Source organism: Hemicordylus capensis, chromosome 5 (genome assembly GCF_027244095.1).
Source record: "Hemicordylus capensis ecotype Gifberg chromosome 5, rHemCap1.1.pri, whole genome shotgun sequence".
In the NCBI taxonomy this organism is placed as follows: domain Eukaryota; kingdom Metazoa; phylum Chordata; class Lepidosauria; order Squamata; family Cordylidae; genus Hemicordylus; species Hemicordylus capensis.
The window spans coordinates 65,943,611-66,087,789 of record NC_069661.1 but is presented as its reverse complement, the minus strand read 5'-3'; the positions used below and the strand labels follow the sequence as shown (position 1 = coordinate 66,087,789).

The window sequence follows — 144,179 nt, the reverse complement described above, 5'->3', positions numbered from 1 at the left end:
TTCCTTGTATTCCAGTCCTAGAGTAGAGGCAGGGCTAACAAACAGCCAGCAGCAAGAGCACTGAAAAGCAGCCTGGACTTGCCTCTCTGTACATGATATCTATTTCATTAAACTGTTAATATTCCTGATTCCACTCCTCTGCCTTGCCCTTGCATACCACAACTCTTTCCCTTGGATTCTACAATATGCAGCCTCTGGATTGCCAAGGCCCTGGTATGCATACGAGGAGCCTAGCCAGGGGCGTAACTATGATCGGGCAAGGGGAGGCAGCTGTCTAGGGGCCCTGGCCTCTGGGGAGGCCCTCCAGAGACATGTCACATGCCTCCCCCCACCCAGCGCCTGCCGCAGCTCCTTCAATTTGAATTATTTTATTTTATTTCTTTTCCTCCATGCGTGCGAGCGTGCCATATTTCCTTGCCGTCCCTCCCTCCCTCTCCACCCTTTCCCCTTGTAGGCTCCTCCTCCGTTGAAACCCTGCAGTCCCAGCTCGGTCGAGCTCCGGCGGCTGATCTTGTAGGCGGACCCGTGGCAGCTGGAGGATCTGCACCCTCGAGAGCGCGCAGCCTCCGGGCTACTCATCCACGCCGCAGCCGGCCAAGTCCACGCCCTCGGGCTGGGCCATGAGCGCTCCGGCTCCAGGGCACGGATCGGGCGCCCACAGCATTAGCATCGGACAGCCAGGCAGGAAAAGACACCCGAGACGGAGCGTGGCTGCTGCTTGCTAAGCCCGCAGGCTGGCCGTGCAGCCGCCGCTCAGTGCTCTGGAAAGCCAAGGAGGTGGCCTCAGCGGCAACGCCCCGCTCCTTCCAAGGCACTGTCCCATCTGCTGTTGTCGCCTCCTCCTTCTCGGCGTGTGCCGCCTGTTTTCCAGCTCCTGTCCTTCCTCCATCTCCCCGAGGTAGCCTTAGGGCACCTTGACGCGTTGACCTCCTCCCCACTCCTCACAGTCGCGTTTGGTTCCACCGCCCCCCCCAAAAAAGACAAGACTCACGGAACAATCCCTCTGCCCCAAGGTTTGTTTTCTCTCCTCATTCAGCTCCTCATTCTCCTCCCCACTCGTCGCTCCCCCAGCAAGTGGCAAAGTAATGGACTATTGTGGTTTGTGTGAGAGATGTGTGGGGTGTGAACTTGGTCCGGTGTTCAGCGATTCTTGCTGTGCTTCTTTGTGCTTTCAGGAAACTTTAAAACTAAATTAAAAGCAATAAACTTCCAATGGGGGGGGGGAAGCCCTTCAAGTCTTTCACTGCCCGCGTTAGTGACGTCAACTGAGGCAAACTGTTTGTGTTGCGATCGTCACTGCGATATTTCCCCCCAGTGTAAATGGCACGTTGGAGATTGTAAAACCCTTCTGGGCGGAGGAGGCAGCATTATGTCTTTGTTCTGTACAGCGCCAGGCACTCTGTTGATGCTACAGAAACGTTTATTTGGATTGGGCTCTCTCACCCTGTGCAGGAGGAGCAATGGTAATCCTTTCCTGTATTTTACCAAAAGAAAACCACAGGGCTCTGTGGGCGCCAGGAGTCGAAATCGAGTTGAGGGCATACTTACCTTTACCTCTCACCATTGTTCCCTCTAAGGCGTGCTGCACGCCTCGAGGGGCCCCCCAGAGGCAAGTCACATGAGGCAAGTCACATGACTATATATTGTGGGGTGTGTGTGTGTGTGTATCAGCAAGGGGCCCATTTTAAAATTTTGTCTCTGGGCCCACTCCAGCCTTGTTACGCCCCTGAGCCTAGCCATCTTCCTTTGCCTGGTTAACTGAGCAGTGCTTTTCCAGCTCCAGCGGCTGACCTCCCAGGAACCCCACACATGCACACTTCAGGTCTGGTGTGGCTGCCATGACCCTAGCCTGACCCTGATACCCATAAAGGTGTTTATGAAGATCATTGAGAAGAGAGGACTACAAATACTGTATGTAGAGGAGGTCTTGAATGTACAGGATATCGCAGTTAGGCCAGGAAACCGGATAATAGAGCAGCTGTTTACAGTGAAGCACAAGATAAAAGAAATATACAGGGAGCAATTGAAGCTGCAACCTGAAATTAAATTCCTTCTAGACAGGCCTTTGATAGTGTTTGACAAAGGGGCTTATGGAAGACAAAGAGACTATACTATGTTCCAGGAACACAGTTTGGAAACATTTATGAAAAGTCTGCGATTGAAGTAAGGACAGATTATGTGCAGACAAAATGACTTAAGATCAAGGTTGGAGTAAGACAGGATTGGACCCTGCTTCTGTTTCTATTTAATTTGATTATGGTAGCAGCCATGATTCTGGCTCTAAATGAAGAAGAAAGCAAAACAAGATTGTGGTTTAAATTGGTTAACCGTCTCTGCTCTGCAGATGGTATGTGCCTGGACACCAAGGATAAAGAGGATCACAATCAAGGAGATTACCAGAGAAGAAGGAAGGCTTCCTTCAAATTAAATGGTTCAAAGTGAAAAAACAAAAAAGCACAGAAGATGGAACTGACCATCGTGGGAAGAATTTGGAACAGGTGGAGGGATTTGTTTATCTGAATGGCCTCTTATTAAAGAAGGGATCCAGCATGGAAGATGCCAAGAGAAGTGCTGGATTAGTGTCCGATGTGTCTGGAAGGCCAATTCTGAGGAATGAGAACATATCAGTAAAAACTAAACTTGCTAAGCAACGATAATGTTACTTCCAATGTACAGTTTGTCATGTAGGGCAAGGAGGAAATTGAATGAGAAAGAGTGTTTAGTTGCAGAGCTGGAATCCAAGGGTGTTCTGTTCACAGAGAGGGCCAAACAACATGTTTGTTAAGTGACATGTTTTGTTACATTAGACATACAGTTGGCTCTCACAATCAGAACTTGGGTAGGAGAAGCATCCTACCCAGATCAGGAGCTTTGCATGCTCTCGTTTTCTAATTGTGTGTGAGTTAAAAACAAAGCAGGAGGTGGGGAGCTTGATCTGGGCAGCTCATCCACATCCTACCCTGATTCTGTCCGCAGGTTTGGAACAAGGTAGGAGGAAAGACCGCCCTACCCAGTTGTGGCTTAGCAAACAATCAAGCTCCCCACCTCCTACTTTGTTTTTAACACACAGAGTAAGAAAACAGGAGTGAGTACAGTTCCCAAACTTGGGTAGGAAGCTTCTCCTACCCAAGTTCTGATTCTGAAAACGAGCCTACAGTTTGGTCTGGCATGTTTGCTTTAAAACATAAAAATAAATAGCAGATGTGAGGGGAGGGATCAGGCAAGAGAGATTGGGCAGTGCTTTCTTTCGAACCACCTGTCTGTCTGTCTGTGTGTCAATCAAACAAACAAACAAACAAACAAACAAACTGAAATTGGTAAGAAGCATTATGTGCTGCATTTAGTGATCTAATACAGCTGTTTTTACGCATTATCCCTTTGTCAGACAAACTATCAATGGCCTTTGCACACTGATAGGCACATATTGATCCTGATCTAAAATGCTGCTGCCAATCAATATAGGCAATACTGAGCTATATAGACCAATGATCCGATTCATAAGCAACTTCATATGTTCCCACAAAGCATAGTTAACTTATGGAATTAATTGACATAAGATGTGGCAATAACCACTAAATTAGTTGTCTTTAAAGGGGAATTAGACAAATGCATGGCATAACTATTGCTGATAGCCATGATGACGGGTATATGGACTCTCCATGTTCAGAGGCATGGCCTATTTGTTCTAAACAACAAATAGAGCAAATAGGGAGGCCTTCATGCCCTACTGTGAGCTCCCCAGAAATATTTGGCTGCATTGGAAACAGGATGCTAGATTATATGGACTGATCTCTTATCTAGCAGGACTCTTTTTGCAGTACATATGAATCTGCCCTGTACTGAGTCAGACCACTGGCCCGTCTAGGTCAGTATTGTCAACTCTGACTGGCAGCAGATCTCTAGAGACCTGCCAGATGGCAATTTTACTTTGGAAGGGCAAGTGTGCATTCACAGATCATCCAGATTTATGTCAAAGTCCCTGCGAGCTATCAGGGAGCACTCCATACACGATTCGTGTTTTTCATCGCACATTGGAGCTTAGCCTGATTTATGTCTGGGGTAAAAAAATTCCACTTCTTGTGTCAGGTTTTTGGCCAAATGTAAAATATCCAATATGCCCCATAACTCACAGTATTCACCCCTCTTAAGCCCATGGTAAAGCCTGCTGTCTGGGAAAGGCCCAGGTTTCAAACAGGAGTCCCTCCCAGCCCTACTTGGAGATGCCCGAGATTGAACCACGGACCTTTTGCATGCAAAGCAACTGCTCTGTCACTGAGCTATGACCCCAGACCATACATTTTCCTTCCATTCACTGATCTTATTTGGCAGACAAGGTCCTTAGCTGCCAGGCTTTTGCTGGACATTTTTGTATTGATGAGAATCTCCTGAAAAGCCAGAGCCAGACCCTGACAAATGAACAACTGGATAAGGGCTGCAGTACGCCAGGCATATGTTTGCTTAGCTCACTGGTTTTTCTGTCTCCAAATAAAGAAGCATTCCGCCTAATATTTCATGATATAAACTATACATGGTATCTGGCAAAGCTCCCCCTTCTCCCACTCGGCTGGAAAACAAGAGAAACCCCCACCCCCACCAAGAGGGTCTCATTCCTCAGCACACTCTTAACAATGAGGAACAGCAGCAGGGCTTGGAGGATGTTCAAGGCTCACAACTACTGAACACTGCTCCCTTTCCCCACTTGGCGAGAGGCTGAAAGGTAAGCTGGCTCTGTTTTCATTACTTTTGTCTGCTGATGGTGCACCTCCAATAACAACAGAGAATAGCGGTATTTTGTAGCATTTAATTGTGAATATATGCAAAAAAGGTTTCTGAAAAGACTGAGTGATAGATTCCAAGCCCTTCTTTTCAAACATGCTGCTAACATTTCACATTATATTGCTGAACATCTCAGCATACCAAGTCCTAAATCTATAAAAGCAGCAAATTAAATGTGGCTCCAGTGGTTTTGGAGTTTGACCAACAAGTTTATCTTATTAATGGATCCAGAGAAAAGGTACCATTTTTATTACAATATTTTCTTAATGATAAAGGCAGTAATGGAATATCAACAAAGCACACCAAAGGAATCTCAGTCTGCTGGCAGTCAAGTCAAATTTGTGTGTGTTTGGTACTGGGTTAAGACTTGGCACTGGCCAACTTTTTGACTAGTACTGTACTTACTAGTTGACGTTTTCTTGGCTTAGAGAGAAATTTTGACACATAAATCCCACATGTCAAACGATATTGTAAAACAAGCATCCAAGTGTCAGCACATAGCCCAATAGTCTGGGGACCAAAGAATAGAATAAGGAACACCTTTATAGAGTCTTTCATCTACCTCCAGCCATCTGCAAGTAATTTGAAACCAGTTTCAAAGGGAGCTAAGTTGATCAGCCTGCTAATGCAGATGAAGCTAAAGCATGAGTTCAGTTTCATCTCAGCTTTATAGACTTACTAATGAGTAGATAAGATTTTTATAGTCCATTTATTCATTTTCTGATGCAAAGTTATTTGGGCATCTCAAATATTTTGACAGAGTACTGATTGCAAATATCATTTCACACTGCATAGTTGTGAAATGCTGAGATCCCTCAATTCACGGGAAAAGTCCTATGCGAATCATGAAGTCCAGTGTTGCTCATTCCTTCCCTTTCTTTGCATGCATGTAAATATAAATACAAAATACAGTGCTGGGGAATAAATTACACCTTGATGCTGTTCCAATGGCACTCTTACCCTTGGACTTTGGGGTCAAAGTCCAGGGCTTCCACACCCTGTGGGGGGCCCCAAATCCTCCTTAGTCTGTCCTGGGTGGTGTGGTCACTGCTGGCCCATACTGTGCCAGGCGGCCAGATATGATTGTGACCTGTGCCAGGTGCTTTAGAGACAGATGAGGGAGTGGAGAAAGAAAAATGTGAGATAGGTATACGTTAAATTGCATGTTGAAATGTTTATGCTACTGCATATTTGCATAAATATACCCCACATATTATAAATACTGTGTTTGTCACTGTGTGTGTGTGTGTGTGTGTATTATGCTTAACTTGCAGTGAGAGAGGGGCCTCCAGCAGTGTGTGGGGGCTCATAGGAACATTGGAAGCTGTCATATACTGTCAGATCATTGGCCCATCTAGCTCAGTATTGTCTACACAGACTGGCAGCAGCTTCTCCAAGGCTGCAGGCAGGAATCTCTCTCAGCCCTATCTTGGAGAAGCCAGGGAGGGAACTTGGAACCTTCTGCTCTTCCCAGAGTGGCTCCATCCCCTGAGGGGAATAACTTACAGTAACTCACACATCAAGTCTCCCATTCATATGCAACCAGGGTGGACTTTACTTAGCTAAGGGGACAAGTCATGCTTGTTACCACAAGACCAGCTACCACTAAAGGCTCCAAAGGCCTTTAGGTCCAGGCCAGTGTTCCCGCTAAGGTGTGCACACATGCCTGTGCTCACAAGTTTTTTTAATGTCAGCTCAGTTAATTTTAGATCCCGCTCAGGCTGAATCAGGAAGGCCCCACTCTGAATGCATGTGAGCACATAGTGCCTTGATACTGCCATCCAGCACAAAACTCATTCCACACACAAATGAAAAAAATTAGAGAGAACACTGGTGGTTCTCGCAGGTGGCAGCAAACAGGGTTGTGGTTGCCCCAACACAAAGGCACAGGGAGAGAATTTTTGTGTTTGTTTGCAAGAGGGGGTGGAGTTGGACTAGTAAGAATACCCCAGTTTCCGCCCTACTTCACTCAAGCACCATGGTCGTTGCTGGGGTATTCTTTCCTGATTGCATACGCCAATGGCTGTCTCATCTGAACTGGCACTGTATGATGAAGGAAACAGTGGAAGAAACATGAAGAACTATCATAATTGTCAAAAACAAGACACACAAGACACTTTACTTCTGCATTATATAATAGAACTCTGGGTACCATCACAAAACCATATGATGGTAGTTTATAGTGCAATGTACAGTAGTTTATAATTCAGAAAAATTGGAACCACTGTAAAACCAGAACATGTATCTTGACCTCTTTTCCCCATTGTATTTGACAGTTTCCACATACAGTGTGCTCTGATAAGAACAACTCCGATCACAATGTCTAACTTTTTTCTTCTATATTCTTGTTTTTTTATAACCTTGAACTGATTCTAAAAAGGGAGAGAATAGCATTCCTAAATAAGCATTTTAAAAGCAAGCACTGAAAAGTAAACACTTCAATTTGTGAAGACATTTGTACCAAAGATAGACTAGCGAGTGTGTGTATGTGTGCACATGCAAGTGCGCACATGTGCACATGTGCTTTCTTGGTCAATACTGAGCATAATATGAGCATAATACTGGCTGAGTATAATACTGAGCGTAATATAATGGCTGTCACTTCTTATTCCTTAATTGTGCAACTTAATACATGTAGTAAAATGGCATTCCAGTGAAAGTTCATGTGAATACCTAGCTGTACAATCTGTTTTTTATTGAGTTATTTTATTAGCACCTAGTGCCCCTAATTGGAAGTGTAGCTATAATTGAGCACATTCATGCTGTATAACACCACTGATTTAAAGTTCTTAGGAAGGATGATTATAATTCACTTCTGTGGTTATTCTGTGGACACACATTTTTTCATGAATTATGGAAGTATAACTGGTATTTATACCATATCTCAAGTTGTGTAATTATGGAATATAACAGATACTACATGACATGGCAGCAGAAACAACATCCTAGGTCAATGCTTCACTAGTTCAAGTTGCTACAATAAAATGGCATGTTAGCAGAATTATACAAGGAATAGTTTAGCTCTTCAGTATTTGGAATGATTATACAGAAATAGAGAAGTTGGCAATTCCGATTTGGCACTATAAAAATCCTTGTTGATCATTGTAAGTAATAGAAGAATATATGTTGTAATTGCACTGCATGTAGTTACTTCAGCCCATCAAGAATACACTTTAAAACCCAGAAACCTTGTTTCCTTTCAATACAATAACATCATTAAAAAAGACAGCCTGGTGAACAGGATGATACAACTGAATCCAGTATCCTGGATGAGTGTACATACAAGGTTCAATTGGCTTGTTTTTGGATAGAATGTTTTGAAGAATTTTGGCATGATGGACAACAGTCTTTAATATGACAAATGTTTGGGCAAGAGAAAGGCTGGCCCATTCTTGAATCCAGATCAGAAATGGATTGGAAGTCAATTTTTCAAGCTGGAATCAATGTGAGAGCTTGCGCTGAAATCTAAGGACTAAGCACCACATGATCCAAACATGGATCTCCTAATTGTTTTTTTAAGAAGTCACACAGGCATAAGCCCTATTCACATGTTATGTTCAATAAACTTGCTATCTGTGTACAGCAGCCTACATCCCAAATTAGTGTAGCTCTAGCATAATGCTGTTCCCGAATGCAAAAATGTAGTGCAGTGATGCTTCACAAAGAAAAGAACACTTGTTGCAACTTCTTGTGTAAGTGAAAGATGTCAACGTGTCAACAGGGAGCAAAACAGGGTGCACATGTTGCATGTATCCCACAGTTGTGCATGATTGTGCAGCACTGAACATTTGCACAGCTCCACAAATTTCTTAAGTGTGTGCAACTTCTTACGTTGCATTAGTGCAACCTTAGTCTGGATGACAGCCAGAGATGCTAGTGTACACACATACAGACCTTTATGCATGTACAGTTATTCACATGTCCAAGTTATATATGGTAGTACCCTTCCTATCCATATTCTGCATTTTAAAGGGTCTGGACCCAGGGTTATTTTTAAAATGAATGCTTGTACACAAAAACATGTACACAGCATTAACATAAAAACATGTACACCTATATAGATTCCTGTACACACATTCAATGTAATACCCAAATAGGGTTTTAGGCAATTTAGAACTTGATTGAAGCAGCAAAGCTGGGGGAGGGGTTTTTAAAATTTCACCACCACCATTGATTAATTGATCAAGTGCCGTCAAGTCAGTGTCGACTCTTAGCGACCACATAGATAGATTCTCTCCAGGATGATCTGTCTCCAACTTGGCCTTTAATGTCTCTCAGTGGTGCATTCATTGATGTTGTAATCGAGTCCATCCACATTCTTGCTGGTCATCCTCTTCTTCTCTTTCCTTCAACTTTCCCTAGCATTACGGACTTCCAAGGGAGATGGGTCTTCACATAATGTGTCCAAAGTATGATAGTTTGAGCCTGGTCATTTATCCCTCGAGTGAAAATTCTGGACTGATTTGTTCTATGATCCATTTGTTTGTTTTCCTGACTGTCCATGGTATCCTCAAAAGTCCTCTCCAGCACCAAAATTCAAAAGCGTCAATGCTTTTTCTATCTTGCTTCTTCAAAGTCCAGCTTTCGCATCCATAGAGTGTCACAAGAAAAACCATTGTCCGAACGATTCTAATCTTTGTAGATTTAGACAAGTCACAGCATCTAAATATCCTTTCCAAAACCTTCATTGCAACCCTACCAAGTGCTAGTCTGCGGCATATTTCTTGACTGCGAGATCCTTTACTGTTGAAGGTCGATCCTAAAAGGCAGAAGATATCCACCACTTCAATGTCTTCATTGTCAATTCTGAGGCTGGTTGCTGTATCCGTTGTCCTTAGTTTAGTTTTCTTTACATTTAGTTGTAGTCCCATTTTTTCACTGTGCTCCTTGACTTGCAGATCATCCGCATTCTCAGCTATCAGAGTGGTGTTATCAGCTTAGCACAGGTTGTTGATGTTTCTTCCTCCAACTTTAAAACCACACTTATCTTCTTCCAATCCAGCTTCTCTCAGTATATGTTCAGCATATAATTTGAATAAAGAGAGAGAAAGTATACAGCCTTGTCTTACTCCTTTGATGATCTGGAACCAGTCTGTTTCACCATGTTCTGTTTGGACTGTGGCTTCCTGCCCTTTGTATAGGTTTCTTATGAGAACAATGAGATGTTCTGGGATGCCCATTTTCCTAAGTATATTCCACACCTTGACATGGTCGACACAATCGAAGGCTTTTCTGTAGTCAATAAAGCACATATTAACTTATTTCTGGTATTCTTTGGCTTTCTCAATTATCCAGCATTCATCAGCAATGATGTCTCTTGTTCCTCGGCCTTTTCTGAAACCAGCTTGAACATCCGGCATTTCCCTTTCCACATAGGGCTCTAATCTGCATAGGATGATCCTGAGCATTATTTTGCTAGCATGTGAAATTAAGGATATTGTGCTATGGTTTGTGCAATCTGTTAAGGCTCCTTTCCAAAAGATCTCAAAAAGTATGGGTATGTAGACTGATCTCTACCAATCTGTTGGCCACTGTGTTGTTCTCCAGATTTGCTGGCATAGTTTGGTTAGAGCTTTGACTGATTCTTCTTCTGTTGCCTGCCATATTTCTATAGATATTCCACCAATTCCTGTAGCCTTCCAACTTGGTAATGACTGGAGTGCTGATCTAACTTCACCTTCCCATACTAGAGGTTCTTGCAAGTAGGGAATATCTTCTAGAATATCTTGGATGTTGACGTCCCTCTGTACAGATTTTCAGTATACTCCTTCCATCTCTGTTTCATCTTCTCTGAGTCAGTTACATCTGTCCTTTGGTAGCCCTTAACATACCAGTTCGAGTTTGGAACCTCCCTCTGAGTTAGAGATCTTTTGGAAGACTTGCCTTGTTTTTCCATGTCTATTTCCATTCTCAAGATCATATCATGGAAGCTGGATAGCTTTGTTTTTCTGCTTTAGATTGACTTGGAACTTGCACATGAGCAGTTTGTGATCGGTTCCACAATCAGCCCCTGGCCATGTCTTTGCTGTTGTAACTGAGCTCTTCCACCTCCTTGCACCAATAATGTAACCAATTTGATTTCTGTGTACTCGATCTGGTGATGTCCACGTATATAGGCACCACTTTGGTTGTTTGAAGAATGTGTTAGCAATGAAGAGATCATTGGCTTGGCAGAAACTAATAAGTCATTCTCTTGCTTTGTTTCTGTTTCCTAGGCCATATAGTCCGAATGTGTTTTCCTCCTTACCTTTTCAAACTTTGGCATTCCAGTCTCCTACCACCAGCATCACAACTTGCTTGCATGTTCTGTCAATTTCAGACTGACTTGAGCATAAAACTCATCAAGTTCCTCTTCTTCTGTATCAGTCGTTGGGGCATAGACTTGAAAAACTGTCATGTTAAAGGGTTGTCCACAAAATCTAATTGATATTAGTTGGTAACTGACCGCATTGTACCCAAGTACTGTCATTGCTCTATCCTTCCTGACTATGAAAGCAACACCGTTCCTTCTTTGGTTTTCGTGTCCTTGAGTAGTAAATGGTATGATTTTCTGAATAAAAATGTCCCATTCCAGTCCATTTTAATTCACTGATGGCCAAGATGTCAATCTGTAGTCGATTCATTTCATCTTTCACTGTGTCGAGCTTTCCCATATTCATTGTTCTTACGTTCCACGTTCCCATTGTAATTCTGTCTTTGAAGCTTCGGATTTTCTTTTCCTGCATGGCAACATCAGCTGCTAGACGTCCAAAAGGCTTTTGTCTAGCCACATCATAAACACCATTGGTACTCTGAGAGATCCCCAGCTCTTCCTAAGTAGCATGTTGTTGTTGTTGTTGTTGTTGTTGTTAACATTTATATCCTGCTTTTCCTCCAAGGATCCCAGAGCTATGTACTACATACTTGAGTTTCTCTTTCACAACAACCCTGTGAAGTAGGTTAGGCTGAAAGAGAAGTGACTGGCCCAGAGTCACCCAGCTAGTATCATGGCTGAATGGGGATTTGAATTTGGGTCTCCCCGGTCCTAATCCAGCACTCTAACCACTACACCACACTGGCTCACTGGACACATAGTTGAGTTCCATCCAACCTGAGGGGCCCATCATCCGGCACTACATCAACAATCATTCCATTTTGTCTACCTGTGTGGTTTTCTTGGTGAAATACAGGAGTGGTTTACCATTGCCTTCTCCCGTGCAGTATGAAATGATGACCTTGTTGTTGTCCCTGAAGTGATCATACACCTCCAGCGCCTTCCTATATTGCTGCTGCCCAATACAGGTGCCTGCTTACTTTAGCTGGGCAGCTGGGATGACCTTTGTACTTTGGATGACTCTACTGGGAGTATACCTCCTGCCATACTTCGCTCATCCCTTCCAGGAACATCCCCCCCCACACACACACACACACCACGATTAGGCAGGACCTGTAGCAGTACCTATAGCAGGACCTGGGGGCATACTTGGCGAAATACTAATTCCCAGTCTAATTTCCCTTCAAAGCTCTTAGCAGGGGTGGGAATAAAGGTAGAGATAACTGTACTTCTCGATCAAGTGCTATGCAGAACTCTGCTCCTCTCTTGCCGGGGTATAGCGAGGTTGATGTGGGACCTGGGATGAAAAGTGTAGGTGGGCCCCTGCCCCCACTTGCTTTCTGCTTTAGAGAGGTGGGAGAGAGAAAGCTGTTTTTCAGTTGAGGGTCCCCCTCTCCCTCAAGAGCCCAAAGAGGTTTGTCTAGCCCCTAGTTCAATTATAGCTACACCCCTGTCTCCAGATATTTAAACAGATATAGCAGTGCTCTAAGACATTTCTCACCAGTGCACATCATGATACAGACAACCAGTTTCCCATGCACGTCATGGTTTTTATTAACTGAATTTGCATAAATTGATAAGCTGGTGATGCAATACATATATTTAAGGTGTCACCCAAGTACTCCTTTAAGACTTTCAAATTTATTGCATAAAAACAGATAATACCTTGTAAAAATGTTGTTTAAAGTGTTCAATTACACACACTCTGGCAGTAATTTGATTAAATATAATTAAAGATTGAATGTAATTAAAGCTGTGAATATTATAAGCAGGTGATCCACAGAAGACAGAGGAACAACACTGAGGCTGGTGTTTGACGCCGAAACGTTTATTTTTAACATGCTTTTAACAACATTTTAAGCAATGTTTTTGCAAGGTATTATCTGTTTTTATGCAATAAATTTGAAGGTCTTCAAGGAGTACTTAACTGAATTTGTTGGTCATCTTTCTCCAGGAAAAGAAAACTCCGTCTTGGAAACAACAAAACAACAACAACAAATATACAAGTAATATATTCATTATGGTCTCTGACCAGCACAAAGCAACATTACATACATACAGAGGTGTGAGTGTGTGTGTGTGTGTGTGTGTGTGTGTGTGCGCGCACACACACACACGTACACATACAGCAACACAATAAATATAAGATTAAAAGTGTTGCATAAATTAGTACTTGCACAGTTAGCAGCTTAGTAAATGGTGTCTCTCTTCGCTCTATGTGTGAACAGCTTACTTAAAAAGCTTTAAAGACAGAATGTAAAGGGGACTAAAGTTACACAGGGTAGGATTTTGACTGCCAGAAATGCTGGTTGGTTTTGTGTGTGTGGTTTTTTTGCCCCCCCAATCTGTCTTTCATTATTTTGCCTTGAAAGGTTCATTGGACTTTCGCCACAGTTTCAAACCCATACTTTTAATAAGAGCAGCACCACTACCATCGAAAAGAGTTATGAGTATTTTTAAACTACTTCATCGGGCAGAAACAGATCTGAATGTTTTATCAGTTTAAAAAATATCAACCACATATGTTGATCAGGGAAATGACTGTCATTTTCTTGGAAAAAGCGACCTAGTGCAAAATGTTGTACAAGACTGTTTAAATTAAAGCAGAAACAATATTCTTTGAGTTCGTGTGGAAACCAATTTACTCCCCCAAAGTCCTCAAAATTCTTCTAAATGCATTTTGATTTTTAATATTCATCAGATAAAGGTAAAGTGTGCCGTTGAGTCAGTGTCAACTCCTGGCGACCACAGAGCCCTGTGGTTTTGCTTTGGTAGAATACAGGAGGGGTTTACCATTGCCATCTCCCACGCAGTATGAGATTATGCCTTTCAGCATCTTCCTATATCATTGCTGCCTGATATAAGTGTTTCCCATAGTCTGGGAAACATACCAGTGGGGATTCAAACTGGCAACCTCATGCTTGCTAGGCAAGTCATTTCCCTGCTGCACCATTAGGATAGTCTCTGAATATTCAAGTATTTGCTCAGTGTTCAGCAAATATTTGACATCTGTATTTGAGAACTGATTATATTTTATTTCAAATGTTGGTATTTGGTGGCATTTGATCATTGACATGTAGTGAAGCTAAGGCTGCAATTCTAAACATACCTACTAAAGAGTAATCTCTGTTCAACACAGTGGGATGTACTTTTGAATACATATCTGTAAGTTTGCACTGTTAGTCTAAAATAGAGAAGGGATCCTGGTAGAGCATGTGCTTTGCATGCAGAAGGTCCTGAGTTCAGTCCCTAGAATATGCATAAACTCTGAAGAGCCACTGAGGATGTTCTCACGACCAGCCTCGGCCAGCCCAACTGGGGTTAGGCTAGTCATGAGAATCAGTGGGGTCCTCATGGATCTCTCTGCAATCTGCCCACCTAACCCTCTTAAGAAACCTGGCTGTTAGCCAAAGCTAAGGATGCACTTGCACTTAAGGGTTCACCAAAACACAGAGACAGGCACATAGAACACTCATCTGACAGGGGGGGGGATCCTCAATGCAACATGTGGGTTGCGCATTGCATTGTGGGATGCCCGGAGGCCAGAACAACAAGTTCCAGCCCCAGATCCCTCCACCCTGCTCCATGCTTCATGGAGCTGAATGGAGCAGGGCTTCACTGTTCCCTCTAACAGGGATTTGCAGATGCTGTTCACTACAATTCCCAGCAGCCCCAGCAGCAATGGCCTTGTAGTCAACAACATCTGGGAATCCTTGTTAGAGGGAACACTGCAGGGCTGCCTGTGTGGGTGCATGGGAAGTGCACTGAAGACAGACAGTTTGGTCAACTGGGTGGAAAGGTAGTTTAAGAGCAGCCTTCTCCCTGCGCACTCCCAGCCCACCTCGGGCAATCATGAGAATCTCTTCACAGGCAGTGTAGACAATGCTAAGCTAGATGGACCAATGGTCTAACTGTAAAGCACCTTCAAATGACATGCATTGATATTTTATAACTGATAGTATTGGATAGGGGTGTGCAATTCGGATTTTCTGTGTTTCGATTTGTAACCGAATCAAAACAGTGAATCGATTTGGATCCTAATCTGACCCATCCGAATCACCCCAAATTCGATTCGGATCCGAATCGCGGCTGATCCTAATCGAATCGATTCGGGTTTTGGATCTGTCCTATTAATTTCCCCAGATTCCCAGCTTTCATTTAGAAAAGAAAGCTAAGCTCAGAGACGTGAAGCGCGCACACGATGTCTCTGTGACGTGTGCACGCGCAAAGCACTCCTGGGAGGTTTTTCGGCAACATCAGGGAAGGGGCGGTAGGGAGGTATCCTGCCGCCCCAATTACCCTTAAGATTACGGCGCCAGAGCGGGAAAGTGGCAGGAGGGGCAAGTAAACCCTCCTGCCGCTCTTAAAGCTACCCCCACCCCAGTGCTGGACCGCAGTTGGCAGTTCCGTGCACACCCCTAGTCCCTGTCAGGGTATCAGACCATATTGAATGTGTGTACTTGAGTTTGGGAACCAGGGATAGATTGGGACTTCTGTTGGTGTACCGATCGCCCCGCTGCCCAGCGGAATCCCTTACTGAGCTCACGGAGTCTCCCAGACTCTTGGTGCTGTGGGACTTCAATGTTCATTTTGGGACCAATCTGTCCAGGGCAGCTTAGGAATTCATAGTGGCCATGACAACTATGGGCCTATCCCAAGTTGTCTCTGGACCGATGCATATTGCAGGTCACGCGCTTGATTTGGTATTTTACTCTGATCAGGGTGGTGTTCCATGCGTGGGGACTCCTGTGATTTCCCCATTGTCATGGACAGACCACCATCTGGTTAAGGTTGGAATTACAACCACTTTCCACCTCTGCAGGGGCAAGGGGCCCATTAGAATGGTCCCACTGAAGAGGTTATTGGATCTATTAAGATTCCAAGAAGGCTTGGAGGGATTTAATGTTGGCTTTGCTGGTGATCCTGTTGATGCCCTGGTTGAGAATTGGAACAACTTGCTCACCAGGGCAGTAGACACGATTGCTCCCAAGTGTCCCCTCCGACCCGCTTCAAAATTGGCCCCTTGGTAGACAGAAGATCTACGGGGGCTGAAGCGGCAAGGTAGGCGACTGGAGCACAGGTGGAGGAAGACTCGATTCTAATCTGACAGATTGCGACATAGAGCACATCTAAAGATCTATGCTCAGGCAATACGTGCAGCAAAGAGGCGGTTCTTTTCTGCCCATATTGCCTCTGCAAATTCACGTCCAGTGGAGTTGTTCAGGGTTGTGAGGGGACTAGTATCTGCCCCCCTCCCTTGAACCAGAATTTGGAGTCATCAGTTAACTGATCTGTTTAAAGAGTTTTTCGCAGATAAAATCTCTCGGATTCGGGCCGACTTAGATGGAGACTCCACAATTAATTTGATGTCTGAGCTGGAGGTGCCAAACGACTCCTCTTATGTGATTCGACTGGATTGGTTTCCGTTTGTGACTCCTGAGGATGTGGACAAGCTGCTTGGATCGGTGAGGCCTACCACTTGTCCTCTTGATCCTTGTCCAACATGGCTTGTTCTATCTAGCAGGGAGGTTGTTGTAAACAGCCTGGTGGATATCATAAATGCTTCTCTGAGGGAGGGCAGGATGCCTCCTTGTCTTAAGGAGGCAATCATTAGACCTCTTCTAAAGAAGCCTGCATTAGATCTCTCAGAGTTGAGCAGTTATAGGCCTGTTTCCAACCTCCCATGGCTGGGCAAGGTAATTGAGAGAGTGGTGGCCTCTCAGCTCCAGGCGGTCTTGGAGGAAACTGATTATCTAGAGCCATTTCAAACTGGTTTTTGGGCTGGCTATGGGGTGGAGACTGCCTTGGTCAGCTTGATGGATGATCTCCAATTGGGAATTGACAGAGAAAGTGTGAATCTGTTGGTCCTTTTGGATCTCTCGGCGGCTTTCGATACTATCGACCACAGTATCCTTCTGGAACGTCTGAGGGTGTTGGGGGTGGGAGGCACCGTTTTACAGTGGTTCCGCTCCTACTTCTCTGATAAATTTCAGATGGTGTCGATTGGAGACTGTTGCTCTTCAAAATCTGAGCTTACGTATGGTGTCCCTCAAGGCTCCGTACTTTCTCCAATGCTTTTTAACATCTACATGAAACCGCTGGGAGAGATCATCAGGGGATTTGGATCTGGATGTTACCAGTATGCTGATGATACCCAGATCTACTTCTCCATGTCAACTTCTTCAGGAGCTGGCATATCCTCCCTAAATGCCTGCCGGGAAGCAGTAATGGGCTGGATGAGGGAGAATAAACTGAAGCTGAATCCAGATAAGACGGAGGTACTTATTATGCAGGGTCAGAACTCTAGAGACTATTTTGATCTACCTGTTCTAGACAGGGTCAAACTTTCCCAAAAGGAACAGGTTCGCAGTCTGGGAGTACTTCTGGATTCACACCTCGCCCTGGTTTTTCAGGTTGAGGCGGTGGCCAGGGGTGCTTTCTATCAGCTTCTGCTGATACGCCAGCTGCGCCCATTTCTCGAGATCAATGACCTCAAAACTGTGGTACATCTGCTGGTAACCTCCAGACTTGACTTTTGTAATAAGCTCTACATGGGACTGCCATTGTACATAGTCTGGAAACTTCAGTTGGTTCAGAATGCGGCAGCCAGGTTGGTCTCTGGGTCATCATGGAGAGACCATGTTACTCCTTTACTGATGGAGTTACACTGGCTGCCAATAGGTTTCCAGACAAAAAACAAAGTGCTAGTTATAACTTACAAAGCCCTTAACAGCTTAGGCCCTGGGTACCTAAGAAAGCGTCTTCTTCATTATGAGCCCTACCGTCCACTGAGGTCATCTGAGGAGGTCTGTTTCCAGTTACCGCCAACTCGTTTGGTGGCGGCACAGAGACTGGCCTTCTCGGTCACTGCCCCGAGATTGCGGAATGCGCTCCCTGCTGGGATGTGATCCTCCCCATCTCTGGCAATTTCCCAAAAACACCTGAAAACCCTTCTTTTCACCCAAGCTTCCTTAGCTTCCTAAATTGTGGGGTTTTTAATTTCTGGTTTAATTTAAAATTCAAAACCCGATTTCGGGGTTTTTAATCACTGTAATTGTTTAATTGTTGTTTTAAAATGTTTTTAAATTGTTAATTGTTATATTGTTTTTTCATTTGTTTTAGCTCTTTACTGTTTTAGTGGTGTATTTTGATTGTGAACCGCCCTGAGCCATTTTGGAAGGGCGGTATACAAATCAAATAAACAAACAAATAGTTTTGACTGCAACATGGGCTGCGCCATTAGGTGGCACCCTACATATTCCTGTACCAAGTAGTCACTTAAGGTCACCTTGTATTAAATATCAAAGTGCACATGATGCTAAATGTGTAATTATGCTTTCCACCTTTAAAACAAAATAATAATAGCACTCTGCTCAGGATTGCGACCACAGTGCTTGGGCTGTTAGTGTTTAACTGCTGCCCTCTACACTGTGATCCTTATGAAAATTGCCCCTCAAGCTGTTTTTAGCCCTGGCAAGGAAGTTTCCATCAGCATTTAGCCCATGACATTTATTCAAGATGATCAGAGGGGAAGTTAGATTAATTTTACCAGGTGATTCCACCCTGCAAAATGAAGAAGAATCTGGAAATTCCTCTCGATGCTTTAACTTTATCAGGCTTTCATCTAAACTGGATCTCATCTTTGGACCCTGTGTTTAGTGCCAGAGCCCAGCTCCAGAACATGTGAAATCAAGAGAGGCTCTAGGCCAGGCCTGCTCACCTTTGTTCCCCCCCACTCCACTGTTTTTGGAGTACAACTCCCATACTCCCCAGCCTCAGTGACCAATAGCCAGGGATTAGCAACAACAACAAATATTTATATACCGCTTTTCAACAAAAATTTCCAAAGCGGTTTACAGAGAGAAATAATAAATAAATACGATGGATCCCTATCCCCAAAAGTTTCACAATCTAAAAAGAAACGTAAGATAGACACCAGCAACAGTCACTGGAGGTACTGTGCTGGGGCTGGATAAGGCCACTTACTCTCCCCCTGCTAAATAAAGAAAATAGCCATGTTTAAAAGGTGCCTCTTTGCTAAGTTAGCAGGAGAGACAACTGTAGGCGGGCTGAAGTTGAGCAACCCTACTCTAGGCACAGTGGTTTTTCTCCTGAAATGCTGCTGCCACTAACACCTCTGAGATTAGGAGCAGGACGTCTTGATTAGAACAGGGTAACTAGCTAGATTTGTGCCCTAATACCTTTTCCCCCTATATAGAAATCCACCCTTGTAGTTAATCTTTATTTTTTCCTATGAACAGATTTAAAGAGTTGTAACTGTGCTACTAAACAGTACAGAGCATGGTTTACAATTAGCCCAGTCACACTTGTCTCATTGCTTTGTGTCCAAATAATTGCATGCTATCCCTATTACAAAGTACAGACTTATTTGTATTCCCCCCCCCCTTAGACAGATCCATCTGCAGTGTGGTCCCCCCACCTTTTCTCCCCACCACAAGTGGCTGAATGGAAGGTCAAGGAATCCAAATGTGAGGTTGCTTAGTCCAGGAAATTGCATGCTTAACCCCACTCGTCGCTGAAAACTAGATGAGGCAGGGTTGTTAGCAGGATAAAGAGGTAATCTTGTTCTTATTTTCAAATATGGCAATGAAAGCTGAAGGAACATCCTCATTGTTGTACACATGAACTGTAAATCAAGCTAGCGCACAAAGGCCTGTTACAGATGTATTTGAGACATTAACCAGATAGTCTTTACATCTATTGTTTCTCCCTGTCATCAAATATATACTGTTATATAGTGTATCTTTTATTGTGTCTAGACAGGGTTAACATTATTCCATCAGTTCTAATATCTTTTTCCTGATTCAGTTTCACATAAAAATTTACAATGAAATATGATGTGAATTCTGCTTTTTATGTCTGAGGTTCCTGCATAGTGGCAAGCAGCAGCATATCATATTCTCTGTCCATATGATCCACACTGGGGAAGAACAGGGCAATGCAGATAACAATCTGACACCATGTTAAAGTTTCAACCAGAAATTCAAACTGAACTGATCTTAACCTCTAGAGATTTAATAGAGGTCAGTACATGTTGTTCCCCACAATTATTTTATTTTCATCTTCAGAAAAGGTCAAATCACCTTCTATGGGAAAGTAGACTATGGAAGTCTGATGTATGAAATTCTGATGTATGTAACATTCAGATAGGACCCCAAACTGGATCCATCATGCTGGGACTCCTGCATCCCAATTGTTTGTTTTAAAACCCACCTACTGTTGTTTTGAAGGATATGCCAGAACTTTTTAGGAACAACATTAGGATCAGGGTACCAATGGGAATTAGTTGACCAGATTCCCAACCTTGCCTGTTCATACTGCAAACAGATTACCACATTTTTAAATGTTCCCTTATATCAAAAACTCTTTGCAGACAGAAAACTAGCAAAGCAGGCAGAACCTGTACTAGTTTTCTGCTTGTAGAAAGGGTAAAAAAACAAAACAAAACACCTGAGGGAACTATTCAAAATGAAATCCACCACCGGTGGCACAGTCGTTCCTACCTCCTCAGCATGCAATACTGCTGCATATTATTTGGGCCCATGAATATATTCCAACTTTTGCATTTCCTTGCCAATTTTCTTTGTTTTAATTTCCCCATGGAAACAAACCCATTCCTTCCCATGGAAGGCTTTGGAAAGATAGGAACCAGGGCCATTAACATTCAGGAAGCTGCTGTACTACTGTTCTCATGCAGATAATTGCCTGTTCTGTGGCTTAGACATAACATGTTGACATGGTGGTTCTCTCTAACTAACGAAACTTAAGGTGATGCAGTTCCAGTTTATTGAAAAGGGCAGAAAAAGTGTCACCATGGCAACAGTCTACCATGATAGAGAGATGGCTTGGCCTGTAGCAGTAAACTGTTGATGAGGGTTTGTTCTTTTTTTTTGCACAGGGGCACTTTCAAATGAACCTTTGCCCACATGAAGCTAAACTTGGAACAGCATCAGTGGCCATTATTCATGTTTGGCCTTGAAAAGGGCTATAGCCAGTCTTCCTCAATTGGTGAGGCTGCTACATTTTCAGGGGGAATGCAATAAACTGGTTAACAGCCAAAAGAAATTTCTATAACTCCCTTGCCAAGTCCCAAGTGTATGTGTGTATTTTAGTGTATAGAAGTTAGTGTCAGAATTAATCTGAATAAAAGCCATCGTAACAGGTCTGCTAATGGCAAAGAGGTACCTTTTAAAGTGGTGACTGTCTTATATTTTGCAGTGGGAGAGCATCATTTGGGGGTGGCCCATGGGGCACAGGGCCCCAATGAATTGCTCAGAGCCCTAAATCTCATCAGCCACCTCCTTCCTCCAAGACGTCCTCCAAAACGGAAGTACAGCAGTGGAGGCACCTGCACATAGCATGGGAGAGAGCTCCAAGCCTCACCTAGCTCTTGTAGAATCCAGAGGAGAGAGCTGTGGTATGCAAGGACAAGACAGTGGCATTGCATCAGGAATATTAACAGTTTAATGAGATAGATATTATGTACATAGAGGCAAGTACACACTGCTTTTCAGTGCTCTTGCTGCAGCCTGTTTGTTAGCCCCACCTCTACTCCAGGACTGCTGTACAAGCAACTAAAGCACCATTCAAAAGCTCGCCTGGATTAACCGAAAACACCACAGCTCTTCTACTTCCACCAAAGTGCTGTATTTTAATATTAGAGACTTTTAAAAGCATACATAATTTTTTCTGGTGCGGGTAGGATTAATTGGTTTAATTATTATAGCGTGGGCTGTGGGCCCAGGACCTGAATCTTTTAAGTACCTAGCAACTCTGATTGCAAAATAATCCCTGCTAAGAATGTGGTGATTGTTTTCATAGCCCATGAGCACTGGCCTCATTGTCAGTCTAGGGACATGTTAAAATAATGGGGCAGAATGTCCAGTGACCGATGATGTCATGGATAAACTAGGGGAACTGAATTTCTTGAAGACAAGCTTAAAAATATATTTGTCCACTAAAAGTGAGGAGGTATATATAATCTGAGAAAGGTAGGGCTACCCAATGTGTAAACACACTCTAGAGTTGTTTCTTTTCTTTTAAACATTCAAAACCAGATTAAACAAGAACTGTTTAAAAGCAGCAAATAAGATCTAATTCTGCCATTTAGAAATTCTGAAGCAAATGGGTTGCAGTTTGTTGGCAAGGAACTCACAATTTATTTTAGAAGCATAAACCTTTTTCTGCTGCATCAACTGGACCCTTTATTAATATACTCCTGCTTTTGCATTTCCTTGGTAATGTTCTTTGCTTCTCTTTCTCCATGGAAACAAACCCATGGAGAACTAGGAACTAGGACAGAAGCAGCTATATACATGTCAAATGTTATGTATATTGCTGAAACAAGAGTCTTACTCACACATTATGTTCAACACATGTACAATCTGTAGACGGTATATGCATGTACAGATGTGTACACATGTATGACTTCTCCACACATAGTGTTCCATATACACATGGTAGTACAGGTTCTATCTGTACCTTTGCATTTGAAGGACCTGTACCGAGGTTCCCTTTTAAAGTGAATGCATGTATAGTCATTCATACAAAAACAAGTGTGTACAGACACCTGTATGCTTATACAGCATAATGTCTGAGGGCCAGTTCAGAAGATACTTTACTGGCTCACATAATTAGGAAGGGGACGCACCAAGAGCCCACCCATTGTGACATCCTCAGTGGATGTCCCAAAACCCTCCTGGTATGTCCCTTTATTACATGGGACTGTTCATCCAAATGGCTCCTCTGCACACACTGCAAATAGTTGTTTAAGCAAGTCACCTGAAGATGCTCCGGATAGGAGCCATGCACTGTTCAACCGTGTGTGGTGTTACTGCCAGCTTTTGGTGAATTCTGATGTCACATCAATTAATTGGGATGTATAGAGTTTGGAAAGAGGACCAAAAAATGGGGAAGTGGACTAGTGGATTTTTCAGTGCAAGGTATCATTTGGTTCTCCCTGCCATGTAGGAGCTGCTTATCTATCTGCAGCTCCCAAGCAGCTGGGAGAATGTTTAAATGACCTGATTGCATGGGTCTTTCCCATGGGATCAGAACTCTGGCGCAGAATCAGCTGCTGCTTCGGTTCTTCACACTGCCACTGGATTAGGCCCAAAGATAAAGCAGAGTGGAAGAAGGGAGAAGAAGGAGCTGGGAGAAGTGGGGAGGAGGAAGAGGAAGGGCAGCCACCATTGTCGTCATTATCCAGTTATTTTGTGGAGCTCTTGTAGGTTGTTCCCCCCACCATGGGATGTGGGTCTTGGCAGGTGGCCAACAATGCTGACCTAAGCCAGACCTGAGAGCAAATAATTTCCCCCATTCCAGGCTGAGTGGTTGGTGACTGGTACATTCTGTTTCCATACATGATCTCTGCCCAATATGCTCAGCCTCCAGAGGGCTCTGAAGCAGCAAACCTTAAAGAAGTGGATGCCCAGTTGCATCTGACTTCTCCATCTCTTCTCCACTCAGCAGTGCTCCACAAAAGACCTCATTGAAGGCAGAACCCTAGTCTTATAAGAGCAAAGTCAGGGGCGTAGCTATAATTGAGCGGATGGGTTCAAAGAACCTGGGGGCCCCCAGGTCCTGAGGGCCCTCCAGTTCTACCACTCCCTATTTTTTTCATTATATCTCTCACTCCGAGGGGCCACCAGGGAGAGCGGTGAACATGAGTCCCCTCTCCCCTAGCTACACCCCTGATCAAAGTATCCTAGGGTATTGAGAAAACTGAGCTAGCAAACGACACATTTTTCTTTCACTGGCGTAGCAAAATGACCCTTTATGATAAATGCTATAAAGCAAATGGCAAAAACTGAACTTGGGCTGATCAGACTTCTCATTGTTTTATAGAAGTATGAATGCAGCATGAATCTCCAGTAATTTCATCAGGAAATATTTCAGCATACACATCCAACTTTCTAGCATCCAACAGTTTTTGAAATTGGATTGAACAGTGGAGACCATCATGCCAATGATCATGGCTCCATTTTGGTAATCTCTGTACTGATTAGCTTGTGGGGGGGAATCAGTTGTTGCCCAAAGCGCATGCTTTTTTAAAAGTTCAAGTACTTATTTGGAAGGCTGAACATGGAAAATTATGTCTATTTTCATTTGCAACAAAATTAGATTGTTGGATGCATACTACATAGCCAGACATCTAGATAAGGAGTTGGTATGCATAACAATATGGGCAGAAGGGAAAAACACCACAAGCACAAATTTAAGTGCATTTTTCACTGAATCATTATGATTGAACAATACTCAAAACCCATCTGATTTGAAGCTCCTCACATTCTGCAGCTGTAAGAACTTGGCCCCCTGCAGCTGTATCTCTTCCTAAGGAAAAGCTGGTCCAGGAAGCCATTAATGAAGGCTTCATTAGTCACACCAGAACTTCCAGTATATGCACACCCATAGCTTAGGTGCACTAGAAGTTCACTGTGCCCTAATGACAAAAGTATGCAATAGCTGGTAAAGTATTATTTATAGTGATTTAGGCAGATAGATATAGATCACTTTATCTGCCACTGTTTGGAAAATAACAGTTTTGGATGGGGAGCAATGACTGCTACACCAACCTAAGATGTTCCAGAGTGCATAATTGCAGTAGTGAGCCATGATAGAGGATTATACCTCAATGGTACTGGAAGGGTGGCACAGTGGTTCCAATTTCAGTTTCACTTTGATGGCTTATCATTGGTTGTATTCTTTAATATTATTGAAGAGAAGCACCATATTTTTTCTGTAACAAAGGAAACAGCACCAGTTCATTCATCCTCACAACAATCTAATGGCACAATGTGAAGCATTATTATTTCCATTTATAAATTGGTGCAACTGGCCTTTTATGCAATGAGTTTTCTGAGACAGAAAGGGAACTAAGCTGAATTCAGACGTAACATGAAACTGGAGGTTCCTTCACCTCCAGTTTCCTCACCCGGACGTCCAAATTTGGGGAAATGGAGTTTGCGGTAGAAAGGGACCCATGATTTTCCTCCCCAAACTCCAGTCTGAACCTTCAATTCTGAGTGGAGTTTCACCGCCACAAACTCAATTTCTGCGGTGTCAGCGTTACACCTGAGTGCTGACACCACAGTTTCAGCCCCACAGAACCAGATTTGAGGGAGGAAGCTCCTCCCTTACTCCGGCCTAATTGGCTGTACAAGCTGTCCTTCTGTCACTGCAGTCTCGCTGACTGCAGCGAGGGCAGCTCTCCCAAATGTACAAATGTGGACAGGAGAACAGGGGGCGGGGGGGGGGAGGGGAAACATCTGAAGGTGGCCAAGGATTGTGCTTGATGTATTTAACCCCTGCCCCTTTAAGAATCTTAGAATGTTCCCATGCTCTGATTTCAGCTGCCCATTTCCCTTCCTGTTTCTCTAGTAACAACGCAGCAACTGTCGAAGTGGGTTATCACTCATGAAAGTATATGCAATAGTAAACTATATTATAATCCTTTTAGTTGCTCTCTGAGTGCCACCTATTTCTTTACATGTACTTCTCAAGATATCTAAAGGAGCCTGCTAACCCATGAACCAAAATGGCCCAACTCTTTTTCTGCAAAAGATTAATATGGCTACCTGTTTTATAGCTGCTTCTTTCACCAACACAAAGTTATCTTACATTTATTTAACTAAGAGTTTGTTCAGAAACAACTCCATTTTCTCCTTCTTTCCCTCCCTTTTCGTTTGGGTCCACCTCCCCTGCCCCCACACATTTTCTACAGCAGGGCTGCTCAACTTGGATCCTCCAGCTGTTTTTGGACTACAACTCCCATAATCTCCAGCCACAACAGTCAATAGACAGGGATTATGGGACTTCTAGGCCAACATCTGCAGAAAGGCTGAAGTTGAGCAGCCCTCCTCTACAGGATCCCCACTAAGACAAGCCTCTAAATAACTAAACATAAAATATACTGGATAGAATACAACACTACCCTTTTGGAATTTGTCCGTCACCCATTTGCCCATCTATCAATTTTTCCTTCTAGGAGGAGTCTTGTGATATGGAGCCTAAAATGTGCTCTTGTGTAACTTCATCCACTCGCTTTTTTACTTTCTCTGGGGTGGTCCAGACAAATGGCTGTTCTCTGTCTTCTTTATGGAAGCCAATCTAGTTTGGGCTCTCCTTTCTTCTCCTCTCTCCCAGCAGTGTTCTTCACACATATCTGTGCACAGGATTGCAGCCCACATGTCTTCAGTTTCCTGTGGGTAGACATTTATGTTGAATATGTGAGCCTTTTGAAATGTTGGCTTACATTATGTAGCAGAATGAGTTTGGGAACGACAAAATGAATGGGAGAGAAGAAAATCACACCATGGAACGCTGCTGTAGGTAATAAATCTATTGTAGTAAAAGAATTTGGGTAGATATTTTTTAAGTATCAGGTGATAACAAGAAGTGAAACCAGCTGTGCAATTTTTTTTTAATCCTTGTTGTCCTGGTGAAGATTAATTCAAACAAAATCCATAAATCATGTGTTTTAATTATTTACATAAAAGCAGATGTGTCGGCTTCTTACCAGTACCGCCATCCTGACAATGAAGAAATATGTTTCTTTCTCAGAGTCAATATCTGGCCAGGTCAGAGACTGCTTTGATTAAGTTGTGCCAATGCCAAGTTGCTTCTGCTGCCTGACCGTACTTGGTAAATACAGATATATTTCGGTACTTTTCACATCCATTGTGTATGATGATGCCCTCATACTATAATTCTGCATTTCATGCTGCAAACTGCAGGTTTGTTTGGATTTTTATTTAAAGTCAGCAGTTGTAACTTGATTAAAATATGTATTGCTAATAAAGTTGCATGGTCCTAATTAGCTATTTAATGGTTGTTTAACTGGCAAACCCAAAATTTGCCAGTTTAAGATCAGAGTTAAGGCTATCTCATTTTGGCTCAAGCTCCAGAACGCCAGGAAATTGGATTCTAAGGCTAATTCCTCAACAGATGTGCTGGCACGTGTTCACTAACAATGATGTGCAATATCACTGTAGCAGATTTAAGCTCAGCCTTTGTCTCAGAGCAAGCCCACGGGGGGCAGGGGGAGAAAAATGCTGAATCATTCCTTCCATGTTTGCTCAACAAAGGCTGTTCCTTTAAACCTTAAACTATTCCTTTGGTGCTCTCTGCCACGATGCCACAGAGTTTAATCCTGGTGTGGGTAAAATTCCAGAGAACTCTCCTTCTCATTTACCAATGGAAAATTACAAAAAACAACAACAACAGCCCTTCCACATGCAGCCTACACGTGATGAGAACACGTAGGTTGCTGAGCAATTAACATTGAGGCATGTTTACACCAGAGTAAAACCCCTCTTTTCCTGAGTTAAAAATTCACACAGAGACAGGTAAAATACAAAGAATAAAAAGAGAAAACTTTATTCAAAATACTACAGACTGCTTCAGTCTGAGGCTTCCTCAGCTTTTAGTTACAGGAACAAGATACTCAGAGGTTACAATAATACTTTTAAAAAGCACCCCTGTTGCAATGATCAGGGGATATAGGAACCTTTAGAAGCACCTTTAAAGGTTACAGAGACTTTTGCAGTGCCCCTGGATGGATAGAAAGGGCACAGGCTAGTGCTTCTTAGTTGGTTATGTTACAGATAAAAACACAATAAACCAGTTGTAAGAATTTGCTAAGCACACCAAAGTAAAATAGTCTAACGCAGGCTAACTAACACACTGTCCTCAGTCTAAACCTTTCTGATGCCAAAAGCCCTTGGCTCCCCCCCCCCCCGCTTCAGCTCATTCCAAACTCTAGGAAAGAATTCAAGTTTCCTGCAGTCTTGTCTCTCAAGGATCTGCAGATGTCCTTCCATGAGAAGATTCTCCAGGCTACCTGTTGGCCATGAATCAGCAAGATTCCATCGTTCCTCACTAAGCCTTCCGCCCATCCTCTCTCATCCCCCTCCTAACTCTGTCTGAGAACAAAGACACGCTCCTCTTCCTGCCGCAAGGCCCTCTAGGTCCCACCCACATGTGCTAAGTGGCTGTTCCCTAGTCTGTCAGTCAGGACAAGATTCTCTTCCGGTTCATTCTTTAGGGTAAGGGAGGGTGAGGCCAAATCAAGATGGGGATGATGGAGTGCCAGGCACCAGAAAAGATCTCCCATGTTGCCTGGTCCTGGACTGCCTTATGAAGCATCTGAGCCTTACTGTATTGCTAGAGTAGGGGCTAGAGCAGGGGATTGTGGGAGTTGAAGTGAACATCTGGGAATCCCTGTTAGAGGGAACACTGTACCCAGCTACACTGTACCCAGATGTAGTTCAGCAACATCTGGACTACATGTTGGGAACCCTTGTGCTATAAGAAGTCTCCTATGACTTGAGTCTCCTTTGTGTTGAGTTAGGATAAGGATGATGAAGGGCATTAGAAGAGGCCCTCTCTCAAATGTTGAACCTGTCCTGTAAGCTAATGATGTATGCAGCAGACAGGCATATTTTCAGTCAGTGGTGTAGGGAGAGCATAGGTAGCCTATGATCTCACAGACAGCCTCCCTCCCACCCATGGTGGCAGCAGGCTCCCTGACCCAGCAGCCCATGTGGAAGCTGCCCTGCCTCACTGCTCAGCTGGCCTCTGCACATGCGCAGAGGCCAGCTGAGGGAAAGGGGCTGGGTAGCCTCCTTGTGGGCTGCTGGGTCGTGGAACCCACCGCCACCCCCACATGAGATGGTGAGGTGAGCGGCACCATGAGGAGGAGAAGAGGCAAGCAAGGCAGCCCCAGAAATGGGCAAGCCAACCCCAGAGGCAGGGCAGCACAGGTTCTTGACACCCGTGTGCCCTATTACAGCTCCACCCCTGTTTTCAGCAAACATCTCTAAGAGAGTTTGCTGAATTCCTTTGGGAGGAGGAGTGTGCTCACTTCCTATAATGAAATGCACAGAGGTGCACATATCAGGCAATGATAAGCCATGATAAATATGACAAATAAATTATTTATAATTTTAAAATTGACCAATATGAGCCCAGTTTACAACCCCTGCTAACTGGGCAAAGAGCCACCTTTGAAATGGTGGTTCCCTTACATTAAGCGGGGTGGGGGGACTAACTGTCCCTGTTTATTCCAAAATGTAGTCTTTTCCAGTGGTTGCCGCTGCTATCTTCCTTGTGTAATTATATATATTTCACATCGTGCATTCCTGTAGAAGAGGGAAGCTCCCCACCCACCCCATTTCTCTGCTATGTAAACTGCTTTGTGAACTAGTTGTTGAAAAGTGGTATATAAAGATTATAAATAAGTAAATAAAATCAGTTATCCCTAAGAATTAAAGGGAGCCACATTTTTAAAAGAAATGCTTCATGACTTGCATTTCTTTCGATTCCATGACCATGTAGACCATCTGCTTTTTATTCTGCTGGTGCCTCTCGTCGGATCTTAACAGCTGCTTGTTTCTTCTGTGTTTTGTCAGTGATATTGTTCGAATCCCTTTTGAAAAACAGGAGGCAAGACCAGTGGTCCCTCTATTTTTTTTCCCATCTCTGTGCGGAATGAGTTTTGTTCTGCGCAGCATCATCAAGGCACTGTGTGCGCACATGCATTCGGAGTTAGGCCTTCCTCATTTAACCTGAGCAGGATCTAAAATTAATTGAGTGGACATCAGAAAAGTTGTGAGCACGTACATGTGTGCACGCCTTAGAGGTAACCGTGGGTGAGACATTCCCAGATTGATGTAAGAAGACACATGGATCTCATAGAGATATCCAGGGATACGTGTAAATGTTGGGGGATGGATATCATAAGTTCCACAATTTATTCTTCAAAAGACAACTATCTCCCACGAAGTGTATTTGATACAGTGCAAAAGGAAGAAAAAGAAAAAGAGTAGAACTCCATCTGAGTCTAAGTGTAGCTGCTATGCTGTGTTGTTGTTTTTTTGCACATTGTTCTACACAGTTTTCATATCATTCATTGTGTAGACAAGGTCATATTGCTTTAGCATGTTGTTGATGATGATGATGATGACGATGACAATGATTTTAAACTTCTTGTGCTGAAAGGTGGCAGTCAGATTTAAACATTGCAACCTGTGCCAAGAACCAGTCCTAGGTATACATACAACCTGAAATGCAACATAATCGAGAAATCTCCAACCTGGACTTGAGAAAGACTGTGCCTTTAGCATTGGGTTTTGTAGTCTACCCTGTGCTTTCTGTAGAATGGAGAAGGAAAATTGCCTTCTGTAACTAGATTGTAATAGCAAATTTAACATAGATAATAAAGTATTAAAAGCTTTAGACCACAATCCAGTGAAACTTAGTAGGCACATGCTATTGAAGATTTGCCTGAAGTTTTCCTCACAGCAGCTGCTGTTCAGTTTAAAAGCGGTTTTGGCTCTGGAAGCTGTTGTAAAAACTACAGAAGCCCTGTGCTCATCAAGAGTACAAAAGAAGACATGGAAGGGGGTGTGAAGCTTGCACTCTCTGTTCATTCAGTGTTACATTTGCACAGGTGCATATCAGTTCCTATGTACATTCTCCATTTTTGCAGACTGTGGATTTGAACATAGATCCCTCTGCAAACAGGACCTTGAATGTGTGAGAAACTGAGGGGCAGGGGCAGCAGGTATGTTCCCAGTCTTCCTCTTCATATGTTCATTTGTGCGTTCAGTAGCATAGAACTACAGAAAGTCACAATTACTTCTTTAGTTTTCTACATTCATTGAAGCCTCTTCAAATTCCTGTATGCTCTCAAACTTCCTATAATGCATAGTGTTATTTATTTCTTGATTTTTACCTTTCTATCCCACTCTTCCTCTAAGGAGCCCAAGGTGGTGTACATAGTTATGTTTATCCTCACAACAACTCTGTGAGGTAGGTTAGGCTGAGAGATGAGTGACTGGCCCAGAGTCACCCAGTGAGTTTCATGTTTGAAGGAAGATTTGAACTCGAGTCTCCTCTGCCTTAGTCCAACCATTGTCTAACTAACAATAAGGTAGTGAGAATAGATGTGTTTCTATTTAGAGCTTACCTATTTCAGGAAGCTTGGACCATGGGCATGGCCTCTTCAAAGTGGGCCAGCATTTGGCTGAGTTCAGACATACAGGATAAGCACAGTTATAGCTGGCCAAGGTTGTAACTGCAGTATGCCTGAATGCACGAAACCTTAATTATCGCCCAAAAGCTAACTCTGGTTTGCCTCACCAAACTCCTGTTGGAACCTTCGGTTATCCCTAAGTTTCGCCACCGACAACTGAGGTTTTGCTGCCAAAGTGTTAGCCTGAATGCGACTCAGCTATAACCATGGTTTTGTGCCTATTCCAAACCCCAATCATAGAGGCAGTAGTGATGTGTCTCAGTTTCCGGACAGAAGGAAGGGGCTCCCCTCTCCTTGAGCTGGAGTTTGCCTGGCTACAGCTTGGTGAACATCTGTGGTATGATTTGGAGTTAAGAACTGAAACCTTGGCCATGCTTAACTCCAGTTAACCTGTATGTCTCATCTGCGCCAGTGTGAGAGGGTCGGGGGGTCAAGTCTCACCCAGATCCTCCTCCTCCTCCCAGCCTCTCTCCACCTTGGCTGTCTCACTTTCTCTATTGAAAACCTGCCCGCTGAGGATGTGTCCGAATAATTTCGGTGCTTCTTTGAGGAAGCATTGAAATGATGCACCCTTCAGCGCAGGGTGAGGGGTTCCTTTAAAAGTAGGCAGGCAGGTTGTACCTGCCCCTCCTGGAAGCCTCCACCACCTTATGCCACCCTGCGCCACCCCATCGTGGCGCTGTGCTCAGAAAAGCATCCCTATGAAAGTGGCAGCACTGTCTCCTTTAAACAGCCCCACTTGCAGTGACAGGATGCTTTCCCCAGCATCCCTCGCCCGGCGTTGGAATGCAAATGGCAGCACGGTGTGGGGTGGCGGAGGCTTCCAGATGGCAGGTACGACCTGCCCGCCTCTTCTTAAGGAAACCCCTCACCTCCCTTGGGATGGTGCCAAAGCAAATTGGTGCACATCCCTACTGCCCATACTTCGCACAGCATCACAAAAGCTTCTTCAGCTGTAGATTTTGTGCCACAGCCTGCAAGGTCAGGCGAGAGCTGATTCAAGATTTCAAAGATAACAGCATTTATATTTAGATTAAATATTATGGTAATTAGTATTTAATTAGTATTCAGAACGTGAATTCTTAAAGTGAAGATATGTGTATGAATATACATATATTAAGTTTCTAAATCTGGTTAATTCTGTTGTTGATGGTTTCTTGCTTTTCAGTTGTATTTTGGCTGGTCAAAGGGTGTAATTCAGTTGTATTTTGGCTGGTCAAAGGGTGTAATTCAGTTGTATTTTGGCTGGTCAAAGGGTGAAGAGCCCCTGGTGGCGCAGTGGTAAAACTGCCACCCTGTAACCAGAAGGTTACAAGTTCAATCCTGACCAGGGGCTCAAGGTTGACTCAGCCTTCCATCCTTCCGAGGTCGGTAAAATGAGTACCCAGAATGTTGGGGGCAATATGCTAAATCATTGTAAACCGCTTAGAGAGCTCCGGCTATAGAGCGGTATATAAATGTAAGTGCTATTGCTATTGCTATTGCTAATAACGTTGTTCATCCATTCATTCTCATGGAACTTCTGTGGAGTTCTTCTGCTGGCTGTCTCACTGTTGTCCTGGCAATATGGGCTGGCTTATCAATGCCATCTGGAAGATCCTGCACTGCTGCTGGCATTGCAGACCATGTTGGGAGGTCAGGGTGTCTTTCCCCCAGTAGGTCACTGGGTGAGTAGGCATAATCTCTACCTGATGGTGCAGGCAACCGAGGAGGCCAGCACTCCCAATACTTATATAAAATGTAGGCTAGACTGTGACAATCAACAGTGCTAAAACATATGCTCATATGTTGACAATCTATGACAAATTTATGACTATAATAAATAAAATTGAATTGAATTGACAATCAAAAGGCCTTAAAATCAAAGTGGTGATTCTCCTTTTGTTTAGCAGGAGAAAGTAACTGGTTCTAGTAAATCCTATTCTTTTCTGTGTACACCGCTTTGAAAATCTTTGTATTGAAGAATGGTATATAAATAATAGCAGCAGCAGTAGTAAATGAAAAGGGGAAGTAGAAAATAGAATGACTGACACAATGAGGAAAATTAGTCAAAGTAGTCCCATTGAAATTAAAAGGATATGGCAGGCAGGGAAGTGTTGTATTCCAATCCAATGAGGCTATTCACACTAGGGATGTGCACAGAAGCAGTTTGGAGGCCCTTTATGGGCCTCTGAACCAGTTCGACGAACCGGCGGGTCCACCTGTTTGAAGGCAGCAGGGGTTTATCTTTAAGAGTGAGGGAGGGTGCACTTACCCCTCCCACCACTTTCCATCCACCAGCGTTGGTGTTTTTCAAAGCCCATCGGGGCGGCAGCGTACCGCCCTGCTGCCCCGTTGTCCTCATCTTTTGAATATGACCAGAAGCCGCTGACATGCCTGTGCACGCTGGCACAGGCACAAGCATGCACGCATGATATGCATGCACCTGTGCCAGCGCAAACACGCGCATGGGCAACTTCTGGTCATAACCGGAAGACGAGGGCAACGGAGTGGCAAGGAGGTATGCTGCCGCCCTGATAGGCTTTGAAAAACACGGATGGCAGTGGGCGGAAAGCGGCGGGAGGGCTAAGTGCACCCTCCCCCACTCTTAAAGATAGACACCCACCATCTTCGAGCCCCCCTGCCACAGTTCCATGCCCATCCCAAATTCACAGATGTGGAGGAAACCGGGCTAAGGCAGTTTCCCCCACTTTATTGTCCCCCCAAATGAGGTTAGCAGAGTGAGTGCTCCGCTAACCCTGTTTAGTTGATTGTGAGTCACCACGGCGACTCGCAAATACACTCCTGACCAGGAGGCAACAATACGGGGCATCCTGGGGCCTCCAGGGGCCAGGCAGCCTCCCATCCCCGCAGCCTCAACCCATTCCATAATCGAGCCAGTAATCATGCCGAATCGGTTACCCAGGGCGGGCTCTCTACTTGTCTGCAGGGAGAGCGAGCCAAGCTCACTCTCCCCTCAAAACCCTCCAAGGCTCTCCACACTGCTTGTGTGGAGAACCTCAATATCTTTTACGTTTTGTTGTTTAGAAGTTTGTCCCAGTGGGGATCCTGTAGAGAGTGTGGGAGGTGACGTCAGAAAGGAAAGGCAAGGAGAAGGATAAAATGGAATTCTTTCTGAATAAACTGCTTTGTAAACCACCCTGAGCCATTTTTGGAAGGGCGGTATAGAAATCAAATTAATAATAATAATAATAATAATAATAATAATAATAATAATAATAATAAAATAATCTCTATAAGATTACTTTGTGTTTGTGAGGGAAACAGCTATAAAACAGGAAGGTTTGGAGAAGGGAACTAAAACTTGGTGCCCAGGAGAGAACAAGATGTGCATTTAAAAGAGATCAGGTGATTCCTCCCACACAGCCAATCAAGGAAGGAGAGAGGGAGGATTTTCCTCCCTCATCTCCAGTCCAACCGAATGCAGCCTCCAGTGCTGCATTCAGATGGAGTGGAGGCTCCCTGGACCCTTGGCTTGGAGCAGTGAAAGTCACTAAAAATCAAGGATTCAAACTGGAGTATTCTCAGCACAACCTCAGGTCATGCTACTGACGGGACTGGAGTTGCACGCATTCAGACGTAACGGTAAGGAAACTGTGGGTCCTGCAACTCCGGGGCCCCATTATATGCAAATCCAGCCTATGTAAAATGTTAGCTCACATGCTAAAATTGAGCAATTTAAATAAAATTGTTAAATATAATTAATAATAATCAGAAAGAATCAAATAATATGATTAATAATTATTTTAAAATAGATTTAAATTAAAACATGCTGACTGTAGTCATTGTGCCTGTATTAAACATCTGGTGCTCAAGACAGTACAAAATGAATATTACTCTTCTTAAATTAAATATAAATCTTTTTCTCTAGAATTGGCGCCCCTTGTCTGTTGTTTTTTTTAATTCCTGAAATCTCCACAATAATTAGTAGAAGTTGGGCATCTTTGATATCCTTCTACTACAATCATTAAAAAATATTAATACCAGAGCTATGGTATAACATTTCAGTGTACAGCATTCCTACGTTCCACAATGATATGAAAAATGGCTTCCTTTCATTTTCATCAGGATAATCATCTCAATTGCTTTAATGAAAATATGTTTCCCCTTTAAAATGGACTGTGTAAACACAAGAACATCCCTTCTGTCTCAACCAAATTCTAGAGGGTCTCAGAGGGATGGCATTTGCACAACAGCTGTGCAATACAGTATTTATTCCAAGGCTGACTGAAAATATTTTGTAGGCTTCTTTAATTTTAGCCAATCAAAACCCCTAAGTATTCATAGCTGGCTGAACATTTCCATTTTGCAGGGTGACACTTACAAGTCATAATTGTTGCCAAGACCAATTTAGCTAGTGGCTCTGAATGAACCAAAGATTGCTTTCATATAACAGTTTGAGAATGGTTCCTCTTTGGGTCCAAACACACGGAACATTCATTCTCTCTAGGCACTTCCATGTGGCCAAAATTGGTCTGAAATTGGTTCAATGTGTGCCCCTGAGCCTAATATTATACCCGTATATGTATCCATAAAACAAGAGCAAGTGAAATATCCCCAAGAACCCAGCACTGGATCACAAATTAATTAATTCTGTACGAAATGGCTATGGAAATGATCAGAGGAAACAACAATTGGACAAACTTTAATGACACATATGCTATATAACATATTCCACTGGAAAGGACTGGAGAAATATCTCATTTTTTTAATCTCCTGGATGATTGAGGCACATCCGTTCCATTCCATTCCTACTCTCACTTTCTGTGCTTGTATTATTTGCAGTTATATATATTTATGAGAAGAAATGTTAAAACTGAAAAATAAATAAATACAAAACAGCACACATAGGAACATAGGAAGTTGCCTTTTGCTGAGACCATTGGTCTTATACAAAGTCAGGCCATTGGTCCATCTAGCTCAGTATTGTCTGTACAGACTGGCAGTGGCTTCTCTGAGGTTACAGGCAGGAGTCTCTACAGGGCACATTCCTGGTGCATACCTTTATTCACTTTTATATGCCAGTTGAAGACAATGTTATTCTCCAGTGCTTTTAGTGGATAATATTTTAATGCTGGTTTTGCTGTTCTTATTTTCTGAGTTTGCTGTTTTATTGTTGGTCTTCTTTAATGTTGTTTAACTTGTATGCGACGAATACGAATATTATGAATATTTATATACTGCTTTTCAACAAAAGTCCCCAAAGCAATTAACATAGATATAAACAAAAAAACAAATGAAATGGATCCCTGTCCACAAAGGGCTCACAATCTAAGAAAGAAACATAAAATAGACACCAGCAACAGCCACTGGAGGGATGCTGTGTTGGGGATGGATAGGGCCGGTTGCTCTCCCCCTGCTAAAAAAAGGAAATCACCACATGTATGTGTTAAAGCCTTTAATTTAAACTTAAAGGGATTGTTTAAACTCTTGCTGAAAGCTGCATTAGATATTATTTTACTGAAAGGTGAGATAAATATATACTCTAAAATTAAATAAACTGCTGCCGCAGAATTAACTAACAATTAATGATGCATGTTAAACTTAATATTGTATCATTCTTTCCTATGTGCTGTAAGGAATTTTTTTTAAACCTTTATGGATTCTATGCAGTTGTGACCCACATAGCTTGTGTGTTCATGGAGCTGTCAAGTAAATTCTGCTCAGCCATTAATGATACCTTTCTCCCCACAAATGTGTTCATGAAAACCTTGCCCTAAATCTTATTTTTTTTATTTATTTATTTAATATATTTATACCCCACCCCTCCAGTACACTACTGCTCGGGGTGGCTCACAATAAAATATATACAATGTAAAATAAAACTAATAAAACTAACCAAATTAAGTAAACAAATTAAAATTCCAGGCTAAAACCACAATCAGAATTAAGTTACAAATTAAAAGTTATTTTAAAAGCTAAAAATTGAGAAATATAAAAACCTACTACCTAAAAAACCTACCAGATATAACCAAAGAGGGGACATTAAAAGGTCTCTTGAAAAAGATATGTTTTTAGTTGTTTTTTTAAAACACTGAGAGAGGGAGTATGGCAAAGCTCTTCAGGGAGGGCATTCCAAAGCCAAGGGGCCACAACCGAAAAGGCCCTGTCTCTAGTCCCCGCCAGCCATATCTCTGTTAGTAGTGGGGCCATGAGCAGGGCCTGAGATGATGAGTGGAGGGCCCTGACAGGTTCATATTGGTGAATGTGGTCCAATCTCCTGGTCCCAGGCCATGTAGAACTTTAAAGGTCAAGACCAGCATCTTGAATCTAGACCAGAAGCGGACCGGTAACCAATGAAGCTGCTGCAGGATGCATGTGACACTCATGAAGCAACTTGTGCCCACGAGCATCCTTGCAGCAGCATTCTGGCCAAGCTGAAGCTTCCAAACCATCTTCAAGAGCAGCCCCACATAGAGCACACTGCAGTTGTCCAGTCTAGATGTTAGCAAAGCATGGGTGACTGAGGTCAGGTCCAACATCTTCAAGTAGGGTCGCAACTGGCATCAATAAATGTAATCGTGAAAACTGCTAACTGGTTGTGGGTCACTCCTAAGAAGGAGTTACATTGTTACATTTTTATCCTGTCCTTCCTCCAATGAGCACAAGGCAGATTACATAGTTCTTTCCCCTCCCTCCATTTTATTCACACAACAACCCCACAAGGTTAACCAGTGAATTGCATGGATTTGAACCTGGGTCTTCTCAATCTAAGTTCAGTGCCTAACCACTACACTACATTAGGTCTCTTTTGATTATAACATATACAAAGATTAATATAACCCAGATAGATAAACTTGTGAAATATGTTATTTGTATTTTGGTACCACAAATGTGACCTATCTCAACAGATGTATGGCTGTGTACAGTTGCACCCCCAAACAATTCTCCTTGGAAATACTCACGCTGTGAGCTTTGTCCATGCTCTGATCCAGCAATCACAAACAAGGTTGGGAATGCAGATGTGCATAGGGAGTTTCCCCATCTGCTGTGACTTCTCTCTTCGCTTTAATAGGGGACATAACAACATGCATGTTTTTCTCTGCACGTACAAATCCACTCTCCATTGAAATGAATGGACACCCTTCCCCCATGGATATAGGAACTCAGGAAAAGTTCATATGCTGACATTTCTGGCCATGTCAACACATGCTTAGTAGATGATGGATGAAAATTCCCTCCCATGACACACAGGTTAAGCCAATACATAAGAGGAACCAGATGAAATATGTGTTTTTTCTTCTTTTAAAGCAATAGCTCTTGTGCAAGGGACTTCCTTGATTCCTTCTCCTGTTGGCTATGACTAATTGAGCCCCAACAACACATGAAGCTGAAAGTATAATTAACAATACGTATAACTTATGCTCCAAAGTACATGTGCTGTGTTGCTCTTCTCTCTTAACTAACAAGTCAGACTGAGAGCTGAGTTACACACACAAGACAACTGGCTGCAGAAAAAGAAAAGGCCAGAGAGACCGATCCTCTCATGGGCCTAGCTGGGACCAATTATAATCTGACTCCTCCCTTCCCAGGAGTTGTGCCCCCCTGCACCCACCCACCCATCAAAGATGTTGATGAAAGCTTTAACTAACAGTGCACATGCAGCAGGACATGGTGCTTGCAGAAGGATGTTATTCTTTTGCAAGGATATGGTAAAGGTGAGGAGCTTGCATTCCAGACTAGCATTGCACTAGTGTAATGCTTTTGTTCTGATTTATGGATTTAATGCATGTTGCAAAAAGAAAGGAACATCTGATTGAGACAAGCTAACAAAACATTATTGACAAGCTGAGAAATGACTGTTCCACAAGATTGTTGCTCAAGACTCTCCCACAAGATCAGTTGCTCAAAACTCTTCCACAAGATCATTGCACAATTACTGTTGCACAACATTCATCAAACCAACTTGTAGCACAACCTTGTGTATGTCCCAAAGAAAGTCTTCCACTCAAGGTTGCACAACATCATGGAGCACCACAGTTTCATACAGTTCTGTGTCCTTCTAACATGAGTGCAGGTTTGTTGCTCATGTGCACTGTTAAGATGTCAGTCTACAAGCTATCTCCTCAAGGAGGCATTCCACTGGATCGCCTACAGACTGCTTTTTAAAATAATAATAATAATAATAATAATAACAACAACAACAACAACAACAACAACAACAACAACAACAACAACCACCACCAATAATGCATTGGAACATCTGCAAAAAATACATGCTACTTGTAGCCAAAAAATGGTGGGACCATAAAACTGAAAAAGTTGTAGAAAATGAAGATGCAAAAATATTGGGACCAAAAATTGGTGGGACCGTAAAATTGAAATAATTGTAGAAAATGAAGATGCAAAAATTTATGGGACTTCCAACTACAAACAGACAAACATCTGCCACACAATATAACTGTAGTCGAGAAGAAAGAAAAACAAGTCAAAATAATCGATATAGCAATACCAGGGGATAGCAGAATACTGTAGAAGAAAAAGAAATAGAAAAAAATAACAAAATACAAAGATCTACAAATTGAAATTGAAAGGCTGTGGCAGAAGAAGACCCAAATAATCCCAGTGGTAATTGGCGCCCTAGGTGCAATTCCAAAACAACTTGAAGAGCACCTCAACACCATAGGGGCCACAGAAATCACCATCAGCCAATTACAAAAAGCAACTTTACTGGGAACAGCCTATATTCTGCGATGATATCTATAATAACAGCAACAACATCCTCTCTAATAAAAGGCTTGGTGTCCGTCCGTGGACACCAAGCGTCTGTCCGTGCCTCCCTGGGCCGTTCTGGGCATGCGCAGAGCGCATGCCCAGAACGGCCAAAGCAGAAACAGACACAGGCAACAGGTGGCCATGTTGGATCCTTGCCCGGCCACGGAAATGCAAAGGCGGCCACAGGAAAGGGCAGAGGCGGCCGCAGGGAGGCAGAAGCGGCGGCGGCGGCACCAGGCCAGCCGGCCGCACCGCCGAAGCTGGGCGGGGGGAGGAGGCGGTGGGGGAAGCCGGCCGAGGCGGCGGCAGAGCCGCCGTCGAGACCTGGCGGCGCCGCTGAACCCGGGCGGCTGGGAGACCTTGGGGCCCTTGCCCGGCCGGGGAGACCGGCCGCGGCCAGGAGACTGATGGCAGCAGGAGTAGGAATGGCGGCGGCGGGCCCGGAGCGCACAACTCCACTAGCGCCCGTTATTTAACGGGCTTAAAAACACTAGTTGATAATAAAATTCAACTATCCCAGGTCCTTTGGAAGGACTCGATGTCTGGATAAAAACAAACTAGTCAATAACGACTGTGTAAATAATAATAGATCATAAGACCAGGAAAATAATGACCATCAATCATGCTCTGCACCTCCACAGTGATGTAGATAGGCTATACCTCCCTTGCAGCTCAGGTGGAAGAGGAATGCTGCAAGTCCATCAAACAGTAGAGGAGGAGAAAAGAGGCCCTGAAGAATATATCAAGGACAGTGAAGAAGATGTACTTAAAATGGTCAATAATGAGAAACTATTCAACACCAATGAAACAAAGCCAGCCTACAAGAAAGAACAAGTCAAGAAACGAGCAGAAAAATTGAAAAATAAGCCACTGCGTGGTCAATATTTGCACAATATAACTGGAAAATCAGACATCACCAAGACCTTGCAATGGCTTAAGAATGGCAACTTGAAGAAAGAAACAGAGGGTTTTATACTGGCTGCACAAGAACAGGCACTAAGAACAAATGCAATAAGAGCAAAAGTTTAAAAAGTCAACAACAAACAGCAAGTGCCGCCTTTGTAAAGAAGCAGGTGAAACAGTGGATCACCCAATCAGCTGTTGTAAAAAGATTGCACAGACTGACTACAAACAAATGCATGACAAGGTAGCAGAGATGATACACTGGAACATCTGCAAAAAATACAAGCTACCTGTAGCCAAAAATTGGTGGGACCATAAAACTGAAAAAGTTGTAGAAAATGAAGATGCAAACATTTATGGGACTTCCAACTACAAACAGACAATCATCTGCCACACAATATAACTGTAGTCAAGAAGAAAGAAAAACAAATCAAAATAATCGACATAGCAATACCAGGGGATAGCAGAATACTGTAGAAGAAAAAGAAATAGAAAAAAATAACAAAATACAAAGATCTACAAATTGAAATTGAAAGGCTGTGGCAGAAGAAGACCCAAATAATCCCAGTGGTAATTGGCGCCCTAGGTGCAATTCCAAAACAACTTGAAGAGCACCTCAACACCATAGGGGCCACAGAAATCACAATCAGCCAATTACAAAAAGCAGCTTTACTGGGAACAGCCTATATTCTGCGATGATATCTATAATAACTAACAGTATTGATGATAAAATTCAGCCATCACAGGTCCTTGGGAAGGACTCAATGTCTGGATAAAACAAACCAGTCAATAACACCTGTCTGACCGTGTAAAACAAGAAATAATAATAATATTGTAACTTGCTCTGGGTTACAGCAAAGATAAGAAATCGTAGATTGGGTCATCACATGAACAAGAAATGATGAAATAGCTCAGATTATATTAGGAGGAGCAATATTTTGATTACATGTAAGTTGGTTCCAGAGAAGAATTATCCATTTCAATTTGTAGATCTTTGTATTTTGTGATGTTCTCTGTTTCTTTTTCTTCTATTCAGCTATCCCCTGGTATTGCTATGTCGATTATTTTGACTTGTTTTTCTTTCTTCTCGACTACATATGTATCCTGATTTTGGACCAATTACACTATCTACATTTTAATGTTACATAGTTACAATTATGTTCACAGATATTAGTTAATTAACTAATAATTAAATTTTGCCAGCAGCTTGATAACTATTCTGATTTAAGATACTTTTCACACTTGTAAATATTGCTGCACTCAGAAGACATTTGTAATGTTGTTATTGCATTTTTATTCACCATTTCATGTTATGTCAGTTACACAAAAGGGACATTAATTTTAAAAATCAGATTTAAGACATAATTCAATAGTTTTGCATTTCATTATACTTTGTTAAATACTGTTTTGGAGAGAACGTCAACATTCTTTTAACTGCAACACAAAAATTCATTTTTACCTCTGCTCTGAACTTTGATTTGATTGATTGATTAAGTGCCGTCAAGTCGGTGTTGACTCTTACTGTAGCGACCACATAGATAGGTTCTCTCCTGGATGATCTGTCTTCAACTTGGTCTTTAAGGTCTCTCAGTGGTGCATTCATTGCTGTCGTAATCGAGTTCACCCACTTTGCTACTGGTCGTCCTCTTCTTCTTTTCAACTTTCCCCAGCATTATGGACTTCTCAAGGGAGCTGGGTTTTCACATAATGTGTCTGAAGTATGATACTTTGAGCCTGGTCATTTGTGCCTCGAGTGAAAATTCTGGATTGATTTGTTCCATGATCCATTTGTTTGTTTTCCTGGCTGTCCATGGTATCCTCAAAAGTCTTCTCCAGCACCAAAATTCAAAAGCGTCAATGCTTTTTCTATCTTGCTTCTTCAAAGTCCAGCAAGCATGACTTGTCCCCTTAGCTAAGCAGGGTTCACCTTGGTTGCATATGAAAGGGAGACTAGAAGTGTGAGCATTCTAAGATATTCCCCTCAGGGGATGGAGCCACTCTGGGAAGAGCAGAAGGTTTCAAGTTCCCTCCCTGGCTTCTCCAGGATAGGGCTGAGAGAGATTCCTGCCTGCAGCTTTGAAGAAGCCGCTGCCAGTCTGTGAAGACAATACTGAGCTAGATAGACTAATGGTCTGACTCAGTATATGGCAGCTTCCTATGTTTCCTGTGTTTCTCATCCATAGAGCATCACGGGGAAAATCATTGTCCAAACGATTCTAATCTTTGTAGGTCTAGACATGTCATGGCATCTAAATATCCTTTCCAAGGCCTTCATTGCAACCCTACCAAGTGCTGTTCTGCAGCATTGTTGTTTTTATTACTGGATCCTTTACTGTTGATGGTCAATCCTAAAAGGCAGAAGCTGTCCACCACTTCTAATCTTTACTTTACACCAGTACAATCAAAGGGCTCTACCAAGGCTAGATGCTTTGCCTCTTGAGCTAAGAACAGGGGTCTGGGTTTTATCACGGAGGTGAATTCCTCTCAAGCTATCTCCTTCAGGAGGCCTTTCACTGGATCACCTACAGACTGCCATTTAAATGGGTGCTCCTTGCCAGACCCTAATTCCCTGGGGTGAAACAAAGAGTGGTGGAAGCAAATCTATTTGTCAGAACACTCTTCTTGATTCTCCAATATAAAAGGTCCTGCTTACCCTACTAAAGTTGGAACATTTCACACTCAGTAATGATGCAATTGTCCTTTAACTGAATATTCCCCTGATATAACTTGCTCCCTGATATAAATTGCTGATATATAGGTGTTATATTAGGGGGGAAGTTCTAGCCTCCACTTTCTCATTGAAACACTATTTTTAACTTGCAGAGTGGTTTTTGTAGTGTTAATTCAAAACATCCTTCCCATTTTCCCCACCATTTTCTCAGGCAGTGAGCATGAGAATCCAACTTTGGTAGTTTCTTAGGCAGGACTAAAAAAATGAGACTATTCTCAGCCTCCTGGCTGCCATCACTTTCCCCCCAGAATCCCCCTCAGTATGATACCCCATCATTATATGCCATCACCCACTGCAGAGGGGTGAACTATTTTTAAAGAACTGACACCCACAGGTGTCACCACAAAACTGTGGTAAACCATCCCTCAATAAACTTTAAAATAGTTTCTCCCCACAGCCCTGACAGAGTTGTGTTTTGTCCAGAAATCTTTCAACATATTTGACTTTTTCTGAAACTGGCCCATCCCAAAGCCATTCAAATCTCAGTGAAACTGCTCCTAATAGATTTTTTTAAAAAAATCAGCTCCACTGTTTACATGGGGGTATTAAAAATATACCATCTAGCATACAGGATAACTTGACTGAAAGATTCCAAAAATTAGAGTAAAATTAAAGGAAAATACAGGCTTGGGTTGCTGCTAAGAAATGTACAGTAGGAAATGATGCTTCTTTATGCTCTTTTTAAACTGTAGTTATGATATATAATAATTATAAGGGGGGAGGGATCTTGAGGTGAAGGAATGGATTCTTCCCCGCTCCCTGGATTGACAGGGCCTAGTCATGCAATGTTTTGGACATTTGTGGATAGTTGATGAAGTTCTTAGACCATACCTTCTTCATGAGCTAATTAATTAATTAATTAATTAATTAATTAGATTTCTATACCGCCCTTCCAAAAATGGCTCAGGGCGGTTTACACAGAGAAATATAAATAAATAAGATGGCTCCCTGTCCCCAAAGGGCTCACAATCTAAAAAGAAACATAAGACAGACACCAGCAACAGTCACTGGAGGTACTGTGCTGGGGGTGAAGAGGGCCAGTTACTCTCCCCCTGCTAAATGAAGAGAATCACCATGTTAAAAGGTGCCTCTTTGCCAAGTTAGCAGGGGTTGCATATTATCATGAAGAAACTATGGTCTGAGAACTTTCATTCACCCCACTTCTGGAAGTTTTGCGTGGGTGTGCAGCGTTGCAGTCTCAGATGACTGTTTCACTGTAAGCAAAACCACAATCCTAATCTTTTATCCCACTTCAAAGGGTCATTAGAATTGGCTCTTTCAATGTCACAGAAATTGGAGGCATTTGGCTCTTCCATTCAAGCTCTAAAGATTTACATGGTCAGTGCTCGAGGCTACTAGTTTGGTCCTAGCCTGTCCTGCCTTGACAAAACACTCACATTTCTGTAACCTGAAATAGTGCCATTTAATTAGGCACCTCCTATGGACAGGAGTTCAAAGCAGTGAATGCAGTCAAGCAGTTCCTTCCTGAAATTCCTAGTGTGGTATATTAGAGTCCCTCAATAATCCATCACTTTGAAATGGTGGCATTGGTGGCTTTCCATGAAATCATGGATGTTAACACAGGAAATGGTATTAAATATTCTGAGCTTCTTCTTGCCAGCGGAAGATATCAATCATTCAATAGATTTTTCCAGTATTTTTGCCCAGTTCAGACTAAATTTAAATGGATCATGTGATTAAACTTTCCTCTACCTTTTCTCTTGAGAGAATATTTCAAACTTTCCTCTACCTTTTCTCTTGAGAGAATATTTCAAAGACTAGGCCTTGCCATTAGGACACATTTCCTTAACATTTTCTTTATTCTTACATAGGTTGCATGTCGCTTTCAGATAAAATGAAATTTGAGCAATCTGAACTAGTCCCACACTATCACTTTCTTAAGCTGTTATTCATTTTGCTTTTCGAAAGATGCTGTGCTGCTTTACCTTTCCTAGTATTATATTAATGACACTAACCTTTTGGAGTTCCTTGAGATTGTGAAAAGAGGCAATCCCCCTGCAGGTTCTCCAAACTGCTTGTGTGGAAAGCCTCATAATATACTTGGACTTCCAAAAAACCTTTTGACAAAGTTCCCCGCCAAAGGCTCTTGAGTAAACTTAGCAGTCATGCGATAAGCGAACAGGGTCATGTGTAGATTGGTAACTGGCTGAAGGACACGAAACAGAGGGTAGGAATAAATGGACAGTTTTCACAATGGAGGGAAGTAAGTATGGGTCCCTCAGGGTTCTGTACTGGACCAGTGTTCTGTAACATATTAATAAATGATGTAGAAGTTGGGATAAGCAGATAAGTGGCCAGATTTGCAGATTACACTAAACTATTTAGAATAGTGAAATCCATAGCAGGTTGTGAGGACAAAACTTGGAACAAAAGGAAGTACTTTTTCATACAACACGTGGAATCCAACAACATCTGGGGACTCAAGTTTCAGAACTCCATCTTAGAGCATTGCAATATTAAAAATGCCAAAATTTGCAGGTGTAAGTGGTCCAGCAGGCAGGGAATATGTACCTCTGGCTACATCCATGGACACACAGAGTCAGTCCCATTACATTCAGTGGGACATGTTTTGGAATAAGAGTGCATAGGATTGAAATGTCATTTTAAAAATTATACGTTTCTGTTAAATTTCAAATACATGCGGTAACAGTTTTTGGGAATCATGCATAAAGAAAAGAAAATCCAAAATAGTAAGTAACCTAATACCAAAACATCGTAGAATATTTCATTGCACTGTCATTTTTGTTAAATGATATGAATATAAAATGACTGGATGCAGCTGGATGTAGCTCTTAAGCATATGTCCCCTAAGATAATTGATAGTTTATTTCATCATACCTGCTAATATTCTACAGATGGAAATAGAGACACATATATTTGTTACGCCTTTTTTACATAATGCATGCAGCAGTACTAAACATACATTTTGACATTCAGAGCAAGGAAGCACTGGTGCAGAGAGAGAGCAGCCTAGCCAAACTTCCCAACTAACTGTACTGGTGCAGTGGGGAAGCAACCATTTTTTATGCCCTCCCCTTCCCAAGGAAGCTTCTGCACCACCCAAAAACATGCCTCTGATGTTACACAGCCCTTGGGGACATATTTTCAGGTGGCACTGATGGCTTCCTGGGGAAGAGGAAGGCGTCAAAAATTGCTGATTCCCTTCTGCACCAGTGCAGTTAGTTAGGAAGTTCTGTTAGGCTGCTCTCTCTCTGCATTAGAGCATTCTTGCTCTGTATGTCAGCCAATATTCTTCAACTCAAGCTGATTCAGCAACACCTACTATCTGAATAGATGGAAAGGAATGGAAGGGAAGTATTGTGTTAAGATCTTATGCCCATGCATTTACATGCACCAGGATTGATCTATACTCATCATTCCTTCCTCCGTGCTCAGATAGTTAGTATTTACGGAGATCTGAAGCCTGAAGAACATACTTAATAGCTTTTGTGAAACAATTGAATGTGCCTTCTTTTATCCTGTTCTGTTGATCAGGTTCAGCCAAATGTAAAGAGAAAGGCAAAGAAAGGATGTACAGAATTAAATGCTGGTTGCTTAATTTCTAGCCTAATACCATTTAGGCAAAAGTAGTCCTTTTATGTTTGCTTTGCCTTATGTCACATGCCATATGTTCCAGTCTCCAGTGATTTATAAAAGGGACAACCTCCCCCTGAATTAATGCATGGGTCCCTAGAGAGTTCATGAAATGAGACCCAGTGAGGTGGTTTAATGGAACCTTTTACTCTTACCCACCAGGATTTTTATTTTATTTTTTGGTAGTTAGCCTGAAAAATAGAAGTCAGATGTTTCCGTTTATAAATCTTTTATTGAAAATGCATTATGAGAACCTTTTCAAGCTGCAAACTTCTTGTACAGTCGAGTGGAACCCTCTCTCATTTCAGTATTGCAGTACCTCAAATGTTTATTGTTTTCAGTTTTTTGAAAGCAGTCTCTATAAATATAATTGCAGTTGATGACATAGAAACTTGGGGGCATCACTGACCTCAGCTTATGGATTAAAATATTTCTCTTGAATGTGGTAATTATATGTGGAAATGGGACCCAAGCAATAAAAGAGCCCTAACAAGGTTTTCAGAAACGGTGTTTGGCCTATGCATTGGGATATACAGTACTCCCAATGGAGTACTCTTGGGATATACATATAGCTCTTGGGATATACAGTTCCCAGCAGGTAATGCCTGCTGCAGTCAGGACTCTGCTTCATATTGTAGTTAAGGAGGAAATAAGCCCCCCCAAACATACAAATGCTTCCATCACCTGCCAATCGCTACTCCTCTGATAGCATTAATGGCAAACTAGCTTCACAGCAGTCTGTGTTTCTTCTCGATAAGACACTTCATTATTACAGACAAGTCATATTCATTTTGTTTCAGTTCTAAAGAATTCAGATATATCACATTCACATCTCATTTGCTACTATTGAGGTATGGGTCTTCCCATACCTCAACTTTTCCCATACCTCAACAAATTCCCCAACTTTTCCAAATAGACGTATCCTACACAGGGGTGTAACAAAGTTGGAGTGGGCCCAGAGACAAGATTTTAAAATGCCCCCACCCCACCCCGTCATCACCACCTACCTCTCCTTCCCCTGGCCCGATGTGTCTGCTAACTATCCCAACTAGTTGCAAGGTATAAATAACAGCACTGCAGAACCAACTAATACAACAGAACAAGAACTTTAATCATTGCACATATCCCAGTTACAGAGTCTGAGCAGGGTCCGCCCTGGTTGCATTTCAATGGGAGACTAGAAGTGTTAGCACTGTAAGATATCCCCTTCAGGGGATGGAGCCACTCTGGGAAGAGCAGATGGTTTCAAGTTCCCTCCCTGGCTTCTCCAAGATAGGGCTGAGAGAGATTCCTGCCTGCAACCTTGGAGAAGCTGCTGCCAGTCTGTGAAGACAGAACTGAACTAGATAGACCAGTGGTCTGACTCAGTATATGGCAGCTTCCTATGTTCCTGTGTTCCATTTCTTCCCCCAGGCCCAAAGAGGCAGATAAGGGAGACACTTAACAGAGGAAAGCAACTGTGCTTGCAAAGGGAGTTGGGATGGCTTATTTTGGGGGGCTTCTCTCTCTCTCTCTCTCCCCCCCCCAGCAGGAAGGTTGCTGCTGCAAAAAAGGAATGCTTTTTTTGTGTGTATCCAAAAATGCTATTTTATGTAAATTGGAGACCATAGTGAATTTAATAGAAGAATGGATAGAGTTAATCCAAAGATCAAATTCAAAAAGTTTTGTGTAATCTTGGAAAATTATGAAAATATCATCAATAAACCGTTTGTATGTTATGATATGTCTGAAAAATGGATTTTGTTCTTGAGACAAGATCTTACCCTCTTCCAACTCTGACATGAATAAGCATGCAAGACTTGGAGCCATGGTGTTGCCCATGGCAACCCCCTTGTGTTGAAAATAGAATTGCTCCTTGAACCTAAAAAAACTTTTCTCCAAAACAATATCTGCCAATTCCACGATAAAGTAAGAGGGAATAGACTTGTCAACCCTTTTATCCAAGAAATTACATATGGTAATCTTCGCCTCATCCAAAGATATGTTAGAGTAGAGGGAAGTCACATCCAAAGTGACCAATGTACAGTCTTCAGGTACCTGCATACCTTCCAGCTGATGGATAAGATCCTTGGTGTCTTTTATATACAAGGCAATGTGTGGGACAAATGGGCTGAGAAAAGAATCTATAAAGATGGATAGTGGTTCCAGTATAGAATCACAACCTGATACGATAGGACGACCAGGAGGGGAACTCAAACTTTTATGGATCTTTGGTAATGTGTAGAAGATAGGAGTACGTCCATGTGATTTCATTAAGAATTTGGCTATAGGCTCAGAGATAAGGTTTAGTGAAATCCCTTCTTGTACCACTATCCTAATTAGATATTTGATTTTTTCAGTAGGATCACTCATGATAGGTTTATACGTAGTAGTGTCTGATAGTATACGGAGTATTTCTCTTTCATAATCTTCAATATTCATAATCACCACTGCCCCACCTTTGTCTGCCAGTTTAATAATAATGGACTTATCGTTTTTTAGCGAGTTCAAGGCTTGCCAATCCTGTTTAGAAAAATTGTTGTAACCCATTCGGTACTTTTTGTTATAATCATCCTGCAACAGGTTAATTCTAGTTTCTATTTGTTTGTAGAAAACTGTAATATTTGGGTCATCCACAATTGGACAAAATGTGGATTTGATTTTAAAGACCTGTTTTCCCAAAGAAGGAGGGGCACCGAAAAATTTTCGTAATTTCAATAGCCTGATTAATTTGAATAAGTCCTTCTTCAAATCAAAATCGTTATGAACAGGTTTGGGAACAAAATTCAAACCCAAATTTAGAATTCTGAGTTCTTGTGGCATCAAAATTCGAGAACTTTCGAGAAAAGTATACAGTGTACTGTGCTTGACTGGCCAGCAAACTCGCCTGACCTGACCCCATAGAGAATCTATGGGGCATTGCCGAGAGAAGAATGAGAGACATGAGACCAAACAATGCAGAAGAGCTAAAGGCCGCTAATGAAGCATCCTGGTCTTCCATAACACCTCCTCAGTGCCACAGGCTGATAGCATCCATGCCACACCGCATTGAGGCAGTAATTGCTGCAAAAGGGGCCCAAACCAAGTACTGAATACATATGCATGCTTATACTTTTCAGAGGTCCGATATTGTTCTATTCTACAATCCTTGACTTCTTGGTTCCATGTAATATTCTAATTTTCTGGGATTGTGGATTTGGGGTTCTCGTGAGCTGTACGCCATGATCATCACAATTATAACAAATTAAGGCTTGACTTATCTCGCTTTGCATGTAATGCGTCTGTCTCATATATCAGTTTCACCTTTTAATTTGCATTACTGAAATTAATGGACTTTTGCACGATATTCTAATTTTCCGAGTTTCACCTGTATTTCCCCCTCCCCTTAAACAAATTTAGCGGAGTGAGCGCTCCACTAACCCCATTGTCCTGATTGTGAGTCACCATGGCACGGCTCCTTGCCATGGCAACTCACGAGCATGGGCGTAACTGGAGAGGAAGGCAGCCAGGGCACGTGCCCTAGGTGCCACGGGGGGGGGTGCCACACCAGTGCCTGCCAGCCCCACCCCATTGCCTACTGCCCAGCCCCAAGGCCCCTCAGCCACTGGCCTGTTTGCCTTCTCTCCTGCTTGCCTTGCCCTTTGGAGCAGCCTGCAAACTGCGACACAGCAGCTCCTTCTCTCCCCGCCTTTCAGCTGATCGGCAGATGGGTGGGGCTTCCAGAGAGGCCTCCTTGAAGCCTGAACTCCAGTGCCCCAGCAGGCAGCCAGCAAGGAAGGAATAAGGAGGCAGGCTGAGTGGCCATCGCTGACTGCCTTTTACCCACTACGGTTTTCTCTGCCCAGCACAGACCAGTCTTTGCCTTCTTAATGGAGGTATGATGTGAATTCCTTTTTGTGGTGTCCCCTCCGATATATAGGGATCTGCTTGCTTTAGGCCTTTGATATGTCGGGGGGGGGGGGGGAGAGACTGAGAAGTCTCTGAATATTTAATTTAAAACTGATAGGAAAATTTTCTGGCTTTAAAAACAAAAACTATCTAAAAAGGCCAATAAGTGGCTTGTTTCATGGCAAAAAATTACAAAAACCTCTGGAACAAACAATATTATATTATATTATATTATATTATATTATATTATATTATATTATATTATTCATTCATAGATTTATAAATGCACTTATGTTCAAGTTGTTTTGCAACCCAGAAGGTCTGAGTGAGAACTGTGAAGCATGTCTTGTGCTTTTATTTTATTTTATTTTTCTTGTGTGTGAACTGCTCCCCAATAACTTGCAGGGACTTCAGGGTAAATCTGGCCAACATGTGAATGCAGCACCTCCATTCCAGAGGAAATGTGTGTTAAAGGGCTTTAAAAGCCTCCTGTGAAAAACCTCCTGGAATCAAACTTTACTGAATTTGTTCAGAATTCTGAGAAAACATATATAGGCTCACACTCCATGGTTGAAAGTCTCCTTTGCTAATCTGCAGCCGTAAGCGAAACAAGGCGGGGGCAACCAGGGCACATGCCATAGGCACCACGGGGGGGCAGTGCCATGTTGCCCCCCATCCCCTCCCAAATTCACAGATTTTTTTAATTAAAAGAAATTACCTGTGGCCCCTTCAGAGGGCTTCCTAAGGGCCTGGGGGGGGGGGTCCTGCAAAGATTCCCCTCCCCCTGCCAGCCTCTTAGATCACTGCTGCAGCCTGTCTCAGGCTAATTTTCAGGTCTGTCTGGGCCTACAAAGATCAGTGCGGTGGCCATTTTGGAGGTCACCACACATGCTCAAAAGGCCTCTGCGAGGCCTGGCAAGGTATAGGACCTCGCAGGGACCATTTGAGCATGTGTGGTGGCCATTTTTTAATTAAAAAAGGCTGCTAGGAACAAAAATGGTCGCCACACATGCTCAAACGGCCTCTGCAAGACCTGATCTAGGGAGTCAGAAGAGTGCAAAGTTGTTGTCAAGGGACCTGAGTATTTAAAAACAGATATAAATGGCCCAAAAGTAAGTGAACAAAACATCCCTTAAAAAGACTATGTTGGTTTAATACATTGTAAGCTGGCAAAACTGAAGGGTGGAGGGGAGAGGTAAGGAATAAAATAGAAATATTCACTCGCATGCTGTTTAATTCTCTATACAGAGCTCTATCTTTATCTGAATATTTGTCAAGCAATATGATTATAAGGTTTGTGGGATTTCAAACTTGGAAAGTGCCTGCCTTTAACTGGTGTGTGTGGTGCTTTAAAAAAAAAAAACGGAACATCACACTGTTTTGCTGTTCAGTGGCTAGTTGCAACTTCCACCTTCTTCCTGATCAGGCTGCTGGATCCAAGCCTATTGTAAGCTGCTGGATAATTTCAGGTTGTTTGGGGCCCCTAGGATTTCCCATTGCAGCCATCTCCCTTTAAGGCAAAAGCTGTTTGGACAGAAAAAACCCATCCCTGAATTTTGTGGAGGCAGCAACCTGTCGTGAGGTGTGCTGAGGTGGCAGAGCATTTGCTAAAGAGAGCTTTCGCTGCTTAGCTCTATGGAGGCATGCCCAGCACATGGATGTGCTGTGTTTCCTTGGGAAGGCGACTGGCACATATGTGCCACATGTGTGGTTGTATGTGTGTGTATGCATGTATGTGTTGCTTTCAACCTGTTTCTCCCGAAAGTGTCTGAACTTGTATTTTTGAGCTGATATTATGGTAAAGTTATCTGAAAGACTAGTGGTTTTGTAGCCCATTGGATAACGGGCGCTAGGGGAGCTCTGCGCTCCAGACCACCGCCGCCATTACCCCTCCCGCCCGCGGCTCTGGCCGGGCCCGCCACCCACCGCCGCCCGCGGCTCCGGCCGGGCCCGCTACCCACCGCCGCCCGCGGCTCCGGCCGGGCCCGCCACCCACCGCCGCCCGCGGCTCCGGCCGGGCCCGCCACCCACCGCCGCCCACGGCTCCGGCCTGGTCCACCGCTGCCCGGGCCCACCGCCGCATTGTCTTCTCCGCCACCTCGTCCGGCAGCCATCCTGGGCGGCCAGAAGCGGCCGCCCCGAAGAAGCCGGGTAAGCGGCAGCACGGCCAGGCCTCGGCCATGGCTCTGCCGCCTCCTTGGCCGCGCCGTCTCCTCTGGCCGAGGCGGCGGCTTTGTCCCCCGCCGCCGCTTACCCGGCTTCTTCGGGGCGGCCGCTTCTGGCCGCCCAAGATGGCCGCCGGGTGCTGGCGGTCCTGGCTCCCTGGCTCTGTTCTGGCCATGCGCTTCGCGCATGCCCAGAAGAGGCCAGGGAGGCACGGACACACGCTTGGTGTCCATCCACGGACGGACACCAAGCGTTTTATAGATAAGGATGGGTGTCAGATGTTTGGACAGAGGCACAATTTCAGTGCTTGCCCTAGGTGCTATATTCCCTAGATATGCCTCTGTCTGCAGTGAGCGGGCCATTTTAATAATTAGTGTTTCTAGTGTGTTCTAGGTATTAAAAGTAGCACAAATATATAGTACTCAATGTATATCACTATATATTGTGAAGTGTGCATGTGTGTATTCAGTGAAATGTATTTCCAAGCAGCATACTTATTTTGAAATATCAGACTTAAATCCTTGGGGGCCTGGGGTGTGTGGAGGCCCTGGACTTTGAGGGGCTGGGGGCCCATTTTAATATCTTGTATCTGGGCCCATTCCAACCTTGCTATGCCCCTGGCAGAATAGATACTACACATGGGTTTCTGCACAACACCTGCACAGAAGAAACTTCCATGTAGAAAATGTGTCTCTTGTAATTGACCCTGAATTTTCCATCCATGACTTGGATATCTGAGAGTTAGAATCAATAATTTTAAAAAACAGCACACTGTTTGTGACAGGAAGGGGGAAATTACAATAATTTCTTAGTCTGGCAGGGGCTGGTTTTGGCCCTGGCAGAATTTAGCTGTCTGCTCCTGTTGCAAATTCCTCTGTCTAGTGTGGCAAACTAATGTATCCTCCTCCCTCCTGGTGCCAAAGTAAGCACTAGTGTGGTGAATGCACATATACCCCATCATGAGCCAACAGTCTTCAAAAGACAAAGGCTGTACCAAGCTTTCTTTCTCTTGGACCTAATGATAACATTGGGAGACAGTTTCAATTGGTGGAATGAGTGAAAGGGCTAATCTCTGCCCCTGATGCAGTTCCCCCGCTCCCCACAGCTGTTTTGAAATAAAGAAAAATATATTGGAAGATTTATCTTGGGGTTTCACATGTAGTTTGCTCCTGAGAAGGAAGAGGTCAGAGTGTATGGGGAACCTGACCTTTCATTTGAGAAAGAAATCCCTCGATGCTTCTTTTCTCCTAAGAACTTGATAGAAAAATAGCATTGATTTCCCTTGCTTAGTACATTAGTACTTTTGTGACATCAGAAGCCATTATGCCAGTCTCCCTGTGCATCTCAGAGCTATTTACATAATCTACACCTCACACCAAGGAAAGGGACAAAACCTGCCATGCTTAACAGGCTTCAAAGCAGAGCGAAATAAATGTGATTATATAGAGCTGAGCAACAACCAGCACAAGGAACTTGGGGAAACAGAGACTCTGGGTCATGACTGGACTAGTCCTACAGACATACTGGCTGTCTCAGAAGAGGAGTGATTAGGATAAGCTATATGTGCTTACGCATTGGCACAATGGCAGAAGCCGTGCTGTTACTTCAGTATTGCAGAGTTCTTTGATTGGTTCTGCAGGTGGATATGTATGTAAGTATCATGGTATCCCAGGTTAATTCTTGGTCTCCATTGAGACAAGGCTCTGGAGCAGGATAGACTGTCCCAAGGGGAGAGGGGTCAGGACCTTGGATAGTTCCAAGCAGGAATGCAAGTGAGCTGAGTATAACCACGTAAGATTGAAGTTGCTCCAGCTAAGACTTGGAGCTGGTACAGGCAGCCAATATTTATGGCTGCTGCCCAGGTAGTGTGAATTGGTCATGTCCATTCCCCGGGGAAGGCTCTGTTGTTCAAAGGAGCCTTGTCTAATTGTCTAAGGGCTGGCTCCAGTGGTGCTGGGGGATCTCTAGGGCCTTGAGGACTCTGGCTCTGGTTCAACTGGTGCTCCTGGTATGGGGGGTCCTGGTGGTGCAGGGTCACCTGGAGCCTGGGCTGTAGAGTCTTCCCACCCTGATGCATTCCTTGAACTGTCCACCTTGTCCATAATTGAGGGGGTCCTGGATCTAGGGTTATGATATTTGATCAGGCTAATGGAAAGGTTCAAACCACCTGCAACAGAACAGTTGACTGCACTGCTGGCATAGTATCCTTGCAGTGCAACTGATATGTACATTACTATGTGCTGTGCTGCACTGGCCCGATGACATACCTATGTATGTCCCAGCCAGACAACTATGGCTGGTGCACGGTCTTATGTATGTGCTATAAGTAGGCTCACACATCAAGTCCATGCAAATGAGCTACTTTGTTGCCACTAGCAAGGAGTTGTGAGCCTCAACACCTCTAGTGCCACATGCCACCTACCTGTTTATAGTTCTGCAAGAGACTAAGATGCAGGAGCATCTTATTGACTGCTGGGTTGTGGTACCCCAAGGTATGATCAGAACACTAACTACTCTTGCTGAACTGTTTGGTAACGACAGAAGAGGAAGCCTGAAGAGATGAACTTCAGAAAACCTTCTCAACCTCAAAGGATTTGGCATAAGACACCTTATATTCCAGGGATGATGATATGATTTTCAACATTATAAGTAGGTGCTACATGAGATCAATATAACCACTTTTCAGAGTTTGCTGCTTGGCTAAGGTTTGGTTGGAAGATGAATTCTTGTGTTTTACATTTTCCAGAGCTTTATTCAAGACCCCACAAGAGATCAAGTGCAAAGGTGAAGTTTGAATGGGGGAATAATTTCATGCCGATAATCTCTTTCCTGACAAAGCACAGAAAATCCTGAGGAATGATATGGTGATCACAGATCTTGGTGACTTTCTCATGTTAGCAGCAAACTTGATACATGAGAAAGAGATAACTGAAAGCCAAGCATTTCTCCAATTCATCAGCAACATTGAGGAAACACCATCAACACACAGGAGAAGAAAGGGGTTTTCATCTCTTACTGAAAGAATGTCAGAGGTTATCTCTTGAAATGGAAGATATTCTGTCATGCTGAATCTTCTGTAGAGGACTTATAACCCATTCAACATCAGTCACTATAGATAAAAGCCTCTATTGTCAATAGTCTGGACTAATGTATAGTTTTTAAATTTTATTTTAAAAATTCATATCAGCTTACTGAGGCTCTTATTTAGGCACCATATTAAGTTCCATACCACTCAATATTTTTTAAAAAGTAATTATTGTTTGTTTTTATTAATCTTTTAAAATTACATTTATCCCTCTACAGCATAGCAGAACTTGCTTGTCAACCGCTTTTCTTTTTTAAGTGAGAAGTTTCACTTTAAGAAATGTGAATATCAAGTCATTACAGAAGTACTCTCAGAGGGCAAACTTTAAGACTGCTTGCTCTAGTCAGCAAATCAAGCCCAGGATCATGAAAGCATGAATCATCGTGACAAGGGCAACATCTGGAAAAACAGTTGCAACATTCAAAGAGGTACTTCTAACCAAAGTGGCAAACAAGATATTTGTTTCTCAGTATATCTGGATTCTCAGTATTTGAAGTCTAACAGGAAAAAATGAATGGCAGAAACAGAAGCATCTTCAGATGAGGCACCACAACTATGCCAATGGACTTGGTAAAGATCATGATGTTTCAGAGCCCTTCATGTGCTGAAACACCAAGATATTTCTTAGCCTAATAGTAACAGAGAAAACAGAACCTCTCTTACTGGCTTATGTTGGATTTTATTCCATTGTCTCCATTTGCAGTAATGATAATGGCAAAAGAAATGAATTTATTGTTTTAGCTGCAGAGAGTAATGGGGGACTGGAGTACACTCTACCACCTCATCAATTCATAAGTTACCAAACAAGAATTTTATGAAATTGCTCAATCAGTATTTGTGCAGATGGCTTCCAGGAAAAGCTATTTTGTCTGTTAAACCCCTTTGCAGATGGTTGGATACCAATAATTTCATTGCAGCCATCCACAAAATGTACAACATGAGCAGTCATTTGGCACTGTAATCTACTCAGTAATATTTTTTCTGGTGACCTTCCCCCCTTTAAAAACAATAATACATTTATCTGATACTAGGAAATACAAAAGAGTTAGTGGCCACATTCACATGTAATGCAGAACCAAAGGTTGCCAAACCTGCGGTTAATTTTTGAAACTATGAATCACATTACAGACATTCATCCAACTACGATCTGGCACCTAGGGATGTGCAAACAGGCTCAGAACTCAACCAGTTCAAAGTCGAACCGGTTCAGTTTGAAGTCTCGGGGTCAAGCCGAACCACCCCTGGTTTGGCTCGACCCCAGACCAAACCTGTTCGGGGGTCTGTGAACATTTTTGTGTAAAATTATTTTTAAAATCTTTTTTAAACTTACCCCTTCGGGTGGGGGTGTTCTCTGAGGCAGCAGGTGGGTCTATGGAGGTTCCTCCTCCCCCGCCGGCCTCCCTGCCTTCCAAAACCGGCCCATTTGGCCATTCTTTGGCCTGTTCAGGCTTTCCCCCCAGCATGGTTGGGGAAGTAGTAGATTTTGGAGTAGTGGTAAATTGCATGTGATCTCGGTGTAAGAGCATCTGCATCCTTGCATGCATAAGAACAGCCCTGCTGCCCAAGGCCCATCCAGTCCAGCATCCTGTTTCACACAGTGGCCCACTAAATGCCTCTGAGAAGCCCACAGGCCTGCCCTCTTTCTTGCTGTTGCATCAACACACTCATCACTTGCTGTGAGTACTTAAGAAAAACATAAACTGGGGACAAAATGCTTAAATCCAAGTACTCCAGATTAACCCTAGACTGAATTGCATGTAGGTTTTGATAAAGTAAAGTGTGTTGTCGAGTAAATGTTGACTCCTGGTGACCACAGAGCCCTGTGGTTGTCTTTGGTAGAATTCAGGAGGGGTTTACCATTGCCTCCTCCTGCTCACTATGAGATGATGCCTTTCAGAATCTTCCTGTACAGCTGCTGCCTGATATAGGTGTTTCCCGTAGTCTGGGAAACATACCAGCAGGGATTCGAACCAGCAACCTCTGACTTGCTAGTCAAGTCATTTCCTGCTGCTCCATTAGGTGGCTTCAGCAGGTTTTGATATAACTGGGAGCAATTCCTCAAGTGCTTTACTTCTCCTTTTTTGTGAGGAAATCAACAGATTTCAATAGCAATTTTCTATAGAATTCACTAACATTTCAATAGGTTATGGAACTTCCCTATATGTATGATATCACAACATTTTTCTTCTAGAAAAATGCCTACTATGATGGGCAGGGAGAGGTTAACTTTCCCCTGTCCTCAGAGATATCTTCCAGGAAAAATTTAAAAACAAAACAAAACACGTTCCCCTAGCCATGACACTGGTGACCCCAGTGTGAGGCACAAAAGACATGTTATGCTCCCACCTCAGTTGTGCCCAAGACTGTTGCCACATTCTTTGAACCTACTGTGTGAGGGAGCTGGCCCCTGTTCCTCCCTAGCAGTAGTGTCTCATATCACTGCCCTGCTTCAGTGGCTATTTTCAGACAATGCTACTGCTGAAGGGAGGGAAACAGATGAGGAGACTCAAGCCAAGCCCAGGACAAAAGCTTTCCTTATTTTCACTCCTCAGCCATGACAACAGCTTCCCTCACCGTTGCAGGAAGAAAGTGGCAGTCGTTTTCTAAACCCAACAGCAAGTCTTTGAAACGGAATGCTCCTGCTTATCTGCATGGACCCATCTCTTTTTTTCACCAGTCTCTTGGTCACGCTGAAGTGTGATTACGATACATGGGGCTTTCTACACATACGAACACACATCTCCCTGTTGTTGGTGTCAGAAAATATAGACTGCATTCTCACAGTCAAAAGGATCCTACTAAAAGGGTTAACTAGGCTCAGAGAGTCCTATAGGGCTGATTGTGAGAACACAGAATTTCAGGGCAATCCTAGTCAGACCATTCTGCTTAACCAGCATTTATCTATCCTGGTTAAATTCTGGTTAACTGGAGCATTTTGTCCAGGATTGCCCTGAAATCTCAGAATCAGCTCTACGTGGCTCGTTGATCCTGATAAACATTTTAATCAGATCCTTGTGATTGTGAGAATGCAGCCTCATTCTAAAGTTTTTTCCCCCCTGAAAAACTTTACCAATATATTCTGTAAGTTAGTTGTTTAAGGCTCCCTATCTTTCACAGTGTTATTTTACAGAATGATAAGATACAGATCAAATTATTTAAGATTTGGCTTCATAATAGCTTGTATTACTTATGGACCCAAAATGGAACCTGAATATATTCCAGCATTCCTTGGCCTATAGATATCTGGAATCAGAGTCTTGCCTTTAATTTATTTTCTTCAGAATGAAGTTCTGTTCCAAACAGACTGTTTGTATCAATAATAGCTTTTTCATTTTCTACATTTTTGCAGTGACCTATTGTATGTCAAGAACCACATTCACTTGAGAGCATGTTAAAACACTGACCCCAAAAGGATTATTTGACCAATCTTTTTATTGTAAAAGAAAAACAAAGCCAATTTATATCAACTTCTTTGTGCATGGCCTGTTTAAAACAAAAGGTTTTCTTGTGGTAGAAACATTGATCAAAATGGCTGACATCCTGTCTAAATTTATATTAGTAAATTTTGTCAGGATGACAGCAAATGTGTTTATCCAGTCCTTTGGGACTGTGACATAAGGAAGTCACCCATTGATGAATTTTCCATACTATTCTCTCAGTGAAGCTTTCTTCTGAATGCATCCTCAGGAAGTTGGGATGATAATGATGACGACGACGATGATGATGATGATGATGATGATTTACATTTATAAACCACCCCTTCCAAAGGCTCTGGGCAGTCTACAACAGATTTAAAAAGACATAAAAACACACACCATTTAAGACACAGTGCTTAAAACAATATAAAAAGAATTCAAAAACAATAACAACCATTTAAAACTAATTAAAATACTTTTTAAAAAATTTACAAACCTTGGAAGGCCAGGCCAAACAAGTAAGTTTTTAGGGCTCTCTTAAAGGCTAACAGCGAGCCTAAACTGTGGATATTTGCTGGGAGTGCATTCCACAGGCCAGGAGCAACTACAGAAAAGGCCCAGTTCTGAGTCGCCACCAGACCGGTAGTAACTGGAGACAAACCTCTCCAGATGACCTCAATGAGCAATGGGGATCATACAGAAGAAGGCGCTCTCTAAGGTAGCCCCAACCCAAGCCATTCAGAGCTGTAAGGGTAATAACCAGCACTTTGTATTTCGCCCAGAAACGTATCAGCAGCCAGTGCAACTGTTCTAAAACAGGCATAAATATGGTCTGTCCGGGTTACCTCAGAGGCCAGTCCTGCTGCCACATTTTGGACTAACTGAAGTTTCCAAACTACATACAAAGGCAGCCCCACGTAGAATGCACTGCAATAGTCAAGCCTGGAGGTTACCAGTGGATGCACCACTATTTTGAGATCATTCTCTTCAAAGAACAGACCCAGCTGTCAAATCAACCAAAGTTGACAGAAAGTGTTCCTGGCCATAGCCTCTACCTTAGATACCAAGGTGAGGCCTGGATCCAAGAGCACTCCCAAGCTGCCTACCTGTTCCTTCTGGGGGGGTGTAACCTCACCCAGCATAGGAAGATCTAACTCATCCCTCAAATTCCGACCCCACACAATGAGCACCTCCATCTTGCTTGGATTCAGCTTCAATTTGTTATTCTTCATCCAGCCCATTCCTGCCCATGGACAGGCATTTAGGGAGTGAATGCCATTTCCTGATGACGATGATGATTTGTTTGTTTGTTTGCTTGTTTGTTCTATTTCTAGACCGCCCTTACAGAATAGCTCAGGGTGGTTCACAAATACCACAAAACAGTTAAAATCAATCAATGATGGAAGCAGCTAAAAAAAAACACAATTCAAAACCTTATAAAAACCCGATACATTAAGAACCCTTTAAAACAATTTTAAAACCTGGAAGGCCAGGCCGAACAGGTAGGTCCTTAGGGCTCTCCTAAATGCCAATAAAGAATTCAAATTACGGATTTCTGCAGAGAGTGCATTCCACAGTCTAGGAGCGGCTACAGAGAAGGCCAGCCTCTGAGTCGCCACCAGACGAGCCGGTGGCAACTTGAGCCTGACCTCCTCAGATGATCTTAGCATGAGGTGGGGATCAGACTGAAGAAGGCACTCTCTAAGGTAACCTGGACCTAAGCCGTTCAGGGCTTTAAAGATAATAACTAGCATTTTGTATTTTGCCTGGAAACATATCGGCAGCCAGTGAAGCTGTTTCAAAACAGGCATAATATGGTCTCTCTGAGTTGTCCCTGAGACCAGCCTGGCTGCTGCATTTTGAACTAACTGAAGTTTCCGAACTATGTACAAAGGCAGACCCACGTAGAGCGCATTACAGTAGTCAAGCCTGGAGGTTACCAGCTGATGCACCACTGTTCTGAGGTCATCCTCCTCAAGGAATGGATGCAGCTGTCGAATCAGCCTAAGCTGATAAAAAGCACTCCTGGACACAGCCTCCGTCTGAGATACCAGGGTGAGGTCTGGATCCAGGAGTACCCCCAAGCTGCGTACCTGCTCCTTCTAGGGGAGTGTGACCCCATCCAGCACAGGGAGATCTAACTCATTCCTTAGCTTCTGAGCCCCTACAATGAGCACCTCCATCTTGCTGCTGATAATTGTGATGATAAGGAGAAATAGATTTGGGTGTCATCAGCATACTGATAGCACCCTGCACCAAATCTCCAATGACCTCACCCAGCAGTTTCATCTAAATGTTAAAAAGCATTGATTACAGAATGGAGCCCTGAGGGACTCCATATAATAGCTCCAATTTTGAAGAGGAACTGTCAGCAAGCTCCATGATCTAGAATATACCCAAGAGATAGGAGCGGAACCATTGCAAAGCAATGCCTCCTATCCCCAGTTCCCCCAGGTGATCCAGAAGGATACCATAGTCGATGGTATCAAACACCACTGAGAGATCCAAAAGAACCAACATACTCCCTCTGTTGATTCCCTGGTAAAAGTCATCCCTCAGGCCGACCAATGCAGACCCAACCCCATAGCTCGCTCTAAAGCCAGTTTGAAATGGGTCTAGATAATCGGTTTCCTCCAAAACTGCTTGGAGCTGGTTAGCCACCACTCTCTCAATCACCTTGCCCAACCATGGGAGATTGGAGACTATCCATCACTGAGGGATTTAGGGAAGGATTCTTAAGAAGTGGTCTAATCATTGCCGCCTATAGAATTGAATTCTATAGGAATTTGTGATGTGTTCATTTTAAATGTGTCAGTATACCCAGGGATATCTTCTCTTTTCATCCCTATTTGACTTAGTTTTTCAGACTTCTTCCCTGAAACTACATATGCTTATTTTTATTTTATTTATGCATTTATTTTTATTTTATCCCAGCCTTCTTCCAAGGAGCTCAGAGTGATATACATAGTTATATTGCTACCCCCCACTATATACTCACAACAACTCTGTAAGATAAGATAGGTAGGCAGATGGATGGTGACTGGTCCAGGATCACCCAGTGAGCCTCGTGACTGAGTAGGGATTTGAACTCAGTCATTTCCAGTCCTAGTCTGACAATCTATGCCACGCCAACTCTCACAGTATTGTGCCATTCATGCAAAGGAGGGAGAAGGCACATCAATTTGTTGATTGTCTTCATGGCTTACTTTTTGGGTGTACACGTTTCCATGAGTGCATGCATGCATGCACACACACACTGAGAAAGCTATCAGGGTACAGTTAGAATTGAGAAGGACAGAGTATACCATAAGCATCAGCTCCTCTGTTCTATATATCTATTGCGAAAGCTTGGTGTTCTTGGGAGAGACATTGTGTGACGGGTTGGTTTGTTAGAGGATTGTGCTCTTCCTGCACCCAAGGAGAGTCGTTGGGTAGAAATTGCTGCTGAATTGAGCCATGAGGTGCCTCCTTCCAACTGGTAGCTGCCTTCCGAGTCCCAGGTGTTGCTGCTTCTATTGCATCTTCCTTCACAGCCACCTCTTCAGCCTCCGCATGCAGCACCATGTTTATGACGGTTGCAAACAACAACAAAAGGGACAGTGGCCAATCAGAAGCTGACGTGTCATGGTGCACACTGTCATCGGAAGGAAAAGTAATGTGGTGTGGTTGCTTTAGCAATAGTTATATGTTCCCCATTCCCAAATGCAATTTGGAAATGTACATGTGCTGAAATCAGAGCAGGAATCAAAAGCTTGGAATACAGGAGAATCTTTTCTCAAGTTTTCCTTCATCTAAACTTGCAAATAATGCCCACTAAGCAATCACAAGGGGGTAAGTTCACCCATCACTACTTCTGATAAGCATGTATGCAAGTAAGCATTGTATGTGCCAAATTGCATATGTACTTTAATTCACTTGAGTTCACTTTATGAATGCTTTAAATGAGATAAATAAGAACAATATGTTTCCTTTCATTATGTAGCATGGCATAGAAAGCTTATTAAACAAAGAGATGACCATGGATCTCAAATGCATGTTGGAAATGAAAGGGCTGCATCTTTATTCATGGCAATAAAACCTCCTAACTCCCACATATGCAGCTTTGGAGCCTCTTTTGACACCAACGGTCTTCTTACTTCTGGAACAGACTCTCTGGTATCTAGTCTGGATGCAATGTGGATTGCTCTCTCTCTCTTTTTGATGGAAAGGTTGTTGTGCAGTCATCCGAAGGGGAGCTAACTGCATCTTTAGTGATCTAGCCAGCTTGTTAAAATTCAAAATGACACACAAGCTCCAGTAAAACTTTGTAGGTTCCTCATCCCCCCTTCAGGAATTCTCACATCTGTTTCCGATGACTATGAGAGAAGCTGTCAGAGCTTCAGTTACTGAAGAAGAAGAGAAAGCCCATAAAACACTATGCAGTAGTTTTCAGTTTAAGTAAATATTTCTGTTTTTAAAAATTATAGAAATGAACCTTTTGCTTTAATCACTCCATTCTATCTTCTTCCAGCTCTGAAGCCCTGGCTCTGAATCGAGAGCGGAACAACACTAGCCTCAAGCATCTTGGCACCCTATACAAAGCAAGGAACTCCCTCCTCCCATCTCTCGTGCATTCTTCAGCATCACTCATGCTGTATAACATTTATAGATCGGTGCACTCAATTGAGCCTCCAAAACTTGTGAGCCACCAAACCAAATGCAGCCCACTAATGGTGTGATCAGCCTCCTGATTTTGCTTCTTGCCAAGCTAGATGTGACATAGTAGATCTGTGAAGAGAAGAGGAGGAGGAGGAAGAGAGTTGGTCTTGTGGTAGTGAGCATGATTTGTTCCATTTGCTAAGCAAGGTCTGCCTTGCTTTGCATTAGGATGGGAGACTACATGTGAGCTCTGTAAGAAATGAAGCTCGGTGGGAGAGCATTTGCGTGCTTGCTTGCAGAAGGTCCCAGTTTCACTCCCTGACATCTCCAGGTAGGGCTGGGAGAGACTCCTGCCTGTAACCTTGTAGAGCTGCCAGTCACTGAACCAGATGGACCAATGCTGTCAGGAAGGATTGTGACTCAACACAGGAAGTGCTGAAAAGTCAGTCCTGGGGTCATAGAGTAGAGACAGGTAAGGAGACTCTCACTCACTACCTCTACTCCCAATGCCCCTAGTGGTCATTAGGATAGTAGGTGCAAAAGGTTGATGCACTGGAACTCCATCTCCAACAGATGTACAGTAACTGTAAAAAACGTCCAAGTTTACAAGGCACCAAAAGATAGTTCCAGTTTATTCTGCACATCAGATGGGGAACTGTGAACTTCTCACATGGGAACTATGTTTAGTTCTGGGTGCCGTACTTCAGGGATGTAGACAAATTGGAATAAGTACAGAGAAAGGTTATGAAGATGGTCAGGGATCTGAAAAAGAAGCCCTATGAGGAAAGGTTGAAGGAACTGATAATGTTTAGTGAGGAGAAGACTGAGGGGGACCAGAAATACCAGAAAGAAGGGCTGTGATGCAAAAGAGGCAAAGACTTATTCTCTGTTGCCTCAGAAGGCAGCATTAGATAAAATGGAGCCATATTACAGGAGGACAGCTTTGGTTTGAATATTAGAAGAAACTTCTTAACTGTAGGAACAGTTTGATAATGAAATCAGTTACTAGGTCCTTACTGGAATCTTCAAGCGGAGGCTGCACAGCCATCTAATAAGGATGCTTTAGTTTAGGGAAGTGCATGGAACCAAATCTGAATCGAATTCAGACTGTACTGCAGACCAGTTCAGCCAGTCCATCTGACTGAACCTGCTCGAACTGGTGGTTTGCCAGTTCAAGTAACTGTAAAGTGGAATTCAGATATTGCCACTGCTGCTGCTTGAAGAAAGGGCAGGGGAGCACTCCAGGCCTACCACTAAGTGCCTTCTATTTGACCTTTAAAGGTGCCTTTCACTCACCGCTCCCCCACTGCTCTTTAAACGCCCCCCCCCCAAATTACTTCCAAAGCAAAGGGGAATCCTCACTGGCTTCCCCTTTACAGCTGCTCAAACCAGAGAACTGGTCTGTGGGTGAACTGGGTTTGGTCCAGTTCGATCGCAGACCACAGATCATTTCACATGGGCTGGTCCACTCCACAACTGAACCAGTTGAACCAGCCTGGTTTGCGGTTTGATCATGGATCAGTTCTGCACACCCCTACTTTAGTTTGGGATGACTTGCATCATGGAGAGGGCTGGATTAGGTTGCCAACAAGGCCTCCTCCAACCCTATGATTCACCTTTTCCCTATCTTGCCCTTATGGCCAGGGGCATATCAAGGTTGTAGTGGGCCCAGAGACAAGATTTTAAAATGTCCCGCCCTCTCACTGAAGCTCAGCTCATGAAGTAAAGAAATCTTAAATGAGGCTGAATAGTGGTAACAAAAAGCATAGTAAATTTTTTACACACACACACACACACACACACACACGTAAAAATTTTACTATGCTTTTTGTTACCACTATTCAGCCTCATTTAAGATTTCTTCATATCTATCTATATATATATATAACCTATGTGCCACAATATAACGTGTGTGTGTGTGTATACCTATGTGCCACAATAGAACATCATCCTAATTTTTTTTTTAAGGTTTTGTACATTGTGGATGATGCAAGTCATTTAATGGTACTAGAGAAAGACATGCTGTTCTGGTAGCTCCAGGTCTTAACACTCACATCAATTTCGGAGGATGAATACAACTGAAGGCAGCCTGGGCGGGTGCGTGGCTGGGGGAGTCAGTCATGTGACTTGCCTCGGGGGGGCCAAGGCAATGGGCCCCCAGATAACTGTCTCCCCTTGCCCTATTATAGTTACGCCCCTGCTTATGGCTGATTGTACCAAGGTACAGCGCAGGCTCACACATGCAACAAGCCTTTTATACAATCCCACATAACTAACTCCAAATAGCAGGTCTACGTGGAGAACCATTGTGTGAGAACCCTAGCCCTGAGCAGGTTATGGTGAACTACCAGGCTTCAGACTGGCACATTTTGGAAGGCAGTATTATTCCCAGTTTCTGGTCATTGGCCCTCCTAAACAGGAAGGCCTTAAAAGGTTTTCTGTTAGGGCTGGGAGGACCACGCCTGGGAAGCAGGTGTCTTCTGGCTCCATCTGACTGTGACTCACAGCTCAGCACTGACAATAATATTCTAGTCAACATGATGTGCAGTACCAAAGGATGCAGAAGGCAACAGAACCACTACTGCTTTAGACTCAGAAGCAGTGGCACCATTGCAGAGAACTGGTGGTATCACTACAAGCATTACTGCAGTTTTCCCCATTCATTAAAATGAAAATGGTAACACTCATGGCCAATTCTCTGCAGCGATGGTACTGCTTCTGGGTCTGACATCAGCAGTGATGCTGATGTCTTTTGTCTCTGTTAGTATGCATCATGTCAGCCAGTATCTGAGGTGGTTCTTGATCCACCACCGGTCTAGATCTTCATAAGTAATAACTGAATTATTGATCCTGCAAAAATGAAATACAGCTTTGAACCAAAGAATCCATTATAAAGAATTCAAGGAATCCCAGATATTCTATTCCATATTCCAGTATAGGAGTACGTGAACTAACTGCAAGAATAGCTAGCTCCTACATCATTTCATCAGCATCTATACCAAGGTTTAGGTTCAACTGGTAAATATTTGCAGTCACACTATATTTTAATGCGTGCAAGTGCTTTTTCCAAGATCTCTTTTTATGGCCCATGAATTTCAATGAATTCAGCATGGAATAGCCTTTGTCTTATTTATATAATGCATGTATTCATGTGTGTAATTTTTGCCTTTGCTTTCCCTAATGTTGTTAGTCAAGTAGATATTAGATTGTTATTGCTGCAGCCTGGAAGTCCCAAAGCAATATTTCTAGGCAATGAAATTATCTTATTGTCTGCTCACACTGCTACATAAAATGGGAAGCTTCAGTAGGAATGAGCAAAAGTACTGTTGGCAACAGGTACTCTCACTGGGCCATTTTTGCATAATCAAAAACTACTGCAAATGCATTCCGAAAAACAATCAGTGAATAAATACTACATTTTACTAGATCAGTATGATATTGGAGTAAGGAAATGCAAGGCTTTGGCCATGGAACAATTTTCATCTCGATAATTTGTTGCACAAAGCAAAAACAAGAATACTTATTATCATTACAAATAATACAATGAGAAGGAACTTGATAGCCCCCCCCCCCAAGTTATACTTACTCTATGAAGAGATATAATAATTAGGGCTGTGTATAAAGCAGGGGTGGGAAAACCTGATCCTCCAGCCGTTGCTGAACTACATTTCAGTCACCTCCAGGCACAATAAATTGTGCCAACCCCTGATCTAAAGGCACAGATTTGTGTTTAGGCCTGGGATTGGGATATCTGGGGAAAGGGACTACGAGGGGCTTGTGGCACACATGCAGCTGCGCGCAACCTTTGTACACTGCAATCCCAGCATCACTGCATCTCCATCCACATTCTACCAATACCAGGCAAGCTGTCTTGTCCCTAAGCCTTATATGGCTTTTAAAAAACAAATCACAATCAAGATTTCTTGTTTCTGCACAGTAGCTACACTGATTGCATGACTGACAATGCTCCCCATCACACACTTGTAACACAATGCAATCCTATGCATGTTTACTTGAAGTCTCACATCATTCAATGGGAAATACTGCCAGGAGCTTTCTCAGACAGCAGGTTTACTGTGAAGCTTTACTGTGGGTTTGGGGCATATTGGATACTCTGACTATAAGCATAGGGTCCATTGGACAAGGGGGACAAATGTCCCCTGGTCCAACAACTCTGAGGGGCCCCCAAGGCTAGTCCCCTCCCCTTGCCCATGAGTCGCCCTCTTCTGCTGCTTTGCTTGGCGAGCAGTGAGCTAAGCAACCTGCTGGGTGCTTCATTCTGCCCCTGCCCCCCACCGATCAGATGCTTCTGCCATGAGCAGCTGTTTCCTATGCCTGAGCATTTGGTGGCCTGTGTGATTACATCTCTCTCCCGCCTGCACACGGTCAAGTGATGGCCTGCACGAGGCACTGAGGGAGACGGGGCTCTATATGCAGAGCAGAGAAGAGAGACAGAGAGGACCAGACTAGTCCAGCAGCAAGCAAGCAGTTCATTACTGTCTTCAATCTATACAGTTACTACTGAATCAAGGTAGTAATTCTCATCTTATCCTGGTCCTCCTGTTCTCTCCCTCAGCCAGCCTGGGGCTGTGAGTCCACCCCCCATCCTCCTCCAGTTCATGCAGAATCACAGATAGTAATAATGTCCCCCTGCCCGCCACCAGTTCACCATGGTACCTGGCCCTGGCCCGATGGCCACTGAGATGGTTGAGGGGGGAGAAGATGTGGGGGCGTGAACATGCAAGGGCCAGGGCCAAGCGAGAGACGAAGGGGCCACCTGCCCACCGAGCAGAGAGAGGCCTCACTCTACTCCACCAGTGTGTGCCCGGCACCAAGCACCCAGCAGCAAAACTTATGGAGAGTGGTGCTGTTGGAGCAGGTGGCAATGGCAAACCAAGCAATTAAACCCTGCCACTGCCAACAGAAAGTGCTGAGAGGAGGTTGCCTGACAAATCACGTGCAGCTCAGAGTTGGTAATAATTGGAAATAAAGGGGGTGATCATGATGTTTGTCATGCAAAGGTAATAGGTAGGTGCGTTATCAGGGCTGCGCACAGGAGGAGAGAATCAGGCGGGCGCCAGCTCAAAGAGGGAAAATGAAACCTAGATAGACAGTAAAGTTTGCCACCCTAGTTGATACACAGCCCCTTGGTCAGCTTTCCAGAAGAGGATGAAATCATGCCAAGCAGGAAGGCAAGAGAATTCCAACCACTGCTGAGAGATCCCACACAGAAGGTTCCCTAAAACTTAGGTTCATGGGTCGGCTGACTCATCAGCAGCCCTTTGTTTTGTTCTATTCATTTACAAGGACCGTTTAAACATTTATTTTCAGTTTCAGTCATGCCATTTATTGAAATATCCAGGAACTCAGCCATGTGTTACAAAATAAATGCACCATTTTGTGGGACTGGGCTGGAAAGAGAAACACATCAAACCGTTAAATAAAAATTTCAGTTGTTTCTGTTTTAGAGCAGGAGTAGGCAACCTTGGCTCTCCAGCTGTTGTAGAGCTACAACTCCTATCCTCCTCAGCCACAGTGGCTGGGGATGATGGGAGTTGTACTTCCACCACAGCTGGAGAGTGAAAGTTGCCCACCCCTGCTTTAAAGGGTCCAAAAGGTTGCCCATACATTATCTTGCCACCCTTACTGCCGGCTGGTAAGATAGGTGAGGATCATTACCCCCATACAGAGGTGCTTTTCCCCCTGAATTTTTTTTTAATCCCACTGTGCTATAGCCCTGACAAAAATGGTTAAGCTTGGAACAGAAGCTTCCTTTGGAACCCACAGGGGAGAAAAGCTCGTCTTGTGGTAGCAAGCATGAATTGCTCCATTTGCTAGGCAGGGTCCCCCCTGGTTTGCATTTGAATGGGAGACTACATGTGAGTGCCAGGTGTGAGTGCGGCAGGCAGGGCCTCCTCCAGCCTGCAGCGAGGGGCCCATTTTAAAATCTTGTCCGCAGGCCCACTCCAACCTTGCTATGCCCCTGATTCTGATGCAAAAAAAGTGGATTTTTTTAGCCCGAACATTAATCTGGCTAGACTCCAATACACAGGGGGGAAACCAAATCATGTCTGGAGTGTCCTCTGATATGTCGCATGGACTTTAGAGCAAATCTGGCTGATATGTGAACGCACACCCTCCATTCTGGTGGAGATGCGAGCAAAAAGACACGTCTGGGAATGCTCCAGGTAAGTATGTATAAGAATTGCAGTCTTAAAATGTTAATGGACATTCCATAACATCACAAACAAGTGAAACATTGCTCTTGAGTCAGACAAGATAAGTGAAAGGCTTCTTTTCAGCAACTACAACCATTACCATATAACTACAAAGCAGAATACTTGTTTTTTTTTTTTTTCACACATTCCAAATCTGGAAATTGTTGTGTTCATAAGTTAGAGATATTAACAAGCAAAAACTATTAAAGGCTAATATACAAAAGAAACTTGCAGATTTGGCAAGGTAAATACAATTTAAACAACATTTTTTCTTTATTGAGAACAAATGTTAACTTGCACAGATTTGCTCAAAATTGGCTTGATGCCTAGATGGACTAACATCACCACAGAAAACCCTCATAGTTTTGCTGCCTTGTTTCCTGTGCTAGTGTGATACTCTGCTCTTGGTTCCGCATCAGTAACATTAGGTGAATGCTGATGCTGAGCACAGGAAGGCCCACCCATTCATCCTGAAGTGTAGATCTAGAATGGAGGAATGCCCTTTGGTCAGCAATCAGGCAAGATTAGCCTGCATCAGTAGCCGTAATACAAATTCACTGGCTAGACAATGATTCTTCATTTGTGGGTGAATTGAAGATATTTCTAAACATGTAGACAAATGTATAAAATAGGCCCTGTATAAAATATAGAGCCTTTTCAGATAGGAACATAAGAACAGCCCCACTGGATCGGGCTCAAGGCCCATCTAGTCCAGCATCCTGTTTCACATAGTGGCCCACCAGATGCCGCTGGAAGCCACAGGCAGGAGTTGGGGGCATGCCAAACCCTCCAACTGGTAGCTGATGATAGACCTCTCCTCCATGAAGTTATCCAAACCCCTCTTAAAACCATCCAGGTTGTTGGCTATCACCACATCTTTGGCAGAGAATTCCACAAGTTGATTATGCGATGTTTCAGATCATGCCCAAATGGTCTATGTAAGATGCTTCTGTGTCTAGAAGTGTATGAGTGTAGAGTGTTGCAATTTGCTAGATAGGTGTTGTCTCTGCTCTTGTCTAGGGGCATGCTGGGCTGTATGTTTTGTGTCTATGTATGGGGGTGGAGAATAATATCCTTCTTCCTGTTAGCTTCTTTCTTGCTGACTTAAATTCAAATCTCCCTCTCTCTGCATAAGAGACTGTTAGCCTGTTTATTGTTTTCTTAGACTATGTTTGGTAAGTAATAAATATCAAACTCTTGTTTCTCAGTTAAAGTTGGCTTCCTGTTCAATTTCTTATAAAGGATAAGTTATTTCTCTGCAACACAGAGTAGTACAATTGTACAGTCTTCCATACAACTGCATGGAACCCTGGTTGCATGAAAGATCCTGTGTCAGTGTTCTTCATTGCAAGGCCCAGGAGCCAGTGGCAGTTTCCCCTGATCCCAGGTGTAGCTCTTTGACTAATTGTTTGTTAGGTCTGTGCAAAGCTTCAGCCAAAGCTGAATACTCTGCACAGATCACCTGACACTGTGCAGAAGCATCTGTACCACCACATAGAGCTGCACTTTCCCCAGTGCTGGCGGTGCTCCTTTAAGGGAAACAGAGCCCGCTTGAGCCCCAGCACCAGCTTGAAACATGTCCACAGAGCACTGGGAGGTGTGGTCCTTCCCTGTGTTTTTCTCATTGAACTCTGTCAGGAAGAACTATATTTCCCAGTGTTCTGTGTGAGCTTACCAAGATGTCAGTGGAGCTCGAGAGGGCTCAGTTTCTTTTAAAGGGCAAAGTGCGGTACTTCACAGAGGTCAGTATGATGGAAAGTGGCTATCACATTGAAGATTTCTTTCCAACATGGCACTTACTTGAAAAACAGTGAACATCACTGCCCTATGTGCTTACAGTTGTATGCACATAGACACCCTTTTCCAACTTGATTCACAGCATACAGGGGTTAGAGGAAGAGGCCACCAAGCATGATCCTGCTCCCTGTTGTATTCTATCTAGCAGTCCTTTATGTTTTGTTGATTCAAAGTTTGTCTGAGTGGTGGGATTCTGTAGGGTGTGGGGTGGAGTCGGAAGGAAAGGGGAGGAGAAGGAGAAGGAGAAAATGGAGTTGTTTCTGAAATAAAATCTTAGTTAAACCTGCCTGCTTTATGTGAGCAAACAAAAAACCAACTTCATATTTTAACCCCAACAGCACAATCATGTACCAAGAGTGGCATTTTGGAGGTGGCCAAAGGGTAATATCAAAGGATGCTCACTGGGATGATAGAGAATGAAGACAGGGTGACAACAAGAAACTGCTTGAGTCATCCTTTCCACATGGAAACCAGATATTAAGGCTTTCCACATGAGCAGTGTGGAGAACCTCAGAGGGTTCTGTGGGGAGACCAGGCTTGACCCTCTCTCCCCGCAGATGAGCAGGCAACTCGCCAGATCGGCCGCACATACAATTACTGGCTCCGTCATGGAGCCGGTTGGGGCAGTGGGGATTGGGGGCCTCCTGGCCACCAGAAGTCCCAGCATGCCCTGCACAAGTGCAAGGGACATTCTGGGGAGCCCCCTGAAGCCGGGAGGCTTATTGCATGGAGCCACGCCCTGGAGACACATGATCAAACAAACTGGGTTAGAGGAGCACACACTCCATTAACCTCGTGGGGGGGGGGCAATTTAGTGAGCTTGCCACCAGAAGCTGCGTGGCTGCCGGCAGTTCACACGCATGGTGGAAACTGGGCTGGGCTCCCTTAGCCTGGTTTCTACCTCGTGTGAGAGTAGTCTCCTTGTCTGATCCTGGTCCTCCATATGATTTTATTGTGGATACATTTTGGTAAGCTGCTTTGAAAGCCCGTTGGAATTATAAAGCTAGATATAAATTTGAATAAATAAATACAACTTTGAAACCTTGCCAAGTTTGAAATTTATTCAGAGTTTGAAACTTAAAACAACAACAACAACAACAACACATCTTTACAATGAATCTCAAGGCCATAATCTTAAGGATTAAATAAATAATAAAATAAATAAGTATCAATTCACCAGATTAAATACTTTTACACTTATTTTCCTAAAGCCCTAAATAGTGGAAATCTCTTAACTTGTGTGTGTGTGTTGGAAAAGTATCAAAAGTATGCAAATCTATGTGAAAGTCAAATTTAGGGCTCAGCAGAATTCATTTCAGACAAATACCTCAGAAATAACCATGTGTATCCATGATTTGCTATACTGTTTATTTTGTTTATTTTGCAGCCCACATCATAAGATATACATATCAAAAGTGTCACTGAACAAGAAAAGGAGCCAAACTGGCTTCATGTATTAAACTAAAAAGGCACAGAAAAATTGTCTCATAAACAGTCTCACATCTCAAGAAGGCAGATCTGCCAGAGTTACCTATGCCTTCGTCATGTCGTGACTGGATTACTGCAATTCACTTTACGTGGGGCTGACCTTGAAGAATATTCTTAAACTTCAGTTGATTTAGAATGCAGCAGCTAGGGTTCACTCTGGAGCTGCTGGTTATCATCATTAAAGCCCCTAAGGGTTTGGGCCCTTGTCCCTTGATATCTGAAGGACCACCTGCTTCCAAGGGTTTCTGCCCTACAAGGTTGTCATTGAGGGAGGCTTGAATGTCATGCATGTGGGACAGGGCCTTCTCTGTTGTTGCCCCCAGGCTCTGGAATGTTCTCCCAGGGATTGTCTATTCTCCGACATCTGTGACTTCTTTTTTTAAAAAAGTATTATTTGTTCAGATTTTTACTCCTTAGGGGTTGTCAAACTCTCTGCTCTCCTGCTGCTCTGTATTTGTCTTTTTATGGCTGCTGCTCTGTGATGTTTTATAGTTTTTATTGTTTTAATTGATTTTAATATTTTAATGCAATTTTTATGGAATTTTATTGTATTTTAACGTTTATAAACTGCCTTGGGATGAATTTTATGAAAGGCGGTGTAAAGACTGAACAATTTTAAAACATCACCACATAGAACCTGCATTTTATTTCTGCATTATTTTTCAAGTAGCATCTGTGACTTAAATTGTTATGAGCAATGGCATTAACCATGCCACCTGACCACATTAGTAAATTTTGAAATGAGCCATCACCTCAGGGGTCCATCCCCCACACAAATCTTTCTCTACATACCCACAAGCTGCAGCTCATTTTCACGCAACAGCCATGCTAATCAAAACCATCTGAAAGGAATAGCAGTTAAGGGCAGAGGATTTATGGTCCACGTTCTTCTTGTCTGACACTAGGAATCCTCTCTCTCTCACACTCTCTCTTCCTCCTCCCTCCCCCCTGCTCTCTCTCTCATGTGTGCGTGTGTGCTTCAGTTGGCTACACATAACTTGGTCCAGACTGCCATGCTGTTTCTCTTTCAAAAGAATTTTTTTTATCCCCAATCAGTGAATCATGATCATCAGGCATGTAGCTCAGGAAGATGTAAATAATGGCAAGCTAAGCTCAGACATAGATACAAACTACTGTGCATAATTAGCTGTAGGGTGATAAAGAAAGATTGTTTTGAATCATGCAGGAAAAATGACTCTGAGTGATTATTGGGGTAGAGCCATGGCTAAGTCACCTCCAGTGACTGTTGCTGGTGTCTATCTTATGTTTCTTTTAGATTGTGAGCCCTTTGGGGACAGCGATCCATCTTATTTATTTATTTATTATTTCTTTGTGTAAACCACCCTGTGCCATTTTTTGAAGGGAGGTAAAGAAATTGAATTAATAATAATAATAATAATAATAATAATACCCAGTAGTAATTGGCGCCCTAGGTGCAATTCCAAAACACCTTGAAGAGCACCTCAACACCATGGGGGCCACAGAAATCACCATCAGCCAATTACAAAAAGGAGCTTTACTGGGAACAGCCTATATTCTGCGAAGATATCTATAATGATAACAGCAACAACATTGATAATAAAATTCACCCATCCTAGGTCCTTGGGAAGGACTCGGTGTCTGGATAAAACAAACCAGTCAATAACACCTATCTGACTGTGTAAACAACAACAACAAAAACAACAACAATAATAATGAGGAGGCAAAAATCCTTTGGGATTTTAGAATACAAACTGATAGGCATTTAGCACACAATACGCCAGATCTGACAGTCATCGAGAAGAATCGGGTTCTGATAATTGGTATTGCAATCCCAGGGGATAGACGAGTTGGCAAAAAACAGCTGGAGAAAATAACTAAATACAAGGAGCTTCAAATTGAAATTGAGTGGCTCTGGAAAAAGAAAACAGTAATGGTGCTAATAGTTGTTGGTGCCCTTGGTGCTGTACCAAAGGAACTTGAACACCATCTTGACACCTTGGGCATTGATAAAATTACAACACATCAGCTACAGAAGGCCACACTATTTGGTACAGCACGAATGCTACGACGCTATCTTTAATTTTTCTTTAGTTATCCTAGACCCAAAGGGCCCAATAATTAAAGTACCAAATCCAGTCAATAATATCTAGTAGACTGTGTGTAAATAGAGAACAACAAAATCTTTTATGAAACAGTGGAGAGCTGCTGCCAGGCCAGGTGTGGCTCATGAATGCGCCTCCAGCGGGGCAGCAGGCAGCTTTTTAAACTGTAAACGGAGCCAGTGCTCCGTGCCGCCCAGCAGCCCCCGTGGCGGGAAATCACCTCCATCACTCACCTGGCTCTCACGGCGGCCAGGTGAGTGGCGGAGGTGATTCCCCACCGCGGGGGCTGCTGGGTGGCACGGAGCACCGGCTCTGTTTACAGTTAAAGAAGCGACCCGCCACGCCCCTCCCCCCCCCCGGAGGTGAGTTCAGGAGCCGCCCCTGTGTCAGTCACTGTATGTAGACTAATACTGACCTAGATGGACCATTGAGCTCATTCAGTATAAGGCAGCTTCTAGGCTTGTCTGATAAGAGCTCTAAAGATGGTGGCGCCTCATTTCCTTTACCAGGAAATTCCTCTAATTACCCTGGTCCTCTGCGCACGCGCATGTCACAGAGACGTGAAGCGTGCACACGTTATGCACATGCGCAGAGGACTCCTGGGAGCTTTTCATAGCGAAAGCGGGGAAGGGGCGGCAGGGAGGTATCCTGCCACCCCAATTACTACTAACATTACGGGCGCCAGAGCGGGAAAGCAGCGGGAGGGGTAAGTAAACCCTCCCCCCCACTCTTAAAGCAACCCCCTACCCCAGTGCCGGACCGCAGTTTGGTGGTTCCGTGCACACCTCTATAAGGCAGTTTCCAAATGTTCCTATGTAACTTTACACATTATGCAGCAGCAATCATGAGTTTCTGCCAAATACACATATGGCAAGGGGCTATAACCATTTTTTGATGGGTCAACACTTCTCAGGCATATCCTTTGATCAACGTACTCTGCAGTGTCCCATGGGGTAGTTTCCCCACCACCCATGCTGCTAAGGCCATTTAAGAAAAAGCAATTCATGGAATTGCATAATCATTGACAGTTGCATTTATGTACACTTAAAAACAATGTCCCATGGGCAGTTTTCACAGCACAAAAATCAATGAAGTTGCCCAAGAGCACTGTTCTGCAAATGCCTAACATTGTGCAAAGGCAGTTGCCTAGTGCTATGCCCATTATTTCTAATGGCCGGAGTATCATGCAACTGCATTTGCACAATTCATTGATCTGATCTGATTTGATTTGATTTGTATACCGCCCTTCCAAAATGGCTCAGGGCAGTTTACAATTAAAACAAACCACTAAAATAGTAAAGAGCTAAAACAAATTATTCCAATTTAACAGTGGAATAGAGCTGTCTTTGTCTGCAACCCTATCAGTGTATTACACACATACAGCAGTGCGAGTAGGTTCTCAACCACCCACGATTTGCTGCACAGTATATGAGCCGTTGTATTTTGCTACTCACATACTGTAAAGGACTTTACTGAACACAATAGAATACAGTCACACGTTTTAAAAAAATAATATGCCTCCACTTGGTAGGGTAAAGGTAATTCTGCCTCATGATCTGGCACACTATATAGACATACACCATACATGTTTTGTTAGTGAAGCATGGTTGATGTTGTGCAAAGCAAGAGGGAGATCCAAAATTACCATTCAGATAATTCAATTCTAGGTAATAGCTGGATGTAAAACAGAAGTAAAGGCTTAAGCAAACTCTTGAGCATAAGGAAGATGGATGTTCTGAATTCTAAGTGCAACTCTTCAAGAGATTTCCAGACTCTTTTGTAATTGCACAGTACATAGGTAGGCACAAACACAATGGCATTTGTATACACCCAGGAAAAAAATTGCAGAAGTGTCCACTCCTTTTGGTGTATGTGGATTTTAGTGTCTGAGAATAAACTGCTTCTAGATAAGCTGCAAATCCCCAGTCTAACATACTAGGCAGTTCTGGAAATAGGCAATCATTTTCTAAAACTTGTCCCGATAAGGATTTTCTGCCTTTACCTTGCTTTTTGTCACCTCAGCTTTTGACCAGGCATATCAAGATCCAGGAGGGGCCATGAAAACATCCAGCTAATCACAGGGAGTTGGGATTTTCAAATTCTGTTGTGTCTTGAAACAAGAGATGGCACTCACTGCTTAACTTTGTACAGAAGATGAGACCATGGTCCTAAAGAAATACATGAATTCTTTTAGCACAGTTCTGTAAAGAAAAAATTGAAGCAGAAGAACAAAAAGGGAGAACAGAAGACAATTTATTGCCCAATGATTTTTGAGTATTTAAATCATGGAGGATCATGTAGGGATCGTATATCCTTCCTGAGGAGAGGGGCTAATATAAGGCTCACCTTCCTCTTTTCCACCCCAAGAGCTGCATCTGCGTTAAGTCACTATGAATAAACAGCTGGTTTGCTAGATGTGAGAGACACAAAAGGATTCTTAGCTCACTTTCCAAAGAGAGAAGGCTTATGGGATCACCATGTCTCTCTGTGTGTACCCCTCTAATAAGTTTTGCATTCAATCAGATACAAACCAAATTCACAGTATACGGAAGGGATCCTAGGTGACTCTGATGGTTCCCCCCACCCCAATCTGCCATGTTGGTTCAAGATGGCAACTACTCAAAGTATAGTAGTTATACACCTTTATAACGCATTTGCTGGCAGTAGGTACAAACCAAATTCTCAGCACATGGGAGAGGGAAGAGTCTGTTAAAAGAAGTGGAAAAGTAGGATCCATTAGAATTCATTAGATCCATTCCATGCAGATGACTGCAATGGCATTGCTGGGCACACTCCCCGAGCGCCCAGAAGATTACTCATGCACTGGAAGTACCGTGATGCACTGCGCTAGTGAGCAGTGCATCATGGGGATCCCCCTCCCCTCCCCAGGCTCCCCACAGTCTTGCAGCCACATGAGCAAAAAACAAGATTAAGGGAGCACTCACTTCCTTAACTTCTTTTTAATAATGGGTGGCTGTTTAGGCAGATTTGCCGCCATTGAGCCGCCAGAATCAGCCTGATCCTGCAATTCTCACGTGCATGCAAAACCGGGCTGGGCTTCCTTAGCCCGGTTTTGCAAGCGCATGTGAATAGCCTCGCTCTGTAGGCTATGCTTGAAGGTTGCTCTGCTATATTCATCTAATGCCTAATTTGTGTATTTGTAGATCAAATATTCCAAAGGAACTATACATCTCCAGTGATATCTTCTCCAAGATAAAGCAGAATCCAAGCAGTACTGAAGCCCTAGAACATCTCACCACTCAGAAAAATGAGGTTTGAGGTAGACAACACTATGAGGTTATTACTTATTAAGGATTTAACTTGGCTAATCCGTGTACTTTAGATTCCTCCTTGTCTCTTCACAAATAAACTCTCCCATGACAGCTGAGGATCCTGTCTTCCTTAAGGTAAGAGAGACCCACAAAGCAAAGCAAAGGTTTGAATGGCTTTCCATTCTGTTCAGACCCCAGACAGGGTCACCTTGGGGCTATTGCACCCAGACCCAAGGAGACACGGACACAGAAGTATTATGGAGGAACTGGTCACTTTATTAGGGGTACAAGGTTTTAAGACAGTGCCTGCACAGGCACGGCAGCTGGGGTTGGCATTCAGAGCAGCAACAGTGCGGGCTCGGATGGGGGGGGCACCACGTGGCCACCCCCGCCCTAGAATCTCATGGCACAGACACCTCGGCTCCAGGCGGCCCACCTTCCAGAAGGGGGCGCCCTTCGTTGCCGACCTAAGGTCAGGACCCTGCAATTTACATCACCTGTCCGACGCTGTAAAGCCATACGGAAGGGTGTCGGTTGCAGGGAGGTGGGAGCAAGGCAGCATCCCTGATCTGTAAAGCCTCAAGGGATCTGCCCCTCCACCTTACAGCTAAAGCTTACCTAAGGTGCCGCACCGCATCAGCCGCTCACCTCCGCACTGTGCCCGCCACAGCGGGCGTCAGCCTAGCTTGACGCCCCGCCACCCCACAGGCCTAACAGCACTGTTGCCAACCCCAGCCGCAGATCGTCTAAGAAATACCTCATACCCAGGGGGGACAAGTGCACCCCATCACCCCTGAATAACTGGGGGAGCGAGAACGCGATGTCGTTGTGTGGGATGCACCCGCCCCCCTTTGAGGCGATGAAGCGCGCCATGGCTGCGTTCACCCCGCGCCTAGCCCTATCTACCTTGTTCTGCTTCACCGCCCCCCTCCAGACTCGCCGCTGAGTGATGTCAGACCAGATGACCACCAGCCCCGGGCACCAGGAGAGGGCGACCACCAGGTCCTGGGCAATCTGTCTTGAGAGCGAAATGCCAGACTGGTCCACCAGGTCGTTGCCTCCAAAATGCAGCAGCAGGACATCCGGGACAGGATTCCCTTCCAGGAACTCGTGCAGCATCGGCAGGAACTGGGCCCTCCGCATGCCCCGCCGGCCAAGCCACTCCACAGTGGCCCAACGCCCCAAACCAAGCTGGGTTCCAGGGTCGGCGCTCTGCGCCCACTTGCGTGCCCAGAAAATGAAGGAATGGCCCAGTATGAGGACTCTTGCGCGCTGCCCAGCCGCCCTCGGCCCAGCCGCCTGAGGCCCTGCGCAAGAGGAGAAAGCGTTAGGAGTGGCACAAATAAATGGTTCGTGGGTGGGGGTGGGGTGGGGCAGAATTTATGCGCCCATCTACCGCACGTATCAGCGGTAAGCCGCTGACCGCCACCTGCCCAGCCGCCGGATTTCCGGGCCCGAATAACCCATCCGAGCAGCCATGGAAGCCGCCCGAATCCGAAAGGAGTGGGGGGCCAGATCCTGGGTAGGCACCCCCGCCGCCACAAAGGCTCTCCTCATCACCGCCCAAAACTGGAATTGGGTCACGTGGCGCCCATTAGCGTGGATAAAGAGGCACCCCATAGCTGAACCCCTGGCCTCCGTGTTGTCCTCCAGTGCACGGACTGGGCACAAGCCCGGGTCGCCAGCGGCATGCAGCGCGACACTCTGCCCCTTGCCTCTCTGATCTGTTTTTGAAAACCTAAGGTGCAGTACCACCCGGGAAGCACCCACGGTGAGGTCACTGAATTGAAGTACCCTACTCGTGGGGCCGCGCCTGCTCCTGGGGAACATCTCTCCAACCCTAAAGGCCCCGAAGAAAGCAACCAAGGCTGCCGCCCTGAACAGGACCTCCTCATAAGGAGACGCACAAACCCCAGCAAGTTGCCGCAGTGCCAGCTGCAGCGCCTCTGGGGTGACCGGCCTACGTCGGTCAGGTTGCACGGGCGTCTCCCTCGCCCAGCCCTCCAGCATGCGCCGGACCCTGAAGTCCCCAGAATGGTCGGGGAGGCCCCTTGCTTTCCCAAAGAAAGCCAGCGCAGCCAAATGGCCGGCCATGGTGCTCACCGCCAGCCCCTGGGCACGGAGGTGCACCAGGTACTGCATCAGCTGTTCCGGCGGCACAGGCCACACATGGACCAATCCTACCTGAGCTCTAAACTGCAGAAAGGCCCTGACCCTTTTGTCGTAGGCAACCCGTGTCCTGGGCGCTATGGAGGCTTGGATGGCCCTAAACGCCTCTACATCCCAAGGTTCCACAACCATTCGGGCACCTGCTCGGGCTCCTTGGCGGCTCCAGGTGCCAGCTTCCGGAAGCGCTGCATCTGGAAGCGAGACAGGGCATCTGCCACCTCGTTCTGCACCCCTGGAACATGCTGGGCGGTGAAGAGCGTGTTATGGCGAAGGCATGTTAGTACCAGGGCCCGCACCAGCCCCATCACCCTCTGTGATTTGGAAGTCTGGCTATTAATAATCTGAACCACGGCCAAATTATCGCACCAGAAACGCACGACCGAGTCCTTGAAGGACTCGGCCCAAATGTGCACCGCCACCACAATGGGGAAGAGTTCGAGGAAGGTGAGATCCCTTGTGATTCCCCGTTCCGACCAGCTGCCCGGCCATCGTTCCGCGCACCAGCGCCCTCTCAGGTACAGGCCGAACCCAAGGCCGCCCGCGGCGTCTGACTGAACCTGGAAGTCGGCCTCGAGCAGCTGGGAAGAACGCCAGAATGACACCCCATTAAAGGACTCCAGGAACCTGAGCCAGAGCCCCATATCCTCCCTCATGGCGGTAGACACCCTAATGAGGAAATGGGGTCGATTACACCCCACCATGGCGTCACACAGGCGCCTTAGAAAGGGGCGGCCTGGAGCCACCACCCTGCAAGCGAAGTTCAGGTGGCCAACCAGCGATTGCAATTTGCGTAGCGTTACCTTCCTAGCCTCTCTGCATTCCCTGAGCAATTCCCTCATGATGCCGAGCTTGTCCCCGGGGAGGCGTGAGAGCTGTCCCACCGTGTCCAGCTCTATCCCCAGAAATGTAAGCTTCATGGTCGGGCCCTCTGTCTTGTCCTTAGCCAGTGGCACCCCCAGATCCCCGCAGAGTGCCCTGAATGAGCACAGTAAGTGTAGGCATTGGCCAGAGCCCTCCCTTCCTCCGAAAATAAAGTCATCTAAAAAGTGAGCGGAGGAGCGTAGCCCCGCCCTCCGGCGTAGTGCCCATTCCAGCATAGAGCTGAAAGCCTCAAAGGCCGCACAGGAGACCGAGCATCCCATGGGGAGGGCTCTGTCGATGTAAAATCCCCCTTTAAATGCGAAGCCCAAAAGGTCAAAGTCATCAGGGTGCACAGGCAGGAGGCGGAAGGCGGATTCAATGTCGCACTTCGCCATCAGTGCCCGAGGCCCGCAGCCCCTGATCATGGCCACAGCCTCATCAAACGATGTATACCGTACTGAGCAAAGGTCCGCCGGTATCCCATCGTTAACCGAGTCGCCCCTTGGGTAGGACAGGTGGTGGATAAGCCTATACTCTCCCGGCGCCTTCTTAGGGACCACGCCCAAAGGGGATACCCGCAATGTTGGCAGTGGCAGCCTGTCAAAGGGGCCCAGCACCCTCCCCAGAGACACCTCCTTGGCTATCTTTTTCGCTACTATGTGTTCCATCCCCCTAACTGATTTTAGGTTGCGTGCAAAACTATGGACCCGCCTGGATTGGCACGGAATCCTAAACCCTTTCACAAAACCGTCCTCAATATAGCGTGCGCGCTCCCTGTTGGGGTAGTCACGCAGCCGCCTCCGGAGCACCGGGATTTTAATTGGGCTGGGGCCCTTTTCCAGCCGTGGCTGCTGGGCCCTTTGCCCCTCCCGGGCCTTGGTATCCCCCTTTTCCCCTAAGGGCTTTGGCCCGCTGGCAGTAGATACTGGCGTGCCGCCCACCGCAGAAGCCACAGTCATGCCGGTACTTGCACGGGGAGCGGGCACACTTCCCGTTCTTGTTAAATTCCCAGCACACCAGGGGACCTTGAACCCCCTGTGCGCCTGAGGCCGAAGCCGCTGACGCTGCCGGTGTTTTGGAAATGAGGTGCCCGCTGTCGGCGCGCTCGCCAACCAAGGGCCTCGCGGGTGTCATAATCTGAAGCCATAACTCGGGGTGCTGCCTTTCCCAGGATATACCCGCATTGCTGGAGGCGCGCTCGCGGAACGCTTGGTCGTAGCGCTCCCAGGCATTACCAGCAAAGTCCATGAAGGCTCTGTGTATAATATCAAAATACTTAACGAGAGCGGGGCCCCGCTCTGGATATTTCTGCATCAGAACACCCATGTAGATTGTGTACCCCGAAACCCAATTTGCCCAATTATGCTCAATGGGCTTCCGTTTTGTCCTCTCCTTGTCCTTCCCCTGGGACCCCTCCTTCTCCAGTGGCTCCGGCTCCTTGAAGAGCAATTGGAACACGTCAATGCACTCTCCTTTCCAAATCCGTTCCTTAACTGCTGGAAGGAGGTGGTCCCCCAAGGGTACGGGCCCATCCCCAGTATGCCAAGCAGAGCTGAACTGCGCCGTTGGCCCCTGGGTGGGCAAAGCAGCGCTCCCCCCTTGGCAGACCTGATTACAGGTGGCGTGTGGAGATGCCCAGTTAACTGGCCCTGGGAACCACCCGTATGGTCCGTAGGGGGTGCTAAAGGGCAGTCCCCACGGCCAGGCCCCCTGTGGGGACTCACCATTGTCGTCCCTGCCGTCTCCCGGTCCTGAGTCCGCCGGTTGTGTCGTGATCCCCGCTGGTTCCTCGTGGGCAGTTCCCGCCGCCGCCTCCAAAGCTGCTAGACAGTCAGCAAAGCCCTGCATTAGTTTTGCCTTCTTTTCCGCCCTGTTTGACTTTTTTGCATGTGGGGGCACCCCCGAAGGCCCCCCGCCTGCCTCGTCGCCCTCTAGAGTGGTGCGCTGCCTCTCAAGGGCCTGCAGCCGTGCTATAAACGCCCTGATGGCGCCCAGTTCCAAATCGCCCTCATCGTCGGAGGAGGATTCGGCGGGTGCGTTTGGCCTCTTAGGTGGCCGCGTTGGCTTGCCACCCTTCTTGGCTGGAGCCTTCCCACCCTTTTTAACTGGGGCTTTCTTAACTGGGGCTTTCTTAGGGCCCATGTCCCAAAGGATGAAGCTTATGGGCCTGTACCCTGCCCTCAAGTGCGTAAATGAGTGACCTGGCCGGCGCAAGGCCTGACTGAGGCCTACGCTGGCAAGGAAGGCCTATGAGTCACAGCGCCTGCCCCACCTAGCCGTGGTAAGGCCCAGCCCCACTGAAAGGCCCCCAAATGGAGCTTAGGCCCGGCAGGGGAGGCCCACGAGCCCACCAGGGAGGCCTAGTCAATGCAGGCCCCCAAAATGGGTGTGTGTGGGGGGGGTTAGGCCCTACAGGCCCGACAATAAAGGCAAAGGCCGCCCTTAGCAGAAGGCCTAAACGGGCCCTGGGTTGAAGGGGTTCCACACAGTTCAAGCCAACACCCCCAACGTCCAATCAACCCTCCCCCCAGATAACCGGGTTAGTCAATTGCCCCCCCGCTGAAGGCCTGGCGCGGCCTATTGAGGGCCTGGGGCGGCCTGCTGCCCTCACTCGATGCCGGGCAGCTTGGGCCTGCGGGGCCTAGAAGCCCTTGTGTGGAGAGGCCCGAAGATCAAAGGCCGTTCCGAGGAGGACTTAAAAGCCTCTCCTGTGATCCCCCCAGAGCCCGTTACCACAGGCGGCCGGGCTACAGAGGCCCTGGCCGCCGAGCCGCTCCAATCCGCTGCTCGCTCGAAGGGCCGCTGCACTGCTCCCCGACGTTCCGCTCCCGTGGGCCTCCTGCTCCGGCTTCCGATTCGGGTACCCAGCCGGCCACGTGGAGGCCCCGAACCCGAGCAGCAGCACGTCCTTCCTTCTGCTCGGTCAGGGAAGGACTGAGCCGGCACAGGCCTGCTGCCGGTTCACTGCTGCTAGCCCCGCCTCCGAGACGGAGCCGGGCCAATGGGAGCTAGCTCCCAGTGCCACGTGCTCCAGGGGGTGGGGCTGAGGGCAAACAAGCCGCGCAGCCTAGAGCGGCTGCGATCGGCTGGCTTCTCACGATCAGCAAAAATCGGGCTAGCCTCTGCTAGCCCGATTTTTGCTGATCATGAGAACTACCAGGCTCGGCTGCGAGCCTGGTGGTTCTAGAGCGGGTAACCCGCTCAAGTACCCCTCTCCTTAGCCCGGGTTTGCGGAGCACTATCTGATCGTGAGTAGCCCCCCAGAGGGGAGGCGAAAAGCCACCTCCTGACTCCGGGAGTCTCCCCAGCATGCCCTGCACACTCGCGCAGGGCATACTGGGGCTTCTGGGGGCCGCGCGGCCCCCGAGCTCCTTAGTCCCCGCTGGCTCCATCACAGAGCCGGCAATCATGTGGGCAGCCGATCTGGCCACCCAGGGCTCCCTCCCTGCTCATATGTGGGGAAAGCGGGCTTAGCCCACTCTCCCCGCTCACCCTGATGAATCGGGTCTCACTCATCGTGAGACCCAGTCCCTTGACTATTATGTGGCTCATCTCATTCTGCCTGAGATTTCAGAGGGCTACTGCTCAAATAATTAGCAAGCAACTGTTCTTCGATACTGTATTCTTCTAGCATTTGCATCTACTTCTCCAAGAAATTCATCATGTAAGATTGATGGAGTCATATTCAGTCATTGCTCCTTCCTTCCATAAATGTAGTAACTTTCCTGATCTTTACATGCTATCATATCAGCTATATAATTTTTCTTCCTCTTTTTAGAGAGCAGCCAAAGTCATATGATCTGTGGTGAACTACTACAGATTAAATAAATATGAAATGGCACTCTTAGTGAAGGACTCCTAACTGGGGAAGCAGCTTTCACAAGAGAAAAGGAGGAGAGGAACTTTTCCCAGTAGAAAAGCAAATGGGAATGCAGTAGGTAGAACAGTGGCGTACTAAATGTCTAATGTCTTATTTGTCCGCTGACACTGTGTGGCTTCAGAAAATGCCATTTGGCTGCTAATAATAATAATGGCAGACATCTTGACAAAATTACTCAACAGGTGCTATTGAAATTAAGTAGTCCTTTAGAGTAACTCCTGAGAAGTTCCATTTAGAAATTAAATCTGGATGCCAACCACTAACATTAAACAATACTATCATCAATAACTATTACTGGTTAGGCACACACACACACACACATTGTTATAGAGCAGAGCTGCACAACTCTGGCACACCAGGTTTTTTCGGACTACAACATCCATCATCCCCAGCCACAGTGGCCAATGGTCAAGGATGAAGGGTCCAACATCTGCAGGAGAGCCAGAAGTTGTGCAGCCCTGTTATAGAGCTTTATGGCTTAACTCACCAGATATGTTGAGATACCCAATTTCTCCCCTTCCCCTTGTGATTCTATGTTGTTATTCAAAGGCCTGCCTCAAGTGCCTCCTGCTGGCTGAGTTCAAGCAAGTGGTAGTGTCAGGGTATCCTGTTCCAGGCTGAGCCAGGGTTTCTACAATGGCACCAGACCATGGACAGCTCCAAGGCTGGGTAATGCAAAATAGTGGTGTGCAAACAGGTTCAAACTGGCCCGGTCCGGTTCGGGTCCAGTCTCGAACCAAACTGGGCCAGCTGGTTCCGTGCACACCCCTAATGCAAAATACTGCATTCCCATAATGCTATATTCCATATTTCCTTTTACATCATGACCCATATTCCTTGAGAGTTTACAGTGAAAGAATCTGCCCTATTGTTCTGTCTCTTCCACTGCTGCTGATAAATGAGTACATTGTCATGGTTACTGCTTCTGGTTCGATTGCTGCTTCTGTTACTATTTTCCTGTTTGCTACTTCTGTACTATTTATTTATTTATTTGACATATTTGAATACCGCCTGAAACGCAAGTCTCTGGGCAGTTTACAACGTTATCAAGTGCACGCTCTCCGCCTTTTAAATTCAACATCTATGCTATAATAGACCCATTCAGACAACAAATTAACATATGGATTTGGTCTTCTGAAAGAGTCTGCACATAGGTTCATTTTAGAAGATCTGCACATACGTTTCGGGTAAGACGAGCAAGCATGGACCCGTTCCTTTCTCCATGCACTGATTGTACACACATTTGTGGTCTGAATAGCGCAAACAATATTATGGTTGCATAACGACAGCAAGTGAAGCAAGAAGGGCATTTTGAAATTCACCAACTGCTTTGATGAAGGCATGAAAGCGGATCAAGGAATTAGCAGAAGTTACCTTGCAGTATCTGAACTGTGTGTACAGGCCTCCAAACCACCCTGGTACACGTAGAAACCAGAGCTGGGAGTGACATGTGAGCCCCCACACAATTAAAGGAGACTAATTGGAGCACTGTCCAAGCCAGCCCAATGATGTTTTTGGGAAAGGGGTGAAAATGGACTAAGAGACTGAGGACAATCAGCACTATGCAAATATCGGTGGTCCTTCTAATTTTTTTCATCTGTATGTGGAATGAGTTTTGTTTTGGGCAGCAGTTTCAAGGCACTGTGTGCACACATGCATTCAGAATGAGGCCTTCCTAATTCAATTTGAGCAGGATCTAAAATTAACTGAGTGGACATCAGAAAACTTGTGAGCGTGCGCATGCCTTAGAGGGAACAGTGGCAAAGACTAACTAGTAAGTTCAATTCAAACTTGCTAGTTTGACACCAGTAAGTTCAATTCAAGCAGAACTGATTTATTTATATATTTATTAATTTTGCACATTTCTATACCACCCAACATATGTGTCTCTGGATGGCTTGCATAATATATACCAAACTTTTAAAACACAACCAAACAACCATTAAAATGTTAAAATAATTTTAAAAGGTTGAAAAGGTTAACAGACAATGTAAAACTTTAAAACTTTTTAACTAAAGGTCTGATTAAATAGGTATGTCTTCAGCTGTTTCTGAAAAGCAACCAGAGATGGAGAGGCTCTGATGCTATTAGGGAGTGCAGAAGGCTTGATTCCAAGTTGCCACCAAGATGGCAGCCACAACCAGACTTCCCCCAATGATCTCAATAGGTGACAGAGTTCAAGAAGAACATAACTTGTTCATGTTAACTCCATTCAAGTTTTTGAAAACTCAGAAAGAACAACTACAGAAACAGAACACAAGGAGCCAATCAGCAGACTCATTATTTTAATAGGTTTGTTCAGAATTTTTGTTGTTGTGAAACATCTGTAGGCTGGAAGCATCGTCTGTGTTTTTAATTAATGTCTTGACATTACAAGCTAATGGTGTGGATTCAAGTCAGACATTATACTTTGCCATTCACTGCAACATGTGTTCCTGTAAACATGGTGCATGCTGTCATTTGACAGTTCTATATACAAAGCACGATGCAAACTGAGAACTGACTGTGCCATATTTAAACAAAGACCACATTCATCATCTTTACTTGAAGCACTAGAAAACTGGTATATTTCTTATCGATACTGCCAATGAAAATTCACGACTTTCCTTATAGTGCTGTCAAAGACAGCAGATACCACATTTTCCCCACTATTAGCTGCTCCAGTCTTTTTTTCTTACCTGTGCTTCCTGGCCATGCTGCCATCATACTCAATGTGCCCTGTCATAGCAGTCGGGCAGTCATAGCAGTGGAGACTTGGAGGCTTGCAATGGACTAGAGAATTCACTGCAGAGAATAGAGAACTGGTCTTGCAGTAAAGGTCTAGTGTGCCGTCAGGTCGGTGTCAACTCCTGGAGACCACAGAGCCCTGTGGTTGTCTTTGGTAGAATACAGGAGGGGTTTGCCATTGTCTCCTCCCGCTCCGTCTGAGATGATGCTTTCCTATAGCACTGCTGCCTGATATAGGTGTTTCCCATAGTCTGGGAAACATACCAGTGGAGATTTGAACCGGCAACCTCTGGCTTGCTAGTCAAGTCATTTCCCCGCTGTGCGGCCCCCTTTGCTAAGCAGGGTTTGCCTTGATTTGCATTTGAATGGGTGACTACATGTGGGCTCTGTCTTCTGTAAGATATTCCCCTTAGGGGATGGGGCCATAGCTCAGCTAAATAGCAGCTGCGTGCTTGCAGAAGGTCCCAGGTTCAATCCCCGGCATCTCCAGGCTGAGCTGGGAAAGACTCCTGCCTGCAACCTTGGAGAAGCTGCTGCCAGTCACTGTAGACAATCCTGAGCAAGATGGGCCAATGGTCTGATTTGGTATGAGGCAGCTTCCTCTATTTCTATGTTCATGTTGCTTTCATCACTATGCCCATGGCACATGCACTGCACATCCTGTCTCTTAGAGAGGACAAAAACATAGTAGGAATGGAAACAATGTAAAGCAAACGAAAGGATGACACTCCATCATTTCACAAATGAAAGCCAGGTTGCTTATAATACACCAAGGAATACCAAGAGCTACATGCCATTTCATTGTAAATGCATACAAATGTGTGCACATGGATATTAAAGTGAAGATGCATCTGCCACCCACTTCCCAGCTAAGAAATGTAACTATGAGAGTCCTGGAGGATGGAGCTGAAACCTGATGAGTGGCAATTTGTTTGTTTGTTTGTTTTTCATATTTCTATCCTGCCCTTCATCCTAAGACTCCAGGGCAGTTAACAACAAGATAAAAGCAATAAACACTTCCATCTTTGTACATGAAAAACAACTTTGTACAGTATGTGAACAGCAATTTTAAAAAGCACCCCCAAAAGACAGAATAGGGGAGTGATGCATGAGGGACAGAGAGCAGAAAACAGGGGCTGTGTCTGATCAATAGAAACAATGAAAGAATTTGGAATATAGCCACTGCTAAGAGAGGGTGGGAATATCAGCAATAGGTGAAATCAGCCTACAGAGAAAAAATGCTGAATATTTTCTCAACAGTACCTTTGGGAAGAGGAAAAGCTTCCTTCCCTCCATTAAAGGGCAAAAAGATAGAGTGGTAAGAGATCGGTCCAGGTTTGTATAAAGCTTCAGTTCTGCACATACCAAGGAAAACATACATAATCAAATCATGAGTGTTTTGTTTTTATCAGTACAATTTACAGTGATGTAATTATGACAGTTTCTAGGCACAAGTTTTTCATACATATTTCTGAATTTTACACATTATTTTCTTGGCCAGAAAGTGGGGTGGGATACACAAGGGAAAACTTGGAGTACCAAGCAACGCTTGAGGCCATCTTCCTTGGTAATAAATTGTATGGTATCTGGTCTGAAATGGTGTGTTTATCTAATTAAAACCAGTGCATGTGCTGCAATGAAAGCTATTCAAATGAAAGTTTTTGAACTGCAGAGCTGTCATTTGATTCCTGAAGAATCTTTGCCAGTTGTAATACAATTCAAATATACTAGTTTAAAGTTTAAATATGATCTATGAACCTTGGGGATATATTTCAGAGAATGTATCCTATATTTGGGGCCATAAAGGGATCCATTTATATTGGAGTGGACTGGATGTTACTTACCTCACTATCCAGCCTACACATGACAGATCAACATTATGTGGTTGATTCCCCCTGCCAAAAATGCTGTAATCAGTTGCACTGTTTTGACCTATGCATGTAGGATTTGATATACATTTTATCCCTACATAGGTTTTTGAGGTTGTGGCAGCTGGGATACTGTGTCAGAGTCTTTTCTGGATTGAAGAGAGAGTGTTATCCAGTCTGGCCCACTATTTAGCCTCCATGTTTGTGAACCTGCAGTTGTGTGTATGCAATCACTTGCAGACAGCAGCTGTGATTAGAGTTGCAGATGAATTTCAAAAAATAGTGAAATTTGGGGATGAGGCTGGGTAAAAATGTACTCCAAATTTGGGGCAACTCGGAATTATTGTCAGTCCCATCTTCATTATCTGGTGAATTCCACTGTCGCCCATCACAATATGGGGAATCATATCATCAAGTTGAGTAATCTGAAGATAACATTGGCTCGTGCTGCAAATATTTTTGGTCTTGGTAAGTGAATTATTTACAGATGCATGCTTTTCTCCATGAAGAAACCAGGTCCTCTGGGCTGGAGTTTTACGATGCACCAAGGAATTTTATGATGCACTCACAGACTTTAACATATTCCCCAAACTCACAAATTATTTTACAGGTTCAGTAGAGCCACTAACTCTTCACACCACATGGGTCAATATTGGAAATAATCATTTTATTTCTGCATGTTTGTTTTATTTGAAAATAACTGTCAGACCAGGACCATGGCAGAAGGATGGAAGCCTAACCCACTGTGATCCCAATCCAGATTGAAGTCCCTGCATCTGGTGTTTGCCTACCGGTGACAATGGCAGCTTCCCTCCAGGGCAAACAGCACCCATTAATGGGGGATCTGAACTGAGACTAAAGTAGGAGCACAGGATAAAATCTCAATCTCCCTGTACTGTGGTCCTGATGCAGACTTGGCTGCTCCCTCCCCTCTGCCTGCAGAGCTAGCTATATACATAATTCTCCTGGGTGTGCCTTGGAATGTGCGTCCCAGTGCCCAGCTGATTGGCTGGGCGGCGGATGGGCCTGATTGGCTGAGGCACACTCAGGAGGATGGGTCGCCGCAGCAGCGGCAGGCCTGGCCGCAGAGGCCAGAGGCAGTGGCAGGCCCAGCCCATCTGTGGAAGCAAGGCCTGGGGGGGGGAGAAAGTGGGGGGGTAGAAGTGGTGGTGGGGAGGAGAGGTGGCTGGGCCTGGAAGTGGAGACTGGGGCGGAGAAGGTAACCGCCAGCCCCAAAGAGTGCACAGATGCTCTGTGTGGGGTCGGCTAGTTATTTATTAAACACACAAACACAAGGCTAAATAATGACTGACACAATGAGGAAATGACTGAAAGTAGTCTACTGAACTTAAAATGACAAGATAATTTGTCCTTTTAATTTCAGTGGGACTAATTTGAGTCATTTTCTTCATCATGTCAGGCAATGAAGCTCTTCTCACAATCAGTGAGAAGAGCTTCAGGAGGGTCCACAGGGAGAGTGGGTTAACTTACCCCTCCCCACAAATGATCTCTGAGCTGTCCCTGGGTGGTCAGATTGGGTGGCCGAATTGGGTCCCTGGGTGACTGGATAATTATCATATTATCATGATTACCGACTCCATGATGGAGCCGGTAGGGGTGGCGGGGATCAGGGGCTGCCCGGCCCTCTGAAGCCCCAGAAGAGCCTGCGCAAATGCACAGGGCATTCTAGGGAGACTCCCGATACTGGGAGGTATTTATTTATTTATTTATTTATTTATTTAACATATTTTTATACCGTCGAAAACGTACGTCTCTGGGCAGTTTACAACAAGATTTAAAAAGTAAAACATTAATTAAAAACAAAAACAAAAAAATTAAAAGCAAGAAATTTAAAACATAATTTAAAATTTTAAAACAATATTCTAAAAACAACATTAAAACAATCAAAACAATATCAGTTAAAAGTCTGAGTGAACAGATGCATCTTTAAAGACTTTTTAAAAGTTGTCAGAAATGGGGAGGCTCTTATTTCACTAGGGAGAGTATTCCAAAGCCTTGGGGCAGCAATGGAGAAGGCCCGTCCCTGAGTTGCCACCAGACGAGCTGGTGACAAATGCAGACGGACCACTTCTGATGATCTCAATGGGCGGTGGGGGGTTGGGTGGGTTCATGACGAAGAAGACGTTCTCTTAAATACCCAGGGCCCAAGCTGTTTAGGGCTTTATAGGTTATGACCAACACCTTGTATTTTGCCCAGAAATATATCGGCAGCCAGTGTAACTCCTTCAATATGGGAGTAATATGGTCTCTCCTAGATGACCCAGAGACCAGCCTGGCTGCTGCATTCTGGACCAACTGTAGTTTCCGGACTATGCACAAGGGCAGCCTCACATAGAGCGCATTGCAGTAATCCAGTTTGGAGGTTACCAGCAGATGTACCACTGTTTTGAGGCCGTCTATCTCAAGAAACAGACGCAGCTGGCGTATCAGCCGAAGCTGATAGAAGGCACTTCTGGCCACTGCCTCACCCTGGGACACCAAGGAGAAACTTGGATCAGGAAGCACCCCTAGACTGCGTACCTGTTCCTTCTGGGGAAGTGTGACCCCATCCAGAACAGGCAGATCAAAATAATCCTGATCGAGGCCTCCTGATCGAGGGTCTCCTCATGAGTCACCACGGCATGGAACCGTGCCACAGAGATTCACAATCAAAGAAACTGGGTGACAGAGCACTCGCTCCACTAACCTCATTTAAGGGGAGGGCTGCTTTGGTGGGCTAGCTGCCTTTGAACCACCAGGCTTGACAAGTGGTTCTCGAGATGGAGGAAAACCGGGCTGGGCTCCTTTAGCCCGCTTTTCCTCCATCATGTGAATAGCCTCATAGTGTTCAAAATCACACTGAGTTCAGCCTAACTGACCCCATATGGGGCCATCTCTGCAATGAAGTGTCTGCTGTACATGTTACACAGTATGAAAACTATATATACACTGTTGCTTGGAATTATCATACTTATAGATCTATTTCAGTGTGTGTGCATGTGACTGAACGCATGGTTTTCTACAATATTTCATACTTATATGTACAGTGCATTTTTGTTTAGGAAACCTATAATATTTGACCTCATAGCGTCCATGTTTACCACCATATTTCATATATAACCAGAAAGCAAAAATATATATCTAGTTACCCAATGATCAGCTTATCTGTTCCATTGATTCCATGCATTTTCTCCACCCAACAAACCTTGCTCATAAGAACATAGAAAGCTGCCTTGTACTGAGGCTCTACACACGAGTGGTGTGAGCCTGGGAGGGTTCGGCAGGGAGAGCAGGTTTAGCCCACTCTCCCTGCAGATGATCAGTCACGCAGCCCTGGGTGGCTGGATTGGCTGCCCACATGACTACCGGCTCCGTCATGAAGCCAGTGGGGGCTGCAGGGATTGGGGGCTGCTCCAGTGTGTGGGGCATTCTGGAGTGACCCCCAAGGCCAGGAGGAGTATTGTTGCCTCCTGGTCGGGGGTCTACTCTTGTGTTGCCACACAATTAAAAAAACAAGGTTAACGGAGCACTCGCTCCGTTAACCTCAATTAAGGGGAGGGGGAATTAGGCGGGCTAGCAGCCGTAGAACCACCGGGCTCGCCCATGAGCCTGGTGGTTCTGACAATCACTAGAAAGTGGGCTAGGCTCCCTTAGCCCGCTTTCTAGTGATCGTGGGAGTAGACTCACTGAGTCAACCCATTGGTCTGTTTAGCTCAGTATTGTCTATATTGACTCGCAGCAGCTCTCCAAGGGTTCAGGGGAGAGAAACCCTCCTAGTCCTGCCTGAAGATGCCAGGGATTGAACCTTGGACCTTCTGCATGCAAGCAGATGCTCTAGCACTGAGTTAGGCTCCATCCCCTAAGGGGAGCACGTTATAGCAGACAGTGTTCTCAAATGCAAATTCAAATGCAAGCCACGGTGGCACCTATCCAAATGCTAACCAGGGTGGGCCCTGCTTAGCAAAGAGGATAATTCATGCTCATTACCACAAGATTAGCTCTCCTTCCCTTTCCTCATGTATCACAGCAGATGAGAGCCATTTCAAACCAGACAGGGAAGATCAGAGCATAGAAATAAAACATTTGTTTACGAGGCTCTTGATGAAACAACCAGCATCAAACTCCCACATGCATTACAAAAGGAAGCAAAGATTTGTTTGGTTTCATTCTATTCTAAACAGAATCAACTTCTTTAATAAAGATGTTTGTATTTTTAATACATGAACCATGTAGTAGCTCTGTGTTGCATTACAGTTTAAGATCATTCAACCTTTTAGACAGTTGATAATGAAGCTCAATCTTTCTAGTATCTTTACAGATAATTCAGTACATGTTCTTTGGGAGTATTTCTTCTGCATTTAAGTTTTGGCATGAGTGCAATACATTGCTACATTGTTTGTCGGTCTTTTCTCTTTGCCAGCTGCTTTTGGGGAAATCAAAGCCAAGCTGGGGCAGGATGTATCAAGCCACAGTTGTTGACTAACATTTTATATTTCCCTCCCTTTTTATTGGTTTTTAGGTCTTGGACATCTCATTCAATGTTTCTAAATAGATTGTTCCTCTCCAGGCTTCTAAAGTGTTCTGTTTCACTGTTAAAATGATGTCGCAGTCATGAAAACTCCTGTTAGTTTTCTGCACAACTGTTCTTCCTGGGAAAGCTGTGTGACTGGTCTCATGTTGGAAAGATGTTTCTCTATGTGACGACATCATAAGCTATGAAAAACAAGTAGCTCTACATAGGACAGATGGAGACTACTTCCTAATGTTTTTAACATGATAATCTCACCCCTCTGATGTGCTGTGAATTTGGTTTGAATCTGACTGTCAGCACATAGGTTACAAAAGGGTGTTGTCTATACCTTGAGTAACTGACATCTTGAAACAACATTGCAGATTGGCAATAAATATCCTCATTGGGGTTCCCAGGACCCCATTCTGTGTACTATTAATTTGGTTTGTATCTGACTATCAACACAGAAATTGCATAGGGGAATTACCTGACCTTTCAATGGCTACCATCGTGAAGCACGATGGCAATCTAGCAAGAAATCCCCATTGGAGTCATCTAGGTACCCTTTCAGTGTGCTGTAAATTTAGTCCGTATTGGACAGTAAATGCAAAAATTCTTAGAGGGGGACACTGATGAAATAGTGCAGGGCTACGTTTATGCAAATTGGCATAGAACTCTTTAGAGCTGTCAATCATAAGAGGGAGTTAGAGAGTGATAGAAGTTGAAGTAAGGTTCAATTAGAGTGGGGATTTGAGTCTAGATAGGAACAGTCTCAAAGAAGAATTGTTCTGAAACTCAAAGTAGAAGACAGTCAAAAATTAAAGGATTGGATTATTAAGTCTGTAATAAAGACTGGGCTGTGAAGTACAGTTCTGGGAAGGAACTGGGTCCAAAGGTGAAAAGCCTTATATATTGTGTGTTACGTAAATAGTGCTGTGAGAAGCGTTACCAAGAGAGCCTGTTTGGGATCCACCAAGTGCACCTCTATACCTAGTTTGGGGCTACTGGCTGGCAGTTCTCACATTTTGCTGCTCACATACCACACGATCGTGAATTCTCCATTTTTGGATCACAGGAGCTAACTCATAGGGTATCTCACTTGGTGTGTAGCCTGGGATGGTAGCTCTCAGATCAAGATTTCGAGACTGCATGAGAATCTCCTTGTGCTCACCTCCTTGATTACTTTCAGGTGAGGAATGTCAAAGTAGACATGATTGTCATCTCCTCATGAAGTCATCTTCTCTACTAACAAGCATATTAACGGTTGACTCAGGGCATGGAAAGCTAGCTTGTTTACATTTTAGTCACTCCCAGGTATTCTAAAAAGACACAAAATAAACCCTGATGCACCCATTGCATTTCACCCTACATGGGTATTTTAGATCTTTTCAGCCTTTGTACTGAAAGGAAGCACACCCAGCAAATTGAATAGGACAATGCTTTGTCCTGTCCTTTGTCTCCACTGTCCACCTTCTAAAAGTGCGATCAGCATAATGCCTTTGGGCAAGATTTTTCCTATAAGTGACCAAGGTACAATCAATCAGTGTGTCTCTACCCCAGATTCACTGTGAGGTTTTTCACACCCGGCTTTTAGTTCGCATATCCTCCGTAATGGAGGTGTACATCCACATATTGGCCAAATTTACCCTGAAGTCCCTGCGAGCTATCAGGGAGCACTTCACACACAATTCCAGTTTTTCATCCCACATTAGAGTGTCGCCTGATTTATATACAGGGTTAAAAAATCCACTTTTTGCGTCGGGTTTTGGGGGCAACTTCGAATTTGCAGTAAAGAAAAGTTGCAGTAAAGCCTCACAGAAAACCCACGGCAAGGCCTGCTGTCTGGAAAAGCTCCAAGTGTTTCTTCCTTGGATCCACCAGCTGCTTTTCACTACGTCTTGACATTGGCACCTCCATCTTGCCTTGCCTTGACTCTCGCTCTTGTTCCATTTGTCACTTACAGACCGGCCCTTTTCCCTCACCCGGTCTGCACAGCACTCTTGGCTGTGAGATTCTGATCTCCCCCCTGCCCCGGCTCCTGGACCTCTGCTTGGTCCCTGGACTCCCATTCCCATTTCTGCCTTCCTACCTTGCTTGGAGGAGAGAAGTCCCCCTGTAACAACCAAGCTACAAGGGTTTTATAGCACCCCACCAGAAAGATTGGGGTAGTAGTTAACCCCTGCTCCCAAACCTCTCACTCTCTCTTTTCATACCAAAGCCTCATTCTCTCACAGGTCTTGAATGAACTTAATTCGGAAACTCAAGCCAAATTGCCTCCTTGTGAGATGTAACATAATCCTGTTCATCTCTTAGTCTTGCTAGTTTTATTAGTAAATGTTGTTGCTCTTATTGTCTCTTCCTGTATCCAAGGGCACACCGAGGTAATTTAGGTGCCTGGACTACTGAGCTGCAAGGCCCCCTCAGTGCGAAACACCCCCCCAGCCCCCCCAAACCTCCTTTGGGGGGCCTGTCACCAAACCTCTGGGTTTTTAAAAAATAATTACTGTGACCGAGGGATGGCTGCATGGGCGGGGGAGTGGAGCAATCCTTCTCTTCTCTCTCCCCCCTCCCCCAGCAGCAGGAGCCAGAGAGGTGCTGGGCTCATCCATTTGGGCCAGCATCTTCTTCCAACTGTAAGGCACCCCTGCACAGTTAAGAGATTGCTGCAAGCCTGTGACATCATGGGTGACATCACAGGTGACATCACAGAAGAAGATGCTGACCTGAACGGACGGGCCTAGCATTGCTCTGGCACCTGCTGTTGCTAGGGGAGGGGAGAGGGGAGAAGGACTGCTCCACTCTCCCCCGCAGCCACCCCTCGGCTGCGGTAATGATTTTAAAAAAGTGGAGGTTTGGCGGGGTGGGTGTGGGGTAGCCTCTGGAGGCCCCCAGCCCCAGACATTTGGAGGCCCCCCCAGGCCTTGGAGGACTGGACAGGATCCCCAAGGTCCAGAGGTTAGAGCGCCTCTGCCTGTACCTCTAAAAAACCCCACCCTCAAATAAACCTTATTCTATTTTTGAATTTTAACCTCTCTGTTCAGTTCTTTCTGTGAGCGAAGCTTTGAACAAATTTATTCCGCAGTGGGACCACTCCTTTTAAACTAACTAATTCCCCACAACAAGCCTAAAATGTACTCAGGGGTTTCTGCCAATTCCCCTGGGAGCAGCTCCATTAACAGAAGTTCACATCATAAACTTTGTTACCAAGCAAGATTTCAGCCCTACTAATCAGTAGTTAAATAAAGAAATGTCAGATAACATCTTTTAATAAATATGCTTTTTGTTTTGTTTTGAAGTACATCTGACTGAGTGATTTCTGTGACAAACCCTTCTCATGTCTGCAAAGCCATGTTATCAGGGTAAAGAAACCAACAGAGTTACAGAGGCTTCATCATATAATTGGTGGCAGCGGAAATATAAGTACACTTATACAAGCCAAAGTAACATATAAGGTGAAAAACTGAAAATAAATGTTACACACATCCCTGACTCAGACCAAATGCCACTGAGACACATACAGACACATGGACACATACACATGCCTTCTTCCCTTCAGGAAGCAGGATCAAATGAGGTGGGACCTACAGAATTCATTAAGGACAAGTTGTTCTAGTAAGAACTAATCTGCCTACTTTCCTTTCACTACCCCTACAACTGGACTAAATTTGGTCCAAATTGCCTGAGCAGTTCACAAGTTAGCCCACTTGTGCCTCAAATGTTTTCATGTCTGCTATCTTGAATTGAGGTGTATAAAATCATCACAAACTATGCCACTGAGATGTCCCTGTGTATCACTCACTACAACTGTACCAATTTTGGTTCAAATTGGTTAGACAGCCCACACATTGGTTAGCCCACTTGCGCCTCAAATGTTCATGCATCTGCCATCTTAAATTGGGGTGGATTACACCATCACAAACTATGCTGTTGAGGTGTCCCTATGTGTTTCTACAACTGTACCCAATCTGGTTCATATTGGTCCAGGCATTGCCAAGTTCTTGTGGGGGACACACACACACATGGATGGAAACATACATGGACACACGCAAGGAATGCCGAGTGATCTCACAAGCTTACAGGAAAGGAAATTTTAAAAGGAAAAAAACATAATATAATGTCATTTAGAATTTCAGTACATGAACTATTTCTTATATATTACAGATGGTCAGTATTTTCTGCAATTATAAAATCTTCTGAAAGATAAATAACTATTCCAGTGGTTTTAGTGCTTTAAGTTTAACTGAAATAGAACTCCTGTTATCCCTCCTTTGGTACCCAAAGCTGCGAAGTGAATTTTCCACAAAGTCCCAATGTTACCCTAAGCAAATCAACTAATAATTACCAGAAGGAAACAATAAAGAGTACTGTGGCACCTTCAAGACATACACATATAAGTGGGATCCTCCCAAGCTATTGCAGGAGATCCTACTCACACAACAACTTTGGCACACAATAGCCATAGGAAATGGCTGCTGAATATATGCCTCTTTAGCAGGAGTTAACAGTTGTGATGGGAACGTGACCACAAGCAACACCCCCATCACAAGTTGTTTAGCCTTCCCTGACAAGCTCTTGCCACGTGACATAGCATGGGAGGGTCTACCTATCCATGTCAGGAGCCACAGCTGATATGGAGGAAGAAAAGGGATACTCACAACATAATTATGCCATTATGATGCTATTATATGCTACTGCGGGAGACCCTAGGACTAGTCATAGTGAGTGCCTCCTGTGTGTGTTAGAGACAAAGGAGTGGGACATGCCATTAGTTATGTTCTGTTTTTAATTGTATGGGATGGCCTATCAGTTGGACAGTATGATAAGAAAAAAAGTGGTGGTGATCAGGGTGTAGCTATAATTGAGTGTATGGGTTCAAAAAACCTGGGGCCTCCAGCTCATGAGGGGCCCCAGCTCCACCCCTCCCTATTTTCTTCATTATCTCCCTCACTCAAATGAGCCGCTGGGGAGAGGGGCAAACACGGGCTCCCTCTCCCCTAGCCACCCCCTTGCTGATGATGATGACTCTGTCACTGGCTTCAAACTAGTACAGGGGTTCCCAACCTGTAAATATAAATGCCCACCAATGAAATGTGGCTGGGGATGATGGGAGTTGTAGTTCAGCAACATCTGGAGATCCACAGGCTGGGAACCCCTAGACAAGTATCTACCATGTCAGAATCCACAGGGGGTTATTTTTTTATTGAGCAGTACAGGAGGTTCCCAACCCTAGATCCTTAAATGTAACTGGAATACAACTTCTCCATCACCAGCCACAATGGCCTGGCCCATGTGGATGGGGATGGTGGATGTTGTAGTGCTGGAGCAGTATATGGCAGCATTCATGCAAACATAGGTGTGAAGTAAGAGGGGATTCCACTTACAAACTAAGACTTGACTTGTGGCTGAAATGGAAGTCTGTAGACTCCTTGTTGGTGGCACATGCTGAGCACCATGCCTAAGAAAAACTGCAGCCTCTGACATGGCAAGTACATGTTCTCAAGGGCCCTTATTTGCCAATGAATTGACTCATAAGATTGAGCTGTGTGGCTAGCAGCTAAATATCCTCAGCAACATTTCTCAGCTGTAAACTGTCTCAGCCCTGAATATTTCCCTGTGTGATTAAATATCATTTTAGCCCCTTAGTAAAATATTATTAAAATCAACATCTGGTTATTACTATGCAGTATGATTTTTAACACTTCAGTTACTACATTTTCAGACATGGGACCAGGTGTTGCCCTCCAAATGCCTCTCATTAACAAAAAGAGACACAATTTGGCAGCGGACTAATTAATGAACCTCACACTTTATGAAGGCTGCCCTCAAACAATACCATGCCCTTCATGCTGGCAGAAGTGAAGATCCCATCCACCTTGTCAACATATGAGAACACTTAAGAGGGAAGAGGGAATTCCTTTAAAGCTTCTTTAGAAAGAATTATGAAGTCCATGCAAATGCAGGTGGAAGGACAAATTTCATGGAGCTGCAAAGCAAATTTCAACAGCAGTATTTCATGGAATCCATGAAATTTATGATTGGGCAGAAAATAAGGCTTACTCTAGGAAGAGAATCTAATTTAATAAACTCAGTCATTCAAACAGTCAACAAAACATTGGGGGGGGGGAATCAAAAGGCAATGAATTCCCCAAAGAACAGAAAGTTGGGATGGAATCTATCTCCTACCACTTCCTTCCTTACACAACGTGCCTCGTTGTTTAGCTGAGGAATTCAGTATTTGTCTGAGAAGACTTTAAACTTTGGGCTGTCATTCCCTTTCCTGCATGCACAGATTGCAGAACCCTGTATCAATTTAATTATAATTTGGAATCATGACCCTGTTGATTTTTGGTCTGAAATACTCTGGGGGGAATAAAAGCAGGGGCTGATAAGTCAGCCCAGTAACACTGCATGTTCACAAGTTGTGCAAATTACTCAAATTGTGCAAACACAAAAATTGCGCAAATGATGTCACACAAGAGTAAGTCCATTATTTCCAAGGGTTTGCTCTTGTGTGTCATGCACAATTTTTGTGTTTGTGCGATTTGTGTAACTTGCATACATGCAATATTACTGGGCTGATGTACCTTTGTGCAGTATGTCAGTTAGCATTATCTAGGGTTGGGAAAGACTCCTGCCAGAAACTGAAGAGAGCCGCTGGCAGTCAGTGTAGACAATACTGTGCTTGATGGACCAATGGTCTGACTCAGTATAAGGCAGCTTCCTATGATACATATGTTCTAAGTAATAGTTCAATATGTTTAGGGATCAAGAGGGTGGATTTTCATTGTTCAACTAATAGTCATGGTGCTTCCTGTTCATCACTGTAAACATAATGCAAGCATTTTCCCCCTCTAACAGATGTGAGTAATCAGTGGTACCTGGATCCATTATTATCCAGATTCTCAGGTTAAACTGCCATCAACACCATCTGCTATATAATTTGCTCTCCTTCATTTGGAGCTAGGCAGGCGGAGTGTGTTCCTGTTGGTTCTGCTGGACTTCTTAGCAGTTTTCAATACCATTGTCCATTGGTGTCCTTCTGGGTCACTTGGCTGGGATGGGTTTTTGATTATAGCGGCTAACACCCTTTACAGCTTGGGAGTGCTCCTGGACCCAGCTTTGCCCCAGGATGCCCAAGTAGCAGCTGTGGCTTGCCTCCTTGCTCCCCCTTTGGAGCTGCTCTTGGTCCCAGAGAACCTTTGCACAGCTTTGGCTAGTGAACCAGCACCATCTCTTCCTGGCTCAAGCAGAGCTGGTCAAGGTGATCCATGCCTTTGTCGCCTGATTACTGCAATGGACTCTTTGCAGTGGGCTGCCCCTGGACACCATCTGGAAACATCAGCTTGTACAAAATGGAGCTGCGAGCATCCTGAATTGAGTCAGGTGCTTAGAACATGCCACACAATGATGATTTCAGCTGCATTGGGTGGCAGTTTGTTCTGGGTGTGATTCAAACAACTGGCTATTACATTTAAAGCTCTGTACAGCTTGGGGCCAAGGACCATGTACTCTCATGGAAATCTGCCCTCCCTAGTAGACCTAGTAGACCTCTAGATCTGTAAACCTAGTAGACCTCTAGACCTAGTAGATCCCCTAGTAGACCTCTAGACCTAGTAGATCTGCCCTCCCTAGTGGACCTAGTAGACCTAGTAGTAGAAGTTCTCTTGGGCATCCCATTGCCTTCTGGACGCTAGTAACCAAAAAATTAAGCTCCATCCTCCAGATTCCTAAGAATACCAAGCTATTTATTACTCAGTATGTTTCATATGTAGATAACACTGATTTTTCTGGAATTGGACTGATGGTGACATAAGAGTGGGCCTTTTCAGTGACTAACCCTCTGGAACTCTCTGCCAGTAGAGCTATGATTAGCACCTACTCTGTTGGCTTTCAAGCACACTGAAAAATGTATGGTTTCTTCAAACTTTTCTGACCTGCCCCACAACCCCCACCCCACTTCCTCTGTTGTTCAGGACATTTTTTATTATTTATTTATTTATTTATTTAATCAATCAATCAATCAATCAATCAATCAATCAATCAAATTTATAACCCACCCTAACTTATGTCTCTGGGTGGCTAACAACAATTAAAACACATATAAAAGTTAAAACAATACGATAATTTAAAAACTGTAAAATTAAACAAACAATATTTATTTTTTAAAAACCTGAGAAAGCTTGGGCAAAAAAATGGGTTTTCAATTTAAAAAAAAAAAAATTGCCAGAGATGGGGAGGATCTGCAGGGAGCACATTCCACAATCTTGTGGCAGCAACCGAGAAGGCCCGTCTCTGTGTGACCACCAAACGAGTTGGCGGTAATGAGACGGACCTCCTCAGATGACCTCAATGAGCAGTGGGGTTTGTAGCGAAGAAGACACTCTCTTAAATACCCAGGACCTAAGCTGTTTAGGGCTTTATAACTAGCACTTTGTATTTTGCCCGGAAACCTATCGGCAGCCAGTGTAACTCCATCAGCAAAGGAGTAATGTGGTCTCTCTGAGATGACCCAGAGACCAGCCTGGCTGACGCATTCTGAACAAACTGAAGTTTCTGGACTACATACAAAGGCAGCCCAACGAAGAGTGCATTACAGAAGTCAAGTCTGGAGGTTAACAACAGATGTATCACTGTTTTCTGGATGTTAACAACATTTAGGGTACGTCTGGTGGCAACTCAGAACCGGGCCTTTTCTGTAGCTGCTCCTGGACTGTGGAATGCACTCCCAGTAGATATCTGCAGTTTAGGCTCACTGTCGGCCTTTAAGAGAGCCCTAAAAACCTATTTATTTGGCCTGGCCTTCCAAGGCTTATAAAGTGTTGTTGTTTTTTAAAGTATTTTAATTGGTTTTAAATAGTTTTAATCATTTTTGAATTGTTTTTATATTGTTTTAGCATTGTTTTAATTGTAGGTTTTATGTTTTTTAAAAAAGTTATTGTACACCACCCAGGGCCTCTGGATGGGGCGGTTTATAAATGTAATAAAGAAACAAACAAACAAATAAATAAAAAGTCCCAATCTATCCCTGGCTCCCAAACTTAAGTACACACATTTAATATGATCTGATACCCTAACAGGGACCCTGGTAAAGGAAATGTCATCCTTACAGACCACAGCCACTCCACCTCCCCGCCTACGTCCCCTCACCTGCTCCTCTACAGAATATCCTGGAGGGAGAAGCTGGGACCAAACTGGACCACTAGCTTCCCCCAACCAAGTCTCAGTAATACATACCCGGTTGGCGCTTTCATCCATAATCAAATCTAGAAGGAGCTCTGGCTTATTTTGGACTGACCTGGCATTGCAGAGGAGCAAGGTAAGGCTATGTGGGTTGCTGGCAATGCTCCACAAGGTCAAAGAGCTGGCAGGACAGCTGGAAGGGGAGACAGCTATTACATTGCTGACTATCCTTCCCCTGGAACAGCCTGCTGACCTGCCAACATTACTTCTTCTATTCCCCACCACCACCAGAATAGCTATCCCACAGTCAATGAAGGGCCCCCCACCGTCTCCCCATCTCCAGGCAAACCCAAACACATTACCCAATCTCAGTAACAAAGCTGGCACACTTACTGCTGTAACTCCTCCAGCCAAACTGAATAGATTGCAGCCCAACCCTCAGCCCTACATCAAAGGCCATCACCAATGGCCACCCCCCTTTAGCGGCCGGCCGTGCAATCGGCTATGCCGCCTGCCGCAGCCCTTCCCTTAAATAGCCTCTAGAGTCCTTCCTCTAATAAAGGAAGTAGGGCTGATGTGGTCAGTCAGTGCCTGTAGGTGGTAAACGTCGGCACTTGAGGGAAGCGAAGATCCCAATAAGGCAGCAGAACTGTGCTGGGCTAAGTTGGTCTGTCCAGCAAATGAAGGGTGGGGAAGGGCAGCACCAGGCTCCCAGCTGTCCAACAAAGGAGGCTTGATAGTAAGGTTTTATGCTTCCGTTGGCTGACTTTCTGTGCAATGGTATGTCAGCTTCATGATGTTGCATGCACTCAAGTTGCACAAATGCTGATGCACAAGAGTAGGCCCACTGGAAATAATGTCCTTACTCTTGTGTATCATTTGCACAATTTTTTGCATTTGCATAACTTCCATGCATGCAGTGTTGCACACTTTGTCAACCACGGAGTTGGTTCTTTGATTTGCATTTTAATTCTGCCTCTGTTTTACTGTAATTTTTAAGGCTCTTATTATTTAAAATAAAGATTTCTGAACTTTGTTGTTAGCCATCTTGAATTTCACTGGAAAACAGGCAAAATAGAATTCCTTAATAAATAAATGAGTAAACCAACCCAAGAGGAGAAAGACAAACAAAAGGAATTTATAACAGGGAAGATTCTGTTAATCCCTTAGGACCAATGCATCCTTGGTGGTGTTTTCTTGAAGGGTTTCTAGGTTTATTTAGTCCTGCACTATACCATTTGGAATATACTTTGATTTTAAAAGAGATTTAACAAGTAATCATGTTAGCATATGGCACGTTATTCTTACTAGAGTCTGTAAAAGGTCTTGGCACAGAAAAGGTGTGTGATAAAAGAACATTCCAAAGAAAAAGCTCCAAATTAACTATTTGACAAGGTCTCCCAAAGGTGTCATGGTAGATTGGGGAGGGAAGTGGGGGAGAGGTGACCTATAGAGTTGGCAAAAGCACAGATCATTTGTGAAAGCAGTCCTGGGCTGCCAAAAACCCAGAGAATTCTCTGAAGTATAATTTGCTAAACCAACTGAAAAAGAAGCAGTCATAAATAAGGGATGCAAGCAGATGTCTGTAGACTCCAGAGTTAACTCTAAGCCTATTAAAACGTTAAGCACTGCTTTCCTGATTGTCCAAGAGGCTTGAAATAGTGTGTTGCTAGACATTCCTGGGGATTTAAAGTCATTTATGTATGTATGTATGTTTGTTTGTTTGTATGTGTTTGTTTGTTTGTTTGTTTATTTAACAAACCGGCCCATCCAGAGGCACAACAACTTTTAAAAAGACAAAAACACACAATTCAAAACACAGTGCTAAAAACAATATAAGAACAATTCAAAAACAATTAAAACCATTTAAAACCAATTAAAATACTTTTTAAAAAACAACAACACTTTACAAACTGTGGAAGGCCAGGCCAAACAAGTAAGTTTTGGGGGCTCTCTTAAAGGTCGACAGCGAGCCTAAACTGCGGATATCTGCCGGGAGTGCATTCCATAGACCAGGAGCAGCTACAGAAAAGGCCCGGTTCCGAGTCGCCACTAGACGTACCGGTGGTAACTGGAGACGGACCTCTCCAGATGACCTCAACGAGTGATGGGGATCATACCGAAGAAGGTGCTCTGTAAGGTTATGGTGCTGAGCAGGGTCCTGCCTGAAGAAGTTCCCAATGTTGCCCAATACGCTTTCAAAACCCTAAAGCAATATGAGGTAATCAGCCCAGTGGAAAATCCAAGTCCCTCCAAAAGCAGGCTGAGGATCCGGCAGAGTTTCAGTGCTTTCAGAACTGGGTGCTGCTGTTTTCTTCTTCTTTGGATTTTCTTCTTCTCCTTGCTTGTATCCAGCCCCCAGTAGCTTTAATAACTGGGGTGCTGTGCTGATTTTTTTCCCCTTTTGGTGCCCCAAGCTGCACTTTCACTACTGCTGCGTGACTGGATTCATTTTTGTTTGTTTGTTTTTGCAGGTTGGTGTGTTCTGTCTGGTGCCCAGCCTCCCAGGCTCTCTCTGTTCCCCTTCTTTTCCAGAATTTTTGTTTTGTTTTAATGTTCTGGGTGGGTGGGAACTTGACTGGTGCCCACCTGCCTCCCCCCACACACCAAGTTGTTGAGTCCCAACATCTGCTCAGCCCAAGGGTGCCTCTGAGAACAACACCTGGCAGATTTCAGCCAAAGATGACAGAAGACTGAAGACACCGGATGTCAGAAGACGAAAGATCGAGCCCCCCCAGTCAGATTATAGAATATAGAATTCTTGAAATAGTGCCGAATTTGGGGAAAGGGGGATTAGGTTATAGTAGGACTGTAGGACAGGAAGGCGGGTTGGGTTAAGACCACAGTAATCCCCTGCCCTTTCCTTTCCCTCTGAATTACCCCATTGTTGTTTACTCCCTCCAAAAAACTGACCCCATAAAGCCTGCTTCTTTGTTTGGGGGGATTTAATGTTTCTAGTTTCTTTGTTTGCACTACAGTGCTATAGACAGCAATGTGTGTGGCACACACAGTATAAATGGACCACCCTAACCCTTTTAAAAATACCTGCCTTAAAGGAGCTTCTTCTATCTCCCCCATCAGAGTTAGGGCTGACTATCTCCCCCAATCAGAGTTACACCCAGAAGGGTGTAAGGCAGAGCCAGGAGAAGACTGACAGGCAGAGGGAGGGGTGATGCTGCTGGCCATGGTAGTTAGCAGCTAGAAGGGCCTACTCCCCAAGTCGTCCCCACTGATGAGGTTATGCGTAGTCTCTCCTTTCCGAAGGAGCCTGCTCCTGCAGTGCAGCCTCATGTGGCAGCTGAGGTAGAAGTAGGGAAGCGGTCCTCCCCATCAGGGAGGAAGCTGTTCCTGTGGATGCAGAGGAGGAGGTTTTGGCTGCTAGCTCAGCCAGATCACTCTCTTCATCAACCGCCCCAATCCCTGTTGGCAGGGGGAAACCCCAGAGGTTGCCCGCCAACCAGCATCCAGAGCAAGAGGGTGTTCTCCGTGGTTGGGTGTGTGGTGATGCCACATTATGCACACATGGATGCTGACTTGGTGGAGTGACTGATCTTCCTGAAGGCCAACCTCCCTGTTGGGCTATCCTGAGTTGGACGTGGAGTGGCCAGCCCCAAACCCAGATGTGTCACAGTCTGCCCATTGATGATGCTGCCACACTCAGACATGCACACATGCCATCACCATGGTCAATGATGAGATGATGGACTGGTGCCCTGACCAGTGTTCCCTCTAACAGGGATTCCCAGAATCTCTAAGCAAAAGCCATTTGAGCTGGGGGTTCTGGGAGTTGTAGTCAACAATACCTGGGAATCCCTTTTAGAGGGACCACTGGCCCTGACCCATGTGTCAGGCTGGGGCCCAACACAAATCTGTCCCAGCACCAATCTGAGGCCATGGTGTTATCCAGACACAGGCAAGCAGGGATGTATGCTGGAGAAGAAGAGAAGAAAGAAGAGTTCTTCTCAAAGAAAGAGTCTAGATTAAGCTTTGTTTATTGCCAGACCATTGGCCCTTGATTTTGTGGTTTCCTTTTATCAGCCCTGAGTATAATTTGCTGTGCTATTGCTGCTATAACTATCTGGTTTTGCTGGATCTCAGATTGATAAAGACAGAACTTTGTGTGCCTGCCTTCCTTGAGTTGTGGTTGGCTTTGTTTGTGAGCCAGTGTTGTGGAGGAAAATGGACAGCTGAGTGCTCTCTCTCTCTCTCTCTCTCTCTCTCTCTCTCTCTCTCTCTCTGATATTTTCTGAATGATTGCTTAGAGACGAGCTCCACTGGACTAACTTGTGCTTCACTCACTACTCTGTTCTGCTCTGTAATCTGCATTCTGCATTGCAAGGTGTGCTCAGTCAAAACACGGCAGAAGACTTTGCTGTAGTTGAGCTTATGGCTATGCTTGCTGCTAAGGGTGCTGCTCTGGCAGCTGTTGCAATGCTGGAAAGTAAGGACAAAGTCGTAATTGTGTGTGAGAGAGCAACTTGTGCCAATGCTGTTACTGAAGTGCAGGTGCTATGGCTGGCAGTGGATTCTTGGTCAGTGATTCTTTGGGGGGCATTCTGTGTTGGGAGGGACAGATTCATTTTACTGTGTGCTTCTAATCTGCAGTGTTTTGCAAGGCAGGAATGCAAACTGCAAACTGCAATGCAAAACTTGTCATGTACACTCTGCAAGTGGGTTATTGAATTTTTTTTTAACATTTCCCAAGGTTTGAGGAAAGATTAAAAAAAAAAAATTCCCCACTTGCCCAATTTTTTTAGTGGATTGGGAGTTCGTTAGTATCCATCATGTCTTACCACCAACCCACTTTGGTCTCCCTAGGACCTATCCATGGGAGACAATGTTTAAAGTTCCCCGTTGTTCCCTATGGCAAAATCATTCAAATCACCAAAATCTTTTTGAGGTGATTCATCAAACAGCTGGCAATGGCCACTGTTTTGAAGAATCGATCCAAGGATTTTGCAATTCGTTTCAAACTCAAAATGAACCACAAAATCTGATTCATACACACCCCTAGTAAATAGGTTTGACTACAGCCTTCTACTTGACCATTTACCTTGCTAATAAGTTTTTGAGCTCTGAGTTTTGCCTTGTTGTATGGATCAGGTCTAACAACAGAATACTATGAATTCTTCACTCATGCAACCATGCTTTCCCCAAACATAATGGTGTAAGACTATTCTTGGAATTTCTCCCTGGGAATTGACAATAAATAAAACTGACCTGGCTGTCCGCTGATGTAAGCTAGTAGTACAGATCTATTAAAGCAGAGACCATTGGTTTTAATGGATCGGTGCAATTTGCACCAATTGAGGAGTGGTTACATGCTTTGAGCCAGCTGTGCTCTGGGCTACACAACCCAAAAAAACCAGAGGAAAATATGTGATCATTAAAATGGTGTTGTTTTTCTAAATAGGTCTGCTTTCATTCTTTGGAAAGGTTGAAACAGTTCTATTTCCCCTGCTGATCATCACTTTCTGAATACGTTAAAATATTTTACACACACACACACACATATATACAAATTTCAAAGTTTCATGCATTGATTGCTCTTTAAAAGAGTTATAAACAGAATATCTTAGAAAGTCATATAGTGACTTCAAACCTTCTGATATACTTCAGAAACATTGCTATATAGTTCAATATATAGTCTGTAAATTATGTTGCCACTATTAAATTTGGTTATATCACCTCTTGTGGCTTTTACCCAGTGTTCAGAATGTATGGCCTTCTTGCCCTCAGTCAATTCTGCTCCCTGAGAATTCAGTTCAATTCTGCTTTATCTTCCAGGGGCATAGCAATGGTGGAGTGGACCCTGGGACAAGAAGTGAAAATGAGCCACTGCCACCCAGCCACCCTTGCCTTTTTATTCCACCCCACCCCCAGGAGTTTAGGAGACATACCCGCTGTCAACATTCATGTGCTTTTGTGTACAAACAGGAGCACATGGCTGAGGAATGATGTCATGGTGACCATATGGGGTGCCAATGTCATGGGAGCTGTCTGAAGGTCCTTACGTCACCAGAAATGGTCAGAGGAGGTCCTTACATCACAGAAAATGGTCAGAGGAGGGGTTTATATAATAGGAAATGGTTGAAACCAGGGGTATGCCCGCACCCTGGAAATCTGCCCCCCCAACCTTCCACCCCACCCTAGAATATGTCTGGGCATGTCCCAAAGGTGGGCGTGTGACCCTTCTATGAATACGCTAAATTACCCTATACCAATAGGAACAGGTTTCAGATATCTCAAAGGTCTGACTGCGCAGGCGGGATAATCGGATGGAGGCCATTTTGTATAACTTTATTGATCAAAATGGGGTCAAGTGATGAGCAAACCCCACCACCCTGGGCCAGTGAACAAGTCCCCATCACTTGCCAGCATAGCTAACAAATAAAGTCAAGGAAGCTTTAAAGGGGAAGAAGACTTCCTTCGGAAATTGGAAGGCCTGCCCAAATGAAGAGAACAGAAAGCAATACAAACTCTGGCAAAATAAATGCTAGGTGCAGGTGAATAGACTGCGGCTGTCTGAGCCATCTTGTTTTTGCAGACTCACTGTGTGGGTGATCATGGGGTCCCCCAAGAGATCATTGGCATACCACATTTGTGCAAATGTTGTGCGCACACTCAAGCATTGTTCCATTCAGTAGCACAACACTCCAGACTTACAATTAGCTTGAACAGTTTTGCACTCAGATACTCTGATGTCAGACAAGGGTGCAGTTTGATGAGTCTGCTTTAAAAACTAGCACCTCTTAGGGAACTGCGGTCCATTTGACTACAGAGATAGATGCCTTGTAAAACACTTAAGAACCTGGCAATAGAGCAAGTTGCCCAAGATGACTCTGGAAGTTCTTTTGGATGTTTTCAAATACATGATATGAAGCCCTTCATCGAGCCATGGTACAAAAGCTACAAACCCCAAGTGCAGATACAGGATATTCTATGCCTGAAGTTTTAAGGCAAGAATCGGAAGAGAAGAACGGGGCTAACTTCCAATTCAGATTATACATATTGAATTGGGTGTGTGGGTAGCTTCAGGCAGGGGATCACACATTTTTCTACCTAGGGCATGTTCTAGCTGAAGGACCAAGAAAGGCCTAATCACTAGCTCTCGAATACAGGTCAGCTAGAGTTATTATATGCCTTTTCTGACATCACATTCGCTGGAGAAAATAATGAATGGGTAACACAAAGGGCAAGAACATGAATCAATGCAGAGTTGTAACATATTGAATATGTGATATTCTATGTAGAGTGTCAGACACAGTAGTGTATGTACTTGAGAAGACACACTGCTCATGAGCTTTCATAACGATACACCTGATATTTTAAATGTTTGTTGTCCAAGACCATGGGTAGATTGTGTCTACATCTGAAAAAAAACCAAAAACACAGCAATATAATGAATCAGTCCTTCCAATGGGGTGCTAATTGCTCAATGTCAAGTGATATTTTCCATTAAAATAACCCAGTTATTTCCCCAAGGTGCAGATAGCTACCATTTAATCCTGGAAGGGAGAGCTGTGTGTAGCTTAGCAAACCTAAGAGTCACAGCACATCTCCCTAAAACTCTGCTTCCCAGAAAAGGAAGCTATAGAAGTTGCCCTGTGCAACTTCTCAAGTGGCAGTCTGCCTAACACATGGCTGTTTCTACAGAGAAACAATATGAAGGCTACTCAATACTACTCTGTGGCGAGTTCTCTCCTTTGCCCTAAAGAATTTGTCACTCCTTCAAACCAACATATTCATCATAAACATTTGTGGACTAGAATCCACTGCACCACATGCAGCTGATGAAGGGGAGTGCTAATCCACAAAAGCTCATGCTGAAACTAGGAAATAAAACATGGGCCAGGTCACATGGATTTTGACAGCTGGGATGTCTCCTAAACTACTACTCCCCCCCACCCTGCACATGTCATTTTTGCAGAAGAACTATAAGGGATTCTGCCTGGCATTCCTTCCCCTTCCCTCCAGGAGAGGATTCCTTTTGCTTGAAGCCAAAATGAGTCCTCTGGTCAGGAGCCAGAAGCATGCCAGTGAGTCGGGGAGGTGGGAGAGGGAGAGGGAGAGCAAAGAGCGAGCTATCACCCAGCCAGCGGGGGCCCTTCCCTCAGGGAACCAGTCCCCTACTAAATGAGCAAAGAGGCACCTTTTAAAATTATTCTGTTTACTGAGCGGGGGAAGACAACTGACTCTCTCTATCCCCAGCACTGCATCCCTCCAGTGGCTGTTGCTGGTGTCTGGTTTTTGTTTTTTAGATTGTGAGCCCTTTGGGGACAGGGAGCCACACTTGTTTGTTTGTTTGTTTGTACAGTGCTTTGGGAACTTTTGTTGAAAAGTGGTATATAAATATTTGTCGTATTCGTATTTACATAAGGACATAGGAAGCTGCCATATCTAGCTCAGTATTGTCTACACAGACTGGCAACGGCTTCTCCAAGGTTGCAGGCAGGAATCTCTCTCAGCCCTATCTTGGAGATGCCAGAGAGGGAACCTGAAACCTTCTGCTCTTCTCAGAGCAACTCTGTCCCCTGAGGGGAATATTCTCTGAGGGGAATATCCAACATGTAGTCTCCCATTCATATGTAACCAGGGCAGACCCTGCTTAGGTAAGGGGACAAGTCATATTTGCTACCACAAGACCAGCTCTCGTCCTGTCCCATCCTGTCCAATTATAGCTGAGCCCCTGCCATCTTCACTCTTAAGGTCTGGCTCTATTCAAATGGCATATTTGTATTATAAAGATGGCACAGTGAGAAATCTGGCCAGTTTGTAAGTGAACCTCCAGTGGCATCTAACTTGGAATTGTGTTAATTCTAAGCTGTCTGCATCTCAAACATGTTTAGATTTGTAAGTGCTTCCAGGACTAGAAAACGTTTCCAGCACTGTAAAACAACCATGTCTTTAACTTCACCTTCAACATTTGATATGGATATGCTAACAATTTTGTTTGTTTTCTTTCAGTTTCAGGAAGAATGGTAAAAGTAATCTTAACTTGAGTGGATCACTTCCTCTCCTTGAAAAACCCACAGAAATGTCTTTCTTTGCTATAGTACAATTTGTGTCGTGTATTCCTCAAGAACTTGTCTTTACTCATACAAAAATCTGCCTGGGTTTAGGAACATAGGAAACTGCCATATACTGAGTCAGACCATTGGTCTATCTAGCTCAGTATTGTCTTCACAGAAATGGCAGCGGCTCTCCAAGATTGCAGGCAGGAATCTCTCTCAGCCCTATCTTGCAGAAGCCACGGAGGGAAATTGAAACCTTCTGCTTTTCCCAGAGCGGCTTCATCCTCTTAGGGGAATATCTTGCAGTGCTCACACATCAAGTCTCCCATTCAGATGCAACCAGGGCAGACCCTGCTTAGCTATTGGGACAAGTCATGCTTGTTACCACAAGACCAGCTCTCCTCTCTTGGTTTTCCATATGTATGTTCCATGTGAGTCTTATTGTATGAAGATCCAAAGGGGGTGAAAATATTCCCTACCACACTTTTCCCTGAAGGTCCTGCACAGCAAGTAGACGAGCTCTGTGTTCACTTCATGGCCCAGCTCTAGCCTTTCTTTAAGGTGTCCCCCTTGTTCAAGGTTTATTTATTCTCCATTTTGTCAGGTCTGTTTTTCACAGTGCATCTAAGTATAGAGGTACTTATATGAATTGCACCTCCAACTAAACAGACTCGTTCTCTGGAGTGGCAGTCCACAAGGCAGATCACATAACAACTGCATGTGATTGTATCACTTCAGATTGCAGATGGGGGGTTGAAAGTTTGAAACAATCCCTAAAGAAACTTCTTGCAATTTAAAAACTAAGTGCCAAAGAGAAGGAGGCTATTCTCACGAGGGGAGAAAACCAGAGCCCAGCCAATGTGAGAAGCACCGGGCTTGCGGGTGAGCCTGGCAGTTCTCTGGCAGCTAGTCCACCAAAGAAGCCCTCCCCTTAAATGGGGTTAGTGAAGCAAGCACTCTGCTAACCCCATTTTCCCGATCGTGAGTCTCCACGGTGCGGCTCTGCACTACAGTGACTTGCAAGGAGACCCCTGCCGAGAGGGTAAAATGAGCCTCCAGGGGCCGAGCAACCCCTGATCCTTGCAGCCCCTACCGATTCCGTGATGGAGCCAGTAGTCGTGTGGGCGGCCAATCAGGCCACCCAGCAACGAGTGGCTGCTCATCTGCGGGGAGAGAGGACTAAGCCCACTCCCACCACATAACTCTCCCAGGCTCTACACATGGATCGTGTGTAGAGCCTCAAGGTCTTCTAGACTTCCGTTTTACAAACTAGTTGTCAATGTGCATGGATTGGTTTCCATGGAGAACATTCCAGCATGCAGCCATCCCCCCCACATCACACACCTGCAGCATGAAGTGGTACAGTCTAGGAAAAGTTTTATCACATGCCTTGATGTTTGTTTAGACTGGTCTGCCTGAGGTTAAGGCTCATGCTGGCTGTCTATGTAAGAGAAAGGCTTTCTGAATGGGAGGTGTTTGGGACAAATATTAGAATAATACTTGGGCCAGCATTATTATTAGAATAATAATATTAGAATAATGCTTGGGCCAGCCTTTATGGGGAAATAAATTAACAGTTTCTGCCTTAATTAAAACTAAGGCTGCAGTCCTAAGCAAACTTATTTATTATATTTTATACCACCTCAAACAACCAGTCTCTAGGCAATGAACAACAACAAAAATTAAACAACAATTAAAACATTCTATAAACAATTAAAATGATAGATTATACACCTCCCAATGCCTGGATAAAAAGATATTTTTTAAAGACCTTCTTAAAGAAGCCAAACCCCGCATCTCAGTAAGGAGTCTGTTCCAGAGCTCAGGAGTTGCTATTGTGAAGGCCCAATTCTGTGTAGCCATCAATGGAACTGGTGACAAATGGAAACGGATCTCAGAGGTAAGTCCATTGAATAAAGTGGGAGTTACTTGCAACATGAAGAGGCTCAGGCTGAAAATGTTTGAGGCATTGTCAACCAAGATAACAGAGAAAGAAGCAAGTGTCCATGAATAATCCAGATTTCTCAGAAACTGGAGGATATTCTGTAGTGTTCCTGAGTAACAGAGTTGCAAGCTGGAGATTTCTGTGTCGGAGCCAAAGCTTCTTTCTTCTCTCCTGAGAAAGAGAAAAAGGCAAATGGTCTTGTGTCTAGCATTATAAAACATCTGGTAAAGCTATCAAGAAGGAGACTGCTAAGCATACAATTTAACAGAGCTGCTGGGATCTTTTTATTACATTCATTTTCTCTCTCTTTCTCTCTCTCTCTCACACACACACAATCATAAAAAGGCTGGAGTTTACTCAATTTTGCTAATGCTTTTGGAATTTTATTAATCAACGTCTCAACATCAATAAAACAATCACACCTTTTAAAAACCAATGAAGAGGAAAGTTTCCAAATATTTCCAATCAAAATAAATAATTTTAAACATCATATTGCACCAAAAAAAATCCCTCTGGGAGACAAGTGTGAACTTTAAATTATCCTAATTAATGGTAGAGCTAAAGATCAAGGCCAAAAAATCTTAAGCCCTTTCTAAAGCTATTGAATAGAAAGCTGACATGCTGTAATGTCAATAAAAGAGCAACCCAGTTGAGCAGTGTCCCCCCCTCCCTGCTTTTTTTCTGTTCCAGGTGCAAATCTGTCTGAGGCTCCATTGACCAGATGCCTTAGCAGAGGCAGAGTTGGAATGCTATCCAGTAATCTACCAATCCTAAAATATGATGGAATCTGTCACACAGGGCACTTCAGGCTATCTGTTATTGTGAGTCACCCCAAGCAGTATTACTCTTGAGGGACGGGATATAAATATTTTAAATCAATCAATAATAATCTTAAACTGAGACAGGCCTACGGGCCATATTCCTTCACAGACCCTTCAGCCTGCAGTCAAGGCCTTCCTGATGGTTTCTTCCATCACTGGTGTATAAATGAAGGAAGTTAAATCACAAGCCAGGTCTGTGGTGGCTTCCCTCTCTTACGAACTCTCCCTCCAGAATTGTGCATCCAGCTAGCTCCCTTGACAAGTTTCCACAAGCTAGCCAAGACTTTGGATTTTAAAACAGCAATTGCACTGAGTGGTTTTTGCTCTCTGTTATTTAAAATGATGCTTGCTGTTTTAAATATTTGCAGTTATTATATTCTGACATTTTATTTTGGGTGTTTGTATCTGTTTTATCTGTAAGCTCTTCCTTAGCAGAGGAAGAAATATAAAAGTTATTGAATGAATTAAATAATAATAATTAAAGTAATTAAATGGAATTGAATACTGTCTGTTCTTATTGTCAACGTTGGTCCTGTAGTTACTTGCCAAACGTTATCCAGCCTATTACCTCTTTAACAGGGCATATGATACTTTTGCCCAAAATGTTACGCATGCAAAGCATGTATTCTACTGAGCAACTTCCACCAACACTGTAGCAGCTTACCTGAACTGTGTCCATATCCCCTGTCTAGACAGCAGCTTCTTGTGCTTCTGATGTGGAATTGTAGAACAGAACAAAGGCACAAAATGACCTGATGAAAGGTAGGTCGCACCTATCTCTTATTCTACCCACTTCTAAGAGTATGGCAATCAGCAGTTTAGATGCCATAGCCTGAGAGAGAGAGTGTGTGTGTGTTTTCATGCGCACCTCATGAACAGGCACGGAACTGTGCCAGTATGAAGCAGGAATGCATGGACTGGAAAGGAAGCACTGAAACAGCACATCTGATATTTCAAGTTATAGAATCTGGACCTCCTGAGCCTGACACTAGTTTTGACAATTGGAATAAGCATTTTTACTGCCAAAGTTTAGCAGAATGGATATTTACCCAGAATTCCTTAGATGTTGCATAGCTCAATCTTTGCTGTTGCTTTTTCCTTGCAAAATATTTTTAGGAGCTGTGAAAATGCATCATCTGTTTTCTACTTTGTTAGTGTTCATCACTTAGAACATATTTTTCTCTTTCCTTCTTTGGTGGCCACCAGGCCTAGAAAGCTATCAACAAAGACTAGGGCCAAAATCAACGAATACAGAAGAAAAACCAACAAAGAATCTTGTTGCCCATTAAAGACGAACACGTTTATTTCAGCATGAACTTTCATGGTCAGGTAATTAGACAAAGTCAGTGTCTTCGTCTAATTCTCAAATTTTCTCAACTCTGAACTTAATCAATCACTGCCCTTATTTTTCCCCTGATTTGCCTTTGGGAGGAAGGACAACATTTTTAAAATGTTGCTGGTGGGCATTGCTGGAGGTATCTTTAGGGCTCAGTCTTCCCTAGGGTCTCTAGAAGTTCAGCCTCTGAATAAGGAATGGATGCATCTTGTCTCTAGCACATTGCCATGCACATGCATTGACATTTTATTTTTTACATTTTACATGACATGAACATTAAGGCACCACACAGTGCACATCCTGTCATTTCACATGCTGATGGCCGCTTCACGCTTGATAACTTGTGGTCAATGACTTTTTCTAGCACATCTTTAGCCTAAAGAACAAACACCTACTTGGCATTTAAAACAAGTTATTGGAGTAAATGAGTGCCTGCTTGTGTGCTTTAGTCAGCCTTTAGCAATATGCAAGGGCACACTTAGAAGTCATGCTTCATATGAGAATCAGGTTGTAATAAATGTGTCCCATTTTCTTCTATGAAATGTTGACAGGTATAGATACAAAGAAGCAGAGATAATCCCTAAATGCATCTTTAAAATATATCCATTTTAATATCACTCTATTGTTCATTAGTAGTAGTCAGAATCATAGAATTGTAGAATTGGAAAAGACCTGGCAGGTCTTCTCGCCAACTGCCTGCTCTGTACAGAAATAAATAATGCAGGATGGCTTCTCTGATCAAACTCCTTATGTCCTAGTGAATGTCACTGGACCTCGATGCTGGCATTTGTTTCTATTCTGGACAAGGCAAGAGCTCCTCCTGTAAAGTTTCTATTGATCTATAAAGCAGAAACATCTGTTGGAAATGCTGCCACAGGCTGCTTGCCAGCAGGAGGGATGCTTATGGTTAACAAGCCCTTGTTCCTACACTGTACATGTCGCAGCAGTAAATGCAAAGCGTTAAAAGAGTGTGCGCAGATTCAAAGCAATTTTTTTGTGGAAATTAAAGCAAAAAGGATATAAAGGGGGGGAAAGAGACAGTTGAAATTCAGCACTGCAATACATTTCTATCCAAGGAACAAAAACATTAGTGAGGCGCTTCACACAATCGGTGTTAAGCGCCGGAGGGGGTTCTGCAGGCTAAGCCCACTCTCTCCACAGATGAGTAGTCACTTGTAGCTGGGCAGCTGTTTTGGCCGCCCACATGACTCAGAGCTAGCCATCACAGAGCCGTCATCACTAGTTGTCACATACTAGCTGTCATCGAGCTGACAGGGATGGCGGGGATTGGGGGCCATGTGGCCCCCGGATGTTCCAAGATGCCCTGTATGAGCACAAAGGGCATCCTGGAGAGACCTCTGAACCTGGGAGGCTGTTTTCAGCCTCCTGGCGGAGGTCTCCTCGTGTATCGCCATGGGTCAGAGCTGCACCGTGGCGGCACATGATCAGAAAACCTGGGTTAGCAGAGCTCTCGTTCAGCTAACCTGGGCTAAGGGGAGGGCTACTTTGGCGGGCTAGCTACCAGAGAACCATCAGGCTTGCCCGCTGGTTCTCATGATGGGGGGAAACGGACTGGGCTTCTTTAGTTTTAGTTTTTCCCCATCGTGAAAATAGCCTCAGTAAGTAGTTTAAAAGCACCTATTTGACTTGGTTTCATCCAGTCCTTAAGATTCTTCTGAGCCTGGTTCACACAATTGTTAGAATCTAGGTTTAATGTGAATCCATGCCAAAGTGGTTTATGGCCCAAGATGAATCTGAGATTCCCACCTTGGCATTGGTTCACACAATCATGCTCATGACGGCAACCCACATTAAACCTAGATTCAAATGATTGGGTGAACTGCTCTGTTATAAAATTCAAATTTCACAGTACTCTGAATAAAAACAAGGATAACTGAGGATTCATTATTAGGGCTATGCCAAAAGTTCTTTATAGAATTTTCCAGCTCAAAATGGGGGACTTGGGGAAGAGTGGATTTGGGCAAAATGTCCCAACTATTTGTAATTTGTAGTTGCAACAGAGCATTATGAAAATGTGCCTTTTACCATGTTAAGTGTTGCGTATCATACGAGAGAGAGAGAGAGAGAGAGAGAGAGAGAGAGAGAGAGAGAGAGAGAGAGAGAGAGATGCAATTGGATGGTGTCAATGGAGGAAATAGCCCCTTCTTGGCTTTCTTTTTTATGTGGTAATGGTTAGACATTTCTTCAATGGGCAGTAATGTTGGAAGACCATTCTCATTAAGAAAAGTGGACACACACACACGGCACAACATGCTTGGACAACTTCAGGTAGATTGTTTTTGGGAAACTGATGTCTGCACAATCTGTCTGGGTGCCTTGTATGCTCCTCCAAGCTCAGTGTGTATACTTGTAAATACCAAATATCACAGAAACATGCTGAGGCTGGGTGCCTTGTATGCTCCTCCAAGCTCAGTGTGTATACTTGTAAATACCAAATATCACAGAAACATGCTGAGGCTCTTCACACAATTAGTGTGAAGAGCTGTAAGGGGGGTTGCGGGGAGCCTGCTCTCCCTGCAGACAATCCAAAGGCAGCTCTTGGTGGCCGAATCGGCCTCTTACACAACTGCCAGCTCCGTCACGGAGCCGGCGGGGGCTGGGGGGATCAGACGCTGCATGGCCCCCAGAAGTTCTAGGATGCCCCACGCGAGTGCGCAGGGCATCCTGGAGAGACCTCCGAGCCCGGGAGGCTGCTTGCAACACACAAGCAAAAAGATGAGGTTAATGTAGCACTCACTCCGTTAACCTTGTCTAAGGAGAGGGGTATTTATGGAGGCTAGCTTCCGGGACCCGCATGGCTCCTGTTGCAGCATATGATCGCCCCAAAGCGGGCTAGGCTCCCTTAACCCGCTTTGGGGCGATTGTGAGAATAGCCTCTATGAGTCTTCAGTGCTCTGTCATCCAAAAGTAAAATCTGCAGTGCTTTCCCCTAGACCTTCTTACAGCTTTGGGAAATGGGAGGCATATGGCAGTTATTGTTATTACCTTGGTATAGTGAGATGTGGCAATGTAAGGATGAATGGATGCAACAGACCACAATAGATACAGGTAAGCTATTAAAGGTATTATGAGGGATCTATGTGTTTATCGCCTTGATCTCCAAAAAGGGACTCAGATATTGGCTAAGAAAATCCAGCTTACTATGCATATAACATTTAGGACATTTTAACTCTTGAGGCTTGAATCAGTTTTTGCATCTCTAATGTGAATGCAAAAATCATGTTGGCCAGAAAGTGTATATGGATGGGAAATTGTGGTAGCAAGCATGACTTGTCCCCATAGCTAAGCAGGGTCTGCCCTGGTTGCATCTGAATGGGAGACTTGATGTGTGAGCACTGCAAGATATTCCCCTCAGGGGATGAAGCTGCTCTGGGAAGAGCAGAAGGTTTCAAGTTCCCTCCCTGGCTTCTCCAAGATAGGGCTGAGAGAGATTCCTGCCTGCAACCTTGGAGAAGCTGCTGCCAGTCTGTGACGACGATATTGAGCTAGATAGACCAGTGGTCTGACTCAGTATATGGCAGTTTCCTATGTTCCTGTGTTCCTATGTTCTCCTTAGTGACATTCATTCAGGGTGGAGCTATAATTGAACAGATGGATTCCAAGAACCCAGACCCCCCAGCTCCACCCCTCCCTATTTTCTTCATTATTTCCCTCGCTCCAAGGGGCTACAGGGGAAGGAGGCGAACACAGGCCCTCTCTCCCCTAGCTATGCCCCTGCATTCATACATGGAACAAATGGGCTCAAAAGTGCTTTTTTGTGACTGTCTTAACAATATGAACCAATGTTGTTAAGAACATAAGAACAGCCCTGCTGGATCAGGCCCAAGGCCCATCTCATCCAGCATCCTGTTTCGCACAGCGGCCCACCAGATGCCGCTGGAAGCCACAGGCAGGAGTTGAGGGCGTGCCCTCTCTCCTGCCGTTACTCCCCTGCAACTGGTACTCAGAGGTATCCTGCCTTTGAGGCTGGAGGTGGCCCACAGCCCTCCGACTGGTAGCCATTGATAGACCTCTCCTCCATGAAGTCAATAAGAATGAAGTCAAGTCCAGCACAAGCAGGACTTGCACCATTACATGGTGCCTGTTCACATGAGCAGCCCTTCCTGGGCTTGCACAGCCCTAACCAGGTAGGGCTGCTCATGTGGAGTGCTGGAATTGGCCCTGAATATGGTGCTGCCCTGCCCAGGCTCTCCCCACTGCCCAGGATTTTACTGAGGTAAGAGGGCACACAGACATCCTCTTACCTCAGTCATTTGTTCCAGTCGTGTGGGAGCATGGTTCACAGGCAGCCACGTTTGGGCCGCTGGCAGCCTGTCCTACCACAGAGGCTGGGGGAAGGAGCGTCCCAGCTTCTAACATATCCTAATGCACCGTGCTGCTTGCATGGTACATTATGAAATATCTGGAGGCCAGCGTCCTTCCCCCAGCCTGAGAATCAGTGTGCTGCTCACTACAGTGCCAATTGTGTGGGCTTGTGATCAGCAGTGTTTGCAGGCAACCGGCAGTCATGTGGGGGGAAGGTAGGTAGGATCCTGCCTTCCCCCCAGCCCTCCCCAACCTCAGTATTATGGTCATGTGAATGAACTTTTTGTCTTCCAGTAGGGGGAGAAACCTCAATATTTTTTTCAAACCTTCTAAAGATTAGGCCTTAAGCTCTCTGGTGCTCACCAAGGAATTCCACAGTAGCCCGTAAGCCATCTAATACCTAGAAGGCAATTAATCAACAAGGAAATTGAATAAATATATGGTATGGACCTGAATTTTGCCTAGTTGAAGTGCCAATAATAGAGATGATGGTCTTGATCTACAATATGCTGAGGTTTTTCACATTGTAAAGGAGAAAGTTTGCAATGAAGATTGGATTAGACCAGAGGCTAGACTTTTAAAAAAGAGAGAGCGAAATCTATTTTTTCTTGAGACGGTTCAAAGTTAAACTTTTGTTTGCACCCCTTTTCTTTCATTGGAAGAGTTAAGCATGCTCCATCCATCCATCCATCCATCCATCCATCCATCCATCTATAAATGAAAAGGGGTTCCATTTTCCAGGTTGGGGTTAAAGATGGTCATGGGTTTGGAAAGCCTGAAGGTCACTGCTCTGAATCATTTGCATTCCTTCTCAACTGGGCATCATCTGCAATCTGAAAAGCAGGGTTGTCTATAGGGCATGGTTCCCCAGTTAACTGCTCAGAGACCTAATTTTCATCAGCCACCTCCATGACCTCTTCTAGAAAGGAAGTGCAGCAGTGGAGGCACCTGCACAAAGCATGGGGGAGAGCTCTTAGCCTCCCATAGCTAGCTCCCTGCTGTTTCCACCTTCATAGGTGCTATATTATAGTATTAGAGATTTTTTAAAAAAAAAATATGTAATTATTGGTGGGTAGGGAGTATAATTGAGTTTAATTATCAAAAGTCCTGAGCCCCAGATCTTTTAAGCACCTAGCAACTCCCTGGTTGAAAAATATCTTTACTGGGTTCTGTAATGTGCTTAACCCACAAATTAAAATGCATCAAATCTCCAATTGGAGATTTAAAGTAAGATGTTAACCTTGTATATGCCTGATTTCACTTATTTCATCTTTACATGTGATCATTTAAGACTCAGTGCAAACAAAACTAGTCTTTGCACCCACACCCCCAAGGAGACATGAGACACAAGCACATGGTAAAAAGGGCCACAATTTTATTGTAATATAATTAATGTAACTTTAATGGACTGAACTGGGATTGGCGCTCCCCCCACAGTGTGGTTCCTAAAGGCTGGCCTGCATGGGCCTGCCTTAGCCTAGTTGACGCGGTAGAAAAACACCTTGACACACACACCCCCCGAAGCTGCCTAGACTTCCGGAAGCATGTCATCTGACAGACTGGATTGGGCTAAGCCAGCATCCTTGATCTGCCAAGCCTCAAGGGATCTGACCGCCCTCCATGTAGATAAACACTTACCTCAGGTGCTCACCAAGGCTTAGTTGTTAATTCCCACTGCACTGCATCTGCCAAATTGTGAACAGGAAGGAAACTTAACTATCAAACTTAAGGATATAGTCTGAGGCAGGTGAAAAAGGATGCGTACCCCTGGCTAATCAGGTGCGCACCCAAAAAATTCCAGCTCGGCCCCATACGGCGACCAGCAAGCCCAGACTATAACCAAGGGAGAGGATGGAGGGTGCCTGTGAGAAACGGACTGCCGAGGAGAACCCTAACGTGGCCGTTGCCACCTAAGCTCCGCCCCCCCCACCCCAAAGGAGCCAATCAGTGGCTGTCCAAGCCTCATGCTCCTTGTTCAAGGAGGCTGGGGCAAACAAGGCACGCAGCATATTAAGGCAGCGAGCAGCTGGATATTTGCTATTGAGAATTTTTGAACTATGTACGTTGGGAAAGAAATATATTTTGATTGGAGGCTCTATCAAAAGTGAGCTTTGTGATCATACTCTTTGTTGTCAGATCCATAATTTAGCTGAGTCTCTAAAATGTTTTTGGAGATAAATTAAGACAGAAGAAATATTTATTTAGATGGTGAAAGAATTTCAAGTCCCACTGGAAGTTAATTGTATTCTCCATAGTTCCTGAAATAAGAGAGGAGTAACAGACCAAAGAGCCAGATGTCACATTGCAGAAGAAATATCAGTTATATATCCTGCTGCATATCCTAGCCATGCTGAATAATCTCTTTCCAAGATTAATATCCAAGCTTTGTTTCCCCTTTTCAATGCTATAAATGGTCATGGGCAATTTTGTGTGGACCCATAAAAGTCCAAGTAGACTTTTTAATATATCTTTTATGTGATTCCACAGTCATGCCCAAAAAACAGGTAGAAATCTTGGGATATCACTTCTAATTGAATGATACAATAGCCAAGATTTAGGGGAGGTAAGTAAAGAAATTTATGTAGTCTAAAAAATGGATTATACTAACTCTGACATATAACTCAGCATGGTGGCTGGCAGATATAAAAATAATATAAGAAGAAATGGTGGTATATAAATTAAATAAATAAATAAGAGTCCTGCTGGATTGGACCAAGGCTCCAACTAGTTCTGCATCTCCTTTTCAATGGTGGTCAGCCAGGTGCTTCAGGATAGTTCACAAGCAGAGCCTGAAAGCAACAACCTTTTCTGTTCCCATACCATTTGCCTCTTGGTACTTGCATATTACTTCTTTTAAAAAAGCAGCTCCATTTACTACCATAGTTAATATAACCACAGATAGATTTGCTCCTTGAATTTGTCTAATTTCCTTTTGAAGCTGTTGAAACCTGTGGCCATCCATACATTAATTATGCACTAGCTTAACCTGTGTAGAGCATCTGCGTGCTAGTACTTGATTGCTCTCTCACCTCCTCTCACAGCCCCTCTCACCTCAGAGATCTCACCACCCTCACCTGAGCTGCACTCCTGCTCTTCCTCCTCCATCATGTTGCTTCCATCACCCTCACCCCTCTTGGTCACTCCTCCATCCCTTTACTCCATCCACCTCACCCCTCTTGGTTGCAGCTGCAGCGTTTGGCACCTATTGGCCAAGCTGCAGCCCCCTATTCCCAGAGACCTCCTCACCCTCACCTGAACCCTGCTCTTGCTCCTCCCCACAGGAGCAGCAGCAGCGGTTGACCTGGCCCTCCTTTGCTGCCACCATGGCCGCTCATTCCCTTCAGGCTGCTGACAGGCCTGGGGCTATCCCTCTCCTTTCCCTTTTCCTCCATTCTTTTTCTCTCTTTCACTCTCCTCAGCTTGCTATTCCGCTCTGTCATTCTTCCCCTCCCTTCTTTTTTTCTTTCTTTCTCTCTTTCTTTTTCTTTCACTCCCTTCCTGAGTTAACAGATCTTGTTCATCTTGTTTCTTCATCTAATTCACACAACACCTCACTCACGGCCCCTCTCTTTGTAGACCCCTGCCCTCTTTCTTTCTTTCTTTCTTTCTTTCTTTCTTTCTTTCTTTCTTTCTTTCTTTCTTTTTCTCTCCTCTACAGTCATGAACATCTTCTGACCAGTAACAGTTGCATTCCAACTGATCTTAACCATCACAGGCTCCTCCTCCCTATCTGCATATGGAATCCCCACTGCCCAATCACCATGGTGCTTCTGCTCTCACAGGATCCTCCTCCCTATTTGCATATGGAATCTCCACTGCCCAATCACCATGGTACTTCTGCTCGTGAACTCTGACAAAAGCTGCCACACACAGAGTTATCCATGGGTACGCCTTAGAGAATTATATATACAGATTGTGTGAAGAAGTGCTTTATTTCTCAATCTACATCCAATCAATTTCACTGGGTGACTGGATAGTAGTGTTATGTTATTTATATTGCATGCATGTATTAAAATATTTGTAACCCACCTTTTGATTTAAACTCTCCAACGCATCTTATAAAGCATACTAAACAGTGACCAGTCATGACAGTACACTTGCATAAGGACATTGTGCTTGTGCAAGAATGTTGTGCAGGCAGTTTCTGCTATGTTGAGAGCTTGTGTTCCAGACTAGTGTTGCACTAGCATAATGCTTAAGGATGTAATACATAGATGTTGCACAAAGGAAAGCACATCTGTTTGAGTCTAGTCCTTATACTGGCAAGAGATTTTGACAAATTGCACAATACTTGTTCCTCAAGACTTCCACAACATTGTTGCACAACAACTCTACCACAAGATTGCTGCTCAACTATTCCAAAAAGTTGTTGCACAATCTTGTAGCACAACCTTGTGCATGTCCTGGAGAAAGTATTTCATTAACAGTTCTGCAACAATACAGAACACGACAAAGTTGCACAGCTCTGCAGCCTTCTTGCACAAGCTTGTTCATTGCACAAGCACACTATTAGGATATCAGTCGATATAAAAACAAAACAAACCAATTAAAGATTAATTCCAGCCAACAGCAATTAATCTTCATCAAAACCTATCAGAGTCTCAGTAGACTCTGGAAGAGGATTCCCTTAGCTTGCTGAAAGGCAGCAAGAAAGAACTGAGTTGAAGGAGGGATTTCTACAGTGTTGATGCCATTTAAGAGAAGGCTTTATCCTGCATGGCCACTCACCATATTTCAGATATGAAGCAGAACTTTGGAAGAGGATTTTAAGTACCAGTAGGTTTGTTTGGGCATGGAGGAGGTAGGAAGTGCTTAAGCTATCCGGAGTCTGGACCATTTAGGGCTTTAAAGAAAAGAGGCTGAACATTAAATTGGGTCTGGAAGCTATCTGGAAGCCAGAGAAGTTGTTGCAAAATTGTTATGTGTTCCATGTGGCTTGCATGGTATCCCGACATAAACTCATGTCTACAATTTAGCTTAGTCATGTAAACAGGATTAAATTTTGTAACCTAGCCTTTGCCTTCAAGATATGATGGGAAAAGAAATAAATCCAAATGAATAAATATGCACTTCAAATCCACCAAATGTGACAGCAAGACTTTCTTATGTGCTGCTGCTCTGCTTGTTTCTTTTCTACATCCTGCAGTACTTTGGCAGAATTTTTTGACTCCTGGATTTATCTTGAGTTTAATGACTTATAAATTCTAATTTCCTTAGCCAAACATTTTAAGGCTTACACACTGCAGTACTTGCATTACACATATTTATTAGGCACACTCCTCCTCCTCCTTCCATCCCTTGGGAATGTTACTCTCAACAACCCCATCCACATTTTTGGATTTGTAGCAAACGTCTTCCTTCATGGTGCCTTGTTGGGTCATTAACATTTACATGCCAACGGCTTCCCGCTGAGATTGTGTTAGTCGTCTTGGCACCCTTTCCCTCCACATCTGCTATTTTTATAAAGCCAGCAATACTTTTGCCAGCAACTAGTCCTGTTTATATATATGCAGCCCCAGATTCTTACAAAACTACTGCCTCACTGCTCTAGAGCCACCTCTTCTACATCTTCAGCCCCAACAAATAAATAAACAAAATGGCTGTCCACGAACCACATCTAGAAAGCATGTTCATTGACTAAACATTTTCTCCCGTTAAGATCAATTAATAACTTAGAGTGAAACTTCATATAGTTGTTCATTTCCATCCTGGTACCAGAAGGCAATACGACATTATTCTGTTACACACAGACCCAGCCTCTGATTCCTCACTAAAGACAAGCTATATTTTCTTTCACTTCACAGCATCATGTCTTTTTTATTCTTAGGTTGTCAGCTCCCAATTGTCCAGATTTGGTTTCGGCTTCCTGGTTTATTGTATGCATCCGAGAACCACAAAATGAGGTGAATGAATCAATGACAGGAACTGTATGTATAGCAGTCCGATTTGCACCTGCAATCAAGTTTCCAGCTCAGGTATCTCGGATGCTGCAACCTCTCAGTCAGTAAATTGCCCAATTAAATAGTTAGATGCCCCAATGCTCGTGTCCTGAGATGCCACCCTGGAACAGTACTCTTTTCCACATGCACTGCATATTCTCGGAAAGTGTGGCATATTTAGCATCAAGACACCATCAGATGCAGCACAATAAAGCAGAAGAATGCAGATAGTGGAAATAGGAAGAAAAACAGGAAGAGGCAGAGACTTGGTGGGTCAATTGGAGAGATTCAATATACCCAAAGTAGCCATACGTTCATATGTTTTCTCTAACTCAGGGGTTCTCAGCCCTTTTTTAGACAAATGTACCCCTTCTGTCACAAACCTTCAGCTCAAGTACCCCATAGAGACTTTTAGAGCATTTTGTGTGTGCATGCACAAACAAAAATTTAGATCTTACAGAGATGAGATAGGCTACTCCAGACACTGGCTTACATCCAGACTAAGTTACTCATGAGTACTCTCACTGAAATTAACAGAACAAATAAACTTGTTCCCTTAGTTTCAATACGACTGCTTATGAGTAACTTAATCTGGATGTAAGACAGTAACTAGAATAGCCGTGTGTGTGTGTGTGTGTGTGTGTGTGTGTACACATATATACATAAAAACAGAAATGTAAATTTAAGTCTTACAGTTAGGGAGACAGACTACAACAGTCACTGAACCCTTTCTCACAATCGGTGAGGAAAGGCTCGAGGGCATGTGGGAAGGGAGACTTGAAAAGCTTATCTCCCTGCAGACAATCCTCACTCTTGGTCTGGGCACGAAGGTTGCATGCCCAGATGCGTAGCTGCCTTCTGTGGCAGCGCGGAGGGTCAGGGGGCCAGGTTGTGTCATCCCTTCCTCCTCCCACCAAACTCCCATAATGCGCCATATACATGCATGAATGTTCCCAAGTGGGGATCCTCAGATGGAGAACAAATAGCATGGCTTCAGTGTGGGCAGGCAGGAGGACTCTGTGTGCCCCCTGAGAGCCCTTCAAGTACTCCTAGGGTACTGGTACCCCCAGTCAGAGGTGCTTATCTTATCCCTCGACTTTGGGGCTGATGTCAAGGGCCTCCACAGCCCCTGCCCCCCCCCGCCCCCAAATCCTCATTAGTCTGTCCTGGGTGGTTTGGTCACCCAGCTCCTGAGCATAATTATGCTTAATTCGCAGGGGAAGGAGAGCCTCCAAAGATCTTTAGGTCCAGGCTCCAAAATTACCTAGGTGCACCTCTGCCCAAATTAGGAACCCCTGCTCTAACTCCAAAGATTAGCAGGTGCTAATTGCATCTCCAAAAGAGTACACATGTTTCCAGAGAGGTCGAGATACAGCTCTCAGCTAAGAGGGTCAGGGAGTTCATTGTCAGAAGTATAGTACTACAAATATGGCAGTTTCCCCCCTGCTATATTGGCAAGGGATTAGGGTTAGAGAAGCAGCCAGTTGGAGTTCATGGAGTTATGTCAATGGCAATGAACTCTGATGGGTTGTATTGGTCAATGCCAGCTCTCTATGCAGAGAAAGAGTTTCAGAGCTCTCATTCTTCTCCTGCTGCTCCATACAACAACTTCAATAGAAGCTGACTAAGTATAAACAATTTGCCTAAGGTCATGTATAAACTCTGTGGGACACAAAAAAGTCTTTGGGATACAAATATGTAATTCAGATCTCTCATGTCCCAGATCAGGTCATAATCACAAATTGTTACGTTTCCCTATAGCTTTCGAGAATGTTGACAGCTGCATTTGCAATTATTACAACTTGGACATAAAAAGAAAGTATTCCTCAAGTGCAGCATTCAAATTAGATTATATTCACAGTGAGCTAGTATTTCTGACTATTTCAGGATAAGGTTCATTCAATATAAAGGTGATCTATAACCAATATTCCATGTTTGTTTGTTTGTTTGTTTAGCCTCTGTTGCTATTGAGTGTGGTCCACATATAACTACAAATGATCTGTGGTTTTCCATTTTCACATAACTGATTCATTACATGTTGCCTGAATCTGCACATCCCGTGCCAATTTGGTCATGTGAATTTACACCTATTGTGCTCCCTGCCCCGATGTGGGTAATGATATCATGTTACCTGCACACAGACATTCTTGAAAAAGTAGACCAAAGTTCCATTATCATGCTATACCTGCAAATGCCTTGCTGTATGCAAGGAAATGGCATCCTGGACTGTGGCTTATGGCGCCAACTGAGCAATGCAACCCTACTTGCACAGGTGACTCTCATTGTTTGCTGTAGCAAAAGAAAACCTTTCTGCACTCATTGTAGGTAGCAGTGGAGGCTCTCTTAGCAAAGGAGGCTCTCTGCATGCACAGTGCTTTGGCTCATGGCCTATGTACTCATGGCTTCTTCCTGGGGGATTTCCCCTCACACTTGTATACTTGTGGCTATTCAAGGCCTCTTTGGTGCATTTAATACTCTGTGAAGACAATGAGGCTATTCACACGTGTGTGCAGAACTGGGCTAAGGGAGCCCAGCCCAGTTTGGCACACCTGTGTGAACGGCCAGGATTGAGCCCAATCCCAGCAGCACCATGATGGCAAATCCCAGCCCAATCCCAGCAGCACCATGGTGGCAAACCCGCCTACAAAGCCTCCCTTCAAAACAGAGTTAGGAAAGCGAGCACTCTCCTAACCCTGTTTTATTGTTTGTGCATCAGCTGCAAGCAGCCACAGCTGGCAGACTCAGGGAGGGGAGGGGAGATCCTCACAATGCACTGCACACTCACACAGTGCATTATTGGAGCTCCAGGGGGCGAGGTGACGCGTCCCGGCACCCTGGCCCTTGGAGCTACTGGCAGCAGTGATCCACCCTGCACAGGGATATCAGATTGATCATCTGTGGGGAGGTAAGTGCTTTCAGGCTTCCTCCCTGCAAACCAGGTAGCCCTTTTTCGCTGCTCATGAAAAAAAGCCTCAACATCTCATATAAGCATCCATCTATTTGTAGAGGTAAGTACCTGAATCACAGCTCCCCCAGCCATTTCATATTTGTATAATAGGCTGAACACTTCTATAATGTCATGGAATGTTCACAAACATTACCTGCAGTAGATGGTGCATTTGTAACAGAATGTTGGCAAATAGTATAGATTCTGTGAGGAAAATGAAAGGTCAGGTCATCTACTGTATGAGAATAACCTCATACAGCTAGGGACAGAAGAGCCAAGTGCTGCTGCTATGGTGCTAAAGGAGGAAGTTAAAAAGACTCAAGTACTAAAGAATAGAGAGTGGCTGAAGGAAGCCCATTACAGTAGCTAATGGATCTGAGGGAAACATTGGTGGAGAAGGCAGAAGCTTGAGGAAGTAGAGCAGAGGAGGCAAAGACATGAGGAAGTGGGGAACAATGTTTGGGAGAAAACAAAAACAGGTGCTGTGTACTCTTTGTGGAACCAAAGGTAAAGAGGAGATGGAAGAAGACACATAATTTACTTTTTGATTACAACTGTACGTTAAACACTATATGACATGGGCTCTATCCCAGGAAAGCTTATCTAACAATAAATTTGTTGGTCTTTAAGGTTGCACAGGATTCTCTTTTGTATAAGAGAGTTGTCTTCCTCAGTTAAGTATTTCAGTCAACATGAGAGTGGGTTTACATGAATAAACTGTACAATCCAATACAGAAATATAGAAAAATATAAATGTCAGCTGTAGTTAATGGGATTATATAAATCTAAGAACTTCATCTTAAGTAGGGATGTGAATGAAGCTCTTGATTAATTAAAGTGAAAGCCAATCTGAGGTCTGGCTTTTTCAACACAAGAAATACAGTTTTTCTTTTCATGACTGCTTCAAAAATTACACAATAATGATTGTATAATGTATAGAAAAAAAATATTGCTGGCTTACTTCTTAGGGCTGCCTTTGATGAGAAGGTCATTGTTTTCCATCTCTGTGAAATATTTGTAAAAGAATTCAATATCTCCTGAGATAAAAGGTCTACTGAAGATTGTCAAGGAGAATGAAAATGACTAGTTCCAGGAATAACTGGTTAAGTTAAGCTGCCAAAGGTCAGGCGTCTTTACAGGCACTGAAACCTCAGTGCTTGGTACAGCCAAAGACAAATTGGAATGTATAATGTCTCTTTTTCTTCTTATTTTCCTTATTCATTCTATAGTTTGTACTCTCTATATACATGGACCTTATCAACCATCTATTTTAGTTGTCCTCAGGCGAATCTACACTTTACATTAGAACACAGTTTGGTTCTCCTTAAAAAACAACAACCCATGAAATAGCTACTGCAAGGAGCCCCAATCATGTTAAGGACCATAGTGTGCAGGGAGGTGGTATTTAACCCTTTCAGCTCACGTCACAGTCCTCCTTGGGAAGGAGAGGTGGTCTTGCAGTAGCGAGCATAAATTGTTCTCTTTGCTCAGCAGGGTCTGCCCTGGTTTACATTTGGATGGGTGAGGTGACTACATATGAGCAGTACAAGATATTCTTCTTAGGGGATGGGGCCAGTGTTCCCTCTAAGGGGGATTCCCAGATGTTGTTGACGACAACTCCCAGAATCCCCAACTACAATGGCTTTTTCTTGGTTATTATGGGAGTTTTAGTCAACAACAGCTGGGAATTCCTGTTCAAGGGAACACTGGATGGGACCACAGCTTAGTGGAGGAGTATCTGCATGCTTGCATGCAGAAGGTCCCAGGTAAAGATGTGCATTTCGGCAAGTCTGTTTCCAGGTGCCGAAACACTTCGAGATGCCCCAGCTGTATTGTTGTGGCTGGGGATGAGCGAGCACTTTCAAGGGAGGGAGGCAGGTCTTACCTGCCCCTCCATTACACTTTCACTGCCCCGCTCTCCGCTGCCTCCCCAGAGCAGCACTGTTTGTATTAAGCAGCTGGGCTCACTGTTTGCCCAGCTGCATTTGCTTAGAAACAGGAAGTTCCCTGTTCCCAGCAGAAAATGGCATCTAAGCATGTGTGGATACCATCTTGAGTGATCAGAACTGACCACTCAAGATGGCATCCATACCATTTCCTGCTGGGAACAGGGAGCTTCCTGTTTCTAGGCAAATACAGCTGGACAAACATTTAGCTTAGATGCTTAATGAAAACAGCACCACTCTGAGGTGACAGTGAGCAGCGAAGGTGTAACAGAGGGGCAGGTAAGACCTGCCTTCCTTCCTTTAAAGTGCCCGTTCTCCAATGCCCCAGATGTGCATGAAATAGTTTGTACACACCCCTAGTCCCAGGTTCACTGCCTGGCATCTGCAGGTAGGGATGAGAAAGACTCCTTCAAGAACCACTGAAGGAGAAAAAGATCAGTTCCTATTTCTCATGGAGTTAACCTTGAAAATACTATGGATTGACCCTTTTACTTCATCCTCTTACTAAAGGCTCAGAATTAAATATAATTTACTTTACTAAAGGATCAGATGGCAAATAGTGTGAGCACAATCCAGCCAAAGTTAAGCACTTATACATCACAGTGATTTAATGGGAGAGATTTAAGCACATGTCAACTCACTGAATCCAATAGGACTTAGAAGTGTTTCCTTTGCTAAGTTGTGCCCTAAGAATTTCAAGTTCATGTCCCCCTGCCCCAGATTTCATAGTTTATATGTTCAAAATTATTTTTAAGGAGCTGGTTTATGCTATTTCTTAATATAGGTCAACATATTCACAATTAAGATGTCTATAAATAAGGGCCACACTAGTTGTGTCTTTGATCCTGCTAGTTTTCAGCAAATGATTCACTAATAAGGCCAATTACATATATCTAAACTATGCAAATCAATCAGTTATGGCTTTCCAGCTCATCATTGTTTCCAGTGCATCATCATATTTGTACATCTGCCTGGCCTTGGTTAAGAAGAAAGCCTAAACCTCATTTACAGTAAGCCATATTTCTATTTTGGCAAGCAAAAAAAGAGCCTTAAAGTTTAAGTATAAAGCTACGCTATAAAAATTGATATTAAGGCCAATGAGAACAAGGAACACCGTTTCTCTCAAATTAATTCTTCCCAGAACAAAGCCCCCTTGCATTACTTATGAACTCTCCCAAGGTGGGTAATTGGGGTTGAGATATTTATCGGACATGGTCTCTCCAAGGTTTTAAAGATCTTTATCTTCTGTTGAAGTTCCTTAATGATATGAAGTACTTGCAGAGTTATACTTGCACAGCATGATCTCAAAGCTTTATGGCAGACCGAGAATGGGATCTGTAACATGGAACATGCCAATTACTGCATTCCAGAAATGATTTTCTAAAAACGTTAAAATCGCATGATTGCATTATACAAACAAATTTCAATTCCTCTTGGCCCTGGCCTATTTTTATTTTTTGAAAATGACCTCAATTATTGTTTTTAACTGTAAATTGATTTGAACATTTCCTGGCTCTGGGACGGTGATTATTGAATTGATAATTGTTCAAATGGTTTTCTCTGTGGCTGTTTTGGGCCATTATTTCCATTCCAACTTGACAACCATTCTAGATGGTTTTCATAAGCTAGGCAGAGAAGTGATTTTGACAGGTAAGAAAGAAAGCAACCCCTCCCAAGTTTGGCAGTTCTTTCAATAATCAAGTATTAATATGGCTTCCATGTGGGTGTTCAAGAGCCAAATCACAGAAAGATATATACATATGAGTAACTGTACACACAGTTGCTCTGATCAAGTACTGCCCTTTAGGGATGGACAGAAAATCTCTACTTCCCCACTCATTGCAGCAGGAAGCTAGATATGCATAAAGAAATCCACTAAAATATTGAGGCTCTGCACACGATCAGTTTGTAGAGCAAGAAGGGATTTGGCAGGAAGAACGGATCAAGCCCGCACTCCCCACACATGACCAGCTAGCCTGCCCTGGGCGGCTGGATCGGCCACCCACATGATAACTGGCTCCATCACGGAGCTGGTAGGAGCAGCGGGGATTGGGGGCCTCCCGACCTCTGGAAGTCCCAGAATGGCCCGCGCCAGTGCATAGGGCATTCTGGGGAGACCCCCGAGGCTGGGAGACTTATTGTAGCCTCCTGGTTGGGGGTCTTCTCACAGGTCGGTACAGTGCAGCAACTTATGATCAAAAAATGGTGTTAGTGGAACACCCACTCTGCTACCCTCGTTGAAGGGGAGGGCTACTTTGGCGGGCTAGCCGCCATTGAACCACCAGGCTCACCCACAAGCCCAGTGGTTCTCACAATGGAGGACAATCAGGCTGGGCTCCCTTAGCCCGGTTTTCCTCCATCACGTGAATAGCCTCAGTGTCTCTCTGTTCAAGGAAATGGAAAAACCCACATGCACAAGACATATAGGGGCTATTCTCACGAGCAGCAAAAATCGGGCTAGGAGATCCTAGCCTGATTTTTGCTGCTCGTGTAAACCACCAGGCTTGCAGGTGAGCCTGGTGGCTTACAAATGGCTAGCCCGCTTTTGTAGCCCTCCCCTAAGCCCAGATTTGTGGAGCGAGCACTCTGCAAACCCGAGCTTCCCAATCATGAGTAGCTGCGGCACGGCTGCTCATGAGTAGACCCCCCCCCGGAGGGGAGGCGAAAAGCTTCCTCCCAGCTCTGGGAGTCTCCCCAGTATGCCCTGAGTGCTCGCCCAGGGAGTATTGGAGCTTCCGGGGGCCACGTGGCCCCCGAGCTCCCCAGCCCTTGCTGGCTCCATCATGGAGCTGGCAATCATGTGGGCGGCTGATCCGGCCACCCAGGGCTCCCACTCTGATCGTGAGCGGGGGGAGGGGGCTTAGCCCGCTCTCCTCGCTCTGCTGCAGAAACCGGATCTCACTGATTGTGAGATCCGGCTCATAGAGTGGAATTATTGGTGAGTCTTTTCTGCATAAAGATTTTTATAATAAGCACATGCACCATTATTTCACTAATGCTTCTATCACTGATTATATATATAGATTGTGAACATAACATTGAAAGCAAGTCAAGAATAGTAGTGTGTGGGCTTTTGACAGGAATGACATACACTATATAAGCATCACAGACCAAAACAGGAAATCAGTCTTACAGCCTGTGGTTCCACATAGCATAGTTAACTGCCAGCTAGGGTGAAAACTATCCTTTTATTTCCATGGAGTTTTCCACTTTGTCTCCCATATTTTTAATTAATCATGGAAAGTCTACAAGCTGCCTTGCTTGCCCTTACTTTTCTGAACAACTTTGATGCATGCAGAGGTGCACCTAGGTAATTTTGGAGCCTGGACTTAAAGGCCTTTGAATGCCCCTCTTCCCATGCAAATTAAGCAACATCACGTTCAGTTGGGCAACCAAACTACCGGGACAGACTAAAAAAGATTGGGGGGGGGGCAGGGGCTGTGGAGGCCCTGGACTTTGGCCCAGAAGTCCAGGGGTAAGAGCACCTCTGGGTGCTTGTGTTGGCCTTTTTTCAATGAAAAAAAGGATATGTGCTCTAGCAGTGGGACTCAGCATGCATGTTTTATGGGAGATATACAAGCTTATACCACCAGATTGTCCAATCAGTTTATTTAGCACATTGTTATACTGTCTCATATATAAATCTCTGGGTGGTTTACAATTTTAAAACAATTAAAACAATTAAAATAGATTAAAAATAACTTTAAAACTTGCTTTAAACTAAGAACTAAAAGCTTGATTAAATCAGGTATGTTTTTAAATTTTTCTTTTAAACCTCCAGAGATGAGGATTGTCTAATTTTGTTTGGGAATGCATTCCAAAGTCCTGGGGCAACCATAGAATAGGCCTGGTTTTGAGTCATCCAACCAGATTTCCCCTGGTGATCATAATAGGAGGCAGCATTCATGAAGAAGAAGACACTGAGCCGGGTCTCACGATCCGTGAGACCCAGTTTCACTTGGTGAGCGGGAAGAGAGCCCTGGGCGGCTGAATCGGCCGCCCACACGATGGCCAGCTCCGAGACAGAGCCGGCGGGGGTGGGGGGAGCTCAGGGGCCACGCGGCCCCCAGAAGCCCCAGTATGCCCTGCGCAAGCGCACAGGGCATACTGGGGAGATCCCTGAGCCGGGAGACTGCTTTTAAGCCTCCCGGCCGGGGGTCTTCTCACGAGTAGCCGCAGCGCGGAGCCGCGGCACGACTACTCACGAGCAGTTAGCCTGGGTTTGCGGAGCGCTCACTCAGCAAACCTGGGCTAAGAGGTGGGCTACAGGAGCAGGTTAGCTGCTCCAGAACCACCAGGCTCAGCTGCGAGCCCGGTGGTTCTAACAATCACAAAAATCAGGCTAGAATTTTCCTAGCCTGATTTTTGTGATCATAAGAATAGCCCCATTCTCTTAAATACCTTGGACCCAAGCTGTTCAGGGCTTTATAGGTAATAACCAGCTTGCACAATGTAACCTATTCGGCAACTTGCCAACATCTTCTGATAGCTCAAATCTGGAACAGACATTCCTTTCTTTTCACAATGTTCTTGGACTATGTTCTGCAGTAGCACAACAGCACTAGGATGTAGGCTATTAGTATTAGCATTAATATTAAAAATATTAGTAATAATAAAAATATTAGTATTAATATCACACACAGAGACACACACACCACTGGGATCCCAATGGAGCACACTGGCTGAAGGAACCAGGAGCAATTAAAGCCCAAAAAGTGTCCTGAAGCAACATTCTAGTTGCTTTTCTTTCTTGAATAGGGTAGTTCCAGGGAATCTCAAAAGCTTCCATTGAAGCTATTCTCACGATCTCTATAAAGTGGGCTAAGGGAGCTTAGCTCACTTTCCAGGGATCATGGGAACCACCAGGCTCACAGACGAGCCTGGTGCTCCCAAGGCAGCTAGCCTGCCTAATTACCCCTCCCCTTAGACAAGGTTAATGGAGTGAGCGCTCCATTAACTCCATCTTTTTTGCTCATGTGTTGCTGCGGAGCATTGCCACACATGAGTAGACCCCAAACTGGGAGGCTGCAAGCAGCCTCCCAGGCTTGGGGGTCTCTCCAGGATGCCTCATGCGCTTGTGATCCCAGTTCCCCACAGGCCCCAAATCCCGCAGCCCCCACCAGCTCCATGACAGAGCCGGCAGTTTTGTAGGCAGCCAATTTGGCCACCCAGGGCTGCCGTTTGATCATCTGTAGGGAGAGCGGGCTAAGCCTCCGGCGCTTCACACTGATTGTGTGAAGCGCCTCATTGTCTGTGTTTGCTATGCTGCACTACAACACAATACTTTGAATGGGTCAAGTGTACCCATAGGCGTAACTATAGGGGGGCAGGGGGGGCACATGCCCCGGGCACCACTTGGCAGGGGGCGCCAAAAAGTGCCCCCGCTGATTTGCCGGAAAATTTCTTTATTTATTTTTATTTTATTTTTTATTTTTGCAGAGCAGTCCCCCTCCCCCGGTACCGGCGGCCCCCCCCCATTGGCATTGCTCATCCAGCACTGGGCGCCGCGGCGTCTTCGTAGTCCAAGTCTCTGACTCTCACTCCCCGGCGCGCCCTGCCGCCCCGCCACCAGTAGCGCATGCGTCGAGAGGAGGACACGCACCAGAACAAACTTCCTGAACAACTCCCTCTTCTGAACAACTTCCTGAACGCCCGAACCAGTTCCCCTTTTTGCTCATTCAAGTTCTTCCTCCCCTATAATCTAACCACGTTTTAACTGAAAAGGTTCAGGGAGGGGGAGATGGGGGGATGTGGAACCTTGGGTTCCACATCCCCCCATCTCTCCCTTCCTGGACTTTTTCACTATGTAATGCAAGCTAATTTAATTATATGTCATCATCAAAATGGATTAGCTGTTTCAGCCCATCAGGAAAGTCTAAACCTCCACCGATTTAATTAACCAGACTGAAAATCAGATGAACAGAGAATGTTTTAATGAAAGGTGGTATATAAATTTAACAAAAAGTAAAACTATCATTAGGAGCAATTAGCGATTACTTAAACATTGGTGCTGCCAAGCAATTTGTAAATAAAACTAGAAGCCCTTTGAAAATAAGCTGGAATTAATTGTAGGTTGGGCAGGGGGTGAAAGTATATACTTCTAAACATTTATTGTTAAATTTATATACCACCTTTCATTAAAAACAACCCCAAAGTGGTTTGGTTTTAGTCATGGATTTTAATTTTAATTGCTCTTTTTGTCAATGTGATGAAGATTAGTTAAATCTGAGTGGTCTTAGGCAACCAATGTTGCATCTGAAATGCCATTTCATTTTTTATTGTCATAAATACTCTCCAACCAATTTAAATAGCAAAGGTGTATATTATCACTTTATTCACACAGTAGCTCTTAGGTCAGAAAAATCTGGTAAACTAATCAGTATTTTAATGGGTACACCTCTAAGTTTCTATTGTCCACTTAGCTTTCTTCTGATAGGAAAGGAGTTAGAGCCTTATCTGACTTCCATGCTAAGGTTTTTAGCTTCTTTGAAACATCTGTGGAGGGGAGATAGACCAAGAGGGGGTCAATCTTCATGCAGAGAGAAAACTTGAAAGGAAAGCTAACTTTTGTGAGTTAACTCTGGGGTTTATTTAGGCATTCCCAAACATATGGAAAGGCACGAGGTTAGTTCCCTTTCAATTTGGCTTTGGCAGCTGCTCAAACTAGGGATAACTGTCCCACTGCCTGCTAAGTGACTGGTCCCCATGTGCCAACAAACGGAGAACTCATGAACCCGTGAAGCTCCTGAACATGTTAAAAGTGAGAGCCATACACCTGTGATCTAAGACAAAAGTAGAGAGGTGGGAACCCACAGAAGAGCAGTGTCAGCAACACCACTTCAAAAGATGTGTCTTTGCCCAGTTAGCAGGAATTGCTTAGAGGGCATCTGTACCAAGAAGTACAATACAATGCCCATTCTGATGCACAAACAGCATTTGTTTTTCACAAGAGCTTGTACATTCAGCTGCTGATATTTTTATCCAGTGGAAAGTAAATCAGATAGAAGCAGACACAAGAAAGATTGGGACTAGTTATCTCCGCCAGCACAACAACAATATCCATGTTAGAAACCAAACCTGGCAGATTACCATGGTGTCCCTCTTGCCAGTTACTTTACTAATTGCACTGTATGGCAATGTCTGATATGAATGAGCAGTCTTAGCAAGTGCTGGTCATAATCCTGGGGAAGATATGTTCATATTTTCTTTCACCTTATCAATGGGGCTCAAAGACCTGTCCTCTTGAATCATCCCTTTCATGTTACAAGCCAATTCACATATCCAGGGGGGAAAACATATGATACAGTCATCCCATGGTTGTACTAGTTCAGAATGCAAGTGTAGGTTGGAATGCTACAGATATCAAACTCTCTGTTCTTGCAATCCAGAGAGAGGCTGTAGCCTAGTTTTCTCTCTGAGATATTGAGGCGGGTCTCACAATCGGTGAGACCCACCTCCAGAGGGTTTGTGGGGAGAGTGGGCTAAGCCCACTCTCCCTGCAGACGATCATTAGCCCTCCCCAGGTGGGCAGATCAGCCGCCCACATGACTGCCGGCTCCGTCATGGAGCCGGTGGGGGCTTGGGAGTTCAGGGGCCACGCGGCCCCTGGGAGTTCCAGCATGCTCTGTGCAAGTGCGCAGAGCATGCTGGAGAGACCCCCGAGCCAGGGGGCTGCTTTTTAGCCTCCTGGCCGGGGGTCTCCTCGTGAGTTGCAGAGGCACAAAGCCGCGGCAACACATGATCGTATAGCCGAGGTTAGTGGAGCGCTCACTCCGCTAACAGTCTGCTAAAATTGGGCTAGGCTCCCCTAGCCCGATTTTAGCTGATCGTGAGAATAGCCTTATTAGCTTTCTAGATGTTGGAAGTTTTTGGTTTGAAGGGCACATTGAAGCATGCAATACCCGTGTGTACATACTGAAGTGGTATATTTCTAATCAAGTGCTTTTCTGAACTGATTCTAACTTGCACTATGAAAAGTGTATTTTAGAAAAAATATTCATCCCATGAAACAGTTTTTTACTTTACCACATCAAGAAATAAAGTGGGAATCAAGCCTGAATTGTACTGTAGTGGTACTAAATCACGTACTACATATTTGTGGATTTGGCAGAGGGAATACCTACTTTTTTCTTTTTTTTTTAGTGCACCTACAAGCATTGTAATGTGTGAATCACTAAAATCCAGATCTTTGCTGTGGTCAGATCGATGTCCTAAAATGAATTCTGGAGTACACAAATTTGGTTCATAGTTATATTTTTGTAGATCTGGGAGATGGTGTTTGCCATAGAGGCTAAAAAGTAGCCTCCCAAATGAACCCCAGTTACATAAATTTCAGTGAGAAAATTGTTAATTTTTATCATTAAGGATGTCATTTGATTTCAGAATTCATAGATAATCATCCCTTTTAGCTTATAAAAATGAATTATATTTAAATAAATTTTCATATTAACAAAACCACAATATGTGCTTTTTGAGACCTTGAACTAGATAGTTTTCTGCAACCCTTCCGTTTGATTAGCTGAATCACATGCTTGCAGAATACTTAGATAACAAACACAAATGACCTCAGTAATCACAGTGGCAAAGTTTATTTATAGAGTCTCTAGTTTGATGAGTGTCAAGAATGGAGGAGAAGGGAGAAAGGGAGTAAATAATTGTTTCTTTTGGTCTCTCTATGTTTATTTATTTTGGACCTATGGCACTAGACTTCAACGAAAACTTTATGGGGCTAATAAAATTCCCAACATTCTCAGACATGAGTCGTGGTGTTTATATATTAGGCAGAATACAACAGTGTGTTTATGAGAAGAATCCAAGCACTTTGCAATGATTCAAGTGATTAAGCACATGTTAGCAAAGAAGTTTAAATGCTGAGTACAGTATGTAGACCTGAAGTAAGCAAAGCTTCAGCTCTCAGGGATGGAGATTATTAAACAAATACACCAGGAGTTCCAGAAAATGTACATACTATAAAATGATTAATCCACTATCTACACTAAACAGAGCAGCACTAGTAGCAGCAGTTGTTGTTAAATAGCAAGGGATTCTTGTATAATTGTATACAGAGCTTGTATACATGTAATCTTGTATACATTGATCCAGAGCCCACCAAAGGCAAGAGATAATTAGCCACTAGTTTCCTTGGAATCCAGACTGAAGTTAACTGGCTGAGGACCTTAAACCATTTATTTGAACTGAACCTTAGAGCAGTTCTGTGGAATACATTAGTAACTGTCTAGAATGGGCATTCGCAACCTTGGATTTCCAGATGTTGTTAGATTACAACTCCCATCATCCACAGTCAAAAAGCCAAAGGCCATTGAGCAAGAAATGAGGAGGAGGAGGATTACTTTATTTGTTGGCTGCCCCATAACCATTGTTTTCTGGGAGGCCAACACATAAATAATGGAAGTTGTACTCTAACAACTAGGATCCAAGGTTGAGAACTTCTTTTCTAGAGGATAGCCCAAAGCTACATCTCAGACTGAAGACTGGGGTTGGGCAGGAAGAACCCATTTTCTGCACATACAAAACTACCTACCTTGTTCCAATCTACAACTACTTTTTTCCAATCTAGCCTTGTCCACAACATGTTTGTTTTGATGTCCACCAACAGATAAATCATGGGAGGCTGCAGTTCATGTGTTTTGGCTCTAAGTCATTTAAGGATCACGGTAATTGCATTTATTTTCAGTTATGCGGTTTTAATGAAGTAGACTAGTGAAGTATTAACAGAGAAACGAGACCCCAGTTTCCACTTCATGTCCCTCTATAAAATATGGAACATCACTCCAGTTAATAAGCAAGATATACTGTCTGAATGAAAGGGATGTGAGAGTAATACCTCCTGGCAATGGGAAACCTCAGCTTTCTATCTTTTTAAATAAGAAAGTGCTGAGAGGAATATGTGGTGGGATTTATTTTTTGCCAGAAGCATATAAACACGTTTGTCAATATGTAGATAGTCCTATTGCCCAGAATTCCCCCAGCAATGATAGGGATTGAGGAAGAGGGGGGAAATGCATTTGTACATTCCCTTCTTGTCATGCATGATATTTTTAGTTATTTGGGCATTAACTTTTTCAGATTCTTGCTTCCTGTCATTGCAAGGCCTCTGCCTTTTCCCTCCCCACATTTGCCATAAGTTTCCAATTTAGATTATTTCCCCAGCAGATGGTGCAGTACTAGAAAGTTTTGCTTTCTCTTTCATTAAAAAAGATACTTGTGATACTTTTTTATTGTCTTGGATAGAAAACGCATATAAGACAATGTTCATTCAATGTTATTTAGTAATCTGTTCCAACTTTGCTTCGGTGTTAATAGGAGGCATTTGGAGACCAATGTTTGTATTCAGACACATTGGCCCAAAGAGATACCTTTCACTGATGCTCAAAAGAATAATGAAGGAAAAGCTAAAAAGTTGAAGTGATAGTGAAAGAAGTATGGGGCATGATCCACTGGGACATTTTCCTCTACAAGGTTGTGCTCTTCTTCAACTCCCATTCTTTTAAATGTGGCTTGTGGGTCATGCCCACACACAGTGCTTCCCTGCAATGTTCCCACAAAGATTCAGTGAATTTGATCCAAGAAAGAATTCCATGGAATACTAAGTGTGTGTACTTTTATTTGAAGTCAGGTTTGTTACGAGAGACAGATTGATCTCCACAATATAACACTTTAAATCTCAACAGTGGCTGAGCTTCAGAGGTAATTCACCACCTCAGACTTCATTTCCCAGGAGCAAATATTACAGAACGGTTCTTCCAAGTGGTCTGGAGGACAACCAAAACATTTGTTTTATCAGAAACAGAGTATTATTTTGCCAAGGCTACATGGGAGTGCATGAGGCTACATTGCATAAGGCTACATGAGAGACACATTCGTGAATCTGGTTAGCCAGGAGTTATGTGTGAATTTTTGATAAAAGGAGCAGAAGGCATCACAAGATCATCAATCTCTTGGAAATATAGATACTTGAAGGTGTCGTTGCAAGTAGATATAATTATTTCAGTAGTCTTCATCTGATTTACCAAATGATCAGAAAAATAAATATTCATAAGTTTCTAGAATATAATTTGTTTGCCTTGAAGGACACCTTTAAAACAACAACAAGGCCTCATAGAAAGAGATGGGAGGTGACCTTACAAGGGCCATTAGATGAATGATAAATTGAGATCTTTTGTATGCTCAGTGCACTAGCAAGCCTGCCTGCCCGCTGCACCAGTTTTGAATGATAGTATGTGACAGACATTGGAACAGTGCAGCACTAGGTTCACCTCATCCTAAGCATTTCTTTGTTGGCCCAGGAATGTATAGACTGTGGGTTTAGCCCAAATTAGTCACCTTCCCACCAAATTAATTATCCAGTTTGGTGATAGATTAATGCAAGGCTGTTGCAACTGGATAAGCATGTGAATACGCTGTCAGTTTGGCTGAGGTCATTCAAGGAACAAACATTCTCAGATAGCATGAATACACTGCAGTGCAAGTCTATTAAAGGGGCATAGGAATACACTTCTATGCCCCTTTAGTTAAGGCAAGTAGCAAAAAAAATGGTTCTGTCATAAGCC

At 44.2% G+C, this 144,179-nt stretch overlaps 1 protein-coding gene, 1 long non-coding RNA gene and 1 other non-coding gene across 5 annotated transcripts; 1 reads left to right on the top strand and 2 right to left on the bottom strand.

Moving 5' to 3' along the window:
- The first annotated feature begins 50,823 nt into the window (after positions 1-50,823).
- LOC128327908 (uncharacterized) lies at positions 50,824-116,113 on the top strand. Its single transcript, XR_008308871.1, has 3 exons — positions 50,824-50,963; positions 79,033-79,148; positions 115,985-116,113. It is a non-coding gene; the product is annotated as an uncharacterized LOC128327908 (long non-coding RNA).
- Positions 59,641-85,255, bottom strand: LOC128327907 (uncharacterized). 3 transcript variants are annotated; one of them, XR_008308870.1, is made up of 3 exons: positions 83,895-85,255; positions 77,871-78,036; positions 59,641-60,007 (listed from the first exon to the last, which is right to left on the bottom strand). XR_008308870.1 is itself a non-coding variant. In XM_053257240.1 (2 exons), the coding sequence occupies exons 1-2, from the start codon at positions 84,310-84,312 to the stop codon at positions 79,822-79,824; spliced, it is 1,044 nt and encodes a 347-aa protein (XP_053113215.1). In that variant the 5' UTR covers positions 84,313-84,717; the 3' UTR covers positions 79,394-79,821. The 3 variants fall into 3 exon arrangements, 2 of the variants coding, with proteins under 2 accessions (XP_053113215.1, XP_053113214.1); XM_053257240.1 differs by lacking the exons at positions 59,641-60,007; positions 77,871-78,036 and adding an exon at positions 79,394-80,447 and having other exon boundaries at positions 83,895-84,717; XM_053257239.1 differs by lacking the exons at positions 59,641-60,007; positions 77,871-78,036 and adding an exon at positions 80,530-81,500 and having other exon boundaries at positions 83,895-84,716.
- Positions 111,403-111,532, bottom strand: LOC128328603 (small nucleolar RNA SNORA13). Its single transcript, XR_008309328.1, has one exon. It is a non-coding gene; the product is annotated as a small nucleolar RNA SNORA13 (small nucleolar RNA).
- Positions 116,114-144,179: the final 28,066 nt, after the last annotated feature.

Bases quoted from the DNA above. Each gene is read 5' to 3' on its own strand.
- LOC128327907 (XM_053257239.1), bottom strand. From the start codon at position 84,312: ATGGGCCCTAAGAAAGCCCCAGTTAAGAAAGCCCCAGTTAAAAAGGGT. The intron at 81,501-83,894 runs GTGAGTCCCCAC...TCTCGCTTCCAG, and splicing joins AGACGGCAGGGACGACAATG to ATGCAGCGCTTCCGGAAGCT.